At 41.3% G+C, this 144179-nt stretch overlaps 2 protein-coding genes and 2 long non-coding RNA genes across 6 annotated transcripts in view; all 4 read right to left on the reverse strand.

Annotated features, from left to right (window-relative positions):
• Positions 1-3895: 3895 nt before the first annotated feature.
• On the reverse strand, positions 3896-17607 carry LOC136700367 (uncharacterized). Of its 3 annotated transcripts, XR_010803732.1 has the most exons (6): positions 16787-17607; positions 13047-13187; positions 6769-6857; positions 5345-5548; positions 4378-4645; positions 3896-4265 (listed from the first exon to the last, which is right to left on the reverse strand). It is a non-coding gene; the product is annotated as an uncharacterized lncRNA (long non-coding RNA). The 3 variants fall into 3 exon arrangements; XR_010803733.1 differs by lacking the exon at positions 6769-6857; XR_010803731.1 differs by having other exon boundaries at positions 5345-6857.
• Positions 17608-23238: 5631 nt separating this feature from the next.
• On the reverse strand, positions 23239-89798 carry LOC136699839 (stonustoxin subunit alpha-like). Its single transcript, XM_066674864.1, has 4 exons — positions 89744-89798; positions 67986-68078; positions 39646-41070; positions 23239-26885 (listed from the first exon to the last, which is right to left on the reverse strand). Exons 1-4 carry the CDS (start codon positions 89757-89759, stop codon positions 26347-26349), a joined length of 2073 nt encoding a protein of 690 aa, XP_066530961.1. The 5' UTR covers positions 89760-89798; the 3' UTR covers positions 23239-26346.
• A 2673-nt stretch (positions 89799-92471) lies between these two features.
• On the reverse strand, positions 92472-94555 carry LOC136699209 (uncharacterized). The gene is made up of 3 exons (XR_010803630.1): positions 94470-94555; positions 93329-93427; positions 92472-92760 (listed from the first exon to the last, which is right to left on the reverse strand). It is a non-coding gene; the product is annotated as an uncharacterized lncRNA (long non-coding RNA).
• A 38167-nt stretch (positions 94556-132722) lies between these two features.
• Positions 132723-144179, reverse strand: part of LOC136699895 (stonustoxin subunit beta-like) — a 457886-nt gene continuing 446429 nt past the window's right edge. The window contains exons 6-7 of the mRNA XM_066674950.1: positions 141427-142860; positions 132723-133476 (exon numbers count right to left, since the gene is read on the reverse strand). Of these exons, the coding sequence (XP_066531047.1) occupies positions 132944-133476; positions 141427-142860 (1967 nt within the window). The 3' untranslated portion in view covers positions 132723-132943. The remainder of the gene's footprint in view (positions 133477-141426; positions 142861-144179) is intronic.

Consider the following 144179-nt stretch of genomic DNA (forward strand, 5'->3'; position numbering starts at 1 on the left):
CAAAAACACAAAGTATCAAACATGAGTAGTCCGGACCAAAAAAACAGAGTCAAGAGAAACATAAGAAATGTTCATACACGAGATGGCTTTCATAAACAAGGTTCGCTCAGTAAGTAACCAAAGAGTTAGCAATACTTTGCAAGTGGCAGATGCAAAAGCCTGGGTTTATATACTAACTGAATGATTATGTTCAGATAAAAAACAGCTGTGACTTAAAACTCAGGTGGCCCGGAGTGCACCAAAGAGTTCCTATTGGATGATGGAGTCATGTGACCATCCACTGAACCATGGGAACTGAAGTCCCCAGAGTAATTCACAGACTCAAGTCGTAATGCGGCATGAAGTGAGGGAGGAAGCGAGGCATTCACAGAGACTGGTGTGACAGCCATTGTGCCACCCTTAGAGATTTCATGATGAGGTTTATTAAATCAAACTTTTCCAACTTATAAACTACTGTCTGTTAACCCATAGCTAATTATAACATTTTTAGCACATTTTCTAAGAGAATGAGTGTTTTATGAACTTATATTTCTCAGTTTTATCTTGTGAAATGTATGTGTCCTCGTAAGACCAGATATCTGTGTATGCGTGTGTATATCTAAGAAGTAGGTGGGCCACATTAAGCTTGTACTTTCAGAGCTGTGTTCACAAAAGGACAAGTTCATTCATTCATTATGTGTAACCCTTATCCAGTTCAGGGTCGCGGTGGGTCCAGAGCCTACCTGGAATCATTGGGTGCAAGGCGGGAATACACCCTGGAGGGTGCGCCAGTCCTTCACAGGGCAACACAGACACACACACATTCACTCACACCTACGGACACTTTTTATGTCGCCAATCCACCTAGCAACGTGTGTTTTTGGACTGTGGGAGGAAACTGGAGCACCTGGAGGAAACCCACACGGACACATGGAGAACACACCACACTCCCCACAGACAGTCACACGGAGGAAACCCACGCAGACACAGAGAACATACCAACTCCTCACAGACAGTCACCTGGAGCAGGAATCGAACCCACAACCTCCAGGCCCCTGGAGCTGTGTGACTGCGACACTACCTGCTGCGCCACCGCGCCGCCCCTAGGAAAAAGTTATTAAATGCAATGATTTACAGGACAATTACTAATCACTTATTTCATGAAGGTACCATTGTAACGGCTGTGCAGGAAGGATGAGGAGACGGACGTAAACGCAAGGAATTTTATTTAACACAGACAGAATCAAAGTAAACACGGGTAGTAAAGACAAAACTAACTAAACAGAGCTTAACAAGGATGGACAGGGAAGAGCCATGAACCGGGGTAGGCACATGTGAACAGAGAGACTGTGAAACACATATCTACACACACACACCAGACAAGGGAGCACTGAAACAAAGGGACTATATAAGGACAAGACAAACGATGAACACCTGGAGACAATAACAAGACAGAGGCAGGACTAAGGTGGGGCTAGGGCGGAACTAGGGCAGAGACAGGAACAACAACAAACAGGGCCATGTGCTACATGAGCACTTGGTGGGGTAAACAGACAGGACTGGACCTGGATGTGACAACCATATTTTGCTCAGTTCTGTGGGGGTCCACTGGTGATGGAGATAATGTAATGGTTGTTTACTGTAAACCTAACATTAATGCTGAGAGGTGTAATGGCACTGAATGCTGTTGCTCCGTTATTCCACTTTAGAATTAGAGATTCACACCACAGTAATCACAGAGCACCTTGGTACTGAGGTCAATCCAACTGTTAAAACCCTGCACATCTCAAAGAGCTAATGAAAGCTCTTCTGTGAGCTTTCATTAGTGTATTGTGTTAAAGGACGCACACCAATTCACACTAACACAGAGAGAGAGAGACAAACACACACACAATCACACGCACACAGACACACATTACTAATCACACTCACATACACAAAGAAAAACACACTCACACAGCATAAACAGGATGTTTAATAAAAAACAATCATATATAGAACACAACAGATAATTAGTTTATAGATAAATAAATAGATAAAATAATGCCTCCTTTAATTCTAGATTAAACATTAAATTCACAAGTTATTTATTAAAACCACTTTCACTCCTTTAGAGAACAAACAGAAAACCAGTTATTACTTCATTAAACAATGACTCGTTTTTAAAAAAGCACTGTTTGACTTTATTTTTAAAGAGAAGACACATGAAAGCATTCATTAAAGTCACTTCATTAAATAAACAAACACACACAAAGTGATTTATTTCCACCTTCAGCTGAAGATCATGGAGAATCTAAAGAGAGGTTCCCACTGTGCAGTAAACACAGTCAAAGCACAGATACGTCCTGATCTTCATCTTTAATTTAAAGCAGATAAACCCATAAAATCATGAGTGTTCCACAGAGCAGAGTGAGCGTGATCCCTCAGATACAGAGCTCTGGAGCCTTGTTTACTTCCTGTTTACTATAGAGAACCAGGCACTGCGTGCACCTCAGGCACATCATTTTACGCTGATTTTCTCCACTGTAGCACTGAGGCACTGACTCTCCAGTAGATAGTGTTACTGAGAAACAGAGAGAGCTGATTCCACAAGGTTAGGAACAGCTTATTTAATGCTTATTACACTGTTATTACACAGGGTTCAAGCTCAAACCAAACTTGTTTAAAAAGTGAAAAGAGCAGTGGATCAGTCATCAATACGATTAAAGAGCAGCTCTTCACTGGACGTTTGGGATAAAGTCAGCAGCAGTGGAGGAGACAGAGGAAATCATTTCTGAAGCAGCTCTGACTCTGTGGAGATTCCCTGAAGATGATGAAGGACTCTGAAGGTCAGAAAAAGGTCATTTGGACTGAGTTCAGAATGAAATGGATGATCTAGGACAGCACTTGCTTTTCTCCTCAGAAAGTCCTCCACCACATGGTCACAGTCCAGTTCCTGAAGCAGCTCTGACTCTGTGTGAGTTGCTGTAGAAAGCGAGTGTCCTCTGCTTTTAGTTCTGAGCTGGTTTTCTCTCCGACTCCTTAGTGAAAGCATGTTCTCACAGTTGGAGTCAGTAAAGACGGAGAGTGAGGGACACGTTTGGAAAAGTTTACTGCAGTCCGTATCTCACCGTCATCCACTGCTCTTTAGGAAGTTTAACACAGACTCGCCCTGTTACTAAAGCATCTGAAATGAAGCAGTTGATTGATTGGGTTTGGGTCCAGATCTGAGGGAAAGACAGAGGAGGGAGAACTGAGTGCTGCTCTTTTATTAACATCACTAGTGGAGTGTGAACCAGACAGAAATGAAACAGCAAAGAGGTCATTCAGCCGTTCAGAGATTCTCTTGAAGGTGAGAGTTGAAATCCATCTGGACAAAGTCATCTGCCAGCATTTCCCAGCACACCCTCACTATACATTTACAAAGTCTGTCCGACTCCTCTCCAAGTTTCCCAGTCATCGCCAATGTGAGCATTGATGTGCCCCAGCAAAACAATAGAGTCAGTGCATGGAATCCTCTCTAGCACTCCATTTACTACCTCCAAGAAGGCTAAATACTCTGAGCTGCACTTTAAAAATTTCCCCGTAATGTTACAGTAAAATACTGGCAGCAGTGTTTCCAGCTGTTTACTGTAATTTTTACAGTTTCTATACTATACTCTGAATTACAGATTACCATTGTATTGAAAACAAACTTAAAATACCATTAAATTCATTATCATTTTAGTGTCTGTATACTGTATTTTGACTGACAGTTTCTTGTCATTGTAATAAAATACAATTTACATTTTTTCCCCATGACAGCTGCCCACAAATCATATTTCTAAAAAATAGACTAAACTGAATAAAAACAAGTTCAGCATTAAAAATGTTCAAGTATATTATTTATTAAATAAAATGACAACATAATCACAACCTCAGAACAAATACACTGTGAATTGTCTGAACATTTTGCCCCTCTTGTTTTCAAGCTCAAATAAAAATATATAGTATGATTAAAGGAGGACTAGATTTTTCTGGGAGAGGCCAATAAAATTAAACCAAAATGCAAAAGCCTTTTAAACAGCCAAAACTGGTAGAATTTCCACTATCTCCACACACTACCAGTGGGTGCATTAGTGTGAGTGTGTGGAAAATTGCTTGCCTAAATGAAGTCCCACTGAAAGTCCATGAGATTCTTTAGGAGTGTGGAGAGACGAGGGTCGACTGTGAGAGATTTCTTGTTCATGATTCTTCTGGTCTTCTTTGAGACCACCTTGCCCTGGCTAGTCTTTGAACCTCTCTCTGGGTTTATCCCAACGAAGTGCCTGGAGACACAAATGTATAAACATAGCAATTGGTTGGTGACTTTCAGAGTGATTTAGAAAATTAAGCATGCACAAGAACAAAAAGACAGATGTAAGACACAAAATGTCTTACCTCTGAATGAACTGCAAAGTACAAGAGGCCTCCTACTGGACTTGAAATTTTTCGGGCCATGTCTTTGAAATGTGTAATAGGCCAATGTTTGGGCTACTGCTGTCTGTTTCTGAAGACAGTGATGTGGAGTGTGCGCTTGACTGTTCATATCCATGGGAAAGAAAATAATCTGAATGCAGTGATGGATTAGATCTGTTGGATGCTGTTGGGCTGAAGAGTGGTGAATGGCTTGATATTACTTCCATATTCAAAGTGAGGGTCTCTGTCTCTGAAAGGCAACAGAATGAATAAAGGTAGTCCCATGATAAATGTACATTTAATTAAAATTTTCTTTTCTACAAATATTTGTCATATTAGATATATGTTAAGCAAATAGACATTGTTCATAAATGAAGTGGTTGTCAATCCTGGTCCTGAAGTAGTTTTATAGTATTTAATAGTTAAAGTATTTTTCCTTGCTTTTACACATCCATTTAAACTCAAGCAGCTTGTTAATGTGGTAATTAGTTAAATAATTTGTGGTTCAAGCAGGGGAATCTCTAAAATGTGCAAGCCAGTGCTTGCTCTTTGCATGCTGAAATGGTTATTTGCATTGATGGAGAATGTGTTGTATGTGGTTCTCTGTAGGACCCTTTTGAAAATGGTTCTATATAGCACCAAAAACGGTTCTTCTATTGTTATAAGTTTTACATAGAAACAATAGACTATAACTATTCTGTGATATATAGAGCAATTTTCAAAAGGTTCTATATGGAACCATATACAACTCATTCCCCATCAATATGAAGAACCATTTTGTAATGCAAAGAACAATTTAAGCATGAAATGATTCTATGTAAAACACATGGTTCTACAGAGCCATTCCCCTTATTAAAGAACAATTGAGGAACCATCTTTTAAAGTGTAGTCTAGAACAGCACTGAAAACCATTTATCCACCCTTATGATATACTTAAGGTCTACATTACCCAATTTGAAGGCCTCCAGTAGTTTCCTGAGTTGAATTACTAGCAAGACTTCACAAATATCTTCTTTTAGTACATATCATAGGTCGTCTTTATTTTCTACTCCACAATTCTGAGGTATAGAGATCAGCTGCACACAAGTCTCTTCAGAAACTTTGGGCAAAGTCTTGAGAATGATGGCCTTTATGTCTTCAATCAAGAGGGGCTCTGTACAAGGACAGAAAGGAACGATGAAGAATTAGTAAAGGCATGCCCCATACCATATACTCAGGCAAGAGGTAGTAATCTAGCAGATTCTTTCGGTTAACACAGCACATTTTCCCAAGTTGTTTAAGACTATAAGCACCCATGTCAGGAAGACGCACATCCTGATACTCCTTTGTAATAAACCATAGTTCTAAACCCTCATGAATGAGAATTACTTTAGTTTTTCCTACTACAAGGCCTTGTTCACTAATCAAGATGTACATGTTCTTTTTGTATTTTGTGCTCTTCACTGTAACTTCATGAGCTATCCCAGTGTTGAGAGACTCAAAGCTGCCTCAAAGTGAGAAACCCTTTTGGTTATGGTAAAATAAATGTAAACTGGTTTTCAAAATAATGAGGCATACTAGAGCAATCCTAAAAACAGCTTTGAGAAAATACTGTATTGTACTGTAATTTAAAAATCTGGCAACTCATAGTAACAAAATCAGAAGTAGCATTAGCTTGCAAACTAGCCATCTAGTCAACTTGCAATATCAAGCTGCTAACACTAGCCAGGTTAAAACTATATGTAATATCTTTACTAATATTTGGGATTTTTATATTTATCAATGATAATTTTACCAGCCAGCAAAAGTAAAATTCTCTCATTATGGTAACAGTTATCTTTTTAATGATGAACCACATGATTTGAGAAAATACTGTTATGTACCGTGAAATGATTTACTTGTTCTCAACATACGGTAATACTGTAAATAACGATTTCCTATTTACAGTATTGCCGTATTTTACAAAAAACAGCATTTTACTGTTGTAATTTTGTTGTACTGTTTTTTTTTTTACAGGAATCTTTTACAGTGTGCTGTTTGGTGCATACGCACACACAAAAGTCAAAGTTTCCCTCTCTGCTAGCCAGAGCCGCATTGAGGCGACCCTCTTGTTCACTGGGACAAACTCCAGGTGTACAGCCACCAGCCAGGGACTTGTGAGTATCCCCACACCCACCCGGTTCCTCTCACCCTGTGCAACTCCTGAGTAGGAGAGAGACCAACCCCTATCGAGGAGTTTGGTTCCAGAGCCCACACTGTGTGTAGAGGTGAGCCCAACTATATCTAGCTGGTATCTCTCAAACTAACGCACCAGCTCTGGCTCTTTCCTTCCAAGTGAAGTTATGTTACGCATACCAAGACTCAAAAGTGTCCCCAGGTGTGAGTGTGTGTCACCCTGTGAAGGACTGGCACCCACTCCAGGGTGTGTTCCCGTCTTGTGCCCAGTGCTTGCAGGTAGGCTCCGGACCCAACGCTGCCCAGAACTAGATAAGGATTACAGACAATGAATGAATATTTGACAATAAGTTAAAGATGGCAAAGACACATTTAATCATTTTATTAAATTTAAATAAAATTTGAATGACAAGAATTATAACTAACATATAAATAATCATCCTTTTATTATCCTGTTATTAACGTTATTTTAATGGGAAACTATATCTTTGCACAACCCAGTTGATACTGAATATATTAAATGTAATTAAAAGCAGAATTGCAAATCAAGCCATGAATGTGCTTGTAAAAGGGATGCTTACCATGTGTTTGCATTTAGTAGTTTGTGAGAAAAGTTTGAATTAATAATCAGTATCACACCGGCAGTAATTAAGGATGCATTCAAAACTTGCATTAACAATTAGTAGCACTGCACCAGTATTAAGAATTATATTCAAAAGCTTGCAAATGATAGTAGAATAAGAGTCTGTGTTTACTAATATTTTTAGGGGAAAAAGATGTGGGGTGAAGAAAGTGCAGAGGGAACTGCATCTAAACAGGTAACGGAAACTCAGAACCAAGTGACCAAGGCCAACAGGAAATGAACACTGCAAAGGTGACAATTCGCTGCAGACGGATGCACAGAAAGTGTGAACAATTCTAAGAAGCCCCACAGCATAACTTGTAAACAGGGGTCAGAAATGCAGAAAGCAGACGTTTGATAAGAAATAGAGGAACTAAAGAGTGATACATTCAAACAACACCTGGTTCAAACCAGTTCTGTGGTTGGAATGCAATGCCTCTGCACAACTAAGAACAGGGTGGGGTTTGTCTATATAATCTAGTGTATGTGACATACTCTTCAAACTTTGTCTCTTGAACTCCCAGTGAGTGGACATCATTCCCAGAGAGCTCTTTGTAAATAAATGTTTTATTTGTGGTAATCCTTTGATGTTATGGGTCCTTATGATTAAAGGGAAACACTCAACATATTCTATGATTACACTGTTTTAGCTCCTTTTTACTTTGTTCTCCAATGATCAGGACCACCACAGAGCTGGTGGATGACTTTCAGTGACACTGACGCAGTCGTGGTGTGTTAGTGTGTCTTGTCCTGGTATGATTGGTTCAGACACAGCAGTGATGCTGAAGTTTGTCAACCCCTAAGTTTAGATTAGTAATGCAGTTTTTATGTCAAATTTAGTCTTTACCAATATGATTTAAATTGGACCTCAGACAATGTTTGCCTCTTTTCAGGGGCAGGAATAAAAAGTAGTCAGCAGCTATTATGTGTAACACATAGAATATGTTGATTTGTTTAAGAATTCTGTGTGCTGAGACAGCTTAAAAAAAGAGTTAGTATCACTGCTGTAAATGGGCAAATTAATCTTCAGAGGTGAGCATGGTTCGGGACATTTCGGCTAAGCCCTATATGTTTAAAATGATTGGCTCCGCCCATGATGTGAAGTCCGTACACTGGAAGCCCATGGCATGAAGCCCTCTCTCTACACTGGAAGCCCATGGCATGAAGCCCTGTCTCTACACTGGAAGCCTGTGGTGTGAAGTCCTGTCTATACACTGGAAGCCCATGGTGAGAAGTCTGTCTCTACACTGGAAGCCCATGGCATGAAGTCCTGTGTCTTCTCTTGAAGCCTGTGGCGTGAAGTCCTGTCTCTACACAAGAAGCCCATGGTGTGAAATCTGTCTCTACACTGGAAGGCCGTGGTAAGAAATCTGTCTCTACACGGGAAGCCCATGGCATGAAGTCCTGTCTGTACACTGGAAGCCCATGGTGTGAGTCTTGTCTCTACATTGGAAGTCCATGGTGTGAAGTCCTGTCTCTACACTGGAAGCCCGTGGTGAGAAGTCTGTCTCTACACTGGAAGCCCATGGTGTGAAGTCTGTCTCTACACTGGAAGCCCGTGGTGAGAAGTCTGTCTCTACATGGGAAGCCTGTGGCATGAAGTTCTGTCTCTACACTGGAAGCCCATGGTGTGAGTCTTGTCTCTACATTGGAAGCCCATGGTGTGAAGTCCTGTCTCTACACTGGAAGCCCGTGGTGAGAAGTCTGTCTCTACACTGGAAGCCCATGGTGTGAAGTCTGTCTCTACACTGGAAGCCCGTGGTGAGAAGTCTGTCTCTACATGGGAAGCCTGTGGCATGAAGTTCTGTCTCTACACTGGAAGCCCATGGTGTGAGTCTTGTCTCTACATTGGAAGCCCATGGTGTGAAATCATGTCTCTACACTGGAAGCCCATGGTGAGAAGTCTGTCTCTACACTGGAAGCCCGTGGTGAAAAGACTGTCTCTACACTGGAAGTCCATGGTGAGAAGTCTGTCTCTACACTGGAAGCCCGTTGTAAAAAGTCTGTCTCTACACTCGAAGCCCGTGGCATGAAGTCCTGTCTCTACACTGGAAGCCCATGGTGTGAGTCTTGTCAGCTCACTGGAAGCCCATGGTGTGAAGTCATGTCTCTACACTGGAAGCCCATGGGGTGAAGTCCTGTCTCTACAGTGGAAGCCCATGGTGTGAGTCTTGTCTCTACACTGGAAGCCCATGGTGTGAATCCTGTCTCTACACTGGAAGCCCATGGTGTAAGTCTTGTCTCTACACTGGATGCCCATGGTGTGAAGTCTGTCTCTACACTGGAAGCCCATGGGGTGAAGTCCTGTCTCTACAGTGGAAGCCCATGGTGTGAGTCTTGTCTCTACACTGGAAGCCCATGGTATGAATCCTGTCTCTACACTGGAAGCCCATGGTGTGAGTCTTGTCTCTACACTGGAAGCCCATGGTGTGAAGTCTGTCTCTACACTGGAAGCCCATGGTGTGAAGTCTGTCTCTACACTGGAAGCCCGTTGTGAAAAGTCTGTCTCTACACTGGAAGCCCGTGGCATGAAGTCCTGTCTCTACACTGAAAGCCCATGGTGTGAGTCTTGTCTCTACACTGGAAGCACATGGTGTGAAGTCCTGTCTCTACACTGGAAGCCCGTGGTGTGAAGTTTTGTCTCTACACTGGAAGCCCGTGGTGTGAAGTTTTGTCTCTACACTGGAAGCCCATGGTGTGAGTCTTGTCTCTACACTGGAAGCCCATGGTGTGAATCCTGTCTCTATAGTGGAAGCCCATGGTGTGAGTCTTGTCTCTACACTGGAAGCCCATGGTGTGAATCCTGTTTCTACACTGGAAGCCCATGGTATGAAGTCTTGTCTCTACACTGGAAGCCCATGGTATGAAGTTCTGTCTCTACACTGGAAGCCCATGGTGTGAGTCTTGTTTCTACACTGGAAGCCCATGGTGTGAATCCTGTCTCTACACTGGAAGCCCATGGTGTGAATTTCTGTCTCTACATTGGAAGCCCATGGTGTGAAGTCTGTTTCTACACTGGAAGCCCATGGTGTGAAGTCCTGTCTCTACACTGGAAGCCCATGGTGTGAAGTCCTGTCTCTACACTGGAAGCCCATGGTGTGAGTCATGTCTCTACACTGGAAGCCCGTGGTGTGAAGTCTGTCTCTACACTGGAAGCCCATGGTGTGAAGTCCTGTCTCTACGCTGGAAGCTCGTGGGGTGAAGTCCTGTTTCTATGCTGGAAGCCAGTGGTGTGAAGTCCTGTCTCTACGCTGAAAACCCATGGGTTGAAGTTCTGTCTCTATGCTGGAAGCCCGTAGCATGAGGTCCTGTCTCTACACTGGAAACCCATGGCGTGAACTCCTGTCTCTAAACTGGAAACCCATGGCGTGAAGTCCTGTCCCTACACTGGAAGCCCGTGGTGTGAGGTCCTGTCTCTACACTCATTCTACCAAATAATCCACAATTTACTCATAATGTACTAGTGCATCTTAGTAAATTAGAGTATCATCAAAAACTACATTTATTTAGGTAATTCAACTCAAAAAGTCAAACTGATTATATAGAAGCATTACAAACTGTGATCCCTTTCATGTGTTTGTTTCTTTTACTGTTAATTATTATGGCTTACAGGCAATGAAAACTCAAAAGTCATTATCTCAGAAAATTTTTAATATTATAGGAGACCAATATAGAAAATTATTTCTACTGAAAATGTTGTTCTGCGGGCGGCATGGTGGCGCAGCAGGTAGTGTCGCAGTCACAGGGCTCCAGGGACCTGGAGGTTGTGGGTTCAATTCCCGCTCCGGGTGACTGTCTGTGAGGAGTTGGTGTGTTCTCCCTGTGTCCATGGGGTTTCCTCCGGGTGCTCCAGTTTCCTCCCACAGTCCAAAAACACATTGGTAGGTGGATTGGTGACTCAAGAGTGTGTGTGAGTGTGAGTGTTGCCCTGTGAAGGACTGGCGCCCCCTTCAAGGTGTATTCCCACCTTGTGCCCAATGATTCCAGGCTCTGGACCCACTGGAACCCTGAACTGGATAAAGGTTACAGATAATGAATGAATGTTGTTCTGCTGAAAAGTACGTACAGTATATGCACTCAATACTTGGTAGGGGCTCCTTTTTCTTGAATTACTGCATCAATGTTGCATGGCGTGGAGGCAGTCAGCTTGTGGCATTGCTGAGGTGTTATGGAAGCCCAGGTTGCTTTGATAGCGGCCTTCAGCTCATCTGCTTTTTTGAGTCTGATGTCTCTCTTGACAATACCCCAGAGATTCTGTGGGGTTAAGTTGGGGTGAGTTTCCTGGCCAATCCAGCACCGTGATACTGGGGTTATTAAACCAGGGCTTGGTCATTTTTGGCAGTGTGGACAGGTGCCAAGTCCTGCTGGAAAATGAAATCCACATCTCCATAAAGCTTGGCAGCAGCAGGAAGCAGGAAGTTTCCTGGTAGACATCTGTGCTGACTTTGTACTTGATATAACAGAGTGGACCAACACCAGCAGATCACATGGATCCCCAAACCATCACAGATTGTGGAAACTTCACACTAGACTCAAGCAGCTGGATTCTGTGTCTCTCCTCTCTTCCTCCAGATTCTGGAACCTTGATTTACAAATGAAATGCAAAATTTACTTTCATCTGAAAACAACACTCTGGACAATGAGCGCCAACCAGTCCTTTTTCTCCTCGGCCCAGGTGAGATACTTCTGGCGTTGTCTCTGGGTTATGAGTGGCTTGACACAAGAACTGCGACAGTTGTGGCCTGTGTCCTAGATACATCTGTGTGTGGTGGCTCTTAAAGCACTGACTCTAGCAGCAATCCACTCCTTGTGAATCTCCCCCAATTTTTGAATGGCCTTTTCTTCACAATCCTTTCAAGGCTGTGGTTTTCCCTGTTGCTTGTTCACCTTTCTCAACCACATTTTCCTTCCACATAAATTTTCATTAATACGCTTGGTTACAGCAGGAGGTTGTCAGTGACCTCCTTCTGGACATCTGTCAGTCAGCAGTCTTCTCCTTAATTGTGTAGTCCACTGAACCAGACTACAATACCATTTTAAAGACTTAGGAAACCTTTGCAGGTGTTTTGTGTTGATTATTCTAATTTTCAGAGATAACAACTGTTGGGTTTTCATTTGCTGTAAGCCATAATCATCAAAATCAATTAGAAATAAACACTTGAATTAGATCATGCTGAGTGTAATTAATCTATGAGTTTCACTTTTTGAGTTGAATTACTGAAATAAATTAACTTTATGGTGATATTTTTATATTTATTGAGATGCACCTGTATCTGTATTGAGTGAGTCTTGTCAGCACTCATTGTATTGTCTGTACTTTTGCTCTCTATTGCACTCTGGCCTGGTCCTTTAGGAACTATTTTCTCATATCTGTGTACCTGTATATAGCTGTAATGAAAATAAAACCTCTTCAACCTGACAGCTGACTTCATTCCCATTGCCCCAACTTATAATTTTCATTTTTAAAGAATGGCTCATTCTACAGTACCACACTGGAATGCAATGAGCTCTTTAATGTATGCCACCATTACAACAAGTCAGTTCATTAAAACTCTTCCCTCCTAGATATTCCACAATCAACTGAGAGTGGTTTTAATGAAATTGGAAAAGTGTAAAAACCAAAGTAAGATTAGAGGTTTTTCTGACTAAACCAGACCTGGAGAAACTTATCCATGCTTTTATTTCTAGCAGGAGTGATTACTCAAGCATCAAGCATCAGCATCAAGCTAGAAACCCTATCAGTGGCTCCCACCAAGGTTGTAAGAAACCTGGGTGTCATGGCTGATGACCAGCTGACCTTCACAGATCACGTTACCATTGTAGCTCGATCGTGCCGCTTCTCCCTATTCAACATAAGGAAAATTAAGCCACTCACATGCAACACAGCTCCTTGTTCAGATGTTAGTAATCTCCCGTCTTGACTATTGCAACGCCCTCCTGACAGGTCTTCTGGCCTGTGCTGTGAGACTGCTACAGATGATGCAGAATGCTGCAGCACACCTGGTTTTCAACCAGCCTAAAAGAGCACATGTCACGCCCCTATTAGTTGAGCTGCATTGGCTACCCTTAGCTGCTCACATCAAATTTAAATCACTAATGATGGCCTTCAGAGTATTCACTGGCTCTGCTCTCATCTACCTCAATAGACTCTTAAAACCATATGTTATGTTATGCCCACTCTCTCCGTTCCTCAAAGGAGCGCCAACAAACACGGCCAACCCCCCGTACAGGTCAGTCGAGGCTATTCTCATCTCTGGTACCATGCTGGTGGAACAAGCTTCCAAGCACTATCAGAGCAACAGGAACCCTCTCCGCATTCAAGAAATCCTTGAAGACCCAGCTCTTGCACTGAAAGTCTTTCTTTAATGCACTTATTACTTCCTGGCATATTGCACTCAATGCAAGGTACTTTGTATAAACTGGGCTGTAGTTTGAATGTTAGATCCTCTTTTGTAAGTCGCTTTGGATAAAAGCATCTGCCAAATGCATAAATGTAAATGTAAATGTACTGTAATGGTCTCTTAACTGGATCTCCAAAAAAGACCATAAATCTTACACTGGAGACCAGTCTGTGACTGAATAGACTTTAAGGTGTTGTAGTGGTCTATAAATGTCTTCATGGTACGTATGTATTGAAGTGTTTGTAGAGGTTGTTGAGGGTAAATTAAACTGAGTCACAGGCATGTGAGGAGAGAAAGTAGAATTTATTAAAATGTAGACATGGAGGAGTTTAGAGATGTTACTGGGTCACTCCACTGGTTACACTCTCCCATCATCAGTGGGAGAATAATCAAATTAAAGCAAATGTTATCACTTTCTTTTGTTCCATAAACAACCTTCCCCCCAACCATTACGGTTATAGATCAGTGATACACAGGCAGAGAGAAGACAAACAACTCTGAAAGAGCTCACAGTGACATCAAACAAAGTATAAGTGAATCAATGAAAAATAAAATTAATATGAAATTAATCACTTTCCAACAATCTCCCCTGTGAAAGACAATGATCAAGAATATATCTGATTAATTACATTTAATAATACAACTAAACTAAATATTCTAGGCTGAGCTTACACACCCTGAGTTCTAAAAACTGAGGAGACACTTGCAAAAAGCAGTTACAGCTACATAATAATGTTTAGATACATTTGATTAAATGTGATTACATAAAAGAGACAAACATTAGAAATAGAAATTGAAAATATAGGAATGTGTGATTATAAATGATTATATCTGATTAATGGAGTAAATATGATAAATGATAAAATAAAAGTAATAAGTGGAATGAAAAATGAAATGTGGCATTTTAAGGACCAGCTGTCCACATCAGATCAGAATTTGATCAGATGCACCTTTGACATACTGCTCAGTGATTGGTTTGAGTAGTCTGAAAAATCCATTGTCAGTGGTGTCGTGTCTCTGTCTGAAACTCACACAGCTCCTCACTGCCGATAGAGTGATTTATATCAGTCATAAACTACACTGTACACACACAGACAGCACTACATTTCAGATTCCCACATATGAATAAATATAAATGATGCGGTTTTAGAAATATCATTATATATGCACTGTTAAGATCTTGATTCTGTAATTTCTTAACTTGCATAGTGCACTGCAGAGGGAGTATTCTCTCAGGCTTCCTGGTGTTTTTATGTGCCTCTTTAAGAAATACTATGGTCACCTACTGGACTGGTATGATAATACAACTGTTAACATTCATATGGATGGGGATATTTTCAAAAAAAGAGGGAGGAAAATCTGTTTTCAAAAATATCCAGACATGTGGACGAGGCCGAATAAAGAAATGTTAAAAATAATATCAATTCTAATATTAAAACACTTTGAATTTCAGTATTGTATTCTTCTAAAATACTTTTTGCAAAGTGGTTGATTTATACAGATGCTCTGCTGACGGCTAATACAAAAGCAAACAGTCTCACACCATGTGAATAAACGAAAATGGATAGATGTGGAAGTGGGAGACTGTGTCAGAGAAATGAGACAGAGACAGAAGACTGTGTGGACAGTGTGAGAGAGGTGAGACAGAGACAGGAGACTGTGTGGACAGTGTGAGAGAGGTGAGACAGAAACAGAAGACTGTGTGGACAGTGTGAGAGAGGTGAGACAGAGACAGAAGACTGTGTGGTCAGTGTGAGAGAGGTGAGACAAAGACAGAAGACTGAGTGAGAGAGCTGAGACAGAGACAGAAGACTGTGTGGTCAGTGTGAGAGAGGTGAGACAAAGACAGAAGACGGTCTTTCCTGGTCGAGAGTACGCTGTGCGTGTTTGGCTGCCGCTTCTCACCAGTGTGTGTGTGTGGATTGTAAAGCGCCCTTGGGTGTCTAGAAAGGCACTATATAAGTGCAACAATAGATAGATAGATAGATAGATAGATAGATAGATAGATAGCATGTTTGTAGTCTGTGAGGCTGTGCTGCCATGCAATTCGGAAACATTCTAGTTTTGTGTGTCTCCATTTACGTTCATGGTTATGAGCAGCCCGTTTTAAGGCATGCGTGCTGTCACTGTACCATGTAGCAAGCCTTTTCTCTCTAAATTGTTTGGTCTTGACTCGTGCAACACTATCTAGGTTTGTACACAATAAATGTTGTAGGTTGTTTGTAATGAGCTCAAGGTCATTTGGGTGAGTTGGAAAAGAAATGGTGGTTATAAGTTCTGGAAGGTTATTGACAAAATCACTAACTGTTGAGGATGTTATAGTGCGCTTTCTAATGTAGCGTGGCTGTGGACAGATATCAAAGTTTAACGCAATTTCATATGTGATTAGATGGTGATCAGAGATGGTCTCATGTAGCGAGAGATTGGATAGATTCTTTATCTCAATGCCCCGTGTTAACACTAGGTCCAATGTGTGTTTGCATTGATGAGTGGGCCCAGTAACATTCTGAGTGAACCCTAGCGCATCCAAAATGGATTTAAATGCAATTTTAAGTGGATCATGATCCTTCTCAAAGTGAATATTGAAATCACCAACAATTAAGGCCTTTTCTGAAACGATAACTACACTTGAGAGAAAATCAGCAAATTTACAAAGAACTTCTGAATAAGGGCCAGGAGGACGATAGATTGTGATGAGCATAAAAGAGTGCCTCCTTTTTGATGCAGTAACTTTAAGAGTAAGTACTTCAAAGGATTTAGTGTCATAACCAGATTTTTGTGTTGTGTCAATGGTAGGGTCATAAATTGTGGCTACACCATCACAACGACCAGATGTTCGTGGGCAACTGTGATAGCTGAAGCCAGGGGGAGTTCACTCATTTAGGGCAATGTATTCATTGGGTTTAACCCATGTTTTGCAGAGACAGACAGACAGTGGGTCCTTTAGATGTTAGAGATCGTATATTTAAAAGCCCTAATTTAATGCTGGAAGTGCTGAAATATTGCGTTTGCTGCAGTGCCTTGGTGTTCTAATTAGGCTGTTAAAACTGATTTTTAGGCATCTGTTATAACAAACTTTGTGGGGAACAGACACAGTCTCAATGCTGAAAAATGTATTAGTGTTAATCAGAGTGGGTGATATGGACATGCTACTCATCATACTAACAGTAGAGAGATGGTCAGGAGGAACATTAGGAACTTTAATATTACTTACCTGCTCTCTAACCAGGGCGGCACGGTGGCGCAGCAGGTAGTGTCGCATTCACACAGCTCCAGGGACCTGGAGGTTGTGGGTTTGATTCCCGCTCCGGGTGACTGTCTGTGAGGAGTTGGTGTGTTCTCCCCGTGTCCGCGTGGTTTCCTCCCACAGTCCAAAAACACACATTGGTAGGTGGATTGGTGACTCAAGCCAGAAGAGCCTGCTAAACGCCTCGCATCCTCGACAGTAGGTGGGCAGGGGTCAAGAGACGATGATCCTAGCGTCCGTCTTCTTCCGAGCAGTATCCAGAAGCAAACAGTAGTGCTCCTTCAGGACCTCGTTGCGGCGTGCGGAGATGTCGTTCGTTCCCACATGGAGAGCGATGGTGCCGAAGTCCTCGCGCTGCCAAAGCGCTGAGGGAAGCCGTCTGGCAACGTCCAGGACATTTGCGCCTGGGAGACAAGACACAGTTGCATTACTCTTTATGCCTGGCACTTTTAAATGTCTAACTATTGAATCTCCAATAATAAGAACACCGTCCTGTTTAGTTTTCGGTGCTGGAGCAGGTGCAGATGAAGGCCAGGAGCTGAGCACCTCAAACCGGTTGGCAGAAGTGAAGACTGGTTGCGGTGGAGGGGGGACGACCGCATGCTGGCGCTCCCATCCCAGTGCTGGCGTGTAGATAGGTACCCCCGCGAACTGCCGCGGCAGAGGATCCGGAGAGGTGACGGCCACGTAGGAGGGGTTGCAGGCTGCCTCGATTCTCGTCTTCTCTCGCTGGAGCTCAGTCTGCTTCTCCAGGAGACGCTGAATCTGGCGACCCAGCTGCTCGAGCTCCGCGCCGAGCTCAGAAAGGGCTCGTTCCTCAGCAGGCACCATGAAGAGAGAAAAAATAAACAATGAGGAATAATATGTACGAAACAATGAAGTTAAGAAGCACAGTGGATTAGGAACGATGAAGACAGCACACTAGGATAAGCAATGCCAAAAAAATATGTAATAGAGATTGTAAATAAACGCCTAAAAGGACTAAAACAGCGACAAACAGCAAACAATTTCAAATCGAGCATGCGAGCCGTCAGCCGGAAGTGACGTTGATGATCCAAATGATCCAAATCAGCTTTTCTCAGCCCTGGTCCTCAACCACACTCCTCACAGACAGTCACCCGGAGGAAACCCACGCAGACACAGGCAGAATACACCACACTCCTCACAGACAGTCACCCGGAGGAAACCCACGCAGACACAGGGAGAATACACCACACTCCTCACAGACAGTCACCCGGAGGAAAACCACTCAGACACAGGGAGAACACACCACACTCCTCACAGACAGTCACCCGGAGGAAACCCACGCAGACACAGGGAGAACACATCACAATGTACATCATTCATGTAGGTTTAATACTACTGCTTTCTTTATGTTGTTTTATCTATTTATCATCTTTATTATTGCTGTTTGTTGTTGTTTTTCCAAAAAATATTAAGTGAATGACTGAAAATATATTGCTTTTCACATCTTTTATAGAAGGTATTCTTTCATATTTTTAATATAATTATTATTAAAATGTGACTAATCTTGATGTTTATTTTCACTGTATTGGTGTTTTATTTTCTTATCACAGTAAATGTATAGGTTCATAAATATTTACCATGTCATTAACATCTGTTTCTCACCCTCAGTTTTTATGTAAAACACTTTATTTATAAACACACAGCTGGACATTTTCCCACTGGAGTGACACACACCACAGGGAAGGAGAACTGAGATTGGACTTTAAATCATTGAACAACGGGAGCAACACAAACAATTATAGGATTCCTCTTTGTTCTACTGTCACTGAAGTTATAATACAGTGAATATTCAGTGAACAATAGATGAACCTCCCCTTTACCACACAATACACACCCAGCTCTGATAGAAACACACACAAACACCACTAAAGTAGACAGAGTGTGTCTCTGTGAACCTGAGCTCTTACTCAGAAGATCCCAGAGCCTTAATGAAGATAAAACCAGAGAAAGGAGAGTCAGACCAGTCTTTCGTTAGGAGGAGGATCCTGAAGTGATGAAGTGATTGGAGGAAGTTGGAGGAGGAATAGTGAGGCCACAATCCTCAGGGTTTTCCTTCTGTCCTGGTTTTTTTTAACAGCAGCTCACACATAAACACAGTTATCAATGAATGACTTTACACCTGAAAGATAACCTGCTAACTACAGTAGACCCCAGTGTGGACACAGTGTGTATAATCTCTACAGAAGAACATGGGACTCTCTGGAGCAGCTGCAACTGAGCCCACAAATGTCTTGTCATAACAACTGTTGCTAGGTTGGTTGAGTGTTACAGAACACTGGCAGTCTTTAAAGGTGCAATTAATCATTTCTACCTCCAATTGTTTTCTGTAAAGTGCAGTTCTCTTTAAGAATCAAACCACTCTGTCGTCCCAGAATGAACCAGTTAATGCTCCACAGAGCGGATCTCCCATATGGGGGCAGTCATTTTTAGGATAGGTTTGGAACAGAGTCTCTGACACAGACAGACCACTAGGTGGCAGTGTAACAGATGTTTCAGAACATGAAGAAGATCATTAAACTACATCTCTGCAGTTTGTCATAAGTTTGAATGAGATTTATTCCACTGTTCTGTAAAAGCTTGTCCAACTTAGCAACAGTCGCTATGGAAGATCATGTGTGGGCAGAGCCTGGAGAGAATTGTTAGAAATATTGCTCTAAAATAAAATTCCATGATGTGTCTGTTCCTTTCTTCCCTCTGAGGGAAAGATAAAAGAAGAAGGGATCAGAGAGGAGAGATGGAAATACATTATTAACAAATCATTTTCTTTTGAACTGTTTATTTTTGTTCATTTCCTCAAACAAATGAACACGAGCTGCTTGTCTTACATTCCTCAGTTTTACCTGATGTCACTCCTGTTTATGAATGAGTGAATGAGTGAATGTTCCATTTCTCCAGCGCTGTTCTAGACCCCCACAGCTCTTCGCACTCTCTGGGACATTAGAGAGTGTCCTCCACCTGGACGCTCCTCTCCAGCCCGTCACCACACACCCCTCTGTCTGTGAGTGATGTTCAGTTCCAAAGGCTGCCCTACAGCGCCCCCAGTGTCAGAACTCCACACTGCACTGCTGTCATACAGAAGATGAGCTGGAAATTTGATTCAGATTATTTTCTGGTTCATGAAAATAGCACAACTTTCCACTTCCTCCTGTAGGAGTTTATTTATTTCTCTGTGTTTAACTGGAACACTGCTGTAAATAATGTGAGTGTGTGATGCTGGGATGTTGGAGCAGTGTTAATATTCATATTAATGAGGTATGAACTGTTTCAGAGCTCGTACACTTCAGTGTTAATAATAATTCTGATTAAAAAGTGTCGGAGGTGATGGAGGCAGTAGTTATTTAAACTAAAGACAGTGTGATGGTTAATAAAGGGTTAAACTGTAACGTTCACTGTGACGGACGAGTCGAGACGCCCCGAGAAACAATGACCAGGAGCCCAGATTAACACGTGTTGATGGAGTCTTTCTGGAACAATGATCTGAAACACAGCGTTCCCGTCTCCACCAGCAGAAACAGAGGGAGGGAATCTTCACAGCAGCAGCCCTTCACCCCAAAAACAATCCACTGATCTTTCTGAGACAGGGACGTTTCTACAACAGCTTTCCTGCACTTTACTAACGAGGAATCAGCTCTTTACTCTGCACTGAGGACTCCCCCATTCACACCACGCTCCAGATCAGAGACGTCTAGACTCCAAATAACTCTGGACTGAGGAGGATCACTGCTCCCTTTAGATCAGGACTGTGTTCATATCACTGTCAGGTTGAAGAGCTCAGAGTGAGTGTGTGGAGGATATTTCACTGTCCCTATGGCCTTGTGTATGAGTTACTACACACTCAGGAGAAACAGAGGGAAGATGGGGGAAGATGGATGTTATGGAACAACTGAGGGTGATAATATTTTCTAAAATATGTGTATGCTCCCACTGATGGTGGGAGAGAGTAACCAAGTCCCGACCAAGAAACATCTCTGTAAACTTTTCCATCTCTACTTTAAAGTTAAACATCCTTACTATCTTCACATGCGATTGACTCTGTCTAATTCATTCTCAAGAATCTCATCCAACATTAACTCTGAGATCACTGGCTAAAATACACCACTGAGCTGATCCAGTGTCTCAGTGTGGAAACAGGGGCTTTATCAGGACCACGACTCAAACTGGAGACATGACCCTGACACATAACAGATCAAACCTACAGCACAGCGCCCTCTATCGTCTGTAAGAGTAAATACAGACTCCACTCCTGAACTGTAGCAGTTATAATCAGTTATAAACAGTGTGTTCAGACTCAGACTGATCTACAGCACAGCGCCCTCTATCGTCTGTAAGAGTAAATACAGACTCCACTCCTGAACTGTAACAGTTATAATCAGTTAAACAGTAAATCACTTTTTTCATAAATATTCAGATTCATTTAAATGTTCATAGTCTCAAAATATTCACAGGTACTGTCAGGTGAAAAAAAGCTTTCTCCTTTAAAGCCTGACTTAGCTTTGTTTATGCCTCATTAAAAAAATCACTTCTATAAAAACAAATCAATGTCTAAAAGACTTCACAGACAGTTTTCAGGTTAAAAGAGAACAGGATTAGTTCTTCAACCCAGGTAAGTGTAAAAAGAGATACCAAAAGCATTCATGAAGCAGGTTAAAGTATAGACATATTAATCTGGTAGGTCTAGGAAGATGTAGAAAAAACATTTGTGAAACTCTCATTTTTATACAGTATTCGGAGCTGATATCACCCAAACTTTTTCACACACTCCATAGACCAAGATTACAACCAAAAAGGTACCTTATTCCCTATGTACATATAAGGATGTCCACTTCTGGTTAACTCTTCACACATCGTTTACTGGACACTTAGGTTCAAAAGAAAGTCTGTGTGCTTTTTATAAAATGTTCTTATCTATACTGAAGGCCAATTCACCCTTAACCACACTCCTTTTTCTACCCGTTTGTTTTTCACATCCTCACTACCTTTGACCATCTCTTGCCTAACACCTGGCTTCTCCCTGTCCGCCCCAAATACATCATACCCCTTCATTATTATTTTAGGTTGCTGAATAGTCATTATTTGTTATATCATTAATAAAGGTTTTGTTATTTTCCAGCCCAGTTTTACCAAATAACAATCTCAGGCTTCAGAGCTCATATTTTGAGCTGGTCCTTTCTCACAGCTGCACCGTGTGCTAATAAGGCAAATAAAGTCTAAAAGTCTAAAAACTACCACTGTCTCAGGCCCCTGCCTTTGGATGTTTGATAATAAGACTCTTATTTTGTAAGAGCTTTGCTCACATAGAAAGTGAAACCTTTACCAGAATTCTGCTGAACTACAATGGGCTTCTACAGTTTTCCCTGATAAGCTTTCTCAGGCCTCACAGAGCACACAGACCAACTGTCAGAGAGAACCAGCTTCACAATTCCATCATTATTAATTATAGTATTTTACATTAAACATTATTATTTTAATTAGCATAATTCCATATCTAATAATTAAGGCAATGTTATAGTCATTTAGACCCGTCATTCCCCCCTTTCATTACTTGGGTCACGAATCTATTGATAACCTCTCAGTTTCCATAAGTGATAGGTTTTAGGTTGTGTCACATTTTATCTTAATACTCAGGTGTTTTAACATGTCAAATAACATTTCAAATATCGTCATTCCCTCCTGAAATGTACATTCCAAAACCAATTAGCAGTGTGGTGAACTGTGTAACAATAGCAATTCTTCTACAGATATGGGCAACACAGTCTGTGTCTGCAGGTGAAGTCAGCACTGTCACAAGCAACAGGGTCAAAATAAAAAAACAAATATTTTTAAATTCAAAACTTCATCCCAATGCTCCAGCCACATGGGGGCTCTTCCTCCTGCAATGGATCACAGCATAAGCAGCATCTGGTTAGCCCCTGCCGATATATAAAGTATCATTCAACAGTAAGTCAGACTATGAGAAACACAAAAGTAGGATTTAGTTTCTGAATTAAATATGCCTCTCATGACACAGACCCATACATGTGTACAACCAATCAAAGCAGCAAAAAGAAAAGATAAATGTGATTAGATGGAGTACATAAGTAAATTAGTACAGGTAATAAAAAGCATGAACAAGTATACGGGCAGTGATGCATGTTGATTTTTGGATTTTTTTATTCACAATGTGAATAAAAAAAATATTCATATCACCCCAATTAAACAAATCACTTGCCCAAATAGACCCCAGTAGATATATTTTCATTTGTGACATCACATGGTCCAAATAATCTCCCCAAAGTAAAATACAATACAACACAATCTGTGGTGACTTTAAATTTAGACCTGTTTAAGAACTTCAGTATCAAAATATACATAACATAAAAACTCTCCACCAAGTAAATTTCAGTGAGTTCCCCATTTGAAAATTAAATGTTTTTTTTTTCTGGACAGGATGGTGAAATCATAATGTGATGCGGCCTACCTCCTACCCATTAAATCACCACACCCTAATGGTCATAAGAGGGATAATACCCACTAACAGAATGGGAGATATATATATATATATATACACTCTGATTATAGTCCGACTACACCACCTGAGGAATTTCACCTCAGGAAATAAGACTAGTAAAACTAGCCAGGCAACCCAGGTTCGTTTGTTGGAGACAGAGGCTCGTGGTCCACACAATTTTATTTTTACAATAAGAATTTTATTTCAGCACACATTCAGACATTGATCTAAAACACTAAAAGACTTTAGCTGCAGCTTTTAAATCAATACATCAACATTCATTAAAAATCATTCAAAATTACTATATTTTAAAGTGACAACAAGGTGCCATAAACTAGCCGCCACAAAAAGAGAGAGAGAAAGACTCTAACAAAAAAAATAAAACAAATTGACAAACTCAAGAAATAACCAATTACAACCAAACCAAAATAAACAAATGAAAATCAATAAAGAAATAAGAAAAGAAAATGAGCAAGCCTGAAATTGGGATATAGCCCACCAACTAAACCCAAAAATTAACACAAATAATCTAACAAAAAAGAAACGAAAACTTAACACAAAAGAAAATCAACAATTTCCAAAAAATACAACTGTCGCAGAATAAACAGCGCCTTGAAAACGAAACAATAAAAGAAAATAACCAAAAACAAACCAGACGATTTAACAGACCCGCAAGGGACACGAATCTAAAACAGCGCAGCAGCGCGACTTCGCCCAGACGCGGAGTAAACAGCAGCACCACGAGAGGAGGAGCAGCCAGGAGAATGTTTAAACTCCGTCTAAAAGGAGGTTATCTCTCTGTCGGCACTGAGGAGCGACTACCGACAGAAGAGAGGAGCAGCCGGCAGTGTGACGGTTCTAACGAGATATAGACTGTAAATACAAGACGACTGGAAACGTTCTTAGAGAGAGGGAACATGTCTTACCTGGAGTTAAACTGTGAAGCAGTAAAATAGTGAAGATACAAAGCACAGAGCAGAAACGATGCGAAGCAGAGAATGAATGAAGGCCTCAGACCACGGCACAACACCCACAGCAATCACTACTGAATACACACAAATCACCCCGTTACTGCACACACTGTAAACCCACACAAATAGGGAAAAATATACCGACACCCATGGTCCTACCTAAAGTAATTAACACACACAAACCGTTGCAGTTGTACCTGAATCCACCACACGCCAAACCAACACCAGGAGGGTCAAGTTCACCGGAAAAGAGGGGGAGCCAAGCAGGTCAAACGAATCACTAAGTCCTCCTACTCCCCCTTCTTATAGGGCTACAGTGACATCCCCAATTAACCCTTGACATTACCCTTACATGAGTATCAACTGGAAATAAATAAAACACAATCTGCCACAATAAATCAACATGTGTTTTATTATCTAATTTTTCATCAGTAATAATCCTAATGTAAAAACCTATGTTTTAATTTTCAAACTGAAACTATACTGAATTTTATAATAACATGAACTGGTGTAGTGGCTGTATGGGGGTAAATCATGACAAAATTAAAACAGAAATGAAAACAATAAAATGAAAATGCAAATACAGTTTTACCATTTCTTTTTCTAAATGTATGCGTAATTATCATGACAAAATAAAAATGAAAAGAAATAACTTCATTTGCAATTTCATTTTTCACTCAAGCATGGGTCAGCACTGACAAAATAAACTAAAATAAAAAATTCTTCTCATTTCATTTTCAAATCCATACTGGAATTTCATGGTAAAATCTAAAATGAAAAAGTTATTGAGGAAAAGAAAATTCAAACACCACTTTGGCTTTGCTTTTTCTTCATGAACTGGATAAAAAGTCAAAATTAAAATGAAATCAGTATTTAGCTTTACATTTTCAACTGCAGCATGCAACAAATGTGGCAAAATTTAAATGAAAATGAAAAATGGAACAATAAAAGTCAAAGTGATGGTTTAAGATTCCGTTTTCAGCTCTGTATGCGTTTTCACTGACAAATAGAATATAAAAACAAAAAGCGCCACCTACTGCAGATTTCTTTTTCATTTTCCACTTATTTTCATTCTGAACAACATGCAAATTTTCACGTGACCCTGCGGAGCTGCTGGGCGAAGCCTCAGTGATAGCAGAGCCTGGTCACAGTAGTCCGGGTCTGCTTCACACAGAGAGCCACATTTCGGAATGTCCCTAGTGTGATTTTCTGCACTCTCTCTCTCGTAATAAATGCCCTCCAGGATTCTCTCAGTGAAGGAACTACGCAAAGTAGAGTTTACTCGCTGGGTGAAGCAGACCAAGCGTAATTACCAGCCGTTCCGTAAAATACGTAATCATCTCATATGTGGACAACAAAAGGTTTTTCGTATTGAACCGATACGAGACGCGTATGTTCCGTGTTTGTGAGGTTAGACTGTTTGAGATGATTTGTTTGAGAAACACATGTTGTTTGGTTGAACTAAAGTTCTACCAGGACACGGTACTAACATTAGGTCCATCTGAAAGCAGAGCTGTAAGTTCCCAATGTTTCAGCACTGACTGGTTGCTCTGGCTGCTCATTGGCTAAATAAAAGTGACTGACATCAATAACCAGGGGTGCAATGTCTAACAACCAATGAGAAGCTCATTCTCGGTTTGGGAGCTGCAAAGTTCCTGCCCCTCCCTGAGAGAGAGAGAAACATGTTTCTCAAACAAAAAAAAAAAACAGCACAGATGAAATTAATAAGAGGATAAAATTGGAGAGGGAGGAGACAGAAAGGGAACTGTCTGAGAGGTTAAACACATAACAGAAATGGAGAGAAAAACAAAGTGAGATAAATGTGAGAAAGAGGAGAGAGAGAGAAGGGGAATGAGTGAAAAAAAAACAAGGCAAAAGGAACAGTGATGCAGAGATAAAGAAAAAAGAAACAGTGTGAGAAAAAATGTGGGGAAAATAAAAGAGAAAATATTGATGGAGAAAGAAATAAGTGAGAAATGAGAGAGAAAAAAAGGCACTGTGTACTCTCTCTCTCTCTCACAAACACTCACACACATCGGTGTTTACTCTACCTCACACACTCGCAATGATGATCCAGAATCAAGCCAGATCCCAGCGTAGAGGGGCTCAGTGAACGTGGTGGTGTGTGTGTGTAAGTGTGTGAGTGTGTGTGTGTTGGGGGGGATGGAGTAGAAGGACAGAGTGCCCCCCTCCCAGTCCAGATACACCCCCACTCTCTTAGAGGGAGAGGGGGGGTCAGGGATCCGAGTTTTATGATTATTTTGGTAGAGAGAAAAAATGTTATCATACCACTCCAGGCCCCAGGAGATTTTATTGCGTCCAAATCCACTCGCAAGATCGTGTCTGTTCTTCAGGATTCCTCTGTACGACACTGAGATAGAAACCCACCCGCTGTACTCCACCTCCCAGTAACAGCGTCCAGTGAAACTCTTCACACTCAGAATTTCATGACAATAAGCAAATCGGTTCTCATGATCTGGATACGGCTGATCCCTCCCCACGTTCTCCACCTTCTTGTTTCGCTCCGACAGAATGAGATGACGGTGTGCTGTGTTTAGATCCAGAGTGACATCACACACATCTACACACACAATAAACACACATTAGAGAACACACCATCACACACACATCTACACACACAATAAACACACATTAGAGAACACACCATCACACACACACATCTACACACACAATAAACACACATTAGAGAACACACCATCACACACACATCTACACACAATAAACACACATTAGAGAACACACCATCACACACACATCTACACACACAATAAACACACATTAGAGAACACACCATCACACACACACAATAAACACACATTAGAGAACACACCATCACACACACATCTACACACACAATAAACACACATTAGAGAACACACCATCACACACAATAAACACACATTAGAGAACACACCATCACACACACACATCTACACACACAATAAACACACATTAGAGAACACACCATCACACACACACACATTGTCGTGGGAAACAATTTTATTACTTTGTGTTTGTGGACAAATATCCTTAAATGATGATTAGTTAAATTAGCATTTATAACTACATACTCATTGTGTGAAATCTTGTACCTTATATGCTTTTATATGAATGACTAACCAGCATTTACAATATGTATTACACATGTAGTTAAACATTTTGCTTGATTCTGCACTACTAACTCATATGATAATTACTCTTAAAAGACATATTATAAGCTAACTCTATGGCATGATAACTCACGTGATATTTACACATTCTTAATTCTTAACGTCTAACCTTGAACAGATGTGCACTCCAGGCTTTTAACACACTGACATCAATCATAGTGTTGGTCACGGAGGGCTGATGTGTAGGTGCATGTTGTGACCTTGAAGTGCATTTCTGACTCCCTAAATTTTAGTCTCTCGGGAGAGGAGTCTTGGGAAGAGAGGCCCATTGTCAGCCTGGTCGATAACGAATGTCTTCAAGGTCACAACATGCACCTGAATCTTGCACGTGAAGAGCTGACTACTAACACGTGAAATTATGCATATTAATATACGCTAATCAGCCAGAAAACGCCTCACCGGCAGGGTTTACGTCATTTGGGGTATAACTGTTGGAGTCAGATGGGGGAGAGGTCAGAGCTTTACTTGGGAGAAGTATCACACTGTTCTCAATGTATTAGTTCTCCTGGATCCAGTATTGTTAAATAAATACTTTGATTTGCTTTGAACTTCACTCGACTGGTGTCTGCAACTCTTCCGTAACGAACATGCCTCCCCGAAGAGGGAGGGTGTATTTTGGACCTTTTGATATTTTCTAAATTTTAAATACTTTGAGAAAGGTCCAAAAGAACATTTTTATCTTCAACATCTACACACACAATAAACACACATTAGAGAACACATCATCCCACACACACACACACACACACATCTACACACACAATAAACACACATTAGAGAACACATCATCCCACACACACACATCTACACACACAATAAACACACATTAGAGAACACATCATCACACACACATCAATGCACACACACACAAACATCTACACACACAATAAACACACATTAGAGAACACACCATCACACACACACACACATCTACACACACAATAAACACACATTAAAGAACACACCATCCCACATAGAGCGAGAAGGAGAGAGTGAGAAAGAGGAGAGAGAGAGTGTGTGAGTTAGAGAAGAGAGAGAGAGAGAGAGAGTGTGTGTGTGTGTGTGTGTGAGAGTGTGTGTCTGTGTGTGTGTGTGAGAGAGAGTGTGTGTGTGTGTGTGTGTGTGAGTTGTAAGCAGCAGTGAAGAGTGTGAGCTCCTGAACGTTTGAATATTTAGTTGATGTTTTGTACAAATCCAGCAGTAAATAGTGATCTAAACTCAGGGGGAATATATCAGGACGATTTGGAGTGATCTGTAGATCCACTGGCTGTTGAGAGGAGGAGAAAACTCGTCTTTTTAACTTTGGGCCGAGAGCCTCGGGTCCGAGCGGCACACACTGACCAACGAGCAGAAGAAAGAAGTGGAGGAATAAACAAAGAACACAGGGAAATAACAAACAACGGGACTAAGAAAGAGGAACACAAAGCAAAGGAGAGACATTTGAGGAGAAAGACTGGTGTCTGCTCCAGTGGAAACCCACAGTGGACTGTAAAGGTCAGGGAACACTGCCTCATTATTCTCTGGAGAATCTTTTACACTGAAACTATTGTGGAAATGTGCTTTTATATTTATATTTACAGAAATGGACAGATATAATATATATATATAAATCAGTCACAGAGAAGAAAACTCCACTGGAAACAAAACAGAAACATTCTCAATTGTTGTTTACATTTAAAAAGAAAAATAAAGAAACAATAAAATGGAATCAGAGAATACAGCCTCAGGACCCTGGCCCCGCCCCTTTCTCTACCTCCCAGAACCTCCTCTGAACACTCCAAGCAGCAGCGTGAACACCCAGAGACTCTGTTTACAGACTTCGCCGAGACAGAAAAGCACACCACCACCACCTCCTCTTCTACACCAAGAACACCAGCTCCTGGCCCAGCGCTTTCTGCCAGCGCTACAGCCACGTCATCAAAAGAGGCGTCCGCAGAGGCCGATGAGTCGTAGCGTTTGAAGACGGAGAGAAACGAGAAAGACGGCTCTTAACGCTCAGCAGATATCAGACCGAGACGATAATGATCCAAGGAAATGAGTCTGCTCTCCAAGTCTTCATCAAAGATTTCACTCCAATGAAGGAAACGGCAACAGGAGCAGAGCTCCCACAAGTAAACGTCTCCCAAGAAGAGAGCGATACCCTTCCAACAGAAAGTCAGCACACATCACCCTCAACACCAAGCCCTCAGTCTCCTGCATCAGACATAAAGGAGAACCTTTCACTGTTAGAGTAGAAACGGTGGAAGTCACAGATCAAATGCTCTCTCACTTGTCGTCCAGTGAAGAAAGGAAACGTCTCAGGAACCGAGTAAACGACGTGTTGAGTCGGTTCAGTGCTTTATTATTTCAATTCAAAGGAGAGATCGAGAGCCTGAAAACAACCAACACAAGATCATCCAGTGAACTACAAGAAACTACATCAGCTCCGTAACGTAAAGACGGACACAAGGAGAGAACCAGCAAAGATCAGAGAAACATTATACGAGGAGCTTTCTACAGTAAAGAACCAACTAAAAGACAAAGAACACCTCATACACCCCAACACACACACACACACACACACACTCCTGGAGAAACCCTGGTTCCTTCAGAGGCCTCCTCAGAGCCCTGCACATAGAAGAGATTCATCAGGAACCAAACATCAGCCCTGCGTCAGACCTCCCCAGTCTCTCTGCAGCTCCACAGAGTGAAGACTCCACAGATGTCCTTCTACTCACTGACTCCAATGGAGAACACCTCCTGGAGAAAGGTCTACTCCCGCACACGTCAGTGACCAAACTGTGGAGTCCAAACACCAGAAGTGCTCTCAACATCCTCTCTCTAACAACAGAGGCCAGTACAAACACATCATTATTCACACAGAGACCAATGACCTGAGAGCTATGAGAGGACGGGTCGCTCCGGCACTGAGAGAGGTGGCAGTCAAAAACACCCAGAGATTTACACAAACCAAGGTCACCGTTTCCACTGTACCACCACGTGAAGACGTGCCCTTCCACAGTATCCACAGAAACAGCGTAGAGCCGTGCAGAGCCTGCGCACTCACACCAAACGTCCACATCACACACCACAAAGACATCCGCCCTCATCACCTGCACGACCACGTACACCTCAACAGACAGGGAGTAAGACTGTTCACAAAGGAGCTGAACACCACAGCCCTGGGACACAACAGCACCAGACTCCACACGACACGACGAGACACAGAGAGACCCCCTCCACCTCCACCTCCACGTCCAGCTGAAGATTCCAGAGCAGCAGATCAGCAAGAGACCTACGCATCAGTAACATGAAGAGCAGAGAACCCAGCCGCTTCAGAACTGAACCAGATAAGACCCCTGCTCAACATCCTCTGCTCCAGATTAATAGACTGACTTTAATATAGACCTATAACACTGATCTGAACCTTAATTAACTACAGATCAACAATAACACGACTCAGGAGTTCATTTACAATCAGCTGTTGCAACATTCAAGGCTTAAATTCCAATGGATTTGGAAAAAAGACATCAGACAGAGAGTTCAATAAGAGCCTAAAGAAATCTATGGCGTATTGTGAAGAGGAAGATGTAATACTCCAGACCCAACAACGCAGAGGAGCTGAAGACCACTATCAGAGCACCCTGGGCTCTCATATAACACCTGAGCAGTGCCACAGACCGATCCACTCCACGCCACGCCGCACTGCTGCAGTAATTCAGGCAAAAGGAGCCCCGACTAAGTACTGAGTGCTGTTCATCTTCATACTGTTCATCTTCATATTTCTCAGTCGGCCAGCGTTTCTAAAAACCCTTTGTTTGTGTTGGTCTTCAGTAATATTCTAATTTTCTGAGAAACTGAATGTGGGGTTTTCATTAGGTGTCAGTTATAATCATCAAATTAAAGAAATAAACACTTGAAATATATCAGTCTGTGTGTAATGAATGAGTGTAATGTACAAGTTTGACTTTTTGAATGGAATTACTGAAATAAATCCACTTTTTCATGATTTTCTAATTTAAGACCAGCTCCTGTACTTCCTCCTCAGGACTCTCCTTATTTTCATGAAGAACGTCTCCCAGATTTACAGTCTGAGATCACACACTCTCAGTGCCGTGGGCGTGGTTTAATACGTGGAGATGTAAACCCAGGACCGGGAGAGAATGGGACTGTGTTGAAGAAACAGGAAACGGTTTCATCCACAGAGACCACGTCAAACACAACTCACAACACCGTCCAAAGAAACAGTTCTGACCATGTGTCAAACAGACGAGGGAGAGCGGTTAGATCCAGATCTCATCAGTGCATTTACAGTCAGACCACAGCGCCCTCTGTCTGACCGCTACCAAACAGCACTGTACCTAAACACCATGAGAGACACGACTGAAGATCCTCCTGAATCAGAAACACTGCACCCATTAAAACCCAGAGACCACTGGAATCAGTCAGAAACTGAGAAATTAAAATTAAACACGGACAGCCGTTACATCAGACACACGCTCCACCATTTCTCCAACAGCTACACGCCACATTTAGAGGGAATCACCACGGCAACAAATCTCCTACAGACTGCTCCTTTAATCTATGATCACACCCTGGACATTTTATGACTAAGTACAGTAAATATCCTACAGACTGCTCCTTTAAGACTTGATGTAGATCTGATTTTATACGAAGGGTAAACAGCTGTGGAGTTTAAACTGAATGTGACTACATTTGATCAAATAGATGTCTCAGTAAAACAGAATGAATCTGAAGTTACATCAACTACACGACTCTGTTAGAAAACAGTTCAGATCACATTTAACTGAACCAGGGAACTGTATTTATATGAAAATGTAATTCAGTTAAAGTAAGTGATTTTAGTAGAACTCCTTTAATGTAAGGTTCCTGCAGCACACCTTTCTGTTTAAACTGTGTGAACACTACCTTATTCTCTACAGAAGAACTGAGTTAAAGGGAGATAAAGTGTGTTCACTAGGGATGGGGAGATTCACATCGGTGGTTCGGTACATGTCTGTGATGCGACTGCACCGGTAGATTCAAAGTCCATGGGGTTTAATTTGTGGGTGAATATACAGTGCAGCTCCTCAAGCCTTTTTGCATCAGTAAATACCGTGGTTAAATCTGGTGTTTTGTTTTCCAGCCTCTATTCCTTATTCTAATGGGTTTTCAGAGTCAACGTATTTTTTTTTATTGATTCCTTTTTTTTCCCCGAGGACATAAACATAAACATCAACATTAATTGTGTCCTCAGGCACTGACTCAAGCACACAGACGAACACAACAAAAATGGAGGGAAACGAGAGCAATGAAGAGATATTTAATTCACCCAAAAAAAAATCACACAAATCAAACGTGTGGGGCCATATTTCAGTTTTTTTAAGCGAGGTGTTACACTTAACAAGACACACAAAGTCTGCAAACAATGCCGTGGGGCTGTAAAATACATCAGTAGCACGAGGAACCTGGAGACACACATGAAAAGACGGCACGGTGTGGAGTAGCAGATGAGTCAAGCAGACAGTAGGATGTGTTACAGATCATAATTTTCACTGTGCACATTGTTAATACTGTACTTTTAAAAACGGTTCCTCTTATGTTTTATACATTTTGTATGAATATAGACGGAGAACATAACTGTATAATTCAACTGAATAAACTTTAATTCTCTGTCTGAATGTAGTGAATTACACATTTTTAAATATTATTTATTGGTTTTTCTCCATTGAAAACAACCAGATGAATACATCCCTCAGACTGTTACAGAGAGTAAAGCAGAACTGTGTTATTGAGTTAAGAAAACTGATGGGTTCGGCCGATACATCCTCACACCTCTACTAACTGTATCGAATGATCACTTATCAAACCCAGTCCTCTTAGAATGAAGTCATATCGTTATCAAATCATTTCTGAATCCCATCGTATCATGAACAGGAGTGATCTGTATCTCATCGTATCCACAGGGGGTTTCAGTGTATCACAGTTATATCGTATCGGGGGCAGTGTATCGAGATGAGTATCAAATCGACCTTAGTCCTGAAGACCAACATCCTCAGTGTTCACTCAACAAATTAACTTTAGTGAAGGTGTCTTAAGGCTAATGTTTAATAGTCTTCTGAACTCTGGATTAATTCATATTTAAAGACAGCACCAACACGTTCTATATTCACAGCCCATGTGTCTGCTTCTTTCTTCATTCATTTATTTCTTTATTGATGTGGATCACCACAGAGTCACTTCTCCTTTGTGTTGGAAGAGTTTTAATATAAAGTCAAAACTATAAATGTGTCAGATTTAATTTTTCAATCATTTATCGTTTCTTAAAAACAAAATAAAAGTCTCTGTATAATGTTTGTAAATATATACAACAATATCATAAAGAACAAAGAGAGAGAGGTCCGTTCATGAGCTTTCTCTGACGGTTCTGGACAGGGTCCTGTTCCAGATCTGGGCCGAATGACTAATGTATTTTATGTTCCAGAACACACTCTGTTTGTGTTTTATAGGTTTTACCGGCTGCTGTGAGTTCATTTACAAAAATACATTATTTCTACAATAAAATTAATAAAAGTTATAATTCTGTACCATTTACTGATCTTATTTTCACAAGTGTGTATTATTTAACTAGGTTTTAGTCTTATTCCCTCTGTCACAGGTTCACTTCCTGTGTGGCCCCTCCCCCCTCCCAGGGTCACTGTGGAAAGAAGAGGATGTGCTCAGCAGCGCCACCTACAGGAGTTACAGTGAGTTTATACACTTCTCTCTTTCTTTCTACAACATTGGACTTGTTTCATAACCGAACGTCTCTTCAGAGTCTGTGTGTGGACCTTGAACAGTCTCCCGCTGATGGGTGGGGTTCCTCTGACATCACACACGCTCACACAAACACACAGGGTGTGTCCCCTTACTGTCTGCTGCCTGTGCTGCTGCACTGTGAATAAAGTGTTGAACATTCACTCCTCTACCTCCCTGTGCTCTCTTCCAGACAGCGGTGCGTCTCGTCTAGGCTCAGGATCATCTCCAACATCTTCTTTATTTAACTAATTACACACAGAACTCTCATATCTCCACAACACTCTCTGTTACGTATAAAGTAGCAGTTATTGGTCTGTTCTGGAACAGAGAACTAACTAAATCTGACCTTAAGTTATTCCCATGTGTCCATTTCTCCCACAGAGAAGTTTGAGAGAGAGCCACTGCAGGACTTTCCCTGTTCCACTGGTTACTGAGGGTCTGGAGAGAAATCTCCCGCTAAAATCACAGGAAATATGGAGACGGACAAGTCCTTCACCGGTGCAGACCCCGCTGAGTGAGAAACCCCGTCCAGTTCTGAGTTCCTCTGGAAGGAAATGAACCCTGGCCGTGTTTAAGGACCACTTCAGCTTCAAGAGCAAGAAAGGCCCCATCTTTATAGCGCAGTGTGAGCTGTGTTTACCGAGAGAGAAACAGCAGCTTCTAAAAACCCCACATCAAACCTGCGCCTGTAGAGTCTGTACAGAGAGGTTCACTCTTATACCGCCCCCTGTCCGCCGGCGGGTAATAAACCACTCAGTGTTATATCCGTCAGTGTATCTCAGGTGTTACAGCTCCAACATCCACAGAGACCACATTAAAGATTAAACTCTGCCTTTTATATAGAACTCCACTCGATAAATCAGTGTTTCTGCTCCAAATACACCTTTCCAGGAGAGTAATGTAAATGTATTAGTGACAGTGCAGATATTCAGAGTTTTCACTGCTCCATATTTGAGTCAATGTTTACATCATACACCACTGGAACGGACAGACTCTCAGGATCACGAGGATATAAGTCATTATAGTCTACAATGTAGGACTACGGAATTAACCCCGAAACAATACAGTTATCACACACTTCAGATCTTTTTCACAAAAACAAACCCGCGGCGTCTCGAAGCCTCACACAAACAAAGAGAAACACAGACTCTCCTCAGTGTGTCTCCTTCAAAACCAGACCGATCTGAGTCTCTCCGTCAAACCGTTCGGGAGTAATCCTCATGTTGGTGTCAGGAGGACTGACCCAAACAAACAGTCCCCAATAAATAGTACACAACTCCAAATAAGAATTAAAATATGACCCCGTGGAGCTCACACAGCGTCATGGAGCTTAGGCTCTCGGCTTTCAACGACACGTCAATCAAGTCTGTAGACCAATCAGGAGCAGAGTTATGGCGATGGAGGCGGGACAAACACAGACCCCTGCTTCAGAGAAACGCTTATGTTTTCAGCTCCTAACGGACCCAGACCCCGCGAGAGAGACTCAAACGGTTTTATTCGGCGGCCACCAGCTCCACAAACAATAATCAAGTCAATAAACATGTTTCAAAGCTTAGATTTCTTTCACTAGCTGCATTTCCCCCACTGAGGACATTTAAACACAGGAGGGGTGTGGGGGAGGGTGCCTCGCTCTACAGCCAATCAGAGTGAAGGTCCCGCCTCCCGACACCTCAGTCATTTAAAGGGACAGTGCAGTGGATGAGAAACAAGTGTAAACTTCAGACTTAAAGTAAATCAGAGTAAAACACACCATAACTAAGGGTTTTACTGTTTGGTGAGGGGTAAAGGCCACTTGGAGAGAGACACTATGTTGGCATTAGGTCTAGACAAGATATATACACTGTATTTCTGCAGTAAGAAATAACGGAGAGGCCACCTGCCCACTGTCTACTCCAGCTTCAATAACTTCAAATCAGTAGGAGGTATCAACTCCACATTTTACCTGATGAAAGTAGACCCCTGGAGACACAAGTTTAAAGAGGAAAAAGTCTTGGGACTGTTGTAAATTGTGATTTCCTTTATATGAACTGTACCATTTCTCCTGGCGTTTGGACTGGTTTGGAGGGTCACACTCTCCCTAAACTCACCTCATCTGATGAGCTCAGTCTGTGAGACAAACATGGTTCATTTCACCACAGTGCACCAGGAGCTCAGAGGATGTTTATGGCCTGGTTGTTTAGGGCTTGTTTTACGACAGCGCCCCATGATGTGTTAGGACAGTTCTTCCTGTTTTCAGGTCCTGTTTCTGTTCTAGTAGATAATGATCAGTCCATGTGTAAGGTGCAGAATGGGGAATAAAGATGTGTGTCTCTCACAGACCCTCAGATCAGTCTGAGACCAGACCATATTCCAGATCAGACTTCATTCTGGAACTAGAGTGCTCAGTAAACAGCATTAAATCCAGACTGGTCTCCTCTCTTCATTTAGAAACCGTCAGAAGACAAGTTTACAACAGACTCATGAACTCTTCAGTTTACAGTCACTAACATTTACATTATTTTCACAAATCAGAACAACGCCGACATGTTCCTGTGGTTTTCATCAGATTCTGAGCACATTCAGATACACTTCAAGACTCTAAATGGTGTCTGTTACAGATTTGAAGGTTTTCTGTGAAATTAAATGATGATAAAGCCTCTACTTTATTCACTGCCTGAGCAGGAACCCTCCAGATTTGGGAATGGAATTTCAGGGACGGAAAATGGGAATAAGCCCTGGACTGTTAAGTGTACCGTTGCCTTGGAAATTAAAAAGAAATTTTCCTCTTTTAGTAAGAGTCTGAAATGAGCCAAAAGTACATTAGTGTGTGATGGACACAGCTGTGTGACTGTTAAAGTGGTAGTTCTACATCTGCTGAGTCAGTGTATGACCCACAGTAGACCACACTCAGCAGTCTTCCAGTTCACAGGAGCAGACTGGAGGAAGACTGTGAACTGGAAGAAAGCTGAACACTGTCTACTGGGTCATACACTGACTAGGCATCAGTACCTCATCCCCACTTCAGAACAACAGAAATATCCCTTTAATAGGAATATGATGTTGAACAGAGCACAGTCATAACTTTAACTATTTTAATCATGTTCATATCTTCAGGCCTCGCCACGAGCAGTTTATTATATTTGTAAAAGTATTCCATTCATTAAAAACAACTGATCTGAAATTTATATCCCCCTTGTCCTTTTTACGCTACACAGGAGACCGATGATCCGACAGATGAGCTACTGTCTCTGACTTTACATCTACAAGGAGGACCAACGAGGGAGGAGTGTCTCACAGAGTGGACAGAGAGTGGACACAGGGTTTAAAAACTCCAGCAGCACTGCTGTGTCTGATCCACTCTACACCAGCACAACACACACTAACACACCACCACCACGTCAGTGTCACTGCAGCGCTGAGAATGATCCACCACCACATCACACCTGCTCTGTGGGGGTCCTGACCTTTGAGGAACGGTGTGAAAGGGGGTTAACACAGTATGCAGAGCAACATTTAACACATGCTCTTATCCAGAGTGACTTACAAAAGTGCTCTGTGTTCAGTCAGAGTCTGTGTTCTAGTGAGTACCAATAGGTTAGAGTCTAAAATCCCCTTGAGCTCAGACGCTGTCAGAAGAGGAGCCAGTGCTGATATTAGAAAGAAAGCTAGAGAATTAAACACCACATTAATTTAATACCAAACAACACCTAGTCAGTGTTTATACGGATGTGTTTACATCTAAAAAGAAGATAGAGTTAAGTACAGAATAAGGACAAATACAGTTCATTTCTACAATAATTAGTGCTCACTCAACAGATGGAACAGATCAATCCCAGTCTGTAATTCTAGAGCTACATAGTGCTCCTCTGTGGTGAATGGAGCTGATCAAAGGGGGGTTTAGTTCCACTGTTACGGAGGGGGTCATCAGAATCTGATATGAATCTTTGTTTTGTTTTAATTCCTTTGTTGTTTGTTTGATTGTAAACATCAGCTTGTGTCTGTTTCAGTTTCACCAACAGAAATGGTCCAAAGATAAACTCCTGTTTCATTAAAATGAAGTAAACGTTGGTGATAGAAGGTCATATGACAGCAGACTGTCTTTATTATCAGTGTTTAGATCAAACTATAAGAGCCATTCAGACAGAGATAGAGGTGATTTCTGGAAGATCATTAACTGTCACAGCTGTAGTTACGAGGGACTCTACACTCACATCCAACAGAGATTTACACAGCTGCACTATGTACACATTTTTATGGCCTTTTCACCAATAAAACATGGTCTTTCTGTCTTCTTTAGGCTGCTTACAGAAGAAGAACGGATGCAGCGTGTAAAGTAACACAAGTCTAAATGTCCAAGTTTGCTCTGATCAGTGGAGGCTTTATACAGTGAACTGCAAATGGAAATCTCTAGCTCTGTCTGTTCACATTGTGGAAAAAACCTTACATTTAATTAATGACTGCTGATTTAAATGTGTTTATTTTTGATGATGTTTATAAGTGATTTAAATAAAATAATACATTCTCAGGTTAAGGTCTTGTTGGGAAATTGTGTTCTTATTTTCAAACCTAGTTGGAGAAAGTATTGATTTCATATTCAGTAAAGTACTTTGTAAAGTGTCTTCACTTCATCCAGAGAAAAAAGTAAAGAAAGAAGCTCAATTTTCATTTGTTTATGGATTAATCTTTGTCTAGTTTTATATTTTAATTTTATCAGGAGCTTCACTCTGAAATGAACTTTAAAATATCATTAAATCATTACACACAATGTTGAGAACTGTTAAACAGATGGAGCTTGTTTGGAGTCTGTCCGGAGCTGAACCAGTTCTGATCCAGAGCTGATCTGGAGGAGTAGTAAGAGGATCTGGTCCGTATTTGGAACAAAGGAACCATGAGGATCTGTCCTGGTGCTGGCCCAGTATCGTTCTGAATCTGGAAACTGGATCCATGCCGGTACAGCGGATCAGGACAGCGGCCCAGATCTGTTTTACTGAACCAGTCCAGATATTACGGTAGATCTTGAAATCTGGGCTGCATGCTAACCCTACTGCTAGTGACTGCTAATATCGACTGAGGGTTCCTATCTTCAGCTAGTGGCATGCTGACAAAGCTTCTAGCACATGCTAATATTGAGTGAGGATACAGGTCTCTAGCTAGTTGCATGCTAACCCTGCTGCTATTGGCTGCTTATATCTTATTGATTGATTTATGGATTGACTAATGGATGGATTGACTGTTACATTTATATAGTGCCTTCCCAAGGACTCTTGACTAAATCCATCAAATAATTTATAGATGATTCCAAAACGATTTGACTCTGAAAACACACCTCAAAACGTGGCAAATGATTGCAATAATTTTCCATTAATGTAATAAGTAATATAATAAAAAACTTACATATTTTCAACAGGTTTCCTGTTACATGTGGATCCTTGAGGTCTGTGTTCTTATACCAGCGGATTGAAGCTCCTGGGTGCTCTGGGTCTGATATAAAACTGATCACTTTCTTGCTGGGGTTATTGGTGTTGTACAAACTGAGTGTGGAATCCAGGACCTTCTTGACTACCCTTTTCTTGTACCAGGGATCTTCCTCTGTTGTGGCTTGTTTAGCTGGGCCACTGGTGGAACCACTCCTGAAGTTCTCAGCTGCCTGTGAGATTTTTTTGAGGTATGGTTCCTCATACTTCAGAGAGGTGAAGCTGAACACAAGGGCATCAGTAACATCTGGGTCCATGAGGAATGAGTCAAGCTCAGGTCCTGGAGGTTTAATTGTGTACTTTTTTATCTTTTTGATGTACTTTATCACAACATCAGTCTCAGTATCCTTTCCATCCAGCCACTGCTTCATTTCTCTTCCACTGAAGCCAGATTTATTCAGGGACATCAGGAGGTCTTTCAGGGTCGTTTCCTTTACCGTTCCCCCTCGGATTTGTGGAATCAGAACTGCCATTTTCTTCAGAAACTCAACAGCGAAAACCCTCCGACTGCTCTGGAACTGCTCTAGTTTGTCGACAAGGTCTGCAGCCTTTATCCCTTTGCTCTTTTCCAGTAAATTGTTGGTTCTCTTCTCAGCTTGGTGGAAATCATCCATCACCTTCTCCACCTCAGACACCAGTGCCTCTGCGATCAATTTCTTTAACTTGGACTCTCTGTTGTTAAACCTGCTCAGTGGGTACAACCAGACCTTCACAGGCACAGCCTTCTCTCCCTTCTTCCCCAGCAGGGTGGGCAGCTCTTTGTACACCTTCACAGCTTCCTCAAATGTAGAAGGGTTCTCTTTTAGATCAAAATCTCCAAAAAACGTGCAGCTGAAGTTCTGTACCTTCTTCTTGTCATCATCATCCATTTTAAGGCTTCCATCCCCACTGATCTCCACTGAGGGGATCTTTTTGATCATCACATGTAGGTTTCCTTGGATTTTCTGTTTATCTGAAGCATCACTGGCTGTTTGTTGGAATTCCATGATTGCGTCAGCTCCATAGAGCACACCAACAACAACATGTGTAGCATCTGTCTCTTCCAATTTCTTAGCATTTGGAGAGTCTAGATCAGATATTCTGAGCTCTTTATGCTCAGTAGATTTATGGTAGCGCAGGGTGACACTGCACTGATTAGTGGAGGAGGTGTTGCTCTTCAGATAATGGGCAGAACCTCCAGCCTCTATCAGACCAGTGTAGAAGCTGAGTTTCACTGAGGCACTCACATCCAGCAGACTGGTCTTCTCACTGAGAGACTCTGATCCTGCTACATGGAGTCTTGTACTGGGATGTGGTCTGACTTCAGTAGCTCTATGAATATCCTCAGTCTTCCAGAGGCTGAATCCTAAAAAGATTGACAGAATAATGTTAGAGCAGCTCCTGCAGAGCTAAGTCTGTCATTATGATCTCAGTAAAATAAGCCTTGAGTTCAGTGAACCATCAGCTCCACCATGAATAAAGCAAGGCAAGTTTATTCATAGGGCACCTTTCATACAAAAACAGTTCAAAGTGCTTTACAGAAAAAAGTTAAATTAAAAGCAAGAATAAAAATCATAAAAGTCAATAAAACAATTAAAATATTGCAATAAAAGGAAATACATAAACAGAGTTAAAGAAACATGATAAAATGATTAAAACAATTTAAAATGATACAATAAAAGAAAGGAACTAAAGTGCTGTTACAGAATAAAAGTCCAGAGTATTTTAAACTGAGTTGTAGCTGCTCAAACAGGAATGTTTCAGTCTTGATTTAAAAGTGTCTAAAGTCAGGGCTCTTCTAATATTCTCAGTCGACTGGTTCCATTGAAGAGCGGCGCCGGAGCTAAACACTGCCTCTCCATGTTTAGTTTTGACCTGAGGCAGGACTAACTCTAGTTCCTAAAGATCTGAGAGCTCTGCTCGGATCAGTAGAATATCAATAGTACGATATATCAATCATGTGCATATGAATGTGAATTTATTTAATTGGCATTGTTTCTTTTTCTATAAATACCATAAGTGTATAACAATAGCAATAGAGAATAGTCTGCTTATGTTGGATAGTGCAGAGTTACCCCTGCCATGTCGTTCTACTTTTGTGTTTTATTTCTGAGCACACATTCGGAACACACACACAACATTATATTTTTGTACAGGTTTTATTCTTAAAAACTATCTCTGCAAAAACTACTACTTGTACTGTACTGCTCTGAAAGTAAAGTTGAGTCTGCACCAAGACAATTTCCTATTTCACAGCTCCCTGTGGAGACCACTTCTCACCCTCCCAGAGAGCACATGTTGCCCAGCTGTGGAACATAAATACAATATTAACAGCATTTCCACTCTGTTTGGATTACAGCAGTTTGTCACATTTCTGTTTGGGTTGTTTGGAGCAGTTGTCCCAGCAATGACTGTACTTTCTGAGAAGGCTGAGGAAGTTTGGCTTTCCAGTCAAAATCTTCTACAGGTGCACAGTCGAAAGTGTCCTCACTAACGCCACCACAGTCTGGTATGGAAACTGCAGCATGCAGTAAAGGAAGGCTCTCCAGTGTGTGATCATGACTGTGCCTTCCATAACAGGAACTGTCTTCTCATCACTGCAGGACATTTACCACACCAGGGCCACTAGGAGGGCAATAAACATCTTCAGAGAGAGCTCACACCCACAGCAGAGTCTCTTCACACTCCTGCCATCAGGCAGACGTTACAGGAGTCTGAGGGCCAGGACAATCAGACTAATAGCTATTATCCACAAGTCATCCCACTGGTCAATGAGTCTGCAATCACCACCCTCCCATTACACACTGACTGGCTTCACTCCAATATACATCAATATACACACACTCATCATCCCTGAACTGTATTCAATCATACACACACACAGACACACACACACTCATAATCCCTGAACTGTATTCAATCATATGTAGCTGAGATTAAATTGGTTTATTTTTTTATTTATAATTATTTTGGTTGTTGTGTTAAATTAATTATGGCTATTGTGAACTTCACCAAAACTTTATTTCTTTTTTTTGTGTGTCACTATATATGCTTGAAGTGTAATAAGTTCAATTTTCCTAACCGTTTTGGGTTCCCCCTGAACCTGTTCTAGCTGGGGTCTTAATTAATGTAACACTCAAAGTAAGCACATGCAGCGGTTTTCCCTCGGATTCGTTAGAAGCATAGTGGATGCTGTATGGGTAAGACCTGCTGCGCTCTTTCATTGAGAAATGTAGTATTAAGCCACTAAACAATGAAATTGTTATTACGTGTAATATAATATCTCAGGAGAAAATGTTGGAACGTCAGTTTTGTGTCAAATATGAATGATATTTGGCGATGTATAACACGGTCACATTTCTTAGGCGTTACCAGTGTAGGGTGAGAGAGGGTGCTGATTTGCTGCATGAGCTTACTGTGCCCCATGCTGTTTTATTCAGGTATGTTCATTGTTGTGTGATTGTAATAAGAGTTTATGTGAAATATTGAGATCTGTCGGGCACTAATGTAGTATTTAAACACTATACGATCAAAATATTACATTTTATTCATGTAATTATTTCATTTATATTTTTTTATTATTTTTCTCTTTTCCTCACATGGGTTTTTGAGTTCTGTGTAGAAAGCTCAGCAGGTGAATTAATGTAATACCGTCATGCATCACAAAATTCCTCATATCTGTGGTCAGATACAAAATAACCCTTATCAATGTATATCATTCTCTTCATATGAAACTGTTTTATATGATTAGGGATTTTTTGAGAAGCATAGTGGATGCTGTATGGTGTAGGGTGAGAGAGGGTGCTGATTTGCTGCATGAGCTTACTGTGCCCCATGCTGTTTTATTCAGAATAAATCTCCAGATCTCCACTCCCTGGTGTGTGTGTGCCTGCTTCTGTGACCAGCGCCGTTTCAAGTCTGCTACATAAAACTGGTGCCGTGACCCGGATCCATTTGGTCAGCCGCTGCCGATCGCCGGGGCCAACAGTGTGAAAGCCAAGATATCGAGCAGGAGGCCAGTGGAGACACCCTACTGCATTTTAGTGAAAGTTAACACTACCAGTCTTCCTTCACACACAGTTCGAGTTATATACATAGATTTTGTTTTCTCTCTTTCTTCTCATTCCTTTTTACTCCGACACTTGTTTCATAAGAGTTCACACGTGTAACAATATGGCGAGTAGGGAACCTAAGTTGTATGATGTCAGTACTCCAGTCATTGGCAGGGGCAGAGGGCTAATCACTACAGCCGAGGGTGCTAAAAGTAAGGCCAGGGTACTAATCTATGGTGAGCCCTCAGAGTCAGAATTCACTTTTGTTAAAGAGCCTGTCATGCCTACGTCTTCAACTCCTTCCACAAGTAAAGATAACACTACGCAGCAGATGTTAGAACTAATCGGAGAGTTAGGGAGCCAAATTGGAGACTCCATAGTGAACCGGTTGTTAGCCAGCCAGACTCCAGTAATCCAGACGCATTCAGTGATGCCAGAAACACCTAGGGTTGAACCATCTAGTACCACTCTGGATCTCTCCAGATTAAATGTGGTTGTCAAGTCAGATTTTAAAGAGCCACCCATGTTCCGTGGCGATGGGACTGATAAATATAACATACAAGAATGGATAGAAATGATGGAAATATACTTACATAAGCGAAACTGTACAGTTGCACAGCAAGTAGATGAGATTCTAAGTCATTTGTTAGGCCGGGCCAAGAGTATGGTTAAAGTGGGACTGAAGAGCAGTTATCCTTCTGATGTAGACATTTATGCTGAGACAATTTATGATGTTTTGAGACGTTATTTTAGCGACCGTCCTTGGTCATGTTTACCATTGGCGGATTTTTATGCTACTCTGCCCAGCCCTAAGGAGAGTCCTGTAGACTATTGGGTCAGATTAAACATCGCAGCTGAATCAGCTGACAGCCATTTGCATAGACAGGGAAGCAAAATGGAGAATATGAACTCAGAAATCGCTATGATGTTTGTTAGAAATTGCCCCAACCCAGAACTCTGCAGCGTGTTTAAGTGCAAGCCTATCAGCAAATGGACAGTTATGGAAGTTCAGGAGGCTATCGATGAACATCAGAGAGAGAGCCACTCCAGGAAAATGTCTCATAAGTCTAGTACAAACCCTATATTAAATGTAGCAACAGCTTGTATAACCAACCCTCACAAAACAAATCAAGAAGACTTTGTAGGGATAAATACAGCAACATGCATCCCAAGTGGTCCAGCTAAATCAGATGAAAGAGTGTCAGACCCTAGCACTTTAGAGCGAGTGCTTAACATGTTGGAGAGAGTCCTAGAACGCACAAGCCAGACTTCTAGCACAGTAGTTAGGCCTCAAGCAGTGCCTTGGATGCGGCCTTCCCTCTGTCGTGTTTGTGGAGAAAAATCAAACTCTACTCGTGCACACTGTATGAGGGAAAGGCGTTGTTTGACTTGTTTAGAGACTGGACACCTGAAAAGAGAATGCACTAGAAATTCTACTCCTGTCGCACAGCAAAACACTAGTCAGCATCAGGGAAACTGATAAACTCACATTTGGGAGGGGATAATGTGAGTGAGAATACTCAAACCCTCAATTACGAAGACATGTTAGCCATATATGAAGAGAGCTGTGCGTCTGTCACTGGCAGTAAAATGATTTTGTTTCAAAATGTAACTAACTTAGAAAAAGCTGACAGCTTATTCTATACTGATGTGCTCGTGAATGACGAAGTATCCCTGCGAGCCCTACTTGATAGTGGTTCCATGACGTGCACCATGAGTGAGTGGGCAGAACAAGAACTTAAAAATGCTGTGTTGCAGCCTGATCTTAGGGAATTAAAGACAGACATAACCCTCATTGGTTGCGGTGGCGTCAAAGTCCAACCCAAGTGTATATATCAGCTGAAGATGGAAGTGTATGGCTACACTGTTAGTGTACCCACGCTGGTTGTCCCAGGGCAGCAGGATCATCTCATACTTGGCACAAATGTTATCAAATATCTCATTGGCCGACTTAAGCAGAGTCCTGCATATTGGCGTGTTATGAGCAGACCTGATAATACAAATGAGTTTCAAATAGAGCAGTTTTTGAACATGTTGTCTGGCCTAAACAGGTGGAAAGGTGGAAAAATTCCTGATTTGGTGGGAACTGTTAAATTAACTCAAGCTGTCACGTTGCTGCCAAAGCATGAGCACCTTGTGTGGGGAAGATTACCTATGGGTTCACCTATCTCCGCTGGGAGCACCATACTCGTCGAACCACCAAGGTCCCCAACTCATAAAAAGGATGTAATAGTAGGGAAAGTTATAGCATCTATGAGTGGCGACAGATGGGTCCCCATGCGTATTTTGAACCCTGGTAACAAGCCTGTGAGGTTGAAGAAAAATTCCAAGATGGCTGATGTTTTTCCCTGTGTAGCACTAGAAGACCTTGATTTAGAACTTGGAAGAATACCAGACAAGGAGTTAAGAGTGCAGACTCAGGCAACACATGTTGCATATAGTGATGGTTCTGATTATAGTCTCCAGGACACTTTAGGGAAGCTTGGCCTGAGTGATTTAGACATTGAATCATGTGAGGTGTCACCTTTCTGGAAGACCCAATTGTTGTACCTAATACAAAAGTATGAGGATGTGTTCTCGAAGCACAAGCTAGACTGTGGAAAGGCCAAGGATCTAGTCCATCACATTCATTTGTCTGATGCACGTCCTTTCCGACTGCCATACCGTCGTGTCCCTCCAGGGCAGTATCAGAAGTTGAGGCAGGTGCTCTCAGACATGGAGGAACGAGACATCATACGGAAGTCCTGCAGTGAATGGGCTTCTCCTCTTGTACTTGTGTGGAAAAAGACTGGAGATTTGCGCATATGCGTAGATTATCGCTGGTTAAATGCACGTACAGTTAAGGATGCCCATCCGTTACCCCATCAGTCTGACTGTCTTGCTGCATTAGGAGGAAATGTCATGTTCAGTGCGATGGATTTGACATCGGGCTTTTATAACATTGAAATGGCTGAGGAAGACAAAAGATTGACTGCTTTTACAACACCTATGGGTCTTTTTGAATTCAACAGACTCCCACAAGGGTTATGTAACAGTCCAGCGAGTTTCATGCGCCTCATGATGAATATATTTGGAGACCAGAATTTCCTGACATTGCTCTGCTATTTAGACGATCTGCTTGTGTTTGCACCTAATGAGGAAGAGGCTTTGAGAAGGCTTGAGATGGTTTTCAATAGATTGCGTGATCATGGGTTGAAACTAGCTCCTAAGAAATGCTATTTTCTCAGACGAAGTGTACGATTCCTTGGTCACATAGTTGATGCAAATGGTGTAGCGACAGACCCTGATAAAGTTCAAATCATCACCAGCATGACAGCAACAGATCTTATGATGGATGATGGGGTTACCCCATCCCAGAAGAAGATTAAATCCTTCCTGGGCATGGTCATGTACTACCAACGGTTTATACGAGATTGTTCTCGCATTGCCAAACCATTATTTGAGTTAACTGCTGCCCCTAAAGGAAAAAAATTCAACGCAAAAGGTGCTGCTGCATTCAGGAAACTTAGCCCCAGTGACTGGAAAAAGAAACATCATGATGCTTTTGAGCAACTGAAGGCAGCTCTTCTGCAATCTGTGGTCCTTGCCCATCCTGATTTCAATCGCCCGTTCATTTTGTCCACTGATGCGTCATTGGATGGGCTTGGTGCTGTACTGGCTCAAGTTGCAGAGGATGAGAGTAAGGCATGCCCTGTTGCCTTTGCAAGCAAGGCTCTTACTCGGTCGCAGTGCAACTATCCTGCTCATCGTTTAGAGTTTTTGGCCCTGAAATGGGCGGTTTGTGATAAATTTAGTCACTGGCTGAAGGGAAATACCTTCACTGTCTGGACGGACAACAATCCGCTGTCCTACATCTTGACAAAGCCGAAGCTCGATGCGTGTGAGCAGCGTTGGGTAGCCAAGTTAGCACCTTACAACTTCAGCATACAATATATCCCAGGTAGCAAAAATGTAGTTGCAGATGCCTTGAGTAGGCGGCCTTTTGTTCCCAGCCCTGTTGTTCAGAGATTGATAACAGAGACTTACGAGGTGTTGCTAGAGGAAGCCAAGGAGGTTGGAAAGAACCTAGTTCAAGATGCTTTCAGACTTAGTGCTAACAGCCAAACTCTTAATCATTTCACTTCAGTAGATCGGTTGCAGTGCCATTCATTCGCCTGTGATGAAGTGTCTGCCATCCTGGAGGGACAAGAAGAATGGGACAAGGGAGCAGAAGAACGAGCCATTTCTTGGCTTGTACAGGATGTGAATCAGTTAGCAGCCCCTGGTCAAAGCACACTGCCTGTTTTTCCCCTCAGAGAGCTTCAAGAAAGGCAACAAAATGACAGTACTCTGTCTCGAGTTCTCTTCTATGTGGCACGGGGCAAGAGACCTTCCCGACGAGAGAGAACTGGGGAGACATTCAAAGTGATTAAGACTTTGAGGCAATGGGAGAAGCTTAAGTTATTGGATGGAATATTGTATAGGGAAAGCAAGGACCCAGTAACAAAGAAGAAGCGCCATCAGTATGTTGTGCCAGCTACACTTGTCAAGATCATACTCCAGGGTGTCCATGATGATGCTGGCCACCAGGGCCAAAGTAGGACTTTATATCTGACTAGACAGAGGTTCTTTTGGATTGGTATGGAGCAAGATGTTCGTGAATATGTAAGGTGTTGCAAACGTTGTGTGGTTAGCAAAACACCTGAGCCGGAAGGAAGAGCACCACTTGAGAGTATCAAAACCACAAGTCCTTTGGAGTTAGTGTGCATCGACTTTTGGGCAGCTGAGGATCATAATGGTCGAAGTGTGGATGTATTGGTGATCACTGACCATTTCACTAAAATGGCTCATGCTTTCCCATGTCATGATCAGTCAGCGAGACAGGTAGCACGGTTGTTGTGGGACAGATATTTTTGTGTTTACGGGTTTCCAGAGAGGATCCATTCGGATCAGGGTGCGAATTTCGAGAGCCAGTTGATTCAGGAGTTGTTGCAGGTTGCTGGAGTGAAAAAGTCAAGAACAACAGCATATCACCCTATGGGAAATGGTCACGTCGAACGATTCAATCGTACATTAGGTAGTATGATCAGAGCATTACCACCTAGATCCAAACAAAAGTGGCCTCAAATGTTGCAAACATTGACATTCGCTTACAACTGTACAGCTCATGAGTCGACAGGTTACGCACCCTTCTACTTGATGTACGGAAGAGTTCCCAGATTGCCAGTAGATGTTATGTTTAATAACATTGAGAGAGATAATGACATCACAGATTACAGCAAATATGTAAAGAAAATGAGGGATGACCTCAGAGAAGCTCTCAATCAGGCTCAAGTTAATGCAGATGCCAGTCAGCAAAGGCAAGCAGACCTATATAATCGACGAGCTAAGGGCTGTGACATCAAGGAGGGGGATCGGGTTCTGTTGGCCAACAAGGGTGAACGTGGCCGCAGGAAGTTGGCTGACAAATGGGAATCCACACTTTACACTGTGATCTCTGCAGACCCCAGGTGTCATATATTCCGAATTCGAAACACTTCTACAGGGCAGGAGAAAGTAGTACATAGGAACCTACTTTTGCAAGCCAGTTTCTTACCTCTTGAAACAGAAGGATTGATAGAACCATCTTTTGATGATGTGTCAGAATCATGTGCCGAGCAAAGTGACGGTCCTCAGGAAGATGAATCAGTGATAAAGTCAGATTCTTACAGGATTGACCGGACTGCCAGCTGGGTAGTTGAAGCTGCCACTTCCTGCACTTGTCCAGACAGCCAGAGCTCAGTTACTCCAGAAAGTGAGCTATCCGAAGCAGACTCAGAATCAAAAGCTGTTGAACTTCAATTGAGCTGTAACTCAGATGTTGGAGACATGGATGAGAAGGGCTGCGGGGTTGGGAATACGCACATGAGGGACGAGTTTGCAAGGGATGTGGATTCTGTCAGTCTTAATGTTGATGAAGGGAGCATTAGTAGTATTTCCCCAAATGCCTTAAATTCAGGACCTAGCAGTGCAGTAACTCAGATTAGAACCAGAGTAGGTAGAGTTGTGAAACCAGTGAACAGGTTAATACAGAATATGGTCCAAAGAACTGGCCATCCCATCCGTTTTACTAAGTCTTTACTTTCATAATCAGAGTAACTTAAGTGGTAGCAGTTGTACATGCTTAGTTCACTATTCAGTAATTAGTTGTCAGTAATCACTCAGTATTAGGTGGTGTTTAAGGCACCCCTTTGAGCAAGCTGGCATTTGAGGGTCTGATCAGCCTTCTTTTGCCTCTTTCCCTGTGGGTTGGGTAACATAAGTTGCAGATTGAGATGGAGTATACCCGTTGGTGGCTGACATCTTCATAAAACAAAACACTGAATAACCTGGAGAAGTTTTGGGAAGTTCAGGGGGGAGTATGTAGCTGAGATTAAATTGGTTTATTTTTTTATTTATAATTATTTTGGTTGTTGTGTTAAATTAATTATGGCTATTGTGAACTTCACCAAAACTTTATTTCTTTTTTTTGTGTGTCACTATATATGCTTGAAGTGTAATAAGTTCAATTTTCCTAACCGTTTTGGGTTCCCCCTGAACCTGTTCTAGCTGGGGTCTTAATTAATGTAACACTCAAAGTAAGCACATGCAGCGGTTTTCCCCCGGATTCGTTAGAAGCATAGTGGATGCTGTATGGGTAAGACCTGCTGCGCTCTTTCATTGAGAAATGTAGTATTAAGCCACTAAACAATGAAATTGTTATTACGTGTAATATAATATCTCAGGAGAAAATGTTGGAACGTCAGTTTTGTGTCAAATATGAACGATATTTGGCGATGTATAACACGGTCACATTTCTTTTTGGCGTTACCAGTGTAGGGTGAGAGAGGGTGCTGATTTGCTGCATGAGCTTACTGTGCCCCTTGCTGTTTTATTCAGGTATGTTCATTGTTGTGTGATTGTAATAAGAGTTTATGTGAAATATTGAGATCTGTCGGGCACTAATGTAGTATTTAAACACTATACGATCAAAATATTACATTTTATTCATGTAATTATTTCATTTATATTTTTTTATTATTTTTCTCTTTTCCTCACATGGGTTTTTGAGTTCTGTGTAGAAAGCTCAGCAGGTGAATTAATGTAATACCGTCATGCATCACAAAATTCCTCATATCTGTGGTCAGATACAAAATAACCCTTATCAATGTATATCATTCTCTTCATATGAAACTGTTTTATATGATTAGGGATTTTTTGAGAAGCATAGTGGATGCTGTATGGTGTAGGGTGAGAGAGGGTGCTGATTTGCTGCATGAGCTTACTGTGCCCCATGCTGTTTTATTCAGAATAAATCTCCAGATCTCCACTCCCTGGTGTGTGTGTGCCTGCTTCTGTGACCAGCGCCGTTTCAAGTCTGCTACACATACACACACACGTTATTTTCACTACCTATCACTGCTGCTATCAGCTAAAGTCTCCCCGTCAGTGAGTCCTGGACCGGCCAACTCCACCAGATGTCGCAGCTTTGTGATTCCTGACAGGATCAGGACTCTGGACAAATCATGGGAAATTTGGTTAAAAATATCCAAACGGGAGACGCATATCTGATGTCAGATACTTGACCAACAAATGATATCACACAATTGCTTTCTCGGCTTCTGATAGCAAAACTAAAGGGGTAGCTGTCATTGATAGACGCAGTCTGAAGCTTAAGTTATTAGGGACGTGGGCAGATGATTCAGGTAGAATTGTGATTGCTAGAATGGAAATTTTTAACAAGAAAGTAGCCTTCCTCTCTGTGTATGCCCCTAATACCATTGATAAATCTTTTTACGATTTACTTACGCAAAAGATGCTTGACTTAATGGATTATGCGTTAGTGGTTGGAGGGGACATTAATGCTGTATGGGACCCCAAATTGGATAGCTCCAATGTATCAAGATCAAGAGATCAGGATCTTGACACAGCAGCTTTGCTTTTAATGATGGGTCAGTAGAGGATTATTGGATACTATGGAATGCAATAAAAGGTTTCATTAGAAGCTTCACTATACGATTCTCTTCTAATCTGTGTAAAGTCAGATCTATGAAGTTACAAAATCTAGATGATGAGTATCAGAGATTGGACTTAGAACTACAACATAAATTCTCTGAACAGGCGGCGTTAAGCCGAGATTTGGTTAAGAAAGAAATAAATGATTTACTTAAACAGCACGCTGAATTTCAAGTACACAGAACCAGACAACGGTATTATTTCCAGGGTACCAGGCCCAACCACCTTCTAGCTATGAAAATCAGATCAAGTGAACAATTTGCAGATACACACCAGATTCCAAAAACGTTGGGACACTAAACAAATTGTGAATAAAAATTGAATGCAATGATGTGGAGATGGCAAATGTCAATATTTTATTCGTAATAGAAAATAGATGACAGATCAAAAGTTTAATCTGAGTAAATGTAACATTTTAAAAGAAAAATATGTTGATTCAAAATTTCACAGTGTCAACAAATCCCAAAAAAGTTGGGACAAGTAGCAATAAGTGGCTGGAAAAAGGAAATTGAGCATATAACGAACAGCTGGAAGTCCAATTAACACTAATTAGGTCAATTGACAACATGATTGGGTATAAAAAGAGCTTCTCAGAGTGTCAGTGTCTCTCTGAAGCCAAGATGGTAAGAGGATCACCAATTCCACCATTGTTGCGCAGAAAGATAGTGCAGCGATACCAGAATGGTGTTACCCAGCGTAAAATAGCAAAGACTTTTAAGTTATCATAATCAACCATGCATAACATCATCAAAAGATTCAGAGAATCTGGAACAATTGCTGTGCGTAAGGGTCAAGGCTGTAAAACTCTACTGGATGCTCGTGATCTCCGGGCCCTTAAAAGTCACTGCACCTCAAACAGGAACGCCACTGTCAAGGAAACACCAGAATGGGCTCAGGAATACTTCCAGAAAGCATTGTCAGTGAACACAATCCACCGTGCCATCCGCCGTTGCCAGCTGAAACTCTACAGTGCAAAGAGGAAGCCATTTCTAAGCAAGCTCCACAAGCTCAGACATTTGCACTGGGCCAGGGGTCTTTTAAAATGGAGTGTGGCAAAATGGAAGACTGTTCTGTGGTCAGATGAGTCACGATTTGAAGCTCTTTATGGAACACTGGGACGCCATGTCATCCGGACCAGAGAGGACAAGGATAACCCGAGTTGTTATCAACGCTCCGTTCAGAGGCCTGCATCACTGATGGTATGGGGTTGCATGAGTGCTTGTGGCATGGGCAGTTGCATGTCTGGAAAGGCACCATTAATGAACTATGTTCAGGTTCTAGAACAACATGCTCCCATCTAGACGTCATCTCTTTCAGGGAAGACCCTGCATTTTTCAACAAGATAATGCCAGACCACATTCTGCAGCAATCACACCATCATGGCTACGTAGGAGAAGGATCCGGGGACTGAAATGGCAGCCTGCAGTCCAGATCTTTCACCTATAGAGAACATTTGGAGCATCATAAAGAGGAAGGTGCGACAAAGAAGGCCCAAGACGATTGAACAGTTAGAGGCCTGCATTAGACATGAATGGGAGAGCATTCCTATTTCTAAACTTGAGAAACTGGTCTCCTCTGTCCCCAGACGTCTGTTGAGTGTTGTAAGAAGAAGGGGGGATGCCACACAGTGGTAAAAAATGGCCTTGTCCCAAATTTTTTGGGGTTTTGTTGACGCCATGAAATTTTGAAACAACATATTTTTCCCTTAAAATAATACATTCTCTCAGTTTAAACTTTTGATCTGTGATTTGTGTTCTATTCTGAATAAAATATTAGATGTTGGCTCCTCCACATCATTGCATTCAGTTTTTATTCACAATTTGTTTAGTGTCCCAACTTTTTTGGAATTCGGTTTGTATATCAGCTATTAGAACACCAAATGGTAATATTACTGCAGACCCACAAAAAATTAATGATACTTTTAAACATTTCTACTCCAATCTTTATAAAACCAAAATAACTCCGGATCAGGGTAGATGTGATGAGTTTTTACAGAAGCTTGATCATTCTTGATTACCCAATTTAGATTCTATTAAATTAGAAAATCCTATTTCTATGGAGGAATTGCGATCTGCAACATTTGCTATGCCAAGGGGCAAATCACCGGGGCTAGATGGGATCTCACCTGAATTTTATGCTACTTTTTGGGACCATATTAGTCCCTTTTTCTTAAGGATGATTGAACACTCTATGGAAAGGGGATGTTTTGCTAGGGATGTCAATACAGCCTTAATTTCTTTGCTACTGAAAAAAGATAAGGATCCTGCTGACTGTACAAGCTATCGTCCCCTTAGTCTACTAAATTCTGACTTAAACATTTATTCCAAACTAATTGCCCATCGTCTACAACCCCATATTGCATCACTTGTTAATCCTGATCAAACAGGTTTTATTAAATCTAGACTCGCATCTGATAATGTGAGACGTCGCCTCCATATAGCTGACAAAGCAGTTGACATCAAGACCCTGGCTGTTTTATCTCTTGACGCCATGAAAGCTTTTGATAAACTAAAGTGGTCTTATGGTCAACACTCAAATTGCTCTACCATACTCAGCAAGGTGTGTAAGGATCTAGAAAGATGGACAAATCTTCCTCTTTCATTGCAGGCCCAGGTATCGATTGTAAAAATGAATGTTCTTCCCAGAATTAATTTTATAAGTTCAATGATTCCCCTTCCTCCTCCCTCTGATTATTGGGAAAAACTTCATTCTGTTACGTCTAAATTTATTTGGAGGAATAATCGATCTCGTCTAAAAATGTTCATTCTACAAAGGCGGCGAGACTAAGGTGGTTTAGCAGTTCCTAATTTTAAGTTCCACTATTCATTTGTGCTGAGGCCAGTTTTTTCCTGGTTGGACTCTACAATTAGTGTCGCTTGGCGCCCGATTGAGCAAAATGCCGTAAATCCTTGGAAACTGGAGGATATTCTCTTCGCAAACCTTAGTAACAAACAGTGCCAATTATGGTTTGGGCCAATTATTTCATATCTCATTCAGACTTGGCAGGACATGGAAAAACTAGCTAATATATCTTGTAAGTGGCATAAAGATTCCCCAATTTTTAATAATAGAGGCCTGTTAATTGGAGGAAGGCCTATTACTGCGTCTCACTGGGCCGATAGGGGTATTCTTCATTTAAGACACATTTTTGATGATAGGGGCTTACTTCCATTTAAGGATATTCAATCCAGTTTTAATTTACCCGCATCCTCATTTTTCTTTTATTTACAGCTTAGATCTGCCCTTAGAGCAATTGGTATATCATTACAACATTGTTTATCTACCCACCAAATTCACAACATCTTTAGTAACTCTAATAAAACTAAGAGTCTAGTTTCTAGGCTTTATCGTTTTTTTTTGGAAGCATCCTATCTACCTCTTACTTCATACATACTTTGGAAACGGGACTGCTCTTATTTAGATGATGATTTTGACTGGTCTGAGGTCTGGTCTAATATTCAAGAAACCTCCCAGAACCCTGATCATCAGTTAATTCATTGGAACTATACACACAGAACCTACCTTACTCCTCGCAAACTTTCTTTTATGAATATCCTTAATAACCCTATGTGCACACTTTGTTTTACAAAGGCTTGTGTGGTACATTTCTACATATGTATTGGGGATGCCCTCCTGTAGCCTCATTCTGGGGCAAGGTTGCTACTAGGCTTTCAAACCTTGTTTCGCTGGAGTTACCTGTCAACATACCTACTCTGCTGCTTAACAACTTTTCAGAACTCTCTCTTTCCAAAAGTAAGAAATGTATTATGTTAGCAGGTCTCACTGCAGCAAAGAAATTGGTTGCAGTTCGTTGGAAACCTTCTCATTCTCTCTCAATTAGTGCCTGGACTTTTTCTTTCATGAACATAATGTATATGGAACTCTCTACTGCTCTACTGAGTTAATGGTGCTAATGAAGCTAATATTAATATTTGGTACGATGCAATTGCCTCCCTGAAGAATATGCTGTAAACAAACCCACCCCCCTTTGTTTTATTTATTTATTATTTTTTTTAATTTATTTTTATTTATTTATTTATTTTTTATTTCTCTATTTTTCTTTATATTTATTTCTCTGTTAGGTTCCTTTTTCTGTTGATGCTGGTATTTGTGTTTCTGGTGTGTGTGTATATGTGAGATTTGTGTTTGTGTTATGTGTATTTGCAGTACTGGTTACTGTCCTTGTTAAAACAATAAAAAATTGATCACAAAAAAAATATCCAAACGGGCTCCATGAATAAGAAGTTCTTCTAACAGCCAGTGCAAAGACAAACTGTTCTCTCTGCGCAAAGTAAAAAACACCCATATTTTAAAAAGGCCCCTGTAAAATGTTGGTATTCTAGTAAGATCTAGTTTCTTAACGTCCATTAGAAACAGGGCCCTATCCAGGCCTAGACTCCCCACTGTCTGTAGACCTCTACTGACAGGTTCTCTCCAGACTATGTCCTCAGGGCCAGAAAGGAGTCTCTCAATAAACTGCAGCCTATAAGCAGCAGTTCTACTGGCCAGATGGATCAGCCCCTGTCCACCCTCATCCTTAGGCAGGTGAAGGACTGCCCGTGGTAACCAGTGCAGGCCATCCCAAAAAAAGTCCACCAGCACCTGGATATCTGCCAGTAGATTTGGGGGTGGGTCCACACAGGCCAGTTTATGCCAGAGTGAGGATGCAGCCAGGTTGTTAATAATCAGTACCCGTCCCCTATATGACATTTTAGGAACCAGCCATTTCCACTTCATTAACTGTCCCTTTACTCTTTCAAGAACCCCCTCCCAGTTCTTGTTCATAAAATCTCTGTCCCCTAAGTACACCCCTAAATACTTAAAACCCCCCTTCTTCCACACCAGTCCATCAGGAAGCCTGGGCTCTGTACCTCCCCACTCTCCGACTAAAAAAGCCTCACTCTTGCCCCAGTTAATTTTTGCAGAGGATAAGACCTGGAATTCATTTAAAGTATTAATTAAAACATTCACCTCTGTCTGTGAGCTGACCAAGGCTACAAGGTCATCAGCATATGCAGACACACAGAACAAGGTGCTGCAGTCAGGAATCTTAAAACCAGTGATCAGTTTTCTGATTTTACATAAAAGGGGTTCTATAGCTATACTGTAGAGAAACCCGGACAGAGAACAGCCTTGTCTAATGCCCCTATGTACTTTAAAACGGGTGCACAAACCACCATTAACCTTTGGTACACTCTCAATGTCACTGTACAACACCTTGATCATGGCTATGAACCCAGGGTTGAACCCAAGGCTCTCCATGACTTTCCACAGATGCCCGTGTTCAACCCGGTCCAATGCCTTCTCCTGGTCCAGAAATAAGAACCCTCCATCAAGCTGCTTCTGAGAACATCCAACACATCCTGCCCCAACACGGACCAAAAGGACTTGTAAAAGTCCACAGGGAGACCATCGATGCCTGGTGCCGTCCCATTCTCCACACCTTGGAAAGCAGCATACAGTTCTCCCAGGGACAGCTCTCTGTCCAGGACTTCTGCAGACTGCTGCGACATCTGAGGTAGACTCTGAAGAAAGCTGTCCTCTAAGTCGTGTGACCTAACTTGCTCACTGTTGTACAGTTTAGAATAAAAGCTGACTGGCTGCCTGCGAATTTCAGCGGGATCAGAGGAGAGATCTCCTGATTCTGTTTGCACAGCATGCACCAACCTTTTCTGTCCATTTTTCTGCTCCAGGCCGAAAAAAAACTTAGAGGAAGCATCCATTTCTGTCACATTTTAAAACGTGAGCGGACCAACACCCCCTGTACTGTAGCCCCCAGCAGGTTCGCCTTTTGAGAACTTTAATATGCTCTCGATTTCCTGTGGTTTCCCTTGAAGTCTGCAGCTCCACTATCTCAGTCTCCAGAGCTTTAAGAGATCTGGCGATGTCCCTCGTGACATTGAGAGTATACTGCTGACACAACACCTTTGTTTGTATTTTAGCCGAGTCCCACCACTGTAAAAAGGAGCTAAAAGATGGTTTCTGTGTCAGGAAAGACTTAATGTCATCAATAGAGTAGACAGTGGGTAAAGCGTCTTCCTGAGAACTAAGGGACCACCCTGAGTCAGAGTGTCCCCCATCACTGTCTGAGTCCTCCACAAGTCTGACCTGTTTAATGGCTTTTCTCTCCTTCTGTCTTTTGGTAGGGGCTTTAAAAACCAGGTCTATTTCCATTTCTGAGGCCTCCGCTAGCACTGGAGCCATTACCCTGTTCGGCAGAACGTGGTCACCGAGTACCTTTTCAACGCGTCCGTCTCGTTTAAGGGACTCCCTCATCGTCATGGCCCGCTCCATCGCGTTACGGTTCACTGCAGCTGGCAAAGCCGCAGATTTCCCCGCCGCTGCTGATGACTCCTCCGTAGCTGTTGTTAACTCCTCCGCTACTGCTGCCATTGTTGAATTTCCCACTGCCACTGAAGACTCCTCCGTTGCTGGTATTGACTCCTCCACCACCGCTGAAGACTCCTCCACTACCGCTGCTGTTGTTGACTCCTCCGCTACCGCTGCTGTTGTTGACTCCTCCGCTGCCACAGTAACACTATGTTACTGTGTCCGACCACTTTTCCAACCACCAAACAGCACTCCTCCACACTCACTTTACAGTCCACTTTAACGCCGTGGTGGCATGTTAAACTCTCGTAGAGTTTGTTGTTAGGAGCCCCCATGCTTCCAGCAAACAGCCAGAGGTGGGCTCCATGCGGCAGGAAAAAACCCCAAACCGCGCTCACGGACTAAATAAACCGTAGGTGTTTCGACGGCAAAAAATGCCAAAAGAAAAATGAAGAAAAACGCTCTCACACTCACACGTTAATCTCGCACCGCCACTCACCACCGCACATGCGCAGAGAGAGAGAGGGGGGGGGGGTACAAACCAGACTAGAGAGAGAGAGAGCGAGAGAGAGAGAGAGAGAGAGAGAGAGAGGGGTACAAACCAGACTAGAGAGAGAGAGGGGTACAAACCAGACTAGAGAGAGAGAAAGGGGTACAAACCAGACTAGAGAGAGAGAAAGGGGTACAAACCAGACTAGAGAGAGAGACTGATGGGGCTGACTGGATTAGATTAAAAATTGAAGTGGATGCTTAAACAACGGCATGCTTCAATGGAACTTTGTTCAATAATCCAGGAGTTTTCAGATGATTCTGACAATTCTTTCTTTTCTTACAGAGAATTCAAAAGCTCAAAGATGCACTAGGACCACAGCGTTTATCCACAGATGATCTTTCTAAAGCAGAAATGGCAGTTATTCATTTCTTTAACCAATTAACAAACTTTAAAATTTTAACAATGAAATTATTGCACTGTCCTCAAGCTGTAATGGTAGCCCCCGGTGAGGTTTGAACTTGCAATTCCTGGATGAGGATTGAGGAACAAACCCAAGTGCTAGACAGTCAGGGAGTGGAACAGAAGAGAAGGACAATGAGAGAAAGAAAGAAAAAAAACGGAACCAGCACCTGCCGCGTTAGTGGCTGTGAGATCTACTGTTTGGCCACAGAGAAAGCGCCACATATGCTTTGCTTAAAAGAAAAGGTATGAAAACGAGCTGAAAACATACAATGGGTGGGTGAAAAAAACCCACAAACCCACCTGCTTTCAGGAAAACTGTGCGAGAAGGGGACAATAAAGAACACCAGGGGAGACTGGCTACCTCGACCAATATCGGAGATTATTTCTTTAAGATTCTCCCAAACAAAAGAAGATAATGGGAATCTGAGGAAAGCAGGGAGAAGAGAAAGAGAAGAGGGAAGAGATCTCTTTACCCCACAGCAGAGAGACAACACAAATTGGGGAAGAAGGAGGAATCTCTCAGGCCCAGTTACGTGGTGGCAGAGAGAGCAAAGACATAGTGAGAGGGAGCACGCTACTCTCAGAATAATTTTCTAAGAATGAAGGGGGAGTGTAAAGAACTCTCAGCCCTTTTACTGATATTACCAGCCAGACTCTCTCACACATTCAGTGCCAAGTCTCGGACGGCTTCTAGTGAGTCTTTATAGACCTGTCACCGGGTGCCTGGTGTTATGGCTGATTTCACGCCCGCTGCTGGTGGCTTACACAGGCAAGTCTGAGGTAAGAAAAGACGGCACTATTCACAGATTGAATCCAATCCTGGAAAATGGATTACTAAGGGTTTTTTGAAGATTGTGTGGCAGCAACGCCTGAGGAGACCAAACATCCCATCAATTTATCCGAATGTGGCAGATTGTGTTTTATTTATTTCCAGTTGATACTCATGTAAGGGTAATGTCAAGGGTTAATTGGGGGATGTCACTCTAGCCTGATAAGAAGGGGGAGTAGGAGGACTTAGTGATTCGTTTGACCTGCTTGGCTCCCCCTCTTTTCCGGTGAACTTGACCCTCTTGTTGTTGGCTTGGCGGTGGTGGATTCAGGTACAACTGCAACGGTTTGTGTGTTTTAATTATTTTAGGTAGGACCATGGGTGTCGGTATATTTTTCCCTATTTGTGTGGGTTTACAGTGTGTGGAGTAACGGGGTGATTTGTGTGTATTCAGTAGTGATTGCTGTGGGTGTTGTGCCGTGGTCTGAGGCCTTCATTCATTCTCTGCTTCGCATCGTTTCTGCTCTGTGCTTTGTATCTTCACTATTTTACTGCTTCACAGTTTAATTCCAGGTAAGACATGTTCTCCCTCTCTCTAAGAACATTTCCAGTCGTCTTGTATTTACATTCTATATTTCGTTAGAACCGTCACACTGCCAACTGCTCCTCTCCTCTATCGGTAGTCGCTCCTCAGTGCCGACAGAGAGATAACCTCCTTTTAGACGGAGTTTAAACATTCTCCTGGCTGTTCCTCCTCTCGTGGTGCTGCTGTTTTCTCCACGTCTGGGCGAAGTCGTGCTGCTGCACTGTTATAGATTTGTATCCCTTGCGGGTCTGTTAAATCGTTTTGTTTGTTTGTTTTTGGTTATTTTCTTTTTTATTGTTTCGTTTTCAAGGCACAGTTAAGTTTTCGTTTCTATTGTTAGATTAATTGTGTTAATTTTTGGGTTTAGTTGGCGGGTTATATCCCAATTTCGGGCTTGCTCTTTCTTTTCTTATTATTTTTGTCTTATTCTTTAAGTGTATACTGTCCTTATTGATTTTCATTTGTTTATTTTGGTTTTGTTGTAATTGGTTATTTCTTGAGTTTGTCAATTTGTTTAGGTTTTTGGTTAGAGTACTTCTCTCTTTCTCTCTCTCTCTCTCTCTCTCTCTTTCTCTATAGTTGTGGCAGCTAGTTTATGGCACCTTGTTGTCATTTTACAATATAGTAATTTTGAATGGAGGGTGGCACGGTGGCGGAGCAGGTAGTGTCGCAGTCACACAGCTCCAGGGGCCTGGAGGTTGTAGGTTCGATTCCCGCTCTGGGTGACTTTCTGTGAGGAGTTGGTGTGTTCTTCCTGTGTCTGCGTGGGTTTCCTCCGGGTGCTCCGGTTTCCTCCCACAGTCCAAAAACACACGCTGGTAGGTGTATTGTCGACTCAAAAGTGTCCGTAGGTGTGAGTGTGAGTGTGTGTTGCCCTGTGAAGGACTGGTGCCCCCTCCAGGGTGTATTCCTGCCTTGCGCCCAATGATTCCAGGTAGGCTCTGGACCCACCGTGACCCTGAACTGGATAAGGGTTACAGATAATGAATGAATGAATGAATGAATAATTTTGAATGATTTTTAATGAATGTTGATGTATTAATTTAAAAGCCGCAGCTAAAGTATTTTAGTCTTTTAGGTCAAGGTTGAATGTGTATTGAAATAAAAAAAATTCTTATTGTGAAAATAAAATTGAGTGTGGACCACGAGCCTCTGTCTCCAACAAACGAACCTGGGTTGCCTGGCTAGTTTTACTAGACTTATTTTCTGAGGTGAAATTCCTCAGGTGGCGTAGTCGGACTATAATCTGTGTGTGTGTGTGTAATATATATATCTCATTCTGTTAGTGGGTATTATCCCTCTTATGACCATTAGGGTGTGGTGATTTAATGGGTAGGAGGTAGGCCGTGTCACACAAAGACCAACATGTTTCCAAACTTATTTTAAAGCATATCCATGAACTCATGCCAGTGAGTCCAGTTGTAGTCTGTGCAGACGTTTTATTAAAGGAAAACTTGGTGAAAATGACAGATTTCTGACTATTTGAAGTAAAAAGAGGACGCTCCTTTTGTAAAGCGTTATGGAGATGTTTTTACATTCCTGGCCAGCAGAGCTGTTCATTTAGAAGTTGCATATTCTTTGGACACAGATGCTTGCATTAATGCCATTCATAGATTCATTTGCAGAAGGGGACAAATGTCTCAGTTAAGATCAGACAGTGAAACCAGTTTTAAATCTCGCCGACTTTCCAGTTAAACCTGGTTCAGCAGCAAAAAATCTTGGCGTCATAATTGACCCGGAGTTATCATTTGATCAACACATAGGTAGTATCACTAGGACAGCTTTTTTACATCTTCACAACATCACCACGATTAGAAATGCCTTAACCCTGCAGGACGCAGAAACATTAGTACATGCCTTTATTTCCTCAAGGCTTGACTACTGTAACACACTACTGTCAGGACGCACCAGCAGCAATTTAAGAAAACTTCAACTAGTTCAAAATGCTGCAGCCAGGGTCCTCACTAAAACTAGAAAATTTGAACATATCAGTCCAGTTCTATCATCACTTCATTGGCTGCCGGTTAAATTCCGCATCAATTACAAAATTCTGTTATTAACAAATAAAGCTCTACATGGGCTCGCTCCCGAATACCTTCAAGACACTATTTCCTATTATGAGCCATGCTTCAGACCAGCTGCCCATGCTCCAGCCACCACCACTTGCCTTCAAGCTGCCCTCCCTACATTGAAGTTTTCACAGAAGCAGACTGGAAAAAGACTGTGAACTGGAAGAAAGCTGAACACTGTCTACTGGGTAATACAGCTACTTATCATATGTACCTCATACTAACTTCAAAACAACAGAAATATCCCTGTAACAGGAATATGATGCTGAAAAAACAGTCATGTGAAAAAGTTAGGGCGCCCCATTAAAACATTTGTCTTTTTGAACATAATATATATTAAATATATGGACATTTGAGCTTCATTTGAACAGCACTGAGAGATGGAGCTTATAACTCAACAAATAACACTGAGGAAATTACTTATAAACATAAGATGTAAAATGTAATGAAGAAAAATGTGCATGTCTTGTGAGGAAAAAGTCAGGACACCCCCACATTTATTACTATTTAAAATGTCTATATTTAGAATCAGGTGCACCACATCAGCTGCAAATGATTAGACCATCATTAAAGAGGACACTGGAGGAGGCTCTTATTCAAACCTCAGACAGTAGTTTGATTTGCCTTTGATTGTTGAAGTGAGTGGTATCACCAGGGCGAGATCTAAAGAGCTCTCTGAGGCCTTCAGAAAAAAGGTTATAGATGTATATGAGTCTGAGAAGTGATGTAAAAAGATCTCAAAACAATTAGAAATCAGCCATTCCACTGTCCGGAGAAGAATTTACAAGTGGAGACCTTTTAAACCAACTGCCAATAAGACCAGGTCAGGCCATCCTCACAAGAGCAGTGCAAGAGCAGACCGCAAGGTGCATAAAGATGTCTCCAACAATCCTAAAATGTCATCACCGGAACTACAAGTGGCTCTTAACACAGTTCATGTCGAGGTACATGTATCTACCATCAGGAAAAGACTGCACAAGTTTGATCTTCATAGGAGGTGTGCAAGGAGGCAAGGCAAGGCAAGGCAAGTTTATTTATAGAGCACCTTTCATACAGAAGCAATTCAAAGTGTTTTACAGAAAAAAGAAACAGTTAAATAAAAAGCCAGAATAAAATCATAAATTTCCAATAAGACAATTACATAAAAAGAGTAACATGATTAAATGATTAAAACAATTTAAAATGATAAAATAAAATAAAATAAATAAAATGCCGTTACAGAATAAAAGTGCAGAGTATTTTAAACTGAGCTGTAGCTCAAACAGGACTGTTTTAAGCCTTGATTTAAAAGTGTCCAAAGTCAGGGCTCTTCTAATATTCTCAGTCGTCTGGTTCCATTTAAGAGCGGCACCGGAGCTAAACACTGCCTCTCCATGTTTAGTTTTGACCTGAGGCAGGACTAACTCTAGTTCCTAAAGATCTGAGAGCTCTGCTCGGTTCATATGTCTGTAGCAGATCTGTAGCCAATTTAGACATTTATAGACCAGTAATAACAGCTTAAAGACTATTCTGTAACAGACTGGTATCCAGTGTAAGGATTTGAGGATGAAGGGGGGTGATGTGATCTCTTCTTTTGCTCTGAGGGAGACTCTGGCAGCTGCATTTTGAATCAGTTGAAGATGTTTAATGGTCTTTTTTGGAAGTCCAGCTAAGAGACCATTACAGTAATCAATGCTAGAAATAAAGGATGTTCTGGCTCTGACATGGTGTCATCAGCTTGTACAGCAGAGTTCCTGGATGTTGCTGCTGATGTGCCACCACCAAGAGAAGAGGATAGATTACACACTGAGAAAATGAGGTTGTCTGTCAGAAGTTTAATACCCCTCTTGTTCGTGTGCAGTCCATCTCTCCTAAAAGTCCTCTCTTCCCAAAAAACAAGTTAATGTTGTCAATGAAGTTCAGTCCATTTGACCTGCAGCTGTTCTGTAGCCAGGTGTTTAAACCCAGTAACCTTCAGAACATATTGGTGCCTCCTGCAGGTAGAGGTCCACTGATGAAAAATTGTATGTTGAACTTACTGAGTGTGTTAAGGAGGTCATTAAAGTCTCTTTTTAAAACTTCAGACTCCTGCTTGACAGTGTCATTCTTTCCAAAGTGTAAATAATCCTCTTCACATTCGTGTACTCAGCCAGTGCAGCTGGAAACTTTGCAGCAAGTTCAGGGACGGTGATGTTTGGCTCACATCTCACTATGAGTTTTGGGTTTGTTCCCCATTAACAGTGTCATCTCCTAAGATCAGGGTGTCTGCAGTTGGTTTGTTAGGGTGTTGTGATCGGCTGACACTTCTGGCACTTTCTACATTGTGTTGACTGCGTTTGTGATTCTCACGAAGGGCATGCAGTGGTTCAAATTTGTTTTCCAAGTGAAGTGAGTAAGACTGATTCTGTGCTGTGCTCTCTCAGCAGCAGTGTTAAGTTTAGCAGCTGAATTTTCTGGACCAGCTGTGGTACCAGGAGTAGAAGACAAGACTACAGAGCTATACAAAGCACGGCGCTTGGGTCTAGCTTCAATCTGCACCCATTTCCCGTCTCTAGCTGTACTCACGGCAGTGTTGCCATCCACACAATCCTCTGATCTGGATCTGTGTCCCTCCACTGCTCTGTTAAGTCTTCAGCCCGCTGTCTGCTGCCCGTACTCCCACTCACTGTTACTCCTCGCACAGCTCCGAAATGCCAGTCCTTAAACTCTGATAGCAGTATCCGAAAATCCCTTTCCAAAGCTCACATTCTCTGTAGAAGTCCGTAACAATTCTGACAGCACATGTGCTGAACAAAATGATGAGGCATTTCACAAGTTTCTTCTACTGTAGCCTGTTGAAACTGTCCTTGTTCTTGGAACAGTTCTGGTTCCTAGAGCAATCACACTACTTTAAAAAGTATCAAAAGCAGATGATATCCAGTTTTGGCTTCGTAGTGCTGCTGACTTTAAAAGCTCAGATACTCTATCACAGAAAAACAAATAGGTTTTGAAAAAATAAAAGGAAAGAAATAGAAGATAGCAGAGCTAAGCAGCAAAGCGTCTGAATGGCAGGGAAGCAAAGTCTCCCATGCTGTCAAAAAGACATCAGGGCAAAACTAGAGTTTGCCAGAGAGCACCTCGACCAAGACGTCTGGAACAATGTGCTGTGGACAAAGCTGAATTATTTGAGCACAGTTACAGGAGACTGGGGCTGGTACAATCCAACACAGCATTTGATCACAAGAACCCCATATCAAATGTGAAGCAGGGAGGTGAAATTGTCATGGTTTGGGGCTGATTGCAGCACCAGGCCTGGCCAGCTCTCCATCATAGAATCTACTATGATGATGAAAATGAAGTGGATGTGGACCATGCCACATGACCATGACCCAAAACATTCCAGTGAATTCACATGTAAATTGCTCAAAACTAAGAAATGGAGAGTTCTGGAACGGCCAAATCAAACACCGGATCTTAATCCTACTGAGATGCTGTATCACACAGCTGAAAGAATTCTGACTGGAGGAATGTGAAAAACTCTCCCCCAGTCAATGTCAGAGACTGGTAAATGTTACAGAAAACATCTAATTGAGGTAATTTCAGCTACAGGGCGAAATACCAGATGTTAGGGCATAGGGTGTCATAACTTATTCCTCACAAGAAATTTACATTTATGTTCATTACATTTTACAACTTCTATTTGTAGGTAATTTCTTCAGTTTTATTTGTTTAGTTATAAGCTCCATCTCTCAGTGCTGTTCAAATGAAGCTCAAATGTCCATATGTTTAAATATGTTCAAACAGACAAAGATCTTCATGGGGTGTCCTAACTTTTTCACATGACTTTAGCACAGACATAACTTTAACTATTTTAATCATCTTCATATCTTCAGGCCTCTCCATGAGCAGTTTATTATATTTGTAAAATAATTAAAATTAAATGATTTGAAATTAATATTCCCTTGTCCTTTTTGTGCTACACACACACACACACACACACACACACACACTGTTAAAAAAGTAAATAAGTAAATTTAACTCTAAGTACATTTCAAATGCACTACTTTTATTTTTACTGGAGTACATGTTTATACCAGTAATTTTACATGTACTTAAGTAAAATTCCATCAGAGTAACAGTACTTTTACTGGAGTAGAGTATTTTAGTACTCTTTCCACCTCTGATCATTTCTTTGAACATTTGATTCATTGTGTACAGTTGTGGAATACTGAAGGAAATAACAATAAGTTAATATTATATAATGCAGTAGTGGAAAACAGATTTACCATGAAAACATTCAGAATTGTGGGTCTGAGTCTGGTCAGAGCTGCTATAGAATAAGTATTGACAGCTAACAACTCGTCAGAACCAGAACTGTGTAACTCTTACAGACAATGTACAGCCTCAGGCACTGAGTCCCACCACAGTCCACACTCAGCTGTACATTAATGAAGAAAATAAACTGTGTAGTTTTATGTTATTTGAGGTGATGGTGACGTACACAGCTTTGTTATTTTAAGTAGCCTAAGACTGGCATTGATGCTGGTACATCTTTCATTTGTTCAGATTTATAAAGATGATCTTAAATGCAATTTATTTAGATGAACTTGAATGTGAATTCAGGCATGGGTCACATGGGCAGCCGGTAAGGGCAGCATCGTGCAGGGGATGTGAAAAACAAAGGTGATATTTGAGCTGCGCCTCATGCTACTAAATGAACATAGCTCAGTTACCCCTTTTGAAGTGGGCGCCCTGTCATTATGATGATCTCATGAGTCATGTAGCCTCCCTGTTGTTGTGCTAAAAGGTGGGTTCCCCCCAGGGTGTCACACAAGACAGAACCGCCACTGTTTGAATGTAGAAATGTTGATGACCACTTGTAATTTCTCTGATTACAATTGGATAATTGCTGTGAAATATTCTTTTAATTTTCATTGTTCATTAAATGTTTGCTACTAAGAGGCTCCTAACCCTAACACATCAGTTCACATTTCACAGAGAGTCCGTCTGTGGTCAGGTCTCAAAGGTAAAGTAAAATCTTTTGTTAAAGGCTTTACTTTGTTACTATGTACACACTTAATATTCAGTTTATAAAATGAAAATAAAACAATCTAAAATAAAATAATAATATGTAATAAAATATTAAAAAAGTCCTTTGTATTGTTTTCTTTTACCCAGTGTCTGCCACAGACATTAGAGTATATTCTGAATTTCTACATCCAGCACACTCTACCCTGTTCTATATGGTGTCTTTGTATGTGACTGATCTCCTGCTCCATTAGTGCCTCTACTGGTGAAGCAAAATAACTTTATTGAGGTAAATTAACTCTGTAATAAACTAAACTTGAGTTTTGGACAATTAGTGCATGTGCCCAAAGTATTCAGGTGCTGTGTTGTCGTCATTCTTTAATAAAAGGTTTGTACATTAATCGATCACAACACCAAGAGAAATGCATAAGAACAACAAACTGCCCTTTTACATTCCCTACTGAAACAAAGGAGAAGAAATGTGGATTTGTGAAGGGGATCATGAGGTGTGTGGTGAGTACCTGGGATTAGTTGGTCATTCCGGGCATTGTAGAGCATTCCCAGATGCAGTGGTCTGCTGAGGGCACTGATCTTTAGGTCGGAGTCTCTCTCACCTGGAACAGCAAGAGAAAACAGAACATTTCAGAGCAGTAGTGTTATGTAGCTGATGATAGTCTGTTAGTTTACAACATAACACTGAAAACACTCTATTTACACATCATTTAACTCAACAGAATGTGTAACTGAAGGGCTGCGTGGGCTGTGTGTAGTCGGGAGGATGCTGTACAACACACAGAAAGTAAATAAAATAATCCAGTATCATGCCTTTGGTAATTCACAACAAAAAGAGAGACACAAAAGTACTATTTTACTTTATAATTTATAGCAGAGACCCACTGATCAGGTCATAGTCCCCTTTACTGTTCTAACATGTGTTTAATGTAGTGACAGTGATGATACGTCTAAATAAAGGAGCACAGTTTCTCTACTTACAGTGGGATAACTGCTAGAATATATCTGTTAGACCAGCGTGCTCTTCACTCTCCCAAACTGACAGCCTGATTCTTCTGTCTTACACATTTGGTAGTTCTTCCTGTTCCTACACCCTCTTTGAGTGTCAGTAATGCTGCTTGAATTCTAGTAGCACCAGCCACATACAGCTGCAAGGTGTCAGTCCATTTCCACAGTGCTTTCACAGTGGGTAATAAATCAGAGCCTGATCATTCATTAGATATTAGACTGAGCAGGTGGAGGCAGATCTCAGCTGGTTAATGCTGTCTCACTGCACTGAGACTGGAATATCAACTTATAGAGTCAGACATGAGAGCTCAGTCCCTCAGAGCTACTTTACTGACTTTCTGTTTAAACTTGTACACAGCAGAGTGTCACACTCAGTCTGGTCCCTGCCACAACTAAAGACAGTATTTCCTCTTGTTCCTTCCCTTTTTTCTTCAAACAGAGGAATATATCTCTTTTAACACAGAGATAAAGCAATATATTCAACAATACATTCAAGAACAACTGCTTGCTGTCCCCAGAATGTTACACCATGTTGTACACTAAGCTCATTCTGCAGAGTAAGGAATGTTCTCAGCTCATCCATCCACTCGTGTCCTGTGGCCAATCCTATAGTATAATCTTTCTCATGGATTATAGTGTTTGTTTCTTTCTGCTTCATCCTTTTTTTTGCAGCCTTTCCCCTGATGTGTGCAAATATTGGAGCATGTTTACGGTCTCAATTTCAGCCTCAACAGAACCCACAGTGTCCCATTCCAGACTCTTCTGAGTGTCTGCTGGATGAATTAAGTGTCCTGGTACATAACACTGATGTTGTATTTCTGTAATCTCAGCAGTATTCTCTGTAATCACTGTGGTGCACTACACTGGGGTTTTCTCTTAATGGTGTGGTACGATGAATGTGGTTTAATTTCTCTCATAAGGAATTTGACTTTTGGGATTTTAATCTTCAGAAATTGAGCCTGGTCACTCTCAGGATCTCCACTTCCTTCCCCCATCTTAACTTTATTTATTTATTTGAGATAGCACCTACATCTGGGACAGGGATCATAAAAACACACTCCAGGCTCTGTTTATGGCACAAGGTCTCCAGGGGCAAGAAAGGAATTCAGCTTTAAAAGCCCCAAAGTCAGAGAATGTATAAATGAAACTTTTCCCTTTGTAAAGTGGCTTATTAAAGACTAAACTAAAGGATCAAACCTTCCTTAATTCCCAGTGGTTTATAAAATAATTTTCAAGTTTATCAGATGGTGTACAATGGTGTAAAATGTATTAAGAAATGTAATTATAATAATGTAATTAAAAGGACATTTAGCAGCTGTCTGTTATATTTGTGTGTGCGCCATTTTCTGAAGAATTGTGTAAAACATCATGTTTAGTCGAGTGATATTACATTGTGTTAACAGAATCTTTTATTTTGCATCCTAATTAATCACTATCAAATGTAATTAACTTCCTCTAGGCGATCTTGAAATAACTGAGCTCATGTGAGAAACTCATGTAGAAGGATTGTGCTGGTAATATTGTGGGTCATAATTTCAAAGGCATGATTCAGACAAAGATTCTTTGTCTTCTTAAATGTCATTAATTATATGTGATATCATCATTTCAGGGAGGTTACTCTCTGAAAACCCAATAGAAACCTCCAATCAGATTTAAGAACCAGGGATTCTCCTCCCTCAGTCCATCAGGACCAAACAGGCATGCCCAGAAAAACAAACCACTACTGGGTGTTAATAGTAAGGTGCTGGTTAATCTGTGATTCTGGACATCAGAGTCTTCAGAATTACCAAAGACAAACCATTACTGGGTGTCAATGGTAAGGTGCTGGTTAATCTGTGATTCTGGACATCAGACTCTTCGGAGTCTTCAGAATGACCAAAGACAAACCATTACTGGGTGTCAATGGTAAGGTGCTGGTTAATCTGTGATTCTGGACATCAGTGTCTTCAGAGTCTTCAGAGTGACCAAAGACAAACCACTACTGGGTGTTAATGGTAAGGTGCTGGTTAGTCTGTGATTCTGGACATCAGTGTCTTCAGAATGACCAAAGACAAACCATTACTGGGTGTTAATGGTAAGGTGCTGGTTAATCTGTGATTCTGGACATCAGAGCCTTCAGAGTCTTCAGAATGACCAAAGACAAACCACTACTGGGTGTTAATGGTAAGGTGCTGGTTAATCTGTGATTCTGGACATCAGTGTCTTCAGAATGACCAAAGACAAACCATTACTGGGTGTTAATGGTAAGGTGCTGGTTAATCTGTGATTCTGAACATCAGAGTCTTCAGAGTCTTCAGAATGACCAAAGACAAACCATTACTGGGTGTTAATGGTAAGGTGCTGGTTAATCTGTGATTCTGGACATCAGAGTCTTCAGAATGACCAAAGACAAACCATTACTGGGTGTTAATGGTAAGGTGCTGGTTAATCTGTGATTCTGGACATCAGAGTCTTCAGAATGACCAAAGACAAACCATTACTGGGTGTTAATGGTAAGGTGCTGGTTAATCTGTGATTCTGGACATCAGTGTCTTAAGAGTGACCAAAGACAAACCATTACTGGATGTTAATGGTAAGGTGCTGGTTAATCTGTGATTCTGGACATCAGTGTCTTCAGAGTGACCAAAGACAAACCATTACTGGGTGTTAATGGTAAGGTGCTGGTTAATCTGTGATTCTGGACATCAGAGTTTTCAGAGTGACCAAAGACAAACCATTACTGGATGTTAATGGTAAGGTGCTGGTTAATCTGTGATTCTGGACATCAGTGTCTTCAGAGTGACCAAAGACAAACCATTACTGAGTGTTAATGGTAAGGTGCTGGTTAATCTGTGATTCTGGACATCAGTGTCTTCAGAGTGACCAAAGACAAACCATTACTGGGTGTTAATGGTAAGGTGCTGGTTAATCTGTGATTCTGGACATCAGTGTCTTCAGAGTGACCAAAGACAAACCATTACTGGGTGTTAATGGTAAGGTGCTGGTTAATCTGTGATTCTGGACATCAGTGTCTTCAGAGTCTTCAGAATGACCAAAGACAAACCATTACTGGGTGTTAATGGTAAGGTGCTGGTTAATCTGTGATTCTGCACATCAGTGTCTTCAGAATGACCAAAGACAAACCATTACTGGGTGTTAATGGTAAGGTGCTGGTTAATCTGTGATTCTGCACATCAGTGTCTTCAGAGTGACCAAACACAAACCATTACTGGGTGTTAATGGTAAGGTGCTGGTTAATCTGTGATTCTGGACATCAGTGTCTTCAGAGTGACCAAAGAAAAACCATTACTGGGTGTTAATGGTAAGGTGCTGGTTAATCTGTGATTCTGGACATCAGTGTCTTCAGAGTGACCAAAGACAAACCATTACTGGGTGTTAATGGTAAGGTGCTGGTTAATCTGTGATTCTGGACATCAGAGTCTTCAGAGTCTTCAGAGTGACCCAAGACAAACCATTACTGGGTGTTAATGGTAAGGTGCTGGTTAATCTGTGATTCTGGACATCGGAGTTTTCAGGGTCTTCAGAATGACCAAAACAAACCATTACTGGGTGTTAATGGTAAGGTGCTGGTTAATCTGTGATTCTGGACATCAGTGTCTTCAGAGTGACCAAAGACAAACCATTACTGGGTGTTAATGGTAAGGTGCTGGTTAATCTGTGATTCTGGACATCAGAGTCTTCAGAGTCTTCAGAGTGACCAAAGACAAACCATTACTGGGTGTTAATGGTAAGGTGCTGGTTAATCTGTGATTCTGGACATCAGAGTCTTCAGAATGACCAAAGACAAACCACTACTGGGTGTTAATAGTAAGATGCTGGTTAGTCTGTGATTCTGGACATCAGTGTCTTCAGAATGACCAAAGACAAACCATTACTGGGTGTTAATGGTAAGGTGCTGGTTAATCTGTGATTCTGGACATCAGAGTCTTCAGAATGACCAAAGACAAACCATTACTGGGTGTTAATGGTAAGGTGCTGGTTAATCTGTGATTCTGGACATCGGAGTTTTCAGAGTCTTCAGAATGACCAAAGACAAACCATTACTGGGTGTTAATAGTAAGGTGCTGGTTAATCTGTGATTCTGGACATCAGAGTCTTCAGAATGACCAAAGACAAACCCTTACTGGGTGTTAATGGTAAGGTGCTGGTTAATCTGTGATTCTGGACATCAGTGTCTTCAGAGTGACCAAAGACAAACCATTACTGGATGTTAATGGTAAGGTGCTGGTTAATCTGTGATTCTGGACATCAGTGTCTTCAGAGTGACCAAAGACAAACCATTACTGGGTGTTAATGGTAAGGTGCTGGTTAATCTGTGATTCTGGACATCAGAGTCTTCAGAGTGACCAAAGACAAACCATTACTGGATGTTAATGGTAAGGTGCTGGTTAATCTGTGATTCTGGACATCAGTGTCTTCAGAGTGACCAAAGACAAACCATTACTGGGTGTTAATGGTAAGGTGCTGGTTAATCTGTGATTCTGGACATCAGAGTCTTCAGAGTCTTCAGAATGACCAAAGACAAACCACTACAGGGTGTTAATGGTAAGGTGCTGGTTAATCTGTGATTCTGGACATCAGTGTCTTCAGAGTGACCAAACACAAACCATTACTGGGTGTTAATGGTAAGGTGCTGGTTAATCTGTGATTCTGGACATCAGTGTCTTCAGAGTGACCAAACACAAACCATTACTGGGTGTTAATGGTAAGGTGCTGGTTAATCTGTGATTCTGGACATCAGTGTCTTCAGAGTGACCAAAGAAAAACCATTACTGGGTGTTAATGGTAAGGTGCTGGTTAATCTGTGATTCTGGACATCAGTGTCTTCAGAGTGACCAAACACAAACCATTACTGGGTGTTAATGGTAAGGTGCTGGTTAATCTGTGATTCTGGACATCAGTGTCTTCAGAGTGACCAAACACAAACCATTACTGGATGTTAATGGTAAGGTGCTGGTTAATCTGTGATTCTGGACATCAGAGTCTTCAGAGTGACCAAAGACAAACCATTACTGGATGTTAATGGTAAGGTGCTGGTTAATCTGTGATTCTGGACATCAGTGTCTTCAGAGTGACCAAACACAAACCATTACTGGGTGTTAATGGTAAGGTGCTGGTTAATCTGTGATTCTGGACATCAGTGTCTTCAGAGTGACCAAAGAAAAACCATTACTGGGTGTTAATGGTAAGGTGCTGGTTAATCTGTGATTCTGGACATCAGAGTCTTCAGAGTCTTCAGAGTGACCAAAGACAAACCATTACTGGGTGGTAATGGTAAGGTGCTGGTTAATCTGTGATTCTGGACATCAGTGTCTTCAGAGTGACCAAAGACAAACCATTACTGGGTGTTAATGGTAAGGTGCTGGTTAATCTGTGATTCTGGACATCAGAGTCTTCAGAGTGACCAAAGACAAACCATTACTGGATGTTAATGGTAAGGTGCTGGTTAATCTGTGATTCTGGACATCAGTGTCTTCAGAGTGACCAAAGACAAACCATTACTGGGTGTTAATGGTAAGGTGCTGGTTAATCTGTGATTCTGGACATCAGAGTCTTCAGAATGACCAAAGACAAACCATTACTGGGTGTTAATGGTAAGGTGCTGGTTAATCTGTGATTCTGGACATCAGTGTCTTAAGAGTGACCAAAGACAAACCATTACTGGATGTTAATGGTAAGGTGCTGGTTAATCTGTGATTCTGGACATCAGTGTCTTCAGAGTGACCAAAGACAAACCATTACTGGGTGTAAATGGTAAGGTGCTGGTTAATCTGTGATTCTGGACATCAGAGTTTTCAGAGTGACCAAAGACAAACCATTACTGGATGTTAATGGTAAGGTGCTGGTTAATCTGTGATTCTGGACATCAGTGTCTTCAGAGTGACCAAAGACAAACCATTACTGAGTGTTAATGGTAAGGTGCTGGTTAATCTGTGATTCTGGACATCAGTGTCTTCAGAGTGACCAAAGACAAACCATTACTGGGTGTTAATGGTAAGGTGCTGGTTAATCTGTGATTCTGGACATCAGTGTCTTCAGAGTGACCAAAGACAAACCATTACTGGGTGTTAATGGTAAGGTGCTGGTTAATCTGTGATTCTGGACATCAGTGTCTTCAGAGTCTTCAGAATGACCAAAGACAAACCATTACTGGGTGTTAATGGTAAGGTGCTGGTTAATCTGTGATTCTGCACATCAGTGTCTTCAGAATGACCAAAGACAAACCATTACTGGGTGTTAATGGTAAGGTGCTGGTTAATCTGTGATTCTGCACATCAGTGTCTTCAGAGTGACCAAACACAAACCATTACTGGGTGTTAATGGTAAGGTGCTGGTTAATCTGTGATTCTGGACATCAGTGTCTTCAGAGTGACCAAAGAAAAACCATTACTGGGTGTTAATGGTAAGGTGCTGGTTAATCTGTGATTCTGGACATCAGTGTCTTCAGAGTGACCAAAGACAAACCATTACTGGGTGTTAATGGTAAGGTGCTGGTTAATCTGTGATACTGGACATCAGAGTCTTCAGAGTCTTCAGAGTGACCCAAGACAAACCATTACTGGGTGTTAATGGTAAGGTGCTGGTTAATCTGTGATTCTGGACATCGGAGTTTTCAGGGTCTTCAGAATGACCAAAACAAACCATTACTGGGTGTTAATGGTAAGGTGCTGGTTAATCTGTGATTCTGGACATCAGTGTCTTCAGAGTGACCAAAGACAAACCATTACTGGGTGTTAATGGTAAGGTGCTGGTTAATCTGTGATTCTGGACATCAGAGTCTTCAGAGTCTTCAGAGTGACCAAAGACAAACCATTACTGGGTGTTAATGGTAAGGTGCTGGTTAATCTGTGATTCTGGACATCAGAGTCTTCAGAATGACCAAAGACAAACCACTACTGGGTGTTAATAGTAAGATGCTGGTTAGTCTGTGATTCTGGACATCAGTGTCTTCAGAATGACCAAAGACAAACCATTACTGGGTGTTAATGGTAAGGTGCTGGTTAATCTGTGATTCTGGACATCAGAGTCTTCAGAATGACCAAAGACAAACCATTACTGGGTGTTAATGGTAAGGTGCTGGTTAATCTGTGATTCTGGACATCGGAGTTTTCAGAGTCTTCAGAATGACCAAAGACAAACCATTACTGGGTGTTAATAGTAAGGTGCTGGTTAATCTGTGATTCTGGACATCAGAGTCTTCAGAATGACCAAAGACAAACCCTTACTGGGTGTTAATGGTAAGGTGCTGGTTAATCTGTGATTCTGGACATCAGTGTCTTCAGAGTGACCAAAGACAAACCATTACTGGATGTTAATGGTAAGGTGCTGGTTAATCTGTGATTCTGGACATCAGTGTCTTCAGAGTGACCAAAGACAAACCATTACTGGGTGTTAATGGTAAGGTGCTGGTTAATCTGTGATTCTGGACATCAGAGTCTTCAGAGTGACCAAAGACAAACCATTACTGGATGTTAATGGTAAGGTGCTGGTTAATCTGTGATTCTGGACATCAGTGTCTTCAGAGTGACCAAAGACAAACCATTACTGGGTGTTAATGGTAAGGTGCTGGTTAATCTGTGATTCTGGACATTGGAGTTTTCAGGGTCTTCAGAATGACCAAAACAAACCATTACTGGGTGTTAATGGTAAGGTGCTGGTTAATCTGTGATTCTGGACATCAGTGTCTTCAGAGTGACCAAAGACAAACCATTACTGGGTGTTAATGGTAAGGTGCTGGTTAATCTGTGATTCTGGACATCAGAGTCTTCAGAGTCTTCAGAGTGACCAAAGACAAACCATTACTGGGTGTTAATGGTAAGGTGCTGGTTAATCTGTGATTCTGGACATCAGAGTCTTCAGAATGACCAAAGACAAACCACTACTGGGTGTTAATAGTAAGATGCTGGTTAGTCTGTGATTCTGGACATCAGTGTCTTCAGAATGACCAAAGACAAACCATTACTGGGTGTTAATGGTAAGGTGCTGGTTAATCTGTGATTCTGGACATCAGAGTCTTCAGAATGACCAAAGACAAACCATTACTGGGTGTTAATGGTAAGGTGCTGGTTAATCTGTGATTCTGGACATCGGAGTTTTCAGAGTCTTCAGAATGACCAAAGACAAACCATTACTGGGTGTTAATAGTAAGGTGCTGGTTAATCTGTGATTCTGGACATCAGAGTCTTCAGAATGACCAAAGACAAACCCTTACTGGGTGTTAATGGTAAGGTGCTGGTTAATCTGTGATTCTGGACATCAGTGTCTTCAGAGTGACCAAAGACAAACCATTACTGGATGTTAATGGTAAGGTGCTGGTTAATCTGTGATTCTGGACATCAGTGTCTTCAGAGTGACCAAAGACAAACCATTACTGGGTGTTAATGGTAAGGTGCTGGTTAATCTGTGATTCTGGACATCAGAGTCTTCAGAGTGACCAAAGACAAACCATTACTGGATGTTAATGGTAAGGTGCTGGTTAATCTGTGATTCTGGACATCAGTGTCTTCAGAGTGACCAAAGACAAACCATTACTGGGTGTTAATGGTAAGGTGCTGGTTAATCTGTGATTCTGGACATCAGAGTCTTCAGAGTCTTCAGAATGACCAAAGACAAACCACTACAGGGTGTTAATGGTAAGGTGCTGGTTAATCTGTGATTCTGGACATCAGAGTCTTCAGAGTCTTCAGAATGACCAAAGACAAACCACTACAGGGTGTTAATGGTAAGGTGCTGGTTAATCTGTGATTCTGGACATCAGTGTCTTCAGAGTGACCAAACACAAACCATTACTGGGTGTTAATGGTAAGGTGCTGGTTAATCTGTGATTCTGGACATCAGTGTCTTCAGAGTGACCAAACACAAACCATTACTGGATGTTAATGGTAAGGTGCTGGTTAATCTGTGATTCTGGACATCAGAGTCTTCAGAGTGACCAAAGACAAACCATTACTGGATGTTAATGGTAAGGTGCTGGTTAATCTGTGATTCTGGACATCAGTGTCTTCAGAGTGACCAAACACAAACCATTACTGGGTGTTAATGGTAAGGTGCTGGTTAATCTGTGATTCTGGACATCAGTGTCTTCAGAGTGACCAAAGAAAAACCATTACTGGGTGTTAATGGTAAGGTGCTGGTTAATCTGTGATTCTGGACATCAGTGTCTTCAGAGTGACCAAACACAAACCATTACTGGGTGTTAATGGTAAGGTGCTGGTTAATCTGTGATTCTGGACATCAGTGTCTTCAGAGTGACCAAACACAAACCATTACTGGATGTTAATGGTAAGGTGCTGGTTAATCTGTGATTCTGGACATCAGAGTCTTCAGAGTGACCAAAGACAAACCATTACTGGATGTTAATGGTAAGGTGCTGGTTAATCTGTGATTCTGGACATCAGTGTCTTCAGAGTGACCAAACACAAACCATTACTGGGTGTTAATGGTAAGGTGCTGGTTAATCTGTGATTCTGGACATCAGTGTCTTCAGAGTGACCAAAGAAAAACCATTACTGGGTGTTAATGGTAAGGTGCTGGTTAATCTGTGATTCTGGACATCAGAGTCTTCAGAGTCTTCAGAGTGACCAAAGACAAACCATTACTGGGTGGTAATGGTAAGGTGCTGGTTAATCTGTGATTCTGGACATCGGAGTTTTCAGAGTCTTCAGAATGACCAAAGACAAACCATTACTGGGTGTTAATGGTAAGGTGCTGGTTAATCTGTGATTCTGGACATCAGTGTCTTCAGAGTGACCAAAGACAAACCATTACTGGGTGGTAATGGTAAGGTGCTGGTTAATCTGTGATTCTGGACATCGGAGTTTTCAGAGTCTTCAGAATGACCAAAGACAAACCATTACTGGGTGATAATGGTAAGGTGCTGGTTAATCTGTGATTCTGGACATCAGTGTCTTCAGAGTCTTCAGAGTGACCAAAGACAAACCATTACTTGGTGTTAATGGTAAGGTGCTGGTTAATGGTAAGGTGCTTGTTAATCTGTGATTCTGGACATCAGTGTCTTTAGAGTCTTCAGAATGACCAAAGACAAACCATTACTGGGTGTTAATGGTAAGGTGCTGGTCAATCTGTGATTCTGGACATCAGAGTCTTCAGAATGACCAAAGACAAACCATTACTGGGTGTTAATGGTAAGGTGCTGGTTAATCTGTGATTCTGGACATCGGAGTTTTCAGAGTCTTCAGAATGACCAAAGACAAACCATTACTGGGTGTTAATGGTAAGGTGCTTGTTAATCTGTGATTCTGAACATCAGAGTCTTCAGAGTCTTCAGAATGACCAAAGACAAACCATTACTGGGTGTTAATAGTAAGGTGCTGGTTAATCTGTGATTCTGGACATCGGAGTTTTCAGAGTCTTCAGAATGACCAAAGACAAACCATTACTGGGTGTTAATGGTAAGGTGCTGGTTAATCTGTGATTCTGGACATCAGTGTCTTCAGAGTGACCAAAGACAAACCATTACTGGGTGTTAATGGTAAGGTGCTGGTTAATCTGTGATTCTGGACATCAGAGTCTTCAGAGTGACCAAAGACAAACCATTACTGGATGTTAATGGTAAGGTGCTGGTTAATCTGTGATTCTGGACATCAGTGTCTTCAGAGTGACCAAAGACAAACCATTACTGGGTGTTAATGGTAAGGTGCTGGTTAATCTGTGATTCTGGACGTCAGAGTCTTCAGAGTGACCAAAGACAAACCATTACTGGGTGTTAATGGTAAGGTGCTGGTTAATCTGTGATTCTGGACATCAGAGTCTTCAGAATGACCAAAGACAAACCATTACTGGGTGTTAATGGTAAGGTGCTGGTTAATCTGTGATTCTGGACATCAGAGTCTTCAGAGTGACCAAAGACAAACCATTACTGGGTGTTAATGGTAAGGTGCTGGTTAATCTGTGATTCTGGACATCAGAGTCTTCAGAATGACCAAAGACAAACCATTACTGGGTGTTAATGGTAAGGTGCTGGTTAATCTGTGATTCTGGACATCAGTGTCTTCAGAGTGACCAAAGACAAACCATTACTGGGTGTTAATGGTAAGGTGCTGGTTAATCTGTGATTCTGAACATCAGTGTCTTCAGAGTCTTCAGAGTGACCAAAGACAAACCATTACTGGATGTTAATGGTAAGGTGCTGGTTAATCTGTGATTCTGGACATCAGTGTCTTCAGAGTCTTCAGAATGATCAAAGACAAACCATTACTGGGTGTTAATGGTAAGGTGCTGGTTAATCTGTGATTCTGGACATCAGAGTCTTCAGAGTCTTCAGAATGACCAAAGACAAACCATTACTGGGTGTTAATAGTAAGGTGCTGGTTAATCTGTGATTCTGGACATCAGAGTCTTCAGAATGACCAAAGACAAACCATTACTGGGTGTTAATGGTAAGGTGCTGGTTAATCTGTGATTCTGGACATCGGAGTTTTCAGAGTCTTCAGAATGACCAAAGACAAACCATTACTGGGTGTTAATAGTAAGGTGCTGGTTAATCTGTGATTCTGGACATCAGAGTCTTCAGAATGACCAAAGACAAACCATTACTGGGTGTTAATGGTAAGGTGCTGGTTAATCTGTGATTCTGGACATCAGTGTCTTCAGAGTGACCAAAGACAAACCATTACTGGGTGTTAATGGTAAGGTGCTGGTTAATCTGTGATTCTGGACATCAGAGTCTTCAGAGTGACTAAAGACAAACCATTACTGGGTGTTAATGGTAAGGTGCTGGTTAATCTGTGATTCTGGACGTCAGAGTCTTCAGAATGACCAAAGACAAACCATTACTGGGTGTTAATGGTAAGGTGCTGGTTAATCTGTGATTCTGGACATCAGAGTCTTCAGAGTGACCAAAGACAAACCATTACTGGATGTTAATGGTAAGGTGCTGGTTAATCTGTGATTCTGGACATCAGTGTCTTCAGAGTGACCAAAGACAAACCATTACTGGGTGTTAATGGTAAGGTGCTGGTTAATCTGTGATTCTGGACATCAGAGTCTTCATGTGACCAAAGACAAACCATTACTGGGTGTTAATGGTAAGGTGCTGGTTAATCTGTGATTCTGGACATCAGTGTCTTCAGAGTGACCAAAGACAAACCATTACTGGATGTTAATGGTAAGGTGCTGGTTAATCTGTGATTCTGGACGTCAGTGTCTTCAGAGTGACCAAAGACAAACCATTACTGGGTGTTAATGGTAAGGTGCTGGTTAATCTGTGATTCTGGACATCAGAGTCTTCAGAGTGACCAAAGACAAACCATTACTGGATGTTAATGGTAAGGTGCTGGTTAATCTGTGATTCTGGACATCAGTGTCTTCAGAGTGACCAAAGACAAACCATTACTGGGTGTTAATGGTAAGGTGCTGGTTAATCTGTGATTCTGGACATCAGAGTCTTCAGAGTGACCAAAGACAAACCATTACTGGATGTTAATGGTAAGGTGCTGGTTAATCTGTGATTCTGGACATCAGAGTCTTCAGAGTGACCAAAGACAAACCATTACTGGGTGTTAATGGTAAGGTGCTGGTTAATCTGTGATTCTGGACATCAGAGTCTTCAGAGTGACCAAAGACAAACCATTACTGGGTGTTAATGGTAAGGTGCTGGTTAATCTGTGATTCTGGACATCAGTGTCTTCAGAGTGACCAAAGACAAACCATTACTGGGTGTTAATGGTAAGGTGCTGGTTAATCTGTGACTCTGGACATCAGTGTCTTCAGAATGACCAAAGACAAACCATTACTGGGTGTTATTGGTAAGGTGCTGGTTAATCTGTGATTCTGCACATCAGTGTCTTCAGAATGACCAAAGACAAACCATTACTGGGTGTTAATGGTAAGGTGCTGGTTAATCTGTGATTCTGGACATCAGAGTCTTCAGAGTGACCAAAGACAAACCATTACTGGATGTTAATGGTAAGGTGCTGGTTAATCTGTGATTCTGGACATCAGTGTCTTCAGAGTCTTCAGAATGACCAAAGACAAACCATTACTGGGTGTTAATGGTAAGGTGCTGGTTAATCTGTGACTCTGGACATCAGTGTCTTCAGAATGACCAAAGACAAACCATTACTGGGTGTTATTGGTAAGGTGCTGGTTAATCTGTGATTCTGCACATCAGTGTCTTCAGAATGACCAAAGACAAACCATTACTGGGTGTTAATGGTAAGGTGCTGGTTAATCTGTGATTCTGGACATCAGAGTCTTCAGAGTCTTCAGAATGACCAAAGACAAACCATTACTGGATGTTAATGGTAAGGTCCTGGTTAATCTGTGATTCTGCACATCAGAGTCTTCAGAATGACCAAAGACAAACCATTACTGGATGTTAATGGTAAAGTGCTGGTTAATCTGTGATTCTGGACATCAGTGTCTTCAGAGTGACCAAAGACAAACCATTACTGGGTGTTAATGGTAAGGTGCTGGTTAATCTGTGATTCTGAACATCAGTGTCTTCAGAGTCTTCAGAATGGCCAAAGACAAACCATTACTGGGTGTTAATGGTAAGGTGCTGGTTAATCTGTGATTCTGGACATCAGAGTCTTCAGAGTCTTCAGAATGACCAAAGACAAACCATTACTGGATGTTAATGGTAAGGTCCTGGTTAATCTGTGATTCTGCACATCAGAGTCTTCAGAATGACCAAAGACAAACCATTACTGGATGTTAATGGTAAAGTGCTGGTTAATCTGTGATTCTGGACATCAGTGTCTTCAGAGTGACCAAAGACAAACCATTACTGGGTGTTAATGGTAAGGTGCTGGTTAATCTGTGATTCTGAACATCAGTGTCTTCAGAGTCTTCAGAATGGCCAAAGACAATCCATTACTGGGTGTTAATGGTAAGGTGCTGGTTAATCTGTGATTCTGAACATCAGTGTCTTCAGAGTCTTCAGAATGGCCAAAGACAATCCATTACTGGGTGTTAATGGTAAGGTGCTGGTTAATCTGTGATTCTGGACATCAGAGTCTTCAGAGTCTTCAGAATGACCAAAGACAAACCATTACTGGGTGTTAATGGTAAGGTGCTGGTTAATCTGTGATTCTGAACATCAGTGTCTTCAGAGTCTTCAGAATGGCCAAAGACAAACCATTACTGGGTGTTAATGGTAAGGTGCTGGTTAATCTGTGATTCTGGACATCAGAGTCTTCAGAGTCTTCAGAATGACCAAAGACAAACCATTACTGGGTGTTAATGGTAAGGTGCTGGTTAATCTGTGATTCTGGACATCAGAGTCTTCAGAGTCTTCAGAATGACCAAAGACAAACCATTACTGGGTGTTAATGGTAAGGTGCTGGTTAATCTGTGATTCTGAACATCAGTGTCTTCAGAGTCTTCAGAATGGCCAAAGACAAACCATTACTGGGTGTTAATGGTAAGGTGCTGGTTAATCTGTGATTCTGGACATCAGAGTCTTCAGAGTCTTCAGAATGACCAAAGACAAACCATTACTGGGTGTTAATGGTAAGGTGCTGGTTAATCTGTGATTCTGAACATCAGTGTCTTCAGAGTCTTCAGAATGGCCAAAGACAAACCATTACTGGGTGTTAATGGTAAGGTGCTGGTTAATCTGTGATTCTGGACATCAGAGTCTTCAGAGTCTTCAGAATGACCAAAGACAAACCATTACTGGGTGTTAATGGTAAGGTGCTGGTTAATCTGTGATTCTGGACATCAGAGTCTTCAGAGTCTTCAGAATGACCAAAGACAAACCATTACTGGGTGTTAATGGTGAGGTGCTGGTTAATCTGTGATTCTGGACATTGCAGAATATAAAGAGATGCAGATGTCTGCTGTGGGCATCAGTGGCGATTGCTCTAAGACTGCAAGGGAAGCTCAGCTTCCCCTAAAATGTCAAAAAATAAGTGATCAAATATATACTGTTGTGTGTACATGTCACTGAATAAATATGCACTACAACGCGCTCAACTTTTGTTCAGAATCAGCTTCTTATCACTGGTAAAGACGCGGCTTTCCTCTCAATCATTCCTGCAGCTTCACAGTGCTTTAAACAGTGAGGACGCTGAGCGTTCACAGAGATCAATAGCGAAGCAGCAAAGTGCAGCGAAACGGGACGAGTCATTGAATAAATGCTGGGCTTTGTCCCGCCCATCGGATGCTCAGCGTCTCTGGGGGTCTATGGGGCAGTGGGCTGGCCTCGGCTGGCCCGGACGCTCAGCTTCTGCATGATGATTGGATGATCTGTCTGAGGCTGAATCCCTATTTGATTGACAGCGAAATGAGCGAATCAGCGATCCTTTGGTGTAAAGATCCGTGGGAGCATTACATTTTCATTCTGTTCTGAGTTGAACCAGAGACTTTCTTAAACCTCTTAGCGGCATTTTCTTTGTTAAAAACGACTAGCGACAAATCGAGCTTCTATTTCTGGTGGGTTTTTTTGTAGCTGCTTGTGTTTGGAGACTGACTTCTATCACTCTTTCTGATTTCTATCACAGTTTCTGTCCAGCGGGTGCTGCTGAGCCCCTCCACCGTCACAAAGCACTCACAGTCGGACACACTTCACATGGGCCAAGGCCGTTTAAGCAGCCTGGCTCGGCTGGCCATCGAGAGGACACTAGTCAAGTCCCTGGAAAAGACGCCTTGTTGGTACGACAGGGTCACAGATCATTTTCTTGAAAAGGAACGGAGGGTAGAATTTACTTATAAATAAACCGACACATTTTATGATGTAGGCCGAAATTGAGCTTCCCCTCCTTGAAAGACCAGCATCAGCCACTGGTGGGCAGTCATCAGAGTCCTCAGAATGACCAACAACAACCCATTAATAATTTAGGGCATGATTCTCCACATCTTACACAAGTCCTTATTTACATGCCTCCAGTTAGACACAGTTCATTTGTGCACACCATGCCCCTCTGACACACAATGTAATAAATATCATAGACACATTAATAGGATGGATTCCATATAACCACAGTAAAATCAACATGTACATGAAGATATATTTTGCAGGAGGTAGTTTATAGTCATCTTGCTTGACTTATAAAGAGGACATTGTCATTATCTTGTTTTTATTGTCTAATTGACCTGAAATAAAGACTGATGTAGTGACACTGGCTTCATCTCAGAAACCAACATGATTCTTTTGTTTGTTATTTCACTGTTCTTTTTCTTTCTTTGTTTGATCCCCACACAGCAGAAGATCTTAACACCTTCTTTATTACCCCTCAGTGAAACACCAGGGAACCAATAAACTCAGCCACAGTAACTCATGGAAACTCAGTTTTTTCTCATTAAATCTTCTGTTTTTTCTTTCACAAATGTAGTTTACCACATTGTCATCATTGTAGCTTTCAGCTTAATGCTTTTCACTTCTTTTTATTCATTCCTATGTTCAGCTCTTAAATGTATGAACTATATCAGTGTTATCGTGCCTTTTAAAGTGTTTACATTAACTGTCTGTTCTAAGTTAACATCAACGAAAATGGTTGACTTTCCCTATGCTCAGGATACATATGAATGTGTGTGTTCACGATATTGTGTACTAAATATCCCCTATTTCTCATCTTTTACAGGTAACTCTGGATAAAATAGTAGACCTGTGTTTTCTTACATTAACCTGTACTAGGAGAACCACCTTTTAGAGATTAGTATAAACACGTGTTCATACCGTATGTGTCTTGAATACAGATGTGTCTTTTATTTAATTTTAATACCCCTCTTACATCGATAGGCAATGTTCATATAGTGGGAATTTTACGATGGGCATAATGAATCCACAAACACCTCCCTCAATTTTTTTTTCATAATACATTAGATTTTTTTTCCTTTACCTTAATTATCTCGGGATGAAGGGAAAAAATTGAGCCATACAGGGGACACTTCACCGGCGCATTACCGGATTTGCCCTGTAGATGGCACAAATACTCCATTCAGGCAACATTCCCCTCATTTCTCTAAGACGCACTGCTGTTCTAAGCTCTACACTAGTGATGGGAATTTCGGCTCTTTTTGGGGAGCCGGCTCTTTTGGCTCGGCTCTTCATAAAGAGCCGGCTCTTTCGGCTCCTAAATGGCTCTTTGTTTTACCACTTATTTCCACTGGTACAGAACAATATTACCTACATTTTACATGACTTTATGGACCAAATATTACTGTTCAATATTAAAAATAATAAATAGTGTTGTAATGGCCAATTGTTTTATGTCTGTCTTGTAATAACTCACTGACTGCACTCACACATTCAATTGTATAAATAACTGGATTTTTATTTAAAGACCTTAATAAAAGATCACTTGTAAACTCTGAAGTAAGGCCAATGGAACCCAAAAGGTAGGTATTACAAAATAGCTTATTAAATTAAATAATCATCCATTTCTGGGTAAGAAAATAAACAAATACAAAGTGCAAAACAGCAGCATTCAATGGTAGTGATTAAAACAACCACAACTGTCAACAAACATTTAACTGATTTAACATTTCCTTCAACTATTGTTTGGAAGGCAGATCGGCATTCAGGAAAACCAAATGTCTCAGCTTTGAGGGTTGGAGGGTTGGAGCTTGCTTGTTGTTCTCTGATTGGTTGAATGACAAGCCTTAGAAAAAAATGGCTCGATCTTAGACGGGAACCGGCTCTCATCGTTCACTTACAAGAGCTGGCTCTTTGAACCGGTTCGTTCGCGACCTACACATCACTATTCTACACTACTCTTGGGTCTAGTGAGCCGTTTGGACCCATTTCACACAGTAAAGAAAACACTGGGAGCCACAAAACCCTTTTGAGATTTTAAATGAAATAACACTGCACTAACAGGTTTTTATTTGCCTTTGTGCTGTGTATAAACAAACTATACTGTGTTACATTTATGAAATCAATGAACGACTGCAGAGAAAATGAAATAACATTTCTGCACGCAACAAAACAAATTTAACTCCAAAAAAAGACGTTGTGTTGACGGTTAAGTAAAATACTCAATGTCTATTTGAGTCCTTGTAGTTAATGGAAAAGAAAAACGCCGAAGTTAAATTATCCACTGGCAGCAAACAACAATGCTGTCCTCTCTCTGTGTGACGTCATTATTTTACTGGCGCCGTGCAGTCAGCGGTCAAAAAGTTCAAGAAACCGCACACTGACGGGTGTCGCACACTGGAAGTTGTGACGTGTATTAAGAGCGACAAAAATATTTTAAATATTAAATATTAAAATATTTTAGCTGTTACAAGATCGCCATAATCTTCATAGAATTACATTTTGAAAATGAACGAACCAAAATAAAATACATTTAATTAAATACTTTTATTTTCAAAAGCTGAGCTGCATCAGAGGGATCAAAGAGCCGCGGGTTGCCGACCCCTGGTCTAGTGCCTTCAGAATTATCCGGACGACTTCTGTTTTGACTCCCAGGTTTTTCTCTAAGCACTTGGCCTATAGCCATTCAGTTTTTCAGAAGACTGTAGCTGCTCTAGAATAAAGATTAATACCTCGGTGGGATCTGTACAACCCTTCCTCTGAAACGTCTGTTGTGTTTTAAAACATTCCACTCATTTCCCTAAGGCCAGTTTGCAACCTACTTGCATCTGTCCTAATGGAGACTGACAGTTATACAGCGCTTTATTTTGAACTGGACCTCAAATACAAAGACGTCGTTTCTGTGCCTGAATGGAGTATTTGTGCCATCTACAGGGCAAATCCGGTAATGCGCCGGTTAAGTGTCCCCTGTATTGCTCTTTTTTTCCCCTCAAATACATTACCTCGAGATCCCGAGATAATTAAGGTAAGGAAAAAAATTAATGTATAAAAAAACAGTGAATAAATAAATAAAATCCCCACATGTACTTTTTTTGCTTAAAGTCTTTGGAGAAGCTTTTAATGAAGAGATTTCTTTTTTCTGTCTTTGATTGTTTGTGTTCGTTAAGGTTCTGTAACAAAGTTGCACCAGTTTCCAGAAAAGATTTTGTCCTGGAACCCACAATATGATCTCATAGTCTTTATTGTATTTGAGTGACGATGTCTCCAAGTTTTAAATAACTGCTGCACATCATTAACAATTGAACTGAACTCCAAAACTCCATTGTCCTGTGTGCCTTTGTGTGCCCCACACTTTTCACTGTGTAGTTCATTAAGTTACTGCCATTGGTTTACGTTGATAGAATTAGGGTGTTTTCACACCTGCACTTTGTAGACCAGTTAAATCACACTCTAACTCTTTTACACCTTTGGTTTGTACAGGTGTGAACAGAGTAATCACAGACGGATACGGAATAAAACAACCACACCCTTGAGACCCCACACCACTCTTCATAAATGGGGACTGTGTGGAAAGAGTCCCTTTCTTCAGATTTCTGGGTACACACATCTCTGAAGATCTGTCCTGGACCACACACACCACAGCTGTGGTCAAGAAGACACAGCAGAGACTCTATATTCTGAGAATTCGTTCAGGAGAAGCTGCTGGTGTCCTACTACCACTGTGCCATTGAGAGTGTGCTGATCTACTGCATCTCAACATGGTACAGCAGCTGCTCAGTGGCAGAAAGGAGATTACCTGTCTGCTTTTGTTCTGTTATTAGAGAGATTTGTTTTCCCAGTGATTTCTCTCTTCCAACCTGTAGATGATGACACGCCCACAACTCTAAATTTCACACTGAAGAATCTGCTATGTTTTGGTTCCAGTTGGGAACAGTATTTTCGGTTTCTGAACCAATGTGTTTTTGCCTAGAAGCGGCATTAGCGTTTACTGACTGACACCTGATGTTGAAACTCGAGTAGGAACTGTTAATTCAGCCGTAATTCACAGAGAGGACTTAAGGTGGCGCTACTACACCGTCTGTGGTTAGTTCAGACATATTTCACATTCCAGTCCGTGAACTAAATTTGGAACTGTTCGGCAGTGACCAGAGGACCTCTTTTCCCTGGATAAGTCTCTTTTTGGGACCTAAAAAATGCGTGTTCAAGGGGTCAGTGTTGAGAGCTGAACTGGGACACGGCCGCGCTGCTTCAGCGCTGTAGGTCAGTGTCAGCTCAGTGTTTTACTGCAGCCTCCAACAGAAATGTGGTGAACGTTGTTGAGGATTAATCACAGTCTCTTCTTTATGTTTGGAGAATGTTTCTGTGACACAGCCTTTTGTTTTCTACATTATATTTAACAAACAGAGAGTCATCTTGTGTGTCGCTATAACGACACGAATACACGGACACACCTCACCGTTACTGACTTTATGAGTGAAGTACATCTGAACGGCTTTGTGTTCAACTTTACACCACAACGGTGGAAATCTCCGGATCATTAAAGAACACCAGAGTGAGGTGTTACTCAAAATAAAGGAGTCTGTGGATTAGTTACAGGACCGTTTTATCAGTCAGACCATTATAGAAATGTAAATCAGTGATAAATATCTAGTTCCCAGCGATGGCCTGTTCCTTTATCGAGTGTAGATTATTTTACTGATAAAGTGTTAATTTGATGTTTGATGTTTTACCATGTAGTGAGACTTACTACAGGCCTCAGGAGTTCTAAACTGAAAAGTGTTTTAGCCGAGGGCAGAATACAGTGTATATAGAGTTTACATAAGAACAGCTCCAGACAAACCATGTAACTGCCTTCATGGCAGCACACAGATCTTAGACTTATGTAGGTTTAAAAGTTTGCACAGTCTTGCCTTATGGGCTTAGACTTATGCACATGAGAGAAGTGTACCCTTCGTCAGGAACCTCACTGAGTTTGAGTGTAGAATCCCTACAGCGGAATCAACCAAATCACTGGTTAAAATAATAATAATAATTCTTAATAATATAATTCAGACTCCTTTACACTGACAATTATGACAATTGTTACATTATTGTGTGATTTTCAACTGCATGGGTTCACTCTCTGTTTGTGTGCACTGCAAACACTGATTTAATAAGGGAAAGAGTTTAAAAGGTTTTATAATAAAACTTTGTGTAAACATTAAAGAATTAACTAGAATTAGCAACAAAATGCAAAGAAATAACCATTTAACACACATTGTACAGCATTCATTGGAGTTTTAGTTGGAGGCAACATTGTAGAATGTAGATAATATATTCCTCACCCTGCAAACACAGCTGTTACTGATAAAACCTCACCAGCTTTCTTTAGTGAATCACTTGTCCCCATTGTGCAGTGAAAACTGTTCACATTCTCTTTTTATAGGTTTCTGACACGGGGCACATCACATGACCATTGGAACATGATCAAATGTCATTAAAGTTGAGGATGTTATAAAACTAGAGACCTATTTTAATAAAAGCACTTTACACACTCACCAGACACTAGTTCCATGTTCAGTCTGTACACGTTTCTCGGTGTGTAGAAGTCTTCTTGCTAAAGTCAGTAGAGTGTCTGTACTGAGGAGCATAGACACTTATACACACACACACAACAGGGTGGGTCTGAATACCTATGTGGGTGTGTATGTGTGTATGTACAGTGGAGCAAAAAAGTATTTAGTCAGTCACTGATTGTGAAAGTTCTCCTACTTAGAACGATGAGAGAGGTCTGTAATTTTCATCATAGATACACTTCAACTATGAGACAAAATAATCACGCTGTCTAATCAGCATCTTGATATGACACAGCTGTGAGGTGGAGGGATTATCTCTGCAAAGGAGAAGTGCTCACTAACACAGATTTAGACAAATTTGTGAACAATATCTGAGAGAAAAAGGCCTGTTGTGAACATAGAGAAAGTCTTAGACCTTTGAGAACAGCTCATGAAAAACTGGAGCAAAGACAGAAGTGTTGTGTTGATATCTTTGTCCGGTACAAAGCTGTGGTCACACAGGGTTTGTGTCCACGAATATTGACACGTGAATTCATGTCTCTGACTGGTGCTGCTGCTCTGTCTCTGCCCTGTCTGAGCCAACAAGGTGGCAGCGCTGACAGTTTCGGTTTCAAAATGGGAGAAATTACACAAATATTACATGTAGATTACAGATTACAACACAGTGAGCGTCCCTCTTCACTCCAGTGTTCTGTCAGATCCCTTGTGGAAATGTGTGGCCATAGTGTACTTTTATAAGTACAGCTGCGTAAATTAAAGGTAGGATATTTGAATAAGCTACAAGTATATCAGTTAATGCTCCTAACAGAAGTATAAGCAGGAGATATGCACAGTGTAAATGATGGGAGCCCTGTATGAGGGAATGATAAGGTGATTAAGGTAATTGTTTTAACATTTGATTCAGCAGGTACAGTTTTGCAGCACTGAAGCAGTTAACAGTAAGCTAAGATTGTATAATGCACAGGAGGAAAACAGATTTACAATGAAAAACACAGGAAAAAATTAAAAACAGTGGGTCTGAGACTGTGCAGAGCTGTGCAGCTGTGCTGTAGGATAGGAATCGATAGGTAGCATTTGTCAGAACATGTTAACATTTGTAGACAACCTCAGGCACTGTCCCACTACAGCAGGGGTGTCAAACCAGATCCACGGAGGGCCGTGTGGGTGCAGGTTTTCTTTCCAACCACGCAGAAGCCACACCTCATTCCACCTGTTTTTAATCATTGGATCTAATCAATAGATCTTGACTTTCAGTAGTGTGGGGCTTTTGCGTGGATGAAAGGAACACCTGCACCCACATGGCCCTCCGTGGATTTGGTTTCACACCCCTGCACTACAGCCAACATTCAGCTGTACATTAATGAAGTAAATAAACAGTGTAGTTTTATGTTATTGGAGGTGATGGGGACGTACACAGCCTTGTTTTTTTTTAAGAAGCCTAATCCTGGTGTTTACGCTGGTAGACCTTTCATTTGTTCAGATTTCAAAAGGTGATCTTGTACGTAAAAAGTTTGGTGAGCACTGGTCTAATGTCAGAGTAGCAGAAGGAGTGAGCAGTGGAACATTGTGTGTGTGTGTGTGTGTGTGTGGGGGGGGGGTATGTTTTTGATGATGGTGAAGGTGACTTGTTCGGTGGGCAAATTAAGAGCTAGCCATCTAGACAACTAATTAATATCCACCCACGATTTAGCAAACCCAGAACTGAGACTCACTGGAGACTGTCCTCCTCTGGTCAAACACATTATAAACAAAGAGTTTTAATTTAAAACTGCAGGTAGAAGCAGAAGTGGAGTCTGTGAGCGTAGTGGAGGTCTTTAGGAAAGGTCTGTGCTGAATCAGTCCTATCACTGATCCAGGAGCTGCTGCATGGGAACGATGGGCCACAGATGTGGAGTGAAGGTAGGGTGTGGAGCAGATACAGGGAATGGAGGCAGATAACTGGTGTCAAGGCAGTGAGCAGGAGCCTCCAGCAACCAGTCTTTTATCAGTGTTCCCTGGACAGGAGGGCAGTTATTAACTCGAAGGGAGTAGAGAGGTGGCTTTAGTTCAGTTGGAGATGGTAATGTCTTACAGAGGTGTTACTAGGTCACTCTTGTGGACACACTCTCCCATCATAAGTGGGAGCATACACAAATTAAAGAGACTTATAATCATTCTCAATTGTTCCAAAACCAACATTCCCCTCGAGCATCAAGATTACAGACCAGTGATAAACAGGGAGAGAAGAGATGAAAGAGAAAGCTCTGAAATGGTTCAGTGACCTAAAACAAATAAGAATGAAATATATATTTAATATGAAATTAATAGATTCCCAACACTTGACACTGTCCTGTTACATTCTAGACTTCTTTGTGTGGTCATGTCACGTAGAAATACCACCAGTAACCACTAGAGAAAGCTTCCTCACAACAAATATTTCTCTTTATCTTCATATGGTACAGTATTTGTGGAGAGTGATACCCAAGATTTTATTATAAAGGTAATCTTTAATTAAGTTATTTTCCCTTGACACTGACTGAAAAATCAATTGTGGCCATAAACCAATAAACTGTCATTAGTCTCCCTCACAAATATCTTGAAAAGAGAAAGACCAGCTTTATTATTAATCACATAAAATACAGTAAATATATCATTCTTACAATAATTTTATACAGTCTTCAGATAACACGTTATTTAAGGTGCAGGAGTTTATACAGAATAAAGAATAAAGAGTCCCTAATCCTCATGGAACACAGTCCACTCTGGATCCAGATCTGCTGCTGTCTACAAAGGTGTGCTCTGGGTTAGGGCTGGTGTCTACAGATGGATTATGGTACATTTATGATTCATTCTCTTTTGAACTTTTCCAAATTGTGTGGGATGTTTCCAGTGTCATCTGAATCCCAGCTCAAAGATAAAATCACTCAGCGTCGCCCGTGCAGCAGGCTCTTTCTCTGGTGGATGTGTTCAACAACATGCGGGCAAGCAGTGCTGCACTGGATTTCTTCACCCAGCAAACATCTGTATTAAAGGAACAGCAGCCAGTGGAAGAGCACTTTATTTATTCAGAAAATAACCACATCCCTGACATGACTTTTTATATCTTTTGTGGAAACCTCTTTTTACAGTTAAAACAACTGAAATTACAAACCTACAGCAATGTTTATATATGTAATATATGTTTATATACTTTATAGATGTAAAAATAACTGAACATGTTCTTGACTAAATCAGATGGCCATTGTAACTTGGGCATAATGTAATTTATCGATAAAATGTGTCTCCACTTAAACATATAAAGCCATTATTATTTACAGGTTCAGTTGAAACAAACAACAACGTTTACGTTCTGAAGCTCCGTGTCTTTTAAGATGGAAGGGTGTGTTTGAGGAGAAAAACGACTCTTGTTTGAATGTGGCTGAAGTGTAACTCATCTGTTTTTATTCACTGTTTAAATTACCACAGAAGCTCATGTGTAACTGCAGCTGTTCAGTTTTGTAGCTCTGTCACTAATCTGTCAGTTCGCCGTCTCCCGAGATTGGAGATATTTCCACCTTAAGTGATCAGAAACAGCAAAAATGAGTCATACCCCTCCATGGAGCAGGAATAGAGCAACATCCTCATCTCGGTTTGTACGTTTCAGCGTTTGGAGTCTCTCCTTTGCCTAAAAATGTGACAGATGCCTTTTCTGTGCCATGAGCAGAGAGAGAGAGATTAGATTAGATTAGATTCGATTCGATTCAACTTTATTGTCATTGTGCAGAGTACAAGTACAGGGCCAATGAAATGCAGTTAGCATCTAACCAGAAGTGCAATATATAACATTATTTACATAATTTACATAAAGTGCAGTTGTGATTATTTACATAAAGTGCAGTTGTGAAATGACATTGTGATTATGGAAGTTAAAGTAACCATATAGTAACCATATAACCATATATAACCAAGAGAGAGAGAAAGAGAGAGAGAGTCTAGCATACCAGACTGAGACACTTTATTTATTTACTCATTTACTGACACTGGAGCTTCGTAAACACATTGGACCGTTTTCAAGTGCAGACTGGAGAACAGCAAATGGAGAGGAAACAACATCTAAAATTTGTGTTTTTCAATATTTTGTAAATATTAAACAGATGCAGTGAATATGAGTCTCTCCTTCCTTGACAGAGGAAACAAACAAATCTTCAGAAAAAACCATATAAGTGGAGCAGTTCTGAGGGAACGTGAAGACCTGTTCTCTGATTGGTAGCCGCCGCTGCCCATCACTGCTCATTGGCATAGAGTTGAGTGGAACTGAAATTCATTGCGTCGCTGAATTTGGCCACTTCGCTTCGCTCGCGGTCACTCCACTCAATGCCGCCCAGTGTTGACTCTCATTGAAAATGAATGGCATCTGGTGGCCCTGTCACTTTCATTGTACACACACAGTTAAGGTGTATTCAGACTTGTCCACTTTTAGTTCAGCTAAAACCCTGATGTGATTGCTCTGTTTTGTGGTTTATTAGAGTAAGTGTGAATGTTTTTTTTTTTAGTTTAGTCCATTTCTAAACTAACTCTGATGAGGTTTGTATCAAGTGTAAGTGAAATTCAAACCAAAGGAATCTAATGAAACCAAACACAGGACAATTGTCCCAAGATTTAGCAAAAATCACGCCATGAGGGAACAGAGTGTGTTAAAACAAACAAGAATGTGAGGACACACTAACTGACATCTTTTCTCTATAGTGTACCTTCTTCAGTTCATGCTGCCCCTGTGATCTTCATCTAACCTGAGTGAAATGTGCCTGGGGCATCTGAAACAACATCTCTGTCTGCACTGCACTTCAGGAATGAGGAACGGTTGGAGATGATTGTCATTAACACAAATGATAAGAACAGGTGTTTGAAATTGTCAGAGTGATCAAACTGGTCTAACCACCCGAGTATATGAGTCATCAGACTGGTCTAAGCATCTGACAGTGTGAGTGATCAGAATGGTCTAAGCGTCTGACTGTGTCAGTGATCAGAATGGTCTAACCGTCTGACTGTGTGAGTGATCAGAATGGTCTAACCGTCTGACTGTGTGAGTGATCAGAATGGTCTAACCGTCTGACTGTGTGAGTGATCAGAATGGTCTAACCGTCTGACTGTGTGAGTGATCAGAATGGTCTAACCGTCTGACTGTGTGAGTGATCAGAATGGTCTAACCGTCTGACTGTGTGAGTGATCAGAATGGTCTAACCGTCTGACTGTGTGAGTGATCAGAATGGTCTAACCGTCTGACTGTGTGAGTGATCAGAATGGTCTAACCGTCTGACTGTGTGAGTGATCAGAATGGTCTAACCGTCTGACTGTTTGAGTGATCAGAATGGTCTAACCGTCTGACTGTGTGAGTGATCAGAATGGTCTAACCGTCTGACTGTTTGAGTGATCAGAATGGTCTAACCGTCTGACTGTGTGAGTGATCAGAATGGTCTAACCGTCTGACTGTGTGAGTGATCAGAATGGTCTAACCGTCTGACTGTGTGAGTGATCAGAATGGTCTAACCGTCTGACTGTGTGAGTGATCAGAATGGTCTAACCGTCTGACTGTGTGAGTGATCAGAATGGTCTAACCGTCTGACTGTGTGAGTGATCAGAATGGTCTAACTGTCTGACTGTGTGAGTGATCAGACTGGTCCATCCATCTCCTAAAAATGAAAAGGGAATTGTCCATTCGCGTTGGCAAATCAATGGTTGATTAACTGTATTTGTGTAGGACCAAGAACAGCAACAACTTGAAAATGTCCACAGGTGTGTGTGTGTGTGTGTGTGTGTGTATAGACAATTTCAAACATCCGACCAGTCATACTCTTGCTAACCTGAAAGCAGCTTCACACACCCATTTGCTCACGCTCACACACACAGCCAGGTGGTTAGACCAGTCTGATTACTCTGAGGATTTCACACACCTGTTTTTGTCATTAGTGTGAATGACACTCATCTTCAACAGTTCCTCATTCCTGGAGTGCAATGCAGGCAGAAATGTTGTTTCAGACGCTACAGGCACATTTTACTCAGGTTAGACAAGTTTAGCTCCACAGCAGCAGGACTGTTTGTGTAAGAGTCTAATGCAGTGGTCGCCAACCAGTTGATTACGATTGACAGGTCGATCTCCAAGGCCATGTAAGTCGACTGTGATAAATCATGGCTGCTTCAGTTATGGAGTTAAAGTTACTGCCGAATCATTCTGTATCCGCAGTGGTTTGTGAGCTTGTTAAACAGGGACACACTGAACAAAAATATACATGCAACACTTTGCTCCCATTTTTCATGAGCTGAACTCAAATATCTAAGACCTTTTCTATGTTCACAAATGGCCTTTTTCTCTCTTATATTGTTCATTAATTTGTCTAAATCTTAGACAAATTAATAGACACTTCTCCTTTGCTGAGATAATCCATCCACCTCACAGCTGTGTCATAAGGATGCTGAGTGATCAGACAGGTCTAACCATCTCCTGCCTAAAAATGAAGAAGGGAAATGTCCAGTCGCTCTCATTGGCCAATTTGGTTAGGACCAAAAACACTAAAAACTTGAAATTATCCACAGGTGTTTGTGTGTGTGAGAGAGAGAGAGAGAGAGGACAATTTCACTTGTCACACCAGTCACAAACACATACAGTCATGTGTAAAATTTCACACCCCCAGTTACTCATACTCTAGAAAAAGTAAACTGTAACTATAACAGTTTTAAAATGGTGGGGAGCACTGTCTGCCTCCTCCACCTCCTTCACAGACGTGAAGCTCGAGCAGGTGACAGTTTGAAGAAAACTCCAAAAGAAGCTCTTTGCTTACTTTTGTGCTGCTTAAACGTTGGGTTTAATCTCCCATGATACTTTTCTTTGTTTTCCGGTTGTCTGGAGAACACTGCCCTGTTGGGACTCTATATCCCACTGTGCCCACTTTCCCCCGCTTCCTATTTTTCTCTCCTTTACATATGTTATCCTCCCCTTTGGGTCACTTTCACTTCCTGATAGCTCTTTGTGAAAAGATACCACCTCTCACCACATCAGACCTGGTTTAGCCCCAATGCTTATTAACAAACTGGATTCTAAAAAAGTTGGGACACTAAACAAATTGTGAATAAAAACTGAATGCAATGATGTGGAGATGGCAAATGTCAATATTTTATTCGTAATAGAACATAGATGACAGATCAAAAGTTTAATCTGAGTAAATGTAACATTTTAAAGGAAAAATGTTGATTCAGTGTCAACAAATCACAAAAAAGTTGGGACAAGTAGCAATAAGTGGCTGGACAAAGGAAACTGAGCATATAACGAACAGCTGGAAGACCAATTAACACTAATTAGGTCAATTGACCACATGATTGGGTATAAAAAGAGCTTCTCAGCGTGTCTCCTTCAAAACACTTCACACACTAAACTTTATAAACTTCACTCAACAGTAGAGTGCTGTCATGAACGGGGCTCCCGGCCGCGTGCGGAGGTCAAGTGAGGCTCTGCCTCTTCTCTGGTCACGTGTCTCCGGGCACACACCTGAGCTGCATTACCACACTCTGATTGTACTGACTATTTAAGCCCAGCATTGGTGCTTTCAAGTCATGTCTTGATACATGTCCCTGATGACCCTTATATCCTCTAGGAGTTAGACAGAAAATACAAGTTTAAAACTTTAGAAGACTGCCCACTCAGCCTCAGACCAAAGTGACACTGAAAGTCACCAAAAGCACAAATAAAAAGGCAGTAATACAGTGGTTTTAGAGTTCAGTAACGCCTACATGTCAGCTTTAAAAGCTCGTTTGAAAACAGGAAGATGGAGCTTCAGGACGACCACAGGCCAAAATAACAAACAACTGCTCTAAAAACAAACCAGTTCTACTGACTAAACCTACAGAAAATAAAATACACACACCTGCCCTTTCTGCTCTCACCAAACACAGAGCCCAAACACAGAAACAAAATGGCAGCTCTCCCCTGTTTAAGTACAACCACCACAGATTCCAGAAACCACAGAACTGTGTCTGACACTGGGGTACACCAGCTGGAGCAATGTGTGGGTCTGGATGGAAGGAAAAAACAGTTCCCCAACTACAGGACAATGGTCCTTTTAAATCTCCTCCATCAGAGCCAGCCAATGAGAGCATGTGGGTGGAGCAACAGGCAGCCAATCAGCACCAGAAGAGCATTCACCTGAAATCTCAGACAAGAGGGAAAAGAGAGAGAGAGAAAACACGCTCTCCGAGGGAAAACAACAGGACGTAACCCCCCTGTTCTGACTCTGATGCTGTCCTGTGGATCACCCCGTGTTGTTTATTTTCTCAGCAGTGACGCAGTGAAGATGAGGATGAAGAACACTCTCCACAGACACGTCTTAAGTTGTAAATAAATGTTTATTACAAAAAGAACAGTGTCCAGTGAATGAATGAGTTATTTCTGCGCAGGAATGAGAGAAAACATGCGCATGAATTACTAATTCGTTCACTCAAATTAACTCAAATCTGCGCATGAATTACTAAATTGTTTGCTGAATGAACTAAAACGTGCGCACGAACTGCAGTTCTTTCACTGGCGTTAATAAAAACGTGTGCACACATTGTAAATCGTTCACTGATTTATTATTATTTTTTCACGCTGCCCCTCCTCCCGGGCTCCGTACTAAACGCAGGGTCGTCAGGACGATTGTTTTTGTTTTAAAATGAGTTATTTTGACAAGTACAGATGGATACACATTTGAACATATGCTTCTTTGTTTATTCTTTTAGACTGTTTCACCCCAGGGAAGAGAGGGAGCTTTAGATTGAATATGTTCACATCTCAGACCAGTTAAAATATAAGAACAATGTGATTTTCAAATTTAATTCTAAATAAAACCTGTGTACGGAATATGTCATTTCTTATGTTATTATTTGATGCCTCTTTTTTGATGCAGTCTGTTAAATTAATAGCATTCAAATTGTTTTAGTAAGAACGGAATATGAAATAAACACATTTACACCAGAGGAACGGCAGGAAAACACTGCAGTGAGCACAAGAACCACCCGCAGGTTCCTTCAGCTGTGAGGGGGCAATGGGACGGTGTTAACATTGTGAGTGGATCTTATTCTCAAGAAACTTATTCAGTAAAAATCCAGTTGATTCTGTTGTCACAGTTTTATTAGAAAGAAAGAGTGATTCTAAAAATGTACAAAACCTTAAATAATGTACCCACTGTGTTTACAGGATCATGGTTCTGGTGCCATGGTTATACACTATTTAACCCCATAAACGCCAGGCCTAATTAACTTAAAGTACACACATTACTTTAGATACTATTTTCACCGTGTCTCTGTGCCTAGAAAATATCATTAATGTTCATAAACACAGAGCAGTGTAATAGAGGACAACCACATTCTGCTGCTGTTGATTTAAATGAAGGGTTGTCTTTGTTGTTGTTTGTTTTTTACCAAGTGTTCCCAAGCGTCCCTTTAAGTCTTTCTGCTTCAGCTGGTTTTTTCCTAAACATTTCCTCAGTATTTTATCAAGTCCAGGCTCCTAAGAAGAGAGAGATCACGCTGGTACAGCACAAGGCGTAGGGGCAGTAACAGGCAGGAAGGCAGAATCATGTGGTGTTTAAAGGCATAGTTTGTTTTTTTAAGTCTTTAATTAAGGCCTAAACGCCCTCGCTCCCCTGACAGCAAGGAGACGGCGGACCACTGTTGATCCACTGAGGACAAAGTTGGAGGTCCACTAGTGTTTTACACAGCGTTTTCTGGGCGGACCACTGCTGAATAAACAGAATTTTAGACAAAATGCCACATTTTAGCACTTTTCCATTCACAGTGTAATTTACATTTTTCTCCTTCATTAGGTTCTTTTTGTTCTTCTTTATAAATAAGATCAGTAAATAATTTAAATCAGCACAGTGTCAACATTTTTATCATTTAATCATTTTATATCAGACTCATACTCATTATTATATCTCTCAGAGTTGTTGGTAATATCTGTATTAGTGTGTTTTCCAGAATAAAAGTCTCTGTGAATGTAAACTCTGTGTGAGGAGATTATAAATGAGTTCTATCCTGTACAGGACAGTAATCTGAGGGGTCCGATGGTGGACCAGCAGTGGTCTACAGTCAGTGGTGTGACAGTGGACCGATATACGCTCGCTGTCTGGGACCAGTGGAGAACACTAGAAAACCACACAAAACACACAAAAGCAGTGCTTCATTCACACATTTGTTGTTGACCTTTATAAATCACACACTGGAATTTATTCATCTGTTTTTATTTAAATAACAAATCTCCATAATTAAGGCAATAAGCAACAACGGGAGCTGTGATTAAACTTTCCTGAAAGAAAATGATTACATAAGTACACATCTATGTTTTGTTAAGGTAAGGGTTAACCCATAACCCATAGCCATAGTCTTTATGAAGATTTACGAAGATAAACCACTGTTCGTCTTGTTTCTCTCTCTGATCCTCACCATGTTAATGTTGTAGGGGGCGGATGGTCTGCAGGTCACCTGATGTTTTATAGGCGTGGGTAAAAGAAGTCATGAAAAAACACTTGACTAACAAAAACAACGTAGACACCACAAGCTGTCAGAGCAGCTTCAGTGCTCTTGTTACAGAGCCTCCAGTCTCTGGAACTCTACTGGAGGGATAGAGCCATCCTTACAGAAGTTATTCCCTGAACTGGGGTTCTGATGAGGCTGAAGGACATGGGTCTAACACATCACTTCAAACTCTACTCTAGGTGTTCAACTGAGATCTGGTGACTGTGAAGAACATATGATTTACATAATCTCAGCCTTATCACACTGTTCAGTGATACTTTCTTCATTAATGATGCTCCTGCCTTGGGGCAATATGTGAGGAAACAGAAGGCAGTTGATCCTCAGGTGAGTGAGAATTTGCAGATAGGTTATGATCAGTACGTCCACACAACCACAAAGATGGAGATATTACTGTAGGGTTGGACTGTGTAAACTCTGTATTACAGAGATCAATGATTAATACAGTGCTCAGGGGGTTAAAATCATAGGAACTGGAGTATTACTGTGAGGGGTCCACTGTTAAGGGGCATTGTGCAGGTGTGGGTTTACATGCCCCCTTTAAATAAATGGACATTAAAGCTAAATACAATGGTTATTCTGAATGATCCCATGATGAAACATTTCTGTCCTGATGGGAATAAGAACTCCTCCATCCACATGGCACAAGGAGCTATGTTGTCTTTACAGTTACCAGAACTCAGTCATCATCAACCTGAGCTGAAGCAGTATCTTTGGGATGAATGGTGTTGTATCCCACCAGTGCAGCTGCAGAAACTGTAGAACCCGTGCCCAGGTGTAATGAAGTTGATCTGGCAGTTGGAGGAGGCCTGTACTTTACCAAGAACATTATGTAGGTGGCGGACAAGCGAAAGGCTTAAATGTCATTGTGATCCCCACGAACGGTGGGAATATCCATGGCAGAAGTGCCCTTGAGCAAGGCGCCTAACCTCAAAATGCTACCCAGGCGCAGAGGATGGCTGCCCGCTGCTCAGGGTGTGTGTTCACTGCCACTAATCACTAGTGTGTGTTCACTGCCACTAATCACTAGTGTGTGTTCACTGACACAGATGGGTTAAGAGCAAAGGTCAAATGTTGTTGTACTGTTCTACAAGGATCATACAGCACGTCACTATGTCAGTGTGTCTCATCAGTAACAGTCCAATTAGCCTAGGCTTGTGTTTAAACTGGGTCTGGGAAAGTGGCCCAAAGTGTGCAGCAAGATGTTGGGCCGCCAAAAGAGCTTCAGTAAGCCTTAACATAGGCTACATTTGGGGTCAGACATTCACAAAAATCTAACTAATAAATAAATAAATAAATAAGAATTACCAGGAACATTTCCATCTAAATAAGTCGAGCTCTGTCAGTAGGTTGAAGTGAAGCATGGTTAGAGAGTCCAGCAGCAGACAATACTCTGATGTTGAAGGATCTCAGCAGACGTCTTATATGTGAATGATCTCATAAACACAAGGCCATCTATGATTTTAGACAAATACCCTTTTAGTATTTTTTAGTAAGCTATACTTTAAGATCAATATAATGTTTCTGATATTTTTCAGTGGTGTCACTCTGGACTTGATTGTGTTTATCTGTGGTTAAAACATTCACTGTTATATTTATTTATGTATTTTCCATGAACTTCTCTCAGATTCCATCACAGTTTGGGAGCAGTGGCCTCTGGCCCCTCCCCCAAGGCCCCGTCTCCATGACAACACACATACAGTGTATCAATCTGCAGCAGGAGACGGGCAGCAGTGGCCGTTAATATCAGCATTAACCCTGTGCCCTCCGCCTGCAGCAATTAGCTCACAGTCTGATAAAGAAGTCCCTTACATTTATATAACTCTGAATTAATCAAACTACTGAAGAACTTTCCCTTGTGAAGCAAACTACAGCATTAACTTCATAAAATAATTATAATAAAACATTAAAAACATTTATAAAATCCTCCAAAACTCTATTTTTTCTTTAACATTGGTGTAATAATTAACTAAACACACATCTGGAATAAATCAACGTTTAAACTTTCTGTTCAATATTTATTGTTATATATATATTGTCCATTTTCCCTCCAAAACCCAGTCAGAGGTTCACAGGGGAAAACCCGAAGGCGGAGTCTTTAGGAGCGGGTGGTGCGCTGGAGGGAAACGCTGCCCAATCAGAAAAGACTCCACCCTCAGCGGCCAGGACCCAATCAGAAAACGTATTCCTCTTAACCAATAGGAAGAAAGACGCTCTGGAGGTGGTGAGATGCCACCGGGGGCAGTACTGAGCAAAGCGTGTGTTTAAAATCTACATGTTTACTGTTAAAGTGAGGACCCCAAAGAAAACTGGTCACGTGACACTACAGGCTTCGGGACTCAATGGCGGCAAAACAAAGTGAGGAAAAATGTCCCCACAAGTATAGTGACACACAAACACAAACACACACACACACACACACACACACACACTTCACACACATTCTCTCTCTCTCTCACACACACACACACACACATACACACACTTAAACCTCACAAACACACTCTCTCTCTCTATCTCTCTCACACACACACCTCACATACGTTCTCTCTCATACACACACACACACTTAAACCTCACAAACACACTCTCTCTCTCACACACACACACCTCACATACGTTCTCTCTCTCACACACACACACACCACACACATATTCTTTCTCACACACATTCTCTTTCTCACACACACACCTCACACACATTCTCTTTCTCACACACACACACACACACACACAGAGATCAGTGTTTACTCTACCTCACACATACGCACTGATGAGCCAGAACCCATAAATATGTCATAACCCACAAAGAACCCAGCGTAGAGGGGCTGAGTGAATGTGGTGGTGAGTGTGTGTAAGTGTGTGAGTGTGTGTGTGTTGGGGGGGATGGTGTAGAAGGACAGAGTGCCCCCCTTCGTGTCCAGATACACCCCCACTCTGTTAGAGGGAGAGGGAGGGTCAGGGATCTCAGTGAACTGTTTATTGTGGACGAGAGTGAAACTGTTCCCAGAGCAGATCAGACTCCAGGAGTTTTTATTGAATCCAAATCTACACTCATCTTCATCTCCTTTCCTCTTGATTCCTCCGTACGACACGGAGATATAAACACCCTCGCTCCACTCCACCTCCCAGTAACAGCGTCCAGTCAAACTCTCCACACTCAGAACCTGAGGAACACCATCAAATCTCTCCGGACGATCTGGATACGACTGACTCTCCTTCACCCAATCCACATTCCTGTTTCCCTCCGACAGAGAGATCAGTGTGTGCTGTGTTTGGATCCAGAGTGACATCACACGCATCTACACACACAATAAACACACATTAGAGAACACACCATCACACACACACACACCTACACACACAATAAACACACATTAGAGAACACACCATTACACACACATCTACACACACAATAAACACACATTAGAGAACACACCATTACACACACAATAAACACACATTAGAGAACACATCTATTGTGGAAATGTGCTTTTATATTTATATTTACAGAAATGGACAGATATAATATATATATAAATCAGTCACAGAGAAGAAAACTCAACTGGAAACAAAACAGAAACATTCTCAGTTGTTGTTTACATTTAAAAAGAAAAATAAAGAAACAATAAAATGGAATCAGAGAATACAGCCTCAGGACCCTGGCCCCGCCCCTTTCTCTACCTCCCAGAACCTCCTCTGAACACTCCAAGCAGCAGCGTGAACACCCAGAGACTCTGTTTACAGACTTCACCGAGACAGAAAAGCACACCACCACCACCTCCTCTTCTACACCAAGAACACCAGCTCCTGGCCCAGCGCTTTCTGCCAGCGCTACAGCCACGTCATCAAAAGAGGCGTCCGCAGAGGCCGACGAGTCGTAGCGTTTGAAGACGGCGAGAAACGAGAAAGACGGCTCTTAACGCTCAGCAGATATCAGACGGAGACGATAATGATCCAGGGAAATGAGTCTGCTCTCCGAGTCTTCATCAAAGATTTCACTCCAATGAAGGAAACGGCGACAGGAGCAGAGCTCCCACAAGTAAACGTCTCCCAAGAAGAGAGCGATACCCTTCCAACAGAAAGTCAGCACACATCACCCTCAGCACCAAGCCCTCAGTCTCCTGCATCAGAAATAAAGGAGAACCTTTCACTGTTAGAGTAGAAACGGTGGAAGTCACAGATCAAATGCTCTCTCACTTGTCGTCCAGTGAAGAAAGGAAACGTCTCAGGAACCGAGTAAATGACGTGTTGAGTCGGTTCAGCGCTTCATTATTTCAATTCAGAGAAGAGATCGAGAGCCTGAAAACAACCAACACAAGATCATCCAGTGAACTACAAGAAACTACATCAGCTCCGTAACGTAAAGACGGACACGAGGAGAAAACCAGCAAAGATCAGAGAAACATTATACGAGGAGCTTTCTACAGTAAAGAACCGACTAAAAGACAAAGAACACCTCATACACCCCAACATACACACACACACACACACACTCCTGGAGAAACCCTGGTTCCTTCAGAGGCCTCCTCAGAGCCCTGCACATAGAAGAGATTCGTCAGGAACCAAACATCAGCCCTGCGTCAGACCTCCCCAGTCTCTCTGCAGCTCCACAGAGTGAAGACTCCACAGATGTCCTTCTACTCACTGACTCCAATGGAGAACACCTCCTGGAGAAAGGTCTACTCCCGCACACGTCAGTGACCAAACTGTGGAGTCCAAACACCAGGAGTGCTCTCAACATCCTCTCTCTAACAACAGAGGCCAGTACAGACACATCATTATTCACACAGGGACCAATGACCTGAGAGCTATGAGAGGACGGGTCGCTCCGGCACTGAGAGAGGTGGCAGTCAAAGACACCCAGAGATTTACACAAACCAAGGTCACCGTTTCCACCGTACCACCACGTGAAGACCTGCCCTTCCACAGTATCCACAGAAACAGCGTAGAGCCGTGCAGAGCCTGCGCACTCACACCAAATGTCCACATCACACACCACAAAGACATCCGCCCTCATCACCTGCACGACCACGTACACCTCAACAGACAGGGAGTAAGACTGTTCACAAAGGAGCTGAACACCACAGCCCTGGGACACAACAGCACCAGACTCCACACGACACGACGAGACACAGAGAGTCCCCCTCCACCTCCACCTCCACCTCCACGTCCAGCTGAAGATTCCAGAGCAGCAGATCAGCAAGAGACCTACGCATCAAAACAGTGGAGAGAGCTGTCTCCCTCCTGCTCCTCCTCTCCCTCCTCCTCCTCCTCCTCCTCCCCCTCTCCCTCCTCCTCCTCCTCTCCCTCCTCCACTCCCTCCTCCTCCTCCTCCTCCTCCTCTTCCTCCTCTTCCTCCTCCTCCTCAGACGTGAAGCTCCAGCAGGTGACAGTTTGAGGAAAACTGAACCAACAAGAGACCAGTTTAAGAACTTTGGCTGTAATCAATAAGAAAAGTTTGCCATAATCAACACATTTACACAGAAAAGTGTTCATCATTTCACTAAAACATCTACCTACACAACAAAGTGAACACGCAGCCACCATTTCCCTCATTTACAAGTCTTTACTGTTCAAATCTGTACAAATCCACCTTAAATATTTCCACATTAGACAAGACTGGTGTCACTCATCGATTCTCCTTCCACCATAAAGTCCTTTAGGAGGCAGATCTTATCCACAATTGTCGCAGTCAAACATTTAGTTCCACCTTTACGAGTCCTAATGGAGTTACTCTCCAGGTTCCTTACTTCTCTGTTCCACCTTAAGAGCTGGAGCTAGTGCTAGGTTTATAAACACTTCTCATTTCCCACTGTATCCATTACAACACACCACCAAGTGAACACCATGTCACTAAAACATCTAGAGAAACGCTTATATTCTCTGTGTATTACCCAGGGAGTAGTGATGGGAATTTCGGCTCCTAAATGGCTCTTTGTTTTACCACTTATTTTCACTGGTACAGAACAATATTACCTACATTTTACATGACTATATGGACAAAATATTACTGTTCAATATTAAAAACAACAAATAGTGTTGTAATGGCCAATTGTTTTATGGCTGTCTTGTAATAACCCACTGACTGTACTCACACACTCAATTGTATAAATAACTGGATTTTTATTTAAACACCTTAAAAATCACTTGTAAAAAAAATCACTTCTATTTCAACACTCAGATCCCTTCATCACTTAAACACTGTGCCCTTTTGGCTGATGGTTACACTGTCATTAAACTGCTCACTTCAAAGAAGGACTTAGGTCTAAGGGAAGGATTTGGGACGGTGTGAGACTGCTCTGTGATTGGTGGCCTTGAGAAGAGAGGGCTCTGATTGGTTAATGCTGCGATCGATCTCTCTGTGGAAGTTTACTTTTTCCTGAGAAGCCCGCTGTTTGACCTCTGACCTAGATTCATGTTTTTTAAATCTGATTTTTTTCTCTGAACTTTTTTAATGTGAATATTTTTATGTGAATTTTTTAAAACTGAATATTTCACCACCTCAGAATATTTCACTGTGCCTGGAAAGACAGCCTTATCCAATATAGAAGGGCACTCGTCAATGCACGTTCAGCACATCTGTCCTCACTGATTGAAAATAATAAACACAGTACTAGAGCACTCTTTAATGTAATCTCTAAACTTACAAACAATCGGGCAGCTACTGATCCACAGATCCCAGCCATTCACACCAGCAATGCTTTTATGGACTTTTTTAACAATAAGACTGAAAATATTAGACAAACAATAAATAACATATTACTAAATCCAGCCTGTCCGTCATCTGGTGTGGATGATATAGAACAAAACATAGAAGAAAGACTAGAGGACTTTGACCCACTACCACAGCTAGAATTAGAGAATTAAACACCACATTAATTTAATACCAAACAACACCTAGTCAGTGTTTATACGGATGTGTTTACATCTAAAAAGAAGATAGAGTTAAGTACAGAATAAGGGCAAATACAGTTCTACAATTTCTACAATAATTAGTGCTCACTCAACAGATGGAACAGATCAATCCCAGTCTGTAATTCTAGAGCTACATAGTGCTCCTCTGTGGTGAATGGAGCTGATCAAAGGGGGGTTTAGTTCCACTGTTACGGAGGGGGTCATCAGAATCTGATATGAATCTTTGTTTTGTTTTAATTCCTTTGTTGTTTGTTTGATTGTAAACATCAGCTTGTGTCTGTTTCAGTTTCACCAACAGAAATGGTCCAAAGATAAACAGAGCCAGAAATCTCTGGCTCTGTTTGTTCACATTGTGGAATAAACCTTACATTTAATTAATGGCTGCTGATTTAAATGTGTTTATTTTTGATGATTTTTCTAAGTGAATTAAATAAAACACTACATTCTCAGGTTAAGGTCTTGTTGCGAAAGTTCATATTTTCAAACCTATTTGAGGAAGTGTTAATTTCATATTCAGTAAAGTACATGTTAAAGTGTGTTCACTTCATTCAGAGAAAAAGGTAAAGTAAGAAGCTCAATTTTTGCTTAATTTTGCTAAACCTACTGCTTGTGGCTGCTTATTAATTAACTCATTAATTTATAGTTACATTTATATAGCGCCTTCCCAAGGACATGAGAATATACCATAAAATAACTGATTCCAAAACGATTTGACTCTGAAAACACAACAAAACATGGCAAATAGTTGCACAATGTTAATGTAATTAAGAATAATATAATAAAAAAACTTACATATTTTCAACCAGTTTCCTGTTAAATGTGGATCCTTGAGGACTGCGTGTTTATACCAGCGGATTGAAGCTCCTGGGTGCTCTGGGTCTGATATAAAACTGATCACTTTCTTGCTGGGGTTAATGGTGGTGTACATTCTGAGAGTGGAATCCAGGACCTCCTTGACACCATCTTTCTTGTACCAGGGAACTTCCTCTGTTGTGTTCTGGTCAGCCGGGCCACTGGTGGAACCACTCCTGAAGTTCTCAGCTGCCTGTGAGATTTTTTTGAGGTATGGTTCCTCATACTTCAGAGAGGTGAAGCTGAACACAAGGGCATCAGTAACATCTGGGTCCATGAGGAATGAGTCAAGCTCAGGTCCTGGAGGTTTAATTCTGTAATCTTGTATCTTATTGATGTACTTTATCACAACATCAATCTCAGTATCCTTTCCATCCAGCCACTGCTTCATTTCTCTTCCACTGAAGCCAGATTTATTCAGGGACATCAGGAGGTCTTTCAGGGTCATTTCCTCCTCAGTTCCCCCTCTGATTTCTGGAATTACAGCTGCTATTTTCTTCAGAAACTCAACAGTGAAAACCCTCAGACTGCTCTGGAACTGCTCTAGTTTGTCGACAAGGTCTGCAGCCTTTATCCCTTTGCTCTTCTCCAGTAGGTCGTTGATTCTCTTCTCAGCTTGGTGGAAATCATCCATCACCTTCTCCACCTCAGACACCAGTGCCTCTGAGATCATCATCTTTAACTTGGACTATGTGTTGTTAAACCTGCTCAGTGGGTACAACCAGACCTTCACAGGCACAGCTTTCTCTCCCTTCTCCCCCAGCAGGGTGGGCAGCTCTTTGTACACCTTCACAGCTTCCTCAAATGTAGAAGGGTTCTCTTTTAGATCAAAATCTCCAAAAAAATGCAGCTGAAGTTCTTCACCTTCTTCTTGTCATCATCATCTATTTTAAGGCTTCCGTCCCCACTGATCTCAATTGAGGGGATCTTATTGATCATCACATGTAGGTTTCCTTCAATTTCCTGCTTATCTGAAGCATCGCTGGCTGTTTGTTGGAATTCCATGATTGCGTCAGCTCCATAGAGCACCCCAACCACAACATGTGTAGCGTCTGTCTCTTCCAGTATCTCAGCATTTGGAGAGTCTAGATCAGATATTTGAAGCACTTTAAACTCTGTAGATTTATGGTAGAGCAGGGAAACACTGCACTGATGAGTGGAGGAGGTATTGCTCTTCAGATAATGGGCAGACCCTCCAGCCTCTATCAGCCCAGTGTAGAAACTGAGTTTCACTGAGGCGCTCACTTCTAACAGACTGATCTTCTCACTGAGAGACTCTGATCCTGCTACCTGGAGTCTTGTACTGGGCTGTGGTCTGACTACAGTAGCTCTATGAATATCCTCAGTCTTCCAGAGGCTGAATCCTGAAAAGATTGACAGGATAATGTTAGATCACCTCCTGCAGAGCTAGGCCTGTCGTTATGATCTCAGTGTAGCCCTCTTTTACCACAGAGGGGATGGTCACTCACCACAGCAATATTTTTACCCTCTTTACAGCAGGCAAATAAAAATAAAAAATAAATTAATAAACGTTGCAGGCCTGTGGAGCAGTGGTGGATCATGACAGAGATCAGGGTGTACTGCGCAAGGACTGATAGGAGGGAAAAAAATAACCCGTCTCTCTGACCAGTAACACATCAGAACACTAGATGGATGAAATAAAAGTAGGTGTAATGACCACGTTGTCTTCAGTACTTTTCACACCAACTATACATATATTAGACAAGAGAGAAAAGTTGGATGAACAGGGGTTAAGAATTACCCTGGGCTACATCAGTAAAATAAGTCTTGAGTTCAATGAACCATCAGCTCCACCATCAGTAGAATATCAATAGTACAATACATTAATCATGTGCATTAATACTTTCTATAAATGCCATATGTGTATGACAGCAACAATAATAACAGAGCATAGTCTGATCATGTTGGATAGTACAGAGTTACCCCTGCCATGTCATTTTATTTTTGTGGGTTTTTTTTCTGAGCACAATTATACATATATATTTATACAGACTTAATTCTTCTACAAAAACTACTTGCTTTGGGTTCAACTGTACTGCTCAGAAAATGAAACTGAGTGTGAATAAAGAAGTGTCAAGTGAATGAGAGACACTAGTACACAGTGCACAGTGGAAGTTCAGCAAAAACAGAACAGATATTTGTTAGTTCAGGTAGATATCATTAAGTTCATGCAAAAATGTTTTTCTGTGGTATTTTTCTTTCCATGTCTGCATGGGTCTCTAACAGGAACTCTGGTTTTCTCCCACAGTCCAAAGATATGTAGTCAGGTGAACTGGAGATACTACATTGTTCCTGTGTGTGTGTGTGTGTGTGTGTATACAAATGTGTGTGTCAGGGTCTTCCCTGTAATGCACTGTAAACCTGTGGATTGTATGTTATGGTTATACTGCTAATCTATGTATTTTGATGGTCTAGAATAAAGCAATAAGCCTGGAGAGGCTGCCCATTGCTACGCTCTTATCACTGGGAAGGTTGGTTTTGGCACAATCTGAAGAGGATGCACTGTATTGTCTCCTGATTTCATGCTATTCTTGGGTAATCGAATAAAACAGTGACAGTGAACCTCAGTGTTCAGTTCATAAACCACATGTAGTATTTGTAACAACCATTCCTTCACCATGAACATTCTGGTAGCTAAGCAGTCTAAACATGAACATTCAGACACTAAACCAAACACCCACTTAATGATTAGGACTGCTGTTTATATTAATCTGGAACTGGATTAATCTGGACAATTTCTTCACACCATTCATCCACTGTTAACCCACCCGATGTATCAAAAGTTTCCATTTTTATAAGCTGCACACTAGCTCACTACCAAGGTTTAAAACAGTGGTGCATTAATATGGAATTCACATGTTGTGAGTCTCCTCTGTGGAGACCACTTCTCACAATCCCAGTTGCAGGAAATAAATAAATTACAGCATTTCCACCACTTTTGGATTACACCTGTTTGTCACATTTTCGTTTGGGTTGTTTGGATCACTTGATGTTTCAGTAACTTCAGAATCCTTTGCCCACATAATACCTATGTTTGCTGTGTACTTAGATGGCATCATTTATAGTAGTGTCTTGAAGCAGCATTTAAAACATCTGGGAGCTGTCCTGAGGTCTGTACGAAGGGCAGTGCTCACAGCAAACCCAGGTATGTGTGTGACTGGGTGGGTGGAAGTCTGTTAACTTGATTTCTACTTGGGTGGGGTAAGACAGCATTGATTATGGCCTGACTGAGACCCAAGATCAGAAAGGGTTGAGGCACTTCCTGGGGCTGGCTATTATAGATGGTTTGATTTTAATTTTTTATGTCTGAGCCTAATCATTCACCAACACACTGTCCAATCTTACTAAAAGAGAGTGCCAGATCTGCTACACTGGACGGAGCCTTGGGAGTTGGCATTTTGTCAGTTTAAGGCAGTTCTGTGTGGGGCCTGACTTTTTTTTACCTGACTTTTCTTTCCCTTATAAGTTGCAGAGGTCAGATAGTAGGATGGGGGTCAAATATGTCCCAGGTGGTGGTCACATTGTTTTTATTATTTGTTTTAAATGTTGTAACCATAGGGATGCTTCTTGGATCATGTTTGTCTGGATCTTCAATCCAGACCTGTTCACCACGGAAGACCCTACCGGGAGCTAACAGCTCCCGATGACATAGCCCTGAAAGTGATTAGACCACACAAGCACTTCCACCACGACACAGCCCAATTAATAAAGTGAAAATAAAACCATTTAAAATAAGAAAGTGTAATAAAATAATATAAAAGTTATTTGTATTGTTTACTGTTACCCATGTCTGCCACAGATAGAGTATGTTCTGAATTTCTACATCCAGCACACTACCCTGTTGTATATGGTGTCCGTGTATGTGACTGATCTCCTGATGCACTAGTGCCTCTACTGGTGAGGCAAGCTAAATTTAATGCGGTAAATTAACTCTGTAATAAACAAATCTTAATTTTTGGACAATTTGTTCAAGTGGCCAAAGTATTCAGGTGCTTTGTGGTCATCATCCTTTAACAACAGGTTACTTTTGTACATTAATCAATCACCAAGAGGAACACCAAGAGAAATGCAGTAGAACAACAGACTGCCCTTTTACATTTCCTACTGAAATAAACGTGGATTTGGGAAGGGGATCATGGGACGTGTGATGAGTACCTGGATTTAGTTTGTCATTCCGGGCATTGTAGAGCGTGCCCAGATGCAGTGGTCTGCTGAGGGCACTGATCTCCAGGATGGAGTCTCTCTTACCTGAAACAGCAAGAGAAAACAGAACATTTCAGAGCAGTAGAGCTATGTACCTGATGATAGTCTGTCAACAACACTGAAACATACAACGTAACACTGAAAACACTCTATTTACACATCATTTAACTCAACAGAATGTGTAGCTGAAGGCCCAACACATTTTCCAGTGAGCCACATTGGTGAGTAAGGTTTAAATCTAGGTTATAGAATTTTAGAACTGGTGCTGTGATGATTGTGTGTTTTAGTTTATTGAATGCATGCTCTTGCACGTCTGTCCGGTTCCACATGGAATCATTGCATGTCAATTGCCTCAAGACCTCACAGTCATCAGATAAATGCACACAGACTTTACTGAGATAGTTCACCACGCCAAGCAGCCTCTGAAGACCCTTTATGTCTGTGCCACTTCTATTTTCAACACTTTTGATGTCAGTGTGTGACCAATTAAAGGCACCTTGAATTTCTCAGCCTTCAGTTTAAAGTTGGGCTCCCTGCACCAAAACTAGCAACTCCTCTGTTTATGTCATGATCACATACGCATCACCGTTCTTGTCTTCCCCAGTGATGATATCATCTGCAACAGTACACACTCCTGTCAGTCCAGACAATGTCTGTGTAAGCCTGTGATGGAATACCTCTGGTGCCAGGCCGATTCGCATAGGTATTCTTAGGCCATGTTCATCTTCCAAAAGTTGTTTCAAAATAAGTTGTTAAGTACTTTGACTCATCAGTCAGGTGCATACGCCAGAATCCTTCACACCAAAGACACTCTAGCTTTGGCCAGGTCTGATAAGACATCGTTATTTTTAGGACAAGGGAAGTGTTGTTACTTCAGAACTCTATTCAGAGATCGGGGAGCAATATATATATTCGTAAATTACCTGATGGATTTTTCACAACACCATGCAACTGACCCAGTTATTGTCTTCACTTGTTCAGTTCTTCTTGTCTCATGCAGCATTGTGTTTGTATGACAATATCATGAACAACAAGAATGTTGTCTCTCAGTGTAGTGTAATCTAAATTCTCCTTTTTGTGTGCAACCTGGACAGTTTAACCAAATCTCTAGTTGTCCTTTAACCAATACCTCTAGCAAGCTCCCCAATATGTAAAACTGTTGAAGTGTGAAATGAAGAGACTGATGTGGTGCTTCAGTACTGTTCTGCAATACTGCATTCAGGTTCTCCTCCAGAGTTGGTGTGTTCTCCCCGTGTCCGCGTGGGTTTCCTCCGGGTGCTCCGGTTTCCTCCCACAGTCCAAAAACACACGTTGCAGGTGGATTGGCGACTCGAAAGTGTCCGTAGGTGTGAGTGTGTGAGTGAATGTGTGTGTCTGTGTTGCCCTGTGAAGGACTGGCGCCCCCTCCAGGGTGTATTCCCGCCTTGCGCCCGATGATTCCAGGTAGGCTCTGGACCCCCCGCGACCCTAAATTGGATAAACGGTTACAGATAATGGATGGATGGATGGTGTGTTCTCCCCGTGTGCACGTGGGTTTCCTCCGGGTGACTGTCTGTGAGGAGTGTGGTGTGTTCTCCCTGCGTCTGCGTGGGTTTCCTCCTGGTGACTGTCTGTGAGGAGTGTGGTGAGTTCTCCCTGTGTCTGTGTGGGTTTCCTCCGGGTGACTGTCTGTGAGGAGTGTGGTGTGTTCTCCCTGTGTCTGCGTGGGTTTCCTCCGAGTGACTGTCTGTGAGGAGTGTGGTGTGTTCTCCCTGTGTCTGCTTGGGTTTCCTCCGGGTGCTCCGGTTTCCTCCCACAGTCCAAAAACACACGTTGGTAGGTGGATTGGCGACTCAAAAGTGTCCGAGTGTGTGTGTGTGTGTTTTCACTGCCACAGATGGGCTAAATGCAGAAGACACATTTTGTTTTCGTTGTATGTTGCACAATGACACATAACTGCACATTATTTTTATTATTATTATTATTAAGAACACAAAACCAATATGATGCTGACATCTTAAACCTGAGGGCTACACTGTACAGATTCTGTAAATATAAATACATATCATCAGCATCCTGATCCACTTCACCTCCCTCATGACAGAACAGCCAACATATAAATTACACCAGTTTTAAGTCAGTACAGTTAGGGTTAAATTGACACTGTGAGGATTACAATTGACCACATTCAGAGTTAGTTTAACATCAGCTGTGAGCTCTGATAAACAGTACATCAGAATATATATTAATATGAACGCACAATAAATGTTGTAAATTAATCCATTTACAAGCAGTAACTGTTAGATAAATGTTAGAGCAATCTACAGTGCCCATCAAAAGTTTGAACACACCCACTCAGGGAGGTTTTCCTTTGTTTTGGGCCGTTTTCCACATGTTGTGAATGTACAGCACCAATCTTCTCATTCAATGTTTTTTCTGTTTTTTATTATTTATTTTCTACATTGTAAATGAATGTGGAAGACATTAAAACTATGAAGGAACACATATGTAGTAAACAATGAAATGTGTTAAACAAACCAGAATATGTTTTACACTTTAGACACTTCACAGTAGCCCCGTTGCTTTGTGCATTCTTGCTGTTCTCTCAGTCGGCTTCATGAGGTCGTCACCTGGAATGGTTTTCAGTGAACAGCTGTGGCCTCATCGAGAGTTAATCTGTAGAACTGCTCCCTTCTTAATGTGTCTGAGACTGTAACTGGGGCTGTGCAGAGGTAGGGACACAGTTCTGTACACAGTTGTATACGTTGAAAAGCCCTATTCCACTAATGAGTAATGAGGAGATGTGTCCAAACTTTTGATAGGTACTGTATATGCATTTATTTATTTATAACCTGTTATTATTCTAGGGACATAATTTCATATTAGGACATTTGAGATCTATTTGCAACTGAAATAATACATTCATTCATTCATTAATTCATTATCTGTAACCCTTATCCAGTTCAGGGTCGCGGTGGGTCCAGAGCCTACCTGGAATCATTGGGCGCAAGGCAGGAATACGCTCTGGAGGGGGCGCCAGTCCTTCACAGGGCAACACACACACACACACACACACACACACACACACACACACACACTAGTGCAATAATGGCTGTTAACAGAGCGGTGTGCAGCCATCTCCGGCACCCGGGGGATTCAGTGCTCAAGGGCACTTCAGTCATGAATGTTCCTGCTGGTCCTGGGGATTGAAGCGGCGACCTTCCAGTACAAAGCCCAGTCTCTAATCATTAAGCTAAAGCTGCCCCTTCTTTGGTTCCTAGCTCACTATGACTGTAATAATAGATGTTGAGCTTTAATGTTGTTCATTTGGGTTTAGTAAATTAAAATTTATTTGTCAGAAAAAAGGGGTTGAGTCTTATAGTCTCTGGTGTTTAGATCTCTGTGAAGTACTGTTACTTTTTATAAACAATTAATTAGCTGCCAACTGATAAATGTAAGAATATTGGAAATAAACTCTGAGTGGTTGACAGTGGTGCTTTCTAGGGTTTCAAACATACCACTGCAATGTTCTTATATGTTAAAATTACAACTTACTACTACTAAGATACTAAGATAAATATACTAAGTTTTAAAGAATAATGCAGGGTTGGAAATGTATTATTTAGTTGTCATAAAATGGTATGTGGCACATTTATGTTAAACTGGGAAAGCAAAACCAGATGTTAAAAGCAAGCTTTATTGAGGATGGACTTGCCATCAATCACTTTAGACCCTTTCTTGGGAATGTTAAGAAAGAGGGGAAAGAGTTTGTGGATAAAACAGTGAAATTAATTTTACAAAAATTGGGAATTAAACAGTGTCTGGGTGCTGTGTACCATCCACAAAGCGTATTGTTAAAATCTGTCAGCACACAGGTTTAAATTGGATAGCAGCACTTCCATTAGAATTAATGGTGTGTCGCTCAAGTGAGCTGCGCGATTTACACATGACTCCTCATGAGTTGATGACAGGCAGACGAATGCCAATGCCATGTGTGTGTACAAGTGGGAAAGGTCCAAGTTTAGCCCTTTTGGAAGATGACATGCTGGCATATGTTTCATAATTAGCTAATTTACATAAAAGAATATCCACATACATTTCGGAAAAGCAAAGAAAAGAGGAGGAGCAGGAGAGGCTGGATGAGCAAAGGAAGAAATGCAGTGCTGCCTGGAGACAAGGTGTTTGTAAAGGTATTTAGAAGAAAATGGTATAACAAACGCCGGGAAGGACCTTTTGAAGTTGTTCGCAGTACTGGAACAGCAGTCCATGTTAAAGGGTCTCCAACATGGTATCATTTATCTCACTGTGTTAAAGCACCAAGTGAAGAGAAGCCTTTCTCAAAGGGAGGAGAGGTTGCAGGTTCAGGAGAGCCAAAAGAACATGAGGAAGTACAGGTTGAAAATAACATGCAGGAGAAATCCCAGAGTTAAACTCCTGAAGAAGAAATTGTCCCTGGTTTGGATGATGCTGATGACTCTGTGTATATTTCTGACGATGCCAGACATGACACAGCAGATTGTAAACAAGACAGACATTTTGGAGACATTGAATTTCAGTATGTCCCAGAAACAGCAGGTCCCATTCCAGAAAGCAGTAATTCCATTTCAAAACAGTTCAGGGACTTGGATCAAGAAAAGAGTCCAAGACCAGTTTGAAAAAATGTTAGACCTAAACGATACAAGGACTAAAAAAAATGAAACTTTAGAGAATTGTACCTTTCCAGTGTTTAATGATACTGAGGAGGTGACACATCTAAATACACTGGTGCCTCTGATCATTTCGACAAAGTCATCACCTTTGAAGACTGTGATTAAAGTTAAATTAGGTAAAACAGTTCATCTTCCCTGTAAATGTGGAAGATTTAATACAGGGAGTAATAGCCATAATAGTAATAGTAATAGGTGAATAAGTGGTGTTAACAGGACCTGAAGTTGATCATTTGCCTCGTGACCAGAGAAAGTATCTTTTGTTTAATGCCTTTAGGAGGTTCAAAGTTAGAGATAATTGTTCAATTCTTTTACGTAATGTTACATGGGAAGATCAAGGGGAATACACGTGTATTTATTTGGAGCCAGAGCTTAAATTTTTGCCATTTCAAAATGTGTGGAGAGAAGGGTACATAACTCATACAGTGATAGTTATGGTAAAAAAGATCAGGACCAAACCACTATAGCAATGACTCTGAAGGTTACTAAAGAACAAATTAAGCCAATTACTTTAGCTCCAGAAATAAGTAAAGGAAATAATGTAACAAATCAGATTACTATTTTAGATATGCCATTAAAGGAGATGAATATTACTACACTGCCAATGATAACTTCTGTTTTGGGTACATCTGAATCTATCGCAACTGTTGTAAATGAAAAAATAACAAGATCACATAATGTTGTAAAAGTAACCCAGATTCCTGAAGTAATATCCTTTTCATTGCAGAAGAAAGTAAACATAGCACAGAAACCAGTGTTAAATATAGAGCATGAAGTGAATATTAGTAAAGTGACTTTTGAAGCTAGAAACCCAGTGGAAGACATTGATGCAAATAGTTTAGTAACAACTAAGAATATCACTTTAGAAGGGCAGAAAGAGTTTTTTTTATTTTGACTGGACATCTGAAGGAATGACTGACCATTACCATGCATTATTTCAACATTACTTAACTTAGTTAACTTTACCACAGTGCACCAGGAACTCAGATGATATTTATGGCCTAGGCTTTTTATGGCTTCTTTACGACAGTGATGTGTTACGACAGTTCCTCCTGTTTTCAGACCCTGTTTAGTTCCATGTGTAAGGTTGTAAAATGGGGTATAAAATGTGTGTCTCTCACAGACCATTAGATTCAGTCTGAGATTCAGATTCAGTCTCAGATTCATCCAGAGCGCTCAATAAACAGCATTATATACAGACTGTTCTCCTCTCTTCACTCTGAAACCACCAGAAGACAAGTTTACAACACCAAGCATCTCACCAAGCATTTTGGTCTTTATGCTTCAGCTGGTTTTTCCTAAACATTTCCTCAGTATTTTATCAAGTCCAGGCTCCTAACAAGAGAGAGATCATGCTGGTACAGTACAAGGCGTAGGGGCAGTAACAGGCAGGAAGGCAGAATCATGTGGTGTTTAAAGGCATAGTTTGTTTTTTTAAGTCTTTAATTAAGGCCTAAACACCCTCGATCCCCTGACAGCAAGGAGACGGCGGACCACTGTTGATCCACTGAGGACAAAGTTGGAGGTCCACTAGTGTTTTACACAGCGTTTTCTGGGCGGACCACTGCTGATTAAACAGAATTGTAGACAAAATGCCACATTTTAGCACTTTTCCATTCACAGTGTAATTTACATTTTCTCCTTCATTAGGTTCTTTTTGTTATTCTTTATAAATAAGATCAGTAAATAATTTAAATCAGCACAGTGTCAACATTTTTATCATTTAATCATTTTATATCAGACTCATACTCATTATTATATCTCTCAGAGTTGTTGGTAATATTTGTATTAGTGTGTTTTCCAGAATAAAAGTCTCTGTGAATGTAAAATCTGTGTGAGGAGATGATAAATAAGTTCTATCCTTCTATCCCCGGCTCTTTTGGCTTGGCTCTTCATAAAGAGCCGGCTCTTTCGGCTCCTAAATGGCTCTTTGTTTTACCACTTATTTCCACTGGTACAGAACAATATTACCTACATTTTACATGACTATATGGACAAAATATTTTTGCTCAATATTAAAAATAATAAATAGTGTTGCAATGGCCAATTGTTTTTATGGCTGTCTTGTAATAACTCACTGATTGCATTCACACATTCAATTGTATAAATAACTGTATTTTATATAACTGGAAATAACTTAATAAAAAATCACTTGTAAACTCTGAAATATAGCCAATGGAACCCAAAAGATAGGTATTACAAAATAGCTTATTAAATTAAATAATCATCCATTACTGATTAATAAAATAAACAAATACAGTGGAACCTCTACTTACGAACGCCTATACTAACAAACTTTACAAGATACGAACCAGGCATTTGAATATTTTTTGCATCCACCAATGAACCATGACTCTAGAAATAAACTCGAGCCTCTGCCGAGCCAGTGGATGGAAATGGCCACTGACCCCAATAGACGAGTCTCCCAGCGCAGCCAGACTTGAGTCATTGACCCGTTTTCTCTCGTTTTCTTGACCCTCGAGCTTTTAAGATTACCAAATTGTAGCTTTAGCAATTTAGCATTAGTGTAAATGGCAGACATCGAAATTCGTGCTAAGTTAAGCCGTATGTACGCTTCGTCTCCCCACATTCACTCGCTTACTCTCCGTTATTCCACCCACCCCCCACCTCCCGTCATATAGCCAGTGCCTGTGTTACTCCTCCAGCCAGTCATTTATTACTGTTACTAGTGTATTTCTTTTTTATTTTTAGTAATGCTTACTAATTTGAGAGTTTCGTAAACATATATCAGTGCAAAAAGGGTGACTTTTGGGGTGGGCTGGAAAAAATAATGTACTGTAATGTTTACTCGAGAAACAAACTTTTCTACTTACGAACCGGGTCACGGAACGGATCAAGTTCGTAAGTAGAGGTTCCACTGTTTTCTGCAAAACAGCAGCATTCAACGGTAGTGATTAAAACAATCACAACTGTCAACAAACATTTAACTTATTTCAGGAAAACCAAGTGTCTCAGCTTTGCTTGTTGTTCTCTGATTGGTTGAATGACAAGCCTTAGAAAAAAATGGCTTGGTCTTAGACGGGAACCGGCTCTCATCATTCACTTACAAGAGCCGGCTCTTTGAACCGGTTCGTTCGCAACCGACACATCACTAATCTGAGTGGTCTGATGGTGGACCAGCAGTGGTCTACAGTCAGTGGTGTGTCAGTGGACCGATATACGCTCTCTGTCTGGGACCAGTGGAGAACACTAGAAAACCACACAAAACACACAAAAGCAATGCTTCATACACAAATTTATTGTTGACTTTCCTGAAAGAAAATGATTACATAAGTACACATCTATGTTTTGTTAAGGTAAGGGTTAACCCATAACCCATAGCCATAGTCTTTATGAAGATTTACGAAGATAAACAGCTGTTCGTCTTGTTTCTCTCTCTGATCCTCACCATGTTAATGTTGTAGGGGGCGATGGTCTGCAGGTCACCTGATGTTTTATAGGCGTGGGTAAAAGAAGTCATGAAAAAACACTTGACTAACAAAAACAACGTAGACACCACAAGCTGTCAGAGCAGCTTCAGTGCTCTTGTTACAGAGCCTCCAGTCTCTGGAACTCTACTGGAGGGATAGAGCCGTCCTTACAGAAGTTATTCCCTGAACTGGGGTTCTGATGAGGCTGAAGGACATGGGTCTAACACATCGCTTCAAACTCTACTCTAGGTGTTCAACTGAGATCTGGTGACTGTGAAGAACATAACATATGATTATATATCATTTCACTTCGAAAAATGTCCTCACAAGAACGTTTGTTTATAGCTGGTCCTCACAAGTATAGTGAGACGCACACACACACACACACACACACACACACACATGCTGAATTGTGATCTTCCTGCTTCAGACGGCTCCTGCATTCGAACTCCCGCTTAAACCCGGCAAATAGAAGGTGAGATTTTCACAAATTTGGGCTGTCTGATGCAGAGAGTGTTGCACCGAGATAGACTCATTAGTGTAGCAGTGTTGTGCTGATGATGGTGTTGGATAAAGTTTCACTGTTCAAAATTTTTAACTATAGGAATAGTGAAATAGAAATGAAGGAAATAAAAGGGAATAATGAAGAAAAGAGTAAAAAGGAACAGATGTAACAGAAGAAATGGAAAAAGAAAAGGAAAGGAAAAGTTGAAGTATAAGTGTAGAATAGCTTAATTAGTAACGATGAGGTGAGCTGACGATGACATGCAACTTTGGGTAAACAGGGCCCTATTTTTGTTTAAAACTGTAAGACATGAATCACAGTCATTGCGTGAAAGTAAGCTTTGAGTTATTGTGGAATTGGATTGTATTGAAATAGTGAGAAGCCCTGGGCCCAGTGGCATTTGGTTAAATTTTATTTAAGGTTAAAAGGAAAAGGAATATAAGGGAATGGAATATAAGAGAAATAATATAAGAGGAATATGTGGAAAAAAAGGAAAAGAGATACTAGAGCTAAATAAAGAGAGGATGCTGCAGATTTCGGATAAGTCCTCTGTTGAGGCGGGATTAGCCCGGCCGTAAACCCTGAAAAATTCACTAGGTGATTTTTTGGGTCAGTTTGATGAGAAACTGGAGGTGTGATGCAGAGATTTAATTAGGGGTGCACACTCGAAACACTGTTGACGAACACTGTATTGATGCTGCCTCTTTTTGAATTATTACACCTCATAAGGAGCATAAATTAAAAATAAGGAAATAAGGAAATTAAATAAAGGAATAAGGAATAAGGGCGGCAATGACAAAGCATGCTGTTAATGTGTGAATGAGTCCACTATGAGAATTGTGTTGAAAGTGATGGGTGTGTAAAAGCTGTTTGGGGGATGTTGGATGATGTGTATGTGTGTGTGTGCTTAGTGAGTTAAGAAAAAAAAGGAGTGTCTTGCTGTGTATGTGTGTGTGTCAGCTGAAATATTTTTTTGGGAGTATTAGGAGAAAGTGGGGGAATGATCAACCCCCCTCCCTTCTTTGGTCGCTCATGAGTGTGTGCGGGGAGAACTGGTCTCTCCCTTGCGCTGTAAAGAGCCATACATTTTCTGTGGGTGTGTTTAGAGACAGTGGGGAAAGGACACCTCTGCCCAGGGAGTGTCAGAGAGAGAGAGTGTTTAAAGAAAGAGGGGAAATGTGATGAAGAATTGAGAGAAAAATTTGTAATGGTAAAAATTATGAGCTTTGTTCAAGGACAGTTATCTAAATGATTATGAACCTCAATAAATTGAGGGGTTTGTTTATTTATGACAATGAGCCTGAAAGGAAGACGTTTTTAAATTAAAAAATAAAAAGTAAAAAATAAATTAGCTTTCTGGGAGACAGTAAATTAAAGAAAACAGGAGGAAATTAGCTCCAGAAAGACGTTTTTATGAGCTTTCTTGGAGACTATACATTAAGAAAACTATAGACAATGAGCTCCAGAAAGAGGTTTTTAGATGCTGAGAATAGGAAAAAGGAGAGCGAGGTGTTAAAGCTGAGTAATTAATAGGGTACATTGGGGAAACTGTAAGGTTTAATCATGGGAATTAAAGGAAAATTGTTATTGGGGAAAAGGAGAGAATTTGAAATCTCCATATGTTGGCTTTTATTGGGAGAAAAAAGAGATCACGGGATTAAGTTCCTCTCAATTTCGCTGAAGCTTTGAGATCTTACACTTTGATTATTCCACGCTTGAAAAAGAGAGAAATGGCAGGACTTTGATTTGTGACGTACTGATAAAAGCCACATTGATTTGGTTTAAATAGAAACTAATAGTTATTTGGGCAAATTAAAAATATAAATGTATGAAAATATTGATGCATAGTGCTGTACAGGGGTTTGGAGCTCCTGAGATTGGGTGTGTTTGAACTGAGTTTTTTCTATGGGTGTGGTGCTTGTGTTGTACTTATGATCTAAAATAAAAGGGAAATAGAGGATAAATCTAACATAGTGGGTGAGAGTGAATTGTTGGAGCAGTAATATGTTTGTGTTCTCTTTGAATGCAATGATTTGATGAAATTGAGACACATTGTATGGGGTAATTGTTTTAGGCCAGTGGAACTGAGCAATGGCCTTATATGGAGAGAGCTGCCACAAGATGAAATTTGGATTGAATTAATAGAGTGTGGTGTTCTCCCCGTGTCCGTGTGGGTTTCCTCCGGGTGCTCCGGTTTCCTCCCACAGTCCAAAAACACACGTTGCAGGTGGATTGGTGACTCAAAAGTGTCCGTAGGTGTGAGTGAATGTGTGTGTGTGTGCCTGTGTTGCCCTGTGAAGGACTGGTGCCCCCTCCAGGGTGTGTTCCCACCTTGCGCCCAATGATTCCAGGTGGGCTCTGGACCCACCGCGACCCTGAATTGGATAAGCGGTTACAGATAATGAATGAATGAATGAATGAATGAATAATAGAGTGTGTTGGAATGGTGTTGTTTCAGTTGGATGTTGAGCTTTAATGTTGCTCATTTGGGTTTAATGAATTAACAATTGTTGCTCAGAAAAAGGGGTTGAATCTTATAGTCTCTGATGTTTAGATCTTTGTGAAGTACTGTTACTTTATATATATATATATATATATATATATATATATATATATATATATATATATATATAAATAATTAGCTGCTAACGAATAAATGAAAAAAAGTACTGCCAATGTGCGAATATTGGAAAATTTTGACAGTTTTTGAGTGTTTGACAGTGGTGCTTTCTGGGGTTTAAACATACCACTGCAATGTTTATATGTTAAAATTACAACATAGTACATCAATCTTATCTTAGTATATGAGTTTTAAGAACCAATATGCAGGGTTGAAAATTTACTATCAAGTGGTCATAAAATAGTATGTGAAATGTTTATGTTAAACTGGTTAAGCAAAACCAGATGTTAAAAGAAGCTGTATTGAGGATGGACTTAGTTTTGCCATCAATCATTTTTGACCCTTTCTAGGGGGGTTGAGAAAAAGGTCATTCAGGCGTTAAGCCAATGAAAAGATTTGTTAGAGGTGTTTACAATATTGAATGAAGGGTAAAAATCTTATGAATGAACTAAATGTTGGCAAATAAAATACAAATAATCATATTGAATGTTTATTTACCAAAAAGTAAGCTGAATGTATTAAATTTCTATTTGTCTGTTTCTCTTATCCTGTGGGGTGCCTGTGTGTGTGAGTCTGTTTCTCTCATCCCGTGGGGGTGCGTGAGACGAGGAGACGAGGAGCTGGCTGGAAAAAGGGGGGTCGAAGTTACCCAGAGCAGACTGCACAAAGGCCAGTTATTTTTGTCCACAAACTTCTTTCACAAACACCTGCATTGATACATTTAGATTAAATCATTAATAGGGCTCATTATTAAAAAGTAATAATTGGAAATTCATTGATTTGTTTATATATTTGCATTTAGTTCATTATTGGTGCTATAGTACATGACATAGACTTTTTCAAAGAAGGCTTAGCAACAGGTTGTTCATTTTTTAAGATAATGCTTTGATTGCAATTCCATTAAGAGTTAACAATGAGGTTTATGAAGAAAAATTATTATTTGAAAAGGGGTTTCTGATTTAAGCTTTGCTATAGGTGTAATGGGGTTGCAAATATTTAGTGGTAATCATATTTAGAAGTGCTTGTTGAGCCTTATATAAGTTTGTATATTCTTTAATTTCTTTAAATTCTTTAAAGTTTATGGTGCACTTAGTAGTTATATCACTTAGTAAAGGGGATTTAGTGGTGTGAATTGTATTGCATATTAAGGTTTGATTTCTCTGAAGTTGGCAAATTCAATTGGGGATTAATTTTTATTGATTGTTTTAATATAGTGGCCTATAAACAGAGGAAAAATATTTAGTCATTTAGAACATATTTAGTCATTATTATGACAAAAATGGTCTCTAATGTTTCAAAAGGGGTTACTCCTGTTGATATAGTTAGGAAAAACAATCCTTTAATAAAAGACATTGCAAGAATATCAGAAAAATATTATAAGCGATGGCCTGACATAGACCAACCATGGCCGGTAGAGGGGACACTTAACCCAGATTTAATTAAAACAATAGAGGTACTTGTATCAACATATAGAGCAGGACGGAAGAAAGGGCATCAAGGAGAAAAGTGAAAGGAAAAAAGAGAAATAGAGCTTGGCAGTTATTTGAACAAGAGAGTCAGAAACTGATAAAGGCGGCAAAGGAAAAGAGGGAGAAAGGTGCAGAAGCAATTCATCAGTGTACAAAGACAATTGAAAAACAAATGGCAGAAGTTAATGTGTCTTTTTCACATGTGGACTCGGTTAAGACACCATCAGAGTTGTATGCTCTGTATCAGAGTTCCAAAAGCAAGAAGAAAACTCGACGTCTGCAGGCTAGAAGTGAACTAAGAATGAGAAGGAGGACCATTGGAGATGAGGATTTGAGTGACCAGGAGGAGGCCATGGGTGGATACGACCCAGCCATCAGACGAATGCTAGCTAAAGTAGAAAAAAGAGGAGATGTGCGTAGAAGGAAAGAGGACTCAAGAGATGGAAGTTCTGATGAAACAGAGAATGAAGACAGCGATGATGGATGAAAGAGTAAGGGACCTCCCCAGGTCTGGTCAGATGATTCGGACAATCGGGTTTGAGGGAGTAAAACAGCTGATTCCTCTCACAGAACCAATTGAGCTCTGCTATAAACATCTGAAGACTACAATACCCATACTGGTATCAGAACATACAACTATTGCACTTTTGGGAAGAGATGCTTTGTGCAGACTGAACTGTACAATAAAATGCACACCCGACGGCTGCCTGGTGGATGTGCCGAGTGAAATGATTGATCAATTGATGATGAAAACAGAGACTGAAGCTTCTTCGATATTTTGGATTGGAAATTTTAGCGAAGAATTCTTGGAACCAGCCAAGATGTGGGAGAAGTTTATTGTAGCAAACATGCCTGATGCAAAGGCTCCAGAGTATCCATTTCATTGTACACTGAAATACTTTAAGGATGCTGAACAATCAGATGCAGAACAATGGCTGAGTCATCAACCAAAGAAAGTTGAATTATGCTCATGTTGCATAATTTTGGGACCACAAGGAGCTGCTATGACGATAGACAAAAATGATTACTTGCATAAAGAGTTTGATACGGGAAAAAGTGTACCACATTTGACTTTGCTGGTGTCTGAGGATTGTGAGCAGAAACAAATGGCAGATATTTGGACAAATGGAAACAAATACAGGAAATGATGGCAGAAGCAGAAGAAGTTGTCTTTAAACCTCTAAAAGAGAATCTTTCCATCTGGAGGAGTGAAGATCAGCGATTTATTAAGATTATGATTACTGCTCAAGGACAAGGACAGCCACAAGTCGTCAGGATGACACATGAATCACTTTGCAATGAGAAGATGGATTCAAACTCTTTGAAAGAGGAAATGCTGTGATATGTTCCAAAATGTTTATGGTCGCAACATAGCACTGACATTGGATTTGTGAAGTCAGCTCAACCAGTGAAAGTTGAACTCTGACCAGGAACAAAACCTCAGTGGAAGCCTAAGTATCCTTTGAATGAAGAAGCAATCAAAGGGATCGAACCACAAATTGAAGGTCTTGTGAAAACAGATGTTCTGAAGATAACACAGAATCCACAGAGTGATACACCTTTGTTGCCTGTGAAGAAGCCAGATAACTCTTATCATTTAGTACATGATTTGAGAGCAATAAATGAAGTAGTAGCAGACTTTCCAGCAGAAGTACCAGATCCACGTTTTGTTAGCCCAAATTCCTCCAGATGCAAAGTATTTCACAGTATTATGTATGCAAGAAACAAACCAGAGTAAATCTCCTGAAGAGGAGATCGTCCCTGGTTTGGATGATGTTGATGACTCTGTGTATATTTCTGACGATGCCAGACATGACACAGCAGATTGTAAACAAGACAAAAAGTTTGGAGAAATTGAATTTCAATATGTCCCAGAAACAGCAAGTCCCATTCCAGAAAGCAGTAATTCCATTTCAAAACTTGGATCAAGAAAAGAGTCCAAGACCAGTTCGGAAAAAGGTTAGACCTAAACGGTATGAGAACTAAAGAGAATGAAACTTTAGAGAATTTTACTTTTCCAGTGTCGAAAGTTTGTGAGGGGGTAAATGGATCACATCTAACTACACTAGTGCCTTTGATAATTTCAACAACGTCATCCCCTTTGAAGACTGTGATTAAAGTTAAATTAGGTAAAACAGTTCATCTTCCCTCTAAATGTGGAAGATTTAATACAGGGAGTAATAATCCTCCTAAGTGGAAAAATAGTCGTGGTGAAGAAGTGGTGTTAACAGGACCTGAAGTTGATCACTTGCCTCGTGACCAGAGAAAGTATCTTTTGTTTAATGCCCTTAGATGGTTCAAAGTTAGAGATGATTGTTCAATTCTTTTACGTAATGTTACATGGGAAGATCAAGGGGAATACACTTGTACTTATTTGGATCCTACCGTTTCTAAAAATAGCACTCTCATTGCGGTGCTGTGAAGCCTCTGGGAGTAATCTAGTGTGAAAAACCACCTAAAAATCAAGGCGCTTCTTGAAATATTTTGTCTTATGTCCTTGTCATGAAAGATTCTAATGATATTCGCTAAAATCAGAAATAAAGACGCTGCAAAGGGACAAGAAAGATGGTGTTTACTTTCAGTTTCCTTTTGACTCACATCCCACGCTATCTCTGGGCAGAAAACTATGAGTCATCAGCAAAAACATATTCCTATTATTAATTTATAGTTTTTCAAGTTTTTTGTAGGTTTCACATCAAATAATACTGCATTAGATCAACAAATATAAACTAAAAAGCTTAAATAATTCTTTATTGTGTGTATTCTAAATAAACAAGTATTATTTCATCATTTTTAAAAAAAGATGATAATAATAATAATAATAATTATAAATATTATCAGCATCTGAGAAAACTGCCAAAGTACCAAAATGTTTTTTATTTGTTGGGAAATTGTCCATATGTGCCCTGAACTAAATTCCTGAAAGTCTGGGCCTGCTGTGACTGTCAGAACTTTATCAGTCATACATCCCAGAGCTTAGAATATCAAGAAAAATATGTCCGTCTGATGCTACAAATTTATTTTGTCACAGTAATATGACATGTAATAAATTAGCATCAAAAATGCTTATGTTTTCAACTAACAGACGCCTCACACTAACAATCTGTGTCAAGATATCCGATGTGGGAATATGATTTCAAGGCTATACATTGAGAAATATGAAAAAAAAAAGCAGACGCTAGGTACAATTTTGGTCAAAACATGACAAATTTATACAAAAATTGATTTATCGGTCAGCATGAAAACCTCAAGTGATTACATATTTGAGTAGCAAAGGTTCTTTAGAAAACAAAACAACATATTGAATATGGCTATGTCACATAATTACTGTTTTAATGCAACTGAAAGAGGCACTGACAAACAAACGGAATAGCAAAATAGCTATATATATATATATATATATAGGGTCCAAGGGGTTAAAGTAAATTTTCATACACCAGATAGCAAGCAGAGTAGAACATTAATGGTGCAGTATAACATTTTGCCTGTAAATGTGACTATAGGAAATTTTAAGGATATTTGGTGGGTTTGTGGAGATAAAGCATACATATTTCTGCCATATGGGTGGACAGGCTGTTGTTATATGGCAACATTAAAGCTCCCTTATGAGGTTTATACTCTCCAAAAAGTTGAAGCAACAGATGAAGGGAATTCTGAAGGTAATTCTGTGAGAAGAAAGAAAAGGGAAATGGCTCAGTTTCCTAGCTTGGAAGCCTATCATTGGAGAATCAGTATAGGAGAAAAATGGGGTATAGGATTATTCCCATGGTATTTTTAGCAGATCATATAGATAATATTACGTACACTTTACAAGGGTTTGCTAATGAGACAATAAGAGGGTTTGTCAAATACACAAAAAAGTCACAGATTAACATTGTTAAAACATGACATGGCTCTGGATTACATTTTAGCTAAGCAAGGGGTTTATGTGTGGCTTTGAATCTAACAGGGGATGCCTGTTATACTTTGATTCCGGATAATTCTGATAATATGACTAGTGTTATAGAAGCATTGAAGCATATAAGGGAGGCATTTGGTCCATCAAAAGGAGCTGGATGGTCTGTGAATGCTTGGTTATTGGAGAAATTAGGACCACTAGGAGCACTGTTGGCTCAAGTTTTTGGAGCAGCTCTTTTAGCAGTGTGTATAATGTTTTGTTTTAACTTGTGCAAAAGCTATGATTTTGAAATGGGTTGGAGTTGTAATGCCTGGAGATCAAGTACAGATGCCATTATTAAGTAGAACCGACTCAGACAAACATGAGGAGGAAATTTTGGAAAACAACCTGGTGGAAAGATATCCATTTTGAATATCCACTATTATATATTTTTACTATTCAATTATGATATTATTCTATTATTTTGTTAGGTTTATTATTTAGTAATCAATTATTAAGATTGTAGGATGAAGTATACACTGTAGCTTATAAAACGTATTAACCTATTACTATTACTATTATTAAAGTTTATTTGCATCTGTCATTTTTGCAAAAGATACTGGCTGTTGTTTCTTTCTTCCAGAAACAAAAAAGTGGGGAAGATCACTGTAAGGGTGGATGGTTGCTCGAAATTCCTGAAGTGATACAGGGATTCAAAATCTCAAGAGGACAATAAAACAGAAGGACTTTGAAACAGAATGGTGAAGACTTGCTGAAGCTCAATATGTCATCAACATCACATCAGAAGACAAAATTGCTGAAAAGACAATATTATGTCATATGTTCCTATTGAATTGCTTATTATTAGTAATCTTTGATATTGATAAACCATTATATGAGTGATATTAAAAATTGTAACAAATGTTTATTATGAAGACTTATAGACTCATGAAATGTAATCTGTGTAAGTGTATTGAAATCTCAGAGTTTTTTGTTTTTATCGATGTTAGGGCGAAGGGGTGTGTCAGGTAGGGACAGGTCCATTGGAAGGTCCGATGGGTCGACCAGCCTGAATTTGGACATTGGTTTGATTTTATTTTCTGAGATTTTCATACACATTTACTTAAGTCAATTCCCTACACATAAAGAGTAAATTTAATTGGACTGGAGTACAGTTTGTGATCGTCTAGGCAGAGGGATCGTGGGGGAATTTTTCCTGTCTAAAGTGTTTGAAGGATTTTCAAGAAAGATGGCTGCCTGGCAGGTTTTTTCGCCCTCACACTCCATGAAATTTTGTTACATCATAATGCAAGTGATATTAAAATTGTGTGTAGGAAGGTATGACTTATTGGATATGACATTAACATGTACGGGGTTGCTTAAAATTTATGAGACTTTAACAGTCTCGAAGGGAGGAAATTATGAGGTATATTTAATCATAAGGCCTTAAGCACAGTATTAAGGAATGTTCACTGTTTTATATGTTCAGCCATATGCTCTGTGTCTGTGTTCCACAGAGAGAAATGTTTAGGATAAGCTGTCAGTGAGGGTAAGAGACTATAAATTTTACCCCTCCCTTAGTCCCTTAAGAACATGCGAATGTAAACCAACCTCTATGATTACCATATTTGGAAAGGTTAGAGAACCATATAGATCGGGGTCCTAGCCAGGAGGGGAAGAGAGATTTTGAGCGCTGAATTGAACACTCCTCTCACGGGATCCTTAAGAACCCGTAAGACACTGTTTCGGTAAATAAAGATGTATTTACACCTTTAACCATGTCTGCGGAGATTCTTTTCCATCACCTGTCTTTACAACACAGCAAAGTTAACAACACACCCTTTTCACCAGGGTTTATCTCCATGATTAAGGTGCTTTATAAGGACATTGAGAGTGTACTGAAGGTCAGTGGTGGGTTGTGTGCCCCTTTCACAGTGCAGAGGGGAGTCAGACAGGGATGTTCATTGTCGGGGATGCTGTATGCTCTGGCCATTGAGCCAATGCTCCACTATTTGAGGAGAAACCTCAGTGGAGTTGTAATAGCTGAGGACATCCCACGGTTTTATTTAGCTGCATATGCAGATGGTGTAGTAGTAGGTGGAGTCACTGGAGCTGGAGACATTACTGTTTTAAACAACACTTTTAAGGTCTTTGCTCTGATCTCCTCTGCGAAAGTGAACTGGGGGGAAAGTGTGGGTTTGCTGGTGGGGGACTGGGACGGTGGAGAGCCAACTTTGCCAGAGGGATTAGTTTGGTCCAAGGGTGGTTTTAAATATTTGGGGGTGTTTTTAGGAAATCAAAATACTGAAAAGAAAAATTGGGAAGGTGTGTTACAGGCAGAGTGCAGAACAGACTGAGTAAATGGATTTTACCAAACATGTCTTTTAGGGGAAGAACCCTCATAGTCAATAATTTAATAGCGTCGTCCCTCTGGCATCGTTTGGCCTTTTAAAGGGGATTCAAGCTCTTATTGTTGTCCATATTTTATTTGGGATAAACTCCACTGGGTCAAGAGAAGTGTCCTGTACTTATCTAGAGATGAGGTGGGGTCAGGGTGTTATACATCATGAGAGCAGAAGGGCAACTTTTAGGCTCCAGTTTTTACAAAAAGTTTTATACGGTCCTGCGCATGCCCTGTGGAGGAAAGTGGCGAAGGCTGTTTTGCGCAAGGCTGGTGGACTGGGCCTGGAGGAGAACAGGTGGAAAAATAGACACCCGCTAACTCTGTCTACTGGCTCTTGAGGGAACCAGTCCTCCACAGGGCTCGCTGACAGATGGGAGAAACCAAGGACAGTCTGAGAGGATGAGGAGGGCAGGTCTGATCATAGTGAAGGACCTGATAACATCTACTGGAGTGGAGTGTGACAAACCTGATGCGCTGGCACAGAGACTCTGGATGAGGTCCTGCAGAGTCGCCCTGCAGATGCTCTGCAGGTTTCAATGGGCTCTCACTGAAGATGACAAGAGACTGCTAAGGAGATGGGAATGTCATCGAACAGGTCAGGAAACAGAGGATCCCTTCCCCTGTCTGTGGATCAGCCCCAGACTTCCGGCTACTGACTCTGGAAGCCCCCTGCTGAACTCTGGGGGTTTGCGTGGTCTGAGATTTGACTGTCTTTCTGCACGTGTGATGTACAAAGGGTGTGTGAAAATGTTAAATCGGACTGAACTGACAGGCCAGGTGGATACGCCCTGGCGGGCTAATTTTGGCCTGTGACGTGAAGCCTGCCTGGAGGGCGCTCTATAAACCACCATTGACCAAGTCAGCTGGAGATCTGCAGTGGAGAAAATTACACGGTATTGTCGCTGTCAATGCATTTGTGTCCATTTTAAACCCCACTGTGTCCTTTTTGCTCTTTGAGAGAAACAGTGTTTCATTGTTTTACACAGTGTTTTAGACTGAACGTATTATTTAAGGTTTTAACTTCACTTTTTCATGGTTTTGGTGAATGTTTTAATCGTCATGTTTTTATTTTTGGTTTTCCATACTGTCAGTTGTTGAACTTCATTGTGGGTTAAAGCTAAAACTGCAGTGTATTTTAGCAGAAAGAAAAAACTGGACTCTGGTGTAAATTTTGATGTCTGTCTGATTTTTAAAGGGTTGGTGCAGTGGGGAATCAAAGTGGATTTTTTGTTTTATAAAACGATGATGAACTTGGACAGTTTTATGAATGTATGGGACTATGATGGGGCTCTGTGCACCACAGAGGGTGGTGTTTTATTTTTAACTTTTGTGTTAAAATAAGGACTGAATTTAATTCCTGATTTTTTTTTTTTTTTGTAACAAATAGTGATCTCTCTCTCTCTCTCTCACACACTAAATGTTTTATTTTTTATCACAGATATATTTTATAATACACATTTCATTTTCTATATTTTAACAGACACTTTGTATTTGTTTATTGTTTGTTAATCTTTATTATTTTAACAGAAAGATTTGAGAATTTTTATTGTTTCATTTGATTGTGTCACAAGTTTGTTTTGTGTTTTGTTTTAATATTTTGACAATGTGAGTGTAATTGTGTATGAAACAGCAGTGCTCTCTCTCTCTCTCACACACACACACACACACACAGATCAGTGATTACTCCACATCACACAGTCGCACTGATCCATCCCAAACATAGAACCCAGCATAGAGGGGCTCAGTGAATGTGGTGGTGAGTGTGTGTAAGTGTGTGAGTGTGTGTGTGTTGGGGGGGGTGGTATAGAAGGACAGAGTGCCCCCCTCCCAGTCCAGATACACCCCCACTCTGTTAGAGGGAGATGGAGGGACAGGGATCTGAGTTTCCTGAGCGTTGTGGACGAGAGCGAAACTGTTCCCATCACAGTCCAGACTCCAGGAGTTTTTATTACGTCCAAATACAGCCTCAGCTCCTTTCCTCTGGATTCCTCCGTACGACACTGAGATATAAACCAACTCCCCACTCCACTCCACCTCCCAGTAACAGCGTCCAGTCCAACTCTCCACACTCAGAACCTGAAAAACATCATCAAATCTCTCCGGACGATCTGGATACCACTGATCCTCCCACACAAACTCCACCTTCCTGTTTCCCTCCGACAGAGAGAGAAGAGTATACGCTGTGTTTGGATCCAGAGTGACATCACACGCATCTACACACACAATAAACACACATTAGAGAACACAAGATCACACACACATCTACAAACACAATAAACACACATTAGAGAACACACCATCGCACACACATCTACAAACACAATAAACACACATTAGAGAACACACCATCACACACACATCTACAAACACAATAAACACACATTAGAGCACACACCATAACTCTTTCTCACTCTCTCTCTCTCTCTCACACACACACACACACAGAGTGAGAGAGACAGAGAGTGTGTGAGTGTGTGTGTGAGAGACAGTATATGAGAGAGAGAGAGAGAGAGAGAGAGAGAGAGAGAGAGTGTGTGTGTGTGTGTAAGAGAGAGAGAGAGAGAGAGTGTGTGTGTGTGAGTGAGAGAGAGAGAGTGTGTGTGTTTGTGTGTGTGTGTGATGGTGTGTGTGATGTGTGTGTGTGTGTGTGTGCGTGTGTGTGTGTGTGTGTGTGAGTGAGTTGTAAGCAGCAGTGAAGAGTGTGAGCTCCTGAAGGTTTGAATATTTAGTTGATGTTTTGTACAAATCCAGCAGTAAATAGTGATCTAAACTCAGGGGGAATATATCAGGACGATTTGGAGTGATCTGTAGATCCACTGGCTGTTGAGAGGAGGAGAAAACTCGTCTTTTTAACTTTGGGCCGAGAGCCTCAGGTCCGAGCGGCACACACTGACCAATGAGCAGAAGAAAGAAGTGGAGGAATAAACAAAGAACACAGGGAAATAACAAACAACGGGACTAAGAAAGAGGAACACAAAGCAAAGGAGAGACATTTGAGGAGAAAGACTGGTGTCTGCTCCAGTGGAAACCCACAGTGGACTGTAAAGGTCAGGGAACACTGCCTCATTATTCTCTGGAGAATCTTTTACACTGAAACTATTGTGGAAATGTGCTTTTATATTTATATTTACAGAAATGGACAGATATAATATATATATAAATCAGTCACAGAGAAGAAAACTCAACTGGAAACAAAACAGAAACATTCTCAGTTGTTGTTTACATTTAAAAAGAAAAATAAAGAAACAATAAAATGGAATCAGAGAATACAGCCTCAGGACCCTGGCCCCGCCCCTTTCTCTACCTCCCAGAACCTCCTCTGAACACTCCAAGCAGCAGCGTGAACACCCAGAGACTCTGTTTACAGACTTCACCGAGACAGAAAAGCACACCACCACCACCTCCTCTTCTACACCAAGAATACCAGCTCCTGACCCAGCGCTTTCTGCCAGCGCTACAGCCACGTCATCAAAAGAGGCGTCCGCAGAGGCCGACGAGTCGTAGCGTTTGAAGACGGCGAGAAACGAGAAAGACGACTCTTAACGCTCAGCAGATATCAGACCGAGACGATAATGATCCAGGGAAATGAGTCTGCTCTCCGAGTCTTCATCAAAGATTTCACTCCAATGAAGGAAACGGCAACAGGAGCAGAGCTCCCACAAGTAAACGTCTCCCAAGAAGAGAGCGATACCCTTCCAACAGAAAGTCAGCACACATCACCCTCAGCACCAAGCCCTCAGTCTCCTGCATCAGAAATAAAGGAGAACCTTTATCACTGTTAGAGTAGAAACGTGTGAAGAAAGGAAACGTCTCAGTAACCGAGTAAACGACGTGTTGAGTCGGTTCAGTGCTTCATTATTTCAATTCAGAGAAGAGATCGAGAGCCTGAAAACAACCAACACAAGATCATCCAGTGAACTACAAGAAACTACATCAGCTCCGTAACGTAAAGACGGACACGAGGAGAGAACCAGCAAAGACCAGAGAAACATTATTCGAGGAGCTTTCTACAGTAAACTGTGATGGGAATATGCATACTGACACCAATGAGTAATATTGATAATGATAACCCCATGTTTTCAGTGAGTAATTATAATAACTAATCCTGATCAAATATTACTAATACATTATTAAAGACATAGGACATATTGTGCTTGTGACCTTAAAGGACTTGTTACATTGTGACCCAGGGCATGACCCAGGAGAAACTGTTGGAGGGGGGAAAGTGCTGAACATCGCACTGAGAATAAAATGGTGAAGTAGGTCCCTAGATAGACTGGAGAAAAGAGAAGTCCAATCAACAAGTTGTAGAGCATCCCGAGTACAGCTTGAACTTGACCTAACCGTCTGCTATCATGACAGATGTGAAATAGAAGATAACATGCCAATTAGGAGAATGTCTGGATTTTGTGAAATGAGACATGATGTAATAATGTCCGAACGGTACACATGATGCTTGGTGTACGTGCAGAAGGGGCACATGACAGTGGGGTGTACGTGACTGGAGTTCTATATGTACTGCAACAAATGTTTGAATAAACTAGAGATTGGAGTTTATTCCTCTGATTTCTCCTCGGGTCTGAGAATGGGTCTTCCTTTCTGGTTGCACTTAGACAATTGCCATAACAACTAACACTAGCGTCAACACTCGGGCCAGGTCTGCCTCTAACTCAGTCTCTGCATTGACTCAGTGTTTAGATAGACGTGACCCAAACAATCAGAGGAGTGTGTGTGAGCAGTGACCTGGGCACGTGTTCTGCAGGGTCCTGAACTCCAGACTCACACACTTCCTTATACATCACAACATATTCAGTAAATCACAGATCAGATTTTTACCAAACTACAGAAAGTCAGACCACATTTTCACCCTCAACACACTAATCGATAAATATTTAAACCAAAATAAATGCTAAACATTCACGTGCTTCATGGATTTCCATAACGTTTTGATTGAGTTTTGTGTAACGGATTATTTTATAAACTTCTGGAGAACGGTGTGTGTGTGTGTGAGGGGGGTGACACATATGATGTCTGAACTACTCCAGTCACATACCCAACCTCTCTTTAGGTAATGAGTTTTCAAACTGGGACCAGCATCCGATCAAGAAACTGAACAGAGTTCTGCAGAAACGTCCTCAGGGTCCAGAGGAAGACCCCCACACGGCCTTCAGGGCTGAATTGGGGCAATATCCGCTCATCATCAACATTAAGAAAAGAGCCCTTAACTTTTGGAAACACGTCAAATCCAGTGACCACCCCCTCACTCCACTGTAAAGCACTGACCACGGCCCGGAGCCCCCTAACCCGACTGGTCCTTAGTCTCAGTGACCTTCAGCACACTGACATCACACACATCCCACATCCTCACCCAGAGAATCAGACTCAGACACACTACAGACAAACAACAGCAGAAGTACATCACACACTGCACTGAGATCAGCAGCCTCCAGCACACACTGGACTGAGATCGGCAGCCTCCAGCACACATCGGCGGTACACAGAGCTGGAGACCCAGAGCAGTCCAGCTATGCTCTTACTGTGATCTCTCAGTGGAGGAGACAGAGCTGCACTTCCTCTCTCTCTCTCTCTCTCTCTCTCTCTCTCTCTCTCTCTCTCTCTCTCACACACACACACACACACATTGTTCTTCCTCCTGGGGCAGAGGAGGGGGCTGATCACACTCGCTGCACACTATGTAGCAACCTGTCACACCCTGAGAGAAACCAGTGCAGCCTCCCACTGATATTCACTGACTGTGTTACATTGAGTTTGTTTTCTTATACCTTCTTTGTTGATCACCATCAATCCTGTATATTGTAATTTCTTTTTTGTGGTTAATTGTGACCCACACCCTACACCCTCATTTCTATGTAATGTTCTTTATGTTCTTAGTGTATTGCTTTGACAACAGTTTATCTCACTACGTTCACCAATGAAGCTCCACTGAACTGAACTGAGAGAGAGTCTCTCAGTGTCCATGCTGACAAACACGACATACGAAGCATCACCGTGTCTACACCTAAAACTTACGTTCAAAGTCTGCTCGCGGTTGTTAAGACACATAAAAACCTGCCTACAGAAGGACAGAACATGTTTGACATTTTAGTAAAATAATTATGCCCCACCTTGCAGTGGCATAAACACTGCATAGCGGAGTCAATGATAATTAGTTATTATTTGATTAATAATTAATTATTTAATTCATTTTGTTAAGCTCCATGTTTGGGGAGCCATTAAGTAATATGAAGTGTCTTTACCTGTCCAGTCTCAGCTTGGACATGTAGGTCATCATCTAGGAAGCAGAAGAAGCTCTTTCCCACAACTCAGCATTTATTGGCTGTAAAGTTGTCACTTTTGGAAAAGCCCTCCATCCTCAAGGCTCCTAAAGATGACTGTTTCAGACGATTGTTTTGGGGCTGAACCGATGAGTTCACAATTGCTTCCACATCTTTTGAGAAGAAAGTTTTTGGTTTAGTCATATATATTATATAATATCATACACTGAGCACAGGGTCGAAGAGAGGGAGATGAAATCTTGTTTTGTGAAGTACTACTGAGTGGGGCCTTGCGCTTTTCCCCCTGAAGACTCTACATCAAAGCCTACCATTGCTTTCAGCTGCTTTCTTCTTGGCTCAGATTCATCATCAATGTTGTTTTCTTTTTAGAACAACCTAGTCCTCTCTGTTAGAGCTGCTCTACTGTGTGCTCTGTCCTAGTCCTCTCTGTTAGAGCTGCTCTACTGTGCGCTCTGTCCTAGTCCTCTCTTTTAGAGCTGCTCTACTGTGTGCTCCGTCCTAGTCCTATTAGAGCTGCTCTACTGTGTGCTCCATCCTAGTCATCTCTGTTAGAGCTGCTCTACAGTGTGCCCCTTCCTGTCTCTCTGTTAGAGCTGCTCTACTGTGTGCTCTGTCCTAGTCCTCTCTGTTAGAGCTGCACTACTGTGTGCTCTGTCATAGTCCTCTCTGTTAGAGCTGCTCTACTTTGTGCGCCATCCTGTCTCTCTGTTAGAGCTGCTCTACTGTGTGCTCTGTCCTAGTCGTCTGTTAGAGCTGCTCTACTGTGTGCTCTGTCCTAGTCCTCTCTGTTAGAGCTGCACTAATATGTGCTCTGTCAAAGTCCTCTCTGCTGGAGCTGCTCTACTGTGCTCCATCCTTGTCTTCTCTGTTAGAGCTGCTCTAATTTATGCTCTGCCCTAGTCCTCTCTGCCAGTGCTGCTCTACTGTGTGCTCTGTCCTGTTTCTCTCTCTTAAAGCTGCTGCTCTACTGTGTGCTCTGTCCTGTCTCTCTCTGTTAGAGCTACTCTACTTGGTGCTTGGTCCTAGTCCTCTCTGTTAGAGCTGCTCTACTTGGTGCTCCGTCCTAGTCCTCTCTGTTAGAGATGCTCTACAGTGTGCTCCATCCTGTCTCTCTGTTAGAGCTTCTCTACTGTGTTCTCTGTCCTAGTTATCTCTGTTAGATCTGCTCTACATTGTGCTCCGTCCTGTCTCTCTGTTAGAGCAGCTCTACTGTGTGCTCTGTCCTGTCTCTCTCTCTTAAAGCTACTGCTCTACTATGTGCTCTGTCATGTCTCTCTGTTAGAGCTACTCTACTGTGTGCTCTGGCCTAGTCCTCTCTGTTAGAGCTGCTCTACTTGGTGCTCCATCCTAGTCCTCTCTGTTATTGATGCTCTACAGTGTGCTCTGTCCTGTCTCTCTGTTAGAGCTTCTCTACTGTGTGCTCTGTCCTAGTTATCTCTGTTAGATCTGCTCTACATTGTGCTCCGTCCTGTCTCTCTCTGTTAGAGCTGCTCTACTGTGTTCTCTGTCCTAGTCATCTCTGTTAGATCTGCCCTACTGTGTGCTCTGTCCTAGTCCTCTCAGTTGAAGCTGCTCTACTGTGTGTTCTGTCCTGTCTCTCTGTAAGAGCAGCTCTACTGGGTGCTCCGTCCTATCTCTCTCTCTTAGAGCTGCTGCTCTGCTGTGTGCTCTGTCCTGTCTCTCTCTGTTAGAGCTGCTCTACTGTGTTCTCTGTCAGAAACGTGCAGCTGTTTCTGAATGTGACAAAGCTGCCCTGTTTTCCTTTAAGTTTGTGTTGATTAATGGATTTTAGTTTATTTTGAGTGTATTAGTTAAACACCTATATTTATTTTATCATAGTACATTTACATGTGAAACTAAAGTATTAATGAATGAATACAGCTTTAGTAGAACTGTACTGTAAAAGTGAAGCCCCTCACAGTAAGGTCTAAGTTCTTGCTCGGTTTGACCATACAAACATTTGGTAAAGATTTAACAGATCAACATTTCTTCTTGGGGCTAACCCTGGGCCTCCTCTCAGTCCAGACTCGCTCCTGTTTGGGAGAAACCCCTGGAATGATGTTCATAGCAATTGTTTAAGCCAATCAGGAGTGTTCAGTGCATTTGAGTCTCTGTTTTAACATTGTGTTCCTCCCCATCACTGTTCTTTACTTTACACATCAGTTTACGGAAGCCCTAAAGGGCAAGGTGTAAAATAATGTTTAAATTAAGTTTCTGAGAAGTGAATTCCACATTATTTTTTCCTGCCTGTCTCACACCAACAATAGTTGAAAAAGGCTAACTTTTAGCGTGTTACACCAGTTTTGACCAGCAGGTGAAGAAAGATCATTTTCCCCATCAAATGCAGCCAGAATGGGGTGTTAATAATTAGACTGCTGAAGTGTTACAGCCCGCCACCCTGAAATGGAAAAGCGGAAAAGAAGAAGATGATGATGATAATGATGATGAAGTATTACAGCTACAAAGTCCACAGTCTTGCTTTTCATTGATTTAGCCATTTTATATATTTTTCCAATCAATAAATCAGTATTTCTGTCAAAATATACCTTGCAATTAAAGTCATTTAAGTCTATTAGTGACAGATATTCAGAGTTTTCACTGCGCCATATTTGAGTCAATGTGAACATATAGATTAGTTGAAAGGACAGACTCTCAGGATCACGAGGATATAAACCATTAAAGAGTCTAAAGAGTATGATTCCGGAATTAAAACCCAAAGAAAATAGTTATCACACATTTCAGACCTTTTTCACAAATGCAAACCCAAAGTGTGGTGTGTTCTCCCCATGTCTGCGTGGGTTTCCTCCGGCTGACTGTCTGTGAGGAGTATGGTGTGTTCTCCCCGTGTCTGCGTGGGTTTCCTCCAGGTGACTGTCTGTGAGGAGTGTGGTGTGTTCTTCCCGTGTCTGCATGGGTTTCCCCCAGGTGACTGTCTGTGAGGAGTGTGGTGTGTTCTCCCCGTGTCTGCGTGGGTTTTTTCCAGGTGACATTCTGTGAGGAGTGTGGTGTGTTTTCCCCGTGTCTGCGTGGGTTTCCTCCAGGTGACTGTCTGTGAGGAGTGTTGTGTGTTCTCCCCGTGTCTGCGTAGGTTTTCTTCGGGTGACTGTCTGTGAGGAGTGTGGTGTGTTCTCCCCGTGTCTGCGTGGGTTTCCTCTGGGTGACTGTCTGTGAGGAGTGTTGTGTGGTCTCCCCGTGTCTGCGTAGGTTTTCTCCGGGTGACTGTCTGTGAGGAGTGTGGTGTGTTCTCCCTGTGTCTGTGTGGATTTCCTCCTTGTGCTCCGGTTTCCTCCCACGCTCCAAACACACACAAGTGGAGACTCAAAAGTGTCCATAGGTGTGTGTGTGTGTGAGTGAATGTGTGTGTGTGTCGCCCTGTGAAGAACTGGCCCCCCCTGCACGGTGTGTTCCTGCCTTGGGCCCAGTGTTTCCAGGTAGGCTCCAGACCCACTGTGACCCTGAACTGGATAAGGGTTACAGATAATGAATGAATGAATTCTTATGTTAAGGTCATGTTGGGAAAGTTCATATATTCAAACCTAGTTGGAGAAGGTATTGATTTTATATTCAGTAAAGTAATTGGTAAAGTGGGTTCACTTCATCCAGAGTAAAAAGTAAAGTAAGAAGCTGAGTTTATTTGTTTATGGATTAATTTTTGCTTAGTTTTGTTAAACTTACTGCTAGTGGCTTCTAATATATTATTTATTTATAGTTACATTTATATAACGCCTTCCCAAGGACAAGAAAATATACCATAAAATAACTGTTGATTCCAAAACGATTTGATTCTGAAAACACACATCAAAACATGGCAAATTGTTGCATAATGTTTGTTAATGTAATTAAGAATAATTTAGTAAAAAAACTTACATTTTTTCATCAAACTTCTTGTGAGGCGTGTTACATGTGGATCCTTCAGGGCTGTGTTTTTATACCGGCGGATTGAAGCTCCTGGGTGCTCTGGGTCTGAAATAAAACTGATCACTCTCTTGCTGGGGTTAATGGTGTTGTACCAACTGAGTGTGGAATCCAGGACCTCCTTGACACCCTCGTTCTTGTACCAGGGAAGTTCCTCTGTTGTGTCCTGTTCAGCCGGGCCACTGGTGAAACCACTCCTGAAGTTCTCAGCTGCCTGTGAGATTTTTTTGAGGTATGGTTCCTCATACTGTAGAGAGGTGAAGCTGAACACATGGGCATCAGTAACATCTGGGTCCATGAGGAATGAGTCAAGCTCAGGTCCTGGAGGTTTAATTGTGTAATCTTGTATCTTATTGATGTACTTCATCACAACATCAATCTCAGTATCCTTTCCATCCAGCCACTGCTTTATTTCTCTTCCACTGAAGCCAGATTTATTCAGGGACATCAGGAGGTCTTTAAGGGTCGTTTCCTTCACAGTTCCTCCTCTGATTTCTGGAATCAGAGCTGCCATTTTCTTCAGAAACTCAACAGTGAAAACCCTCAGACTGCTCTGGAACTGCTCAAGTTTGTCAACAAGGTCTGCAGCATTTATCCCTTTGCCCTTCTCCAGTAGGTCGTTGGTTCTCTTCTCAGCTTGGTGGAAATCATCCATCACCTTCTCCACCTCAGACACCAGTGCCTCTGAGATCATTGTCTTTAACTTGGACTCTGTGTTGTTAAACCTGCTCAGTGGGTACAACCAGACCTTCACAGGCACAGCCTTCTCTTCCTTCTCCCCCAGCAGGGTGGACAGCTCTTTGTACACCTTCACAGCTTCCTCAAATGTAGAAGGGTTCTCTTTTAGATCAAAATCTCCAAAAAATTTGCAGCTGAAGTTCTGCACCTTCTTCTTGTCATCATCATCCATTTTAAGGCTTCCATCCCCACTGATCTCAACTGTGGGTATCTTTTTGATCATCACATGTAGGTTTCCTTGGATTTCCTTCTTATCTGAAGCATCACTGGCTGTTTGTTGGAATTCCATGATTGCTTCAGCTCCATAGAGCACCCCAACCACAACATGTGTAGCATCTGTCTCTTCCAGTATCTGAGCATTTGGAGAGCCTAGATCAGATATTCTAAGCTCTTTAAACTCAGTAAACTTATGGTAGCGCAGGGAAACACTGCACTGATGAGTGGAGGAGGTTTTGCTCTTCAGATAATGGGCAGAACCTCCAGCCTCTATCAGCCCACAGAAGAGGCTGAGTTTTATTGAGGCGCTCACTTCTAACAGACTGGTCTTCTCACTGAGAGACTCTGATCCTGCTACCTGGAATCTTGTACTGGGCTGTGGTCTGACTTGAGTAGCTTTATCAATATCCTCGGTCTTCCAGAGGCTGAATCCTGAAAAGATTGACAGGATAATGTTAGATCACCTCCTGCAGAGCTAGGCCTGTCATTGTGATCTCACTAAAATAAATCTTGAGTGCAATGAACCAAATTAATATCAGCTCCACCATCAGTAGAATATCAATAGTACAATAAATCAATCATGTGCATATGAATGTGAGTTTATTTCATTTGCATTAGTTCTCTTTCTATAAATGCTATAACAGTGTATAACAGTAACAATAATAACAGAGAACAGTCTGCTTATGTTGGATAGTGCAGAGTTACCCCTGCCCTGTCATTCTACTTTTGTGTTTTATTTCTGAGCACACATTCGTAACACACACACAACGTTATATGTTAGTAGAGATTTTATTTTTCTGCAAAAACTACTACTTTTACTGCTCTGAAAGTGCACTAAGACAATTTCCTATTTCACAGCTCCCTGTGGAGTCCACTTCTCACCCTCCCAGAGAGCACATGTTGCCCAGCTGCGGAACATAAATACAATATTAACAGCATTTCCACTTCGTTTGGATTACAGCTGTTTGTCACATTTCTGTTTGGGTTGTTTGGAGCATTTGTCCCAGCAATGACTGCACTTTCTGAGAAAGCTGAGGAAGTTTGGCATTCCAGCCAAAATCTTCAGCAACTTCTATAGGTGCACAGTCAAAAGTGTCCTCACTAACGCCACCACAGTCTGGTATGGAAACTGCACCCTGCAGGAAAGGAAGTCTCTTCAGCATTGTAACATCCTGTCTGTTTTCCTCACCATGTGCTCATGTAGCACATGTTTCTGGTTGTTGTTATTGTCCCTGCTCTAGTCCCGCCTTAGCTCCGCCCTCACGTCAGTGCCCCTTTGTAGTCCTGCCCTCTCGTTATTGTCCCCAGGTGTTTTTTGTCAGTGCTCGGTATATATTGCTCCGTATATATTGTTCCTTTGTTTCAGTGTTCCCTTGTTGGTTCTTGTGTGTGTGGATGTGTGTCTCCCTGTGTCTCCCATGTCTACCCCTGTTCTCGGTTGTCTGTCTGTTCCTGTTTTGTTTGTGAAACTCCTTGCTCGTGTTTGTTTTGTTTTTGTTCCTGTTTAATAAAAGATTCCTTGCGTTTACGTCCACTTCCCTTGTCTGTCCTGCCCAACTGTGACAGAAGAACTGACCAGCTAAAAATGGACGTAGCAATGAATCCGTTTGGTAGGTGTGTGATTAGGCGCACTCCATTCGGTTCGGGTTCTGGCACTCCAGCGGGGTATGTTGTGAAAATGTAGCACATGGTTGTTGTTACTGTCTCTGTCCTAGTCCCTCCTTAGCTCCGCCCTCTCATCAGTGTCCCCT

Source organism: Hoplias malabaricus, chromosome 6 (genome assembly GCF_029633855.1).
Source record: "Hoplias malabaricus isolate fHopMal1 chromosome 6, fHopMal1.hap1, whole genome shotgun sequence".
Lineage (NCBI taxonomy): Eukaryota > Metazoa > Chordata > Actinopteri > Characiformes > Erythrinidae > Hoplias > Hoplias malabaricus.

Coding starts and splice junctions, on each gene's coding strand:
- LOC136699839 (XM_066674864.1), bottom strand. Junction 41,071..67,985: donor GAATGACCAACTAATCCCAG/GTACTCACCACA, acceptor CAATCTTTTTAG/GATTCAGCCTCTGGAAGACT. Junction 26,886..39,645: donor AGGAAACCTGTTGAAAATAT/GTAAGTTTTTTA, acceptor TTGTGTGTGTAG/ATGTGTGTGATGTCACTCTG.